This window comes from Salvelinus alpinus, chromosome 14 (genome assembly GCF_045679555.1).
Source record: "Salvelinus alpinus chromosome 14, SLU_Salpinus.1, whole genome shotgun sequence".
Classification (NCBI taxonomy): Eukaryota; Metazoa; Chordata; class Actinopteri; order Salmoniformes; family Salmonidae; genus Salvelinus; species Salvelinus alpinus.
In genome coordinates, this window is record NC_092099.1 from 3,447,434 (window position 1) to 3,591,612 (window position 144,179).

Genomic DNA, 144,179 nt, shown 5'->3' on the forward strand with positions numbered 1-144,179 from the left:
CGGCAGGACCAACTCGGAAAGATAGGTAGGAGCAAGCCCATGTAACGCTTTATAGGTTAACAGTAAAACCTTGAAATCAGCCCTTGCCTTAACAGGAAGCCAGTGTAGGGAAGCTAGCACTGGAGTAATATGATCTAGCACTGGAGTAATATGATCAAACCCTTGCCATAAGCCTAACCCACCACATCTTGGCTCAGCTCTTGGAGCTAGGGTTGAGCTGCAATGTGGACAAGAGTTAGTCTTGGAGTTGGTGTTAGGGTTGTGGCTAGGGTTAGGTTTGAGGCAAGATGAGGAGATGAAGTAAGGTTAGGGTTGATCCAGGATGTGGACATGAAGCTAGAGTTGGGGTTCCAAATATTTTTTATTAAACCTCTAGCACTGAAGTGCAGTGCCTTAGACCGCTGCGCCACTCAGGATATATCTCCAAGTCATGCCAGCGCAAGTTATTTTTATGCGTGTGATGTCAGGATGCGCTCACTGTTCCAGAATGTGATTGTTACGCAACAGGACAGTTAACCCACACTGCCCTCAAACCAAAGCACGCTGCCTGCTAATTATCTATATGCTTTTGTCAATTTCAAATTTGAATTGAGGTGTGTTCCGCAACCTCTTTAATTCACATAGAAGTAGCCCATTTCAGTGTTGCGGACAATTTTCATTTGAGGCATTACTGAGCCTGACAAACTTCTCTCTTTGACGAGAGCCTAGCACTTCCCCACCAGGTGAAGTCTGCAGACAGTTGTGCATCTCCATTCAGAACAGAACTTGCATGAACTTTTTCCCCCCTGGCACATTTTCCAGCGGGCACCCGCATTGCCTTCATTGTTGTTTTCCTTACTAATAAAAACTTTGGATAAATAAGAATTTGTTCTTAACTGACATGGATAATTAAATAACGGCTAAATGTGTGGCACCATGTTTGTTAACATCATACAATGCATTCTGGTTGTTATGTAAATGTCTGTCAGACCAACATGAGGTGAATGGATGGTTCACTTGTCTTTCGAGTAAAATCCGGAAGTGAATGATGGTAAAACAACACACCCACTTCAACATGCATACTGCAAAAAGGCCCAATTCATCTTGTAACCTCGTATCTTCGGTTGACGCGGGGGAAAATAACATGGCGGCGCGCTCAAACTGTACATTCTCTGATACTTTCAATTTTTTGAAAGTGTTTTACTCAATTATGTCGATCACTGGTAGCTCACACTTGATGTGATGAATTGTAAATAGTAATTGCTATTAGCTAATTCATATTCGGCGATGTCATTTACATAATAGCCTCCAACACTTTACTCAGCAAATTGGATGCAGTCTATCACAGTGCCATAGGTTCTGTCACCAAAGCCCCATATACTACCCACCACTGTGACCTGTATGCTCTCGTTGGCTGGTCCTCGCTACATATTCATCGCCAAACCCACTGGCTCCAGGTCATCTATAATTCTTTGCTAGGTAAATCTCCGCCTTATCTCAGCTCACCGGTCACCATAGCAACACCCACCCGTAGCACGTGCTCCAGCAGGTATATTTCACTGGTCATCCCCAAAGCCAACACCCCCTTTGGCCACCTTTCCTTCCAGTTCTCTGCTGCCAATGACTGGGTTACCATTTTTTTTACATTTCTATGACCTGGCATATGACATTTAAAGTCAATCAACCCCAAATAATTTTTGGCCTCCATTGGACACAATGGTCTTGCAGTTCTAGAAACTAAGAAACTTGTTGTGAATTCTTAAGGATATTGGTTAAAATATTTTTTATTGACTTGAAACTGTCTGTGTCTGCCTGGCTGGCTGGCTGGCTGGATGGCTGGCTGGCTGCATGCCTGTCAGTCTGTCTGCCTAACTGCCGCCTGCCTGTCGACCTGCCTGCCTGTCTGTCAGTCTGTCTGTCTGAATAAAGGGGGAGGAGAGAGAGAGAGAAATGGGGGCTAGTGAGGCAGGGGGAGAGCGGGGAGAGCAAGAGGGAGAGTGTAAAGGAGGGATGGGGGAGATAGAAGAGGGAGGGAGAGAGAGATGAGAGGAGGGGAAGGGAGGGAGGGAGAGAGAATGGATGGGTAGGAGGGAGATAGATAGAGAGAGAGAGAAATGGAGCTTGAGGGAGGGGGGGGGGGAGAGAGTAGAAGAGAGAGATGAGAGGAGGGGGAGGCAGGGAAAGAAGGAGAGAGAGAAAATGAATGGAGAGAAAGGAGAGAGAGAAGGGGAGAGTGAGTAAGTGGAGACAAAGAGGGAGAGGCTCCAGGTCATCTGTAAGTCTTTGCTAGGTAAAGCTCCGCCTTATCTCAGCTCACTGGTCACCATAGCAGCACCCACCCGTAGCACGTGCTCCAGCAGGTATATTTCACTGGTCGACCCCAAAACCAACACCCCTTTTGGCCGCCTTTCCTTCCAGTTCTCTGCTGCCAATGACTGGAACGATTTGCAAAAATCACTGAAGTTGGAGACTTATATCTCCCTCACTAACTTTAAGTGTCAGCTGTCAGAGCAGCTTACCTATCGCTGCAGCTGTACACAGCCCATCTGTAAATAGCCCATCCAACCAACTACCTACCTCATCCCCATATTTGTTTTTGTTTTTCTGCTCTTTTGCACACCAGTATTTCTACTTGCACATCCTCATCTGCACATATATCACTCCAGTGTAAATTGCTAAATTGTAATTACTTCGCCACTATTGGCCTATTTATTGCCTTACCTCCTTACTTCATTTGCACAGACTGTAAACAGATTTTTCTATTGTGTTATTGACTGTACGATTGTTTTTCCCATGTGTAACTTTGTGTTGTTTTTCACAGGGCTTTGCTTTATCTTGGTCAGGTCACAGTTGTAAATGACAACTTGTTCTCAACTGGCCTACCTGGTTAAATAAAGGTGAAATAAAAATGTATTAAATGATGCCTTCTGTCAGCCGAGCGCTAAGTATGACCGCTTGTGTTAGGTCACTCCTTCCTCAGTTATTGCTCTGACTAATGTAGCCTACATTTTCCAGGTTTGGACGAGAATTGTGCTATTCTATCACTATGTCTGTGAATGTCCAAAAAATTAACTGCTCACATTCAGGACATAATGTTGTAAAGACTGTGTTTGTGCAAAAATGTTTCTGTGAAAAAAACACTGTTTGCGTCAATTCTAAATAAGTGTTCTAATCACATTGGTTTGAGCATACGCTGCAGGGACAACTGTAAAATGATCACACCGTGTAGAATGATCACACCCGTGTGTTTGTATGTGTCAAAGGGTTAATCCAATTAACAATGAATTCATTTGCCCTTCCCCCCACTACATGGCAGAAAGGTAGGCCTCACTTGAAGCCTAACCTAGAGTTAATGTGCTTTTGAGTGACATCGGCAGAACGGTTGAGGCTAGCAGAACGGTTGAGGCTAGAAACAAAATTCATGCATGGGATCATTCAACAGACGCAAGCCTACATCTGACCATGTGAAATTAATTATTCACAGTGAAAACTTGGTCCCACAGAGAACAAGGCTTTTTTCCATAGAAAAGCATTACCTACAGCTCTCACATAACCATGATGCCCCCGTTGACTGCGATTGAGCTAGCTAACCATCCTTGCACACAACCAATCGTGATCTCATAGGAATGCCCTGTGTTGAGGTACAGCTTCCTGTGGCAACAGAAAATGTCATTCTCTCTCTTCCATCCTCTGTAGAATGGTAAATTCGTACTGTAAAGACTTGAAACTCAAGGCATCGTTAAAGAGTGTCCCCAGGAGGCCGTACGTTGAATTTTAGTTCCTGCGATTACAGGAAGTGACTTAATTGGGGGTCATAGGGGCGGTTTCAAAGAGTTAAAAAGGTTTACTCTTGCCAAATTTGACATATTTGTGACCGGGGAACCGGTGTATAAAAAAGTCAATCAGCCCAAAACATGTTTGACCTCCATTGAACACAATGGTCTTGCAGTACTAGAACTAAGAGCATTGTCATGAATTCTGAAGAGACTTTCTGACTTGAAACTTGTAACTGTTTGTGTCTGTCTGTCTGCCTAACTGCCTGCATGCCTGTCAGCCTGCCTGTCTGTCTGTCTGTGTCTGTTTGTCTGTCTGCGTCTGTCTGATTACAGGAAGTGACTTAATTGGGGGTCATAGCTGCCTGCCTGTCTGTCTGTCTGTCAGTCTGTCTGTCTGAATATAGGGGGAGGAGAGAGAGAGAAAATGTGGATAGTGAGGCAGGGGGAGAGCAAGAGGGAGAGTTTAAAGGAGGGATGGGGAGATAGAGGAGGGAGGGAAAGAGAGATGCGAGGAGGGGAATGGAGGGAGGGAGAGAGAATGGAGAGGTAGGAGGGAGATAGAGAGAGAGAAAGGGAGAGGGAGGGAGGGAGGGGGAGCGAGAGTAGAGGAGAGAGATGAGAGGAGGGGGAGGCAGGGAAAGAAGGAGAGAGAGAGAATGAATGGAGAGGAAGGAGAGAGAGAAGAGGGAGATTGAGGAAGGGGAGACAAAGAGGGAGAGGGTGAAGGAGGGACAGGGGAGAGAGAGGAGGTAGCAAGATGAGAGTAGGTGGAGGTAGGTAAAGAAGGAGGGAGAGAGAATGGAGGCGGAGGAGGGATAAGGAGAGAAGGGGGAGAGTGAGGGAGGGGGACAGAGGGTAGAGAGAGACAGATAGGGTAAGGGAGGGGTATATGGTGGAGAGGGTGAAAGAAGGGGGAGAGAGAAAAGAGAATGAGGGGGATAAAGAGAAGGTATAGAGTGAGAGAAAGACAGACATAAGATAAACAAGAAAAACGTCAACCCTGTGACACTCATATTTTCCTATTGACTGCAATGTATTGACAAAAACTTCAACCCTGTGACACTCATCTTTTCCAATTGACTGCAATGTATTGACAAAAACTTCAACCCTGTGACGTTCACCTTCTCCCATGGACTGCAATGTACTGAGCCAAACGTCAGCTTCTGTGACATTTTACCTTTTTTTTGCAAAACGTGCCAGGATGACATTTTCCTATGATATCATGTTGAGAGAGGAAAGGGAGTGTAGCCAGTTTGGATTATTGGTCCCAAAATACAAGCTGAAATGGCTTCCCCGTGTTCCTTTTAAAGTGACCCATGCCTGGTGGTGTAGTGTAAAATTATGCACCCCATGTTTGTGTTGTATCAGATGTGGTGACTGGCAGAAACTGTTAGTAATTGTCTAAGTGCTCCGGAGTGTCAAAGCTGTCCATCATTCATCTCTCTCCCCCCTCTCCGTCTCTCTCCATCTCTTTCTTCAGCTTCTCATAATATTTTCACTGAAGTACGGAGGACAAACTACTTTCAGTGATGGAGTTGTCAAGTTGGTGCTTTAACTTGAGAAAATATATTACCTTGGGAAGAACACAGTCGACTGACATGTGTTCCTGGGATTTGGTGCAGGGGGAAATAAAAGAGGCATCTGTGTGTTCCTTCTTTTGTTCTTTGATACTTTTACAAACTCAAGACTGTATGAGTTTTCTTGTCATAGCTCATTGCAGTGGAGGATAACCTTAACTTGACATTGAAGAAAATAGATTTCAAACTAAATCTACTTTCAAGAATGGACAAATCCAGCCTCATATGTGTATATCTCTTATATCCTCCAAACACAAGAACAGAGCTTCCCTTTTTGGGATTCATCAAATCGATCAGGCATGCAGGGTGTTCTGTCCAGCACTGAGATACAAAACAGGAATCAAAAGACTTGGACCACAGTCACAAAGTTTTAATTTTAAATAAAAAAAAATAAACATTACTGGAGACACCTTGCAGTTTTTTAAGACAGTGCCGTGGTTAGTAGAAAAATAACGGTGTGATATTCATTCACTGTTAAATAAGTGAAATTACCCCACAGTTAGCCAAGACGCTTAGCTAGCCAAGTAAAGTTGTTTACAGTTAGTCAGCGACCAACCTACATTTTTTGCTAGCTATAGTGCTGCTAGGCCAATAACATATCTTAAAAAAAAGGACAAAACGCTCCGTCTCTGCTCAAATTTCATTGGGCCTTTTTGTGTGCCGCCATTTTCCCCAACCCGGAAGTACCAAAAAAAAAAAGTAAAACTAAGAAATTGTTTAATAAGGCTAGAATTAAGGTTAGGCTAAGAGTTAAGGTTCAATGGTCAAAATCGATTTGCAGTTAATAGCCCTTTGAATGTGCCTGTTTTAAGCCTCCCAGGACTTTTTTGGTGCTGCCACATGTCGAGCCGCCGTAGAGTAACAGTGTGAGGTATTAATGGCTCCCTGTGTCCAAATAGACTTTCTCTCATTTCCTCTGGGGAGGAGAAAAATCATTAGTCATTTTAATGGGTGTCAAATATGTTTTCCAAATCAACTAAAAGGTTATCGTTGTTACACGCGGACAAGTGGTTATATCTGAATCAATGTTAACTCTGTTACCAGGGAAATGTACTGCTTTCCCCTCTGACCGCCGTGCACCAACTTAATCGTCCGTTTTTTACAAAGCGGCAGCACCAGGCTGATTTATATCGCCACGGTGACTGACTGCTCTTTGATAAAGGAGAGAAAGCACATCAGAGAGTCATGACAAACGCATAAAGAAAACACTTTCTTTATTTTGATTAAGATGTCGAACACGCCAGGTTGTATGTACTTGGGGCGGCAGCTGGACGTTACTTGGGGCGATAGCTGGATGTTACTTGAGGCAGCAGGTAGCCTAGTGGTTAGAGTATTGGGCCAGTAACCGGAAGGTTGCCTGATCAAATCCCAGAGCTGACAAGGTAAAAGCTGGGGATGATTAGGTGGCCATGATGGTATGAGGGGCAGGTAGGAAAATTAGCCAGGACTCTGGAGTTAACACCCCTGCTCTTAAGATAAGTGCAATGTGATCTTTAGTGACCACCAGAGTATGTGAGTGGAGAGGAGCGTGCCCAATTTGACTGGAGCAAGGAAGAGATCCCCATCGGCCTGCTCGCTCCAATGTTTCTCCAGTTGCGATCACTTCACAAGCTCTGGACATGCTGGACCCAGCATGCATTTGTAGTCTACTTGTATGCTGCTAAAGCCCCTTGCTTTAGCTACTGTCACGGAGTTCGCAAAATATTTTCATAGAGAAACTGAAAGAACACACAGGTGCAAAATCAAAGTGACTTACAAAGATAAGGACCAGGAGTGAGAGGAGTGCGGTGATATAGTGTTCACAACTAAAGAATCCTTGTGGAATCTAAAAAGACACGTATCCCAAAAGCATGGTGTACTTACTACCTGCACATGCTAAAAGAAAGGAATGAGGTGGGTAGATAACTAAGTGTGTCAATGTAGCAAAGTATTTATAAACAAATAATCAGGTTCGTTCATTTTTGTTCTATTATCTATACAACAGGCCATAATTGATTTTGGAGCTATAGCAGAATTACTAATAAGCCATTTTTTGTGTAATTTATATTTAATTGTAATTAAGTCACAGCCTATATGCACAATTTATAGAATATCTTGATTTATTACAACATTTTGTTTAAATGCTGAGCACTTTATGTCCCTACCAGTTTATTGTGTCGCAATAGCAAATGCTTCACAATTTACTTATTTGTAGGCTATAGCCTTGAAATAATTGAAATAATATAGCCTAAATCATTAATTTCTGTTAGTTCTTAGGCTCCCTGTCTGGCTCTGGATCTATTTAGAGTGTTTATATGCTGTTTAATATGACATGTAGCCTTTTTGAAGTGATGAGCGCCGCTCCATGAGCTGGATTTCCAACTCACATGCTCTGGTGACCACAGAGAGTCAGGACACCCATTTAATATCCAACCCGAAAGACAGAACCCTAAACAGGGCAATCACTGCCCTAGGGCACTGAGATCTATTTTTTTTGACCAGAGGAAAGAGTGCCTCTTACTGGCCCTCCAACACAATTTTCAGCAGAATCTTGTCTCCCATCCAGGACCAACCCTGCTTAGCTTCAGAGGCAAGACATCAATGGATATGGTTTGGACGCAGGGTATCCTGCTGGCTATTACATTGATGACTTTTTGCAAATTCAATCAGTTTTCCACATCAAAACATAACATTTTCTGATGATTCAACCAGTTTTTGCCCAGTGGGAAGGTATCCTTGTGAGTACTTTAGGTGATTTTGAATTTAAAAAAATGTATGATTTTTTTTATTTACCTAGGCAAGTCATTTAAGAACAAATTCTTATTTTACAATGACGGCCTACCCCGGCCAAACCCTCCCCTAACTGGACAGGTTGTGCGCCACCCTAAGTGACTCCCAATCACAGCTGGTTGTGATACAGCCCGAGATCAAACCAGGGTCTGTAGTGACGCCAATTGTGCGCCGCCTTACAGGACTCCCGATGACAGCTGGTTGTGATACAGCCCGGGATCAAACCAGGGTGTGTAGTGACGCCTCTAGCACTGTGATGCAGTGCCTTAGACCCCTGCGCCCCTCGGGAGCCCTTCAAGCACAAACTCCAAAAAGTTCTGGGACACTGTAAAGTCCATGGAGAATAAGAGCACCTCCTTCCAGCTGCCCACTGCACTGAGGCTAGGAAACACTGTCACCACTGAAAAATCTACGATAATCGAGAATTTCAATAAGCATTTTTCAACGGCTGGCCATGCTTTCCACCTGGCTACCCCTACCCCGGCCAACAGCTCTGCACCCCCAACAGCAACTTGCCCAAGTCTCCCCCATATCTCCTTCACCCAAATCCAGATAGCTGATGTTCTGAAAGAGCTGCAAAATCCGGACCCCTACAGATCAGCTGGGCTAGACAATCTGGACCCTCTCTTTCTAAAATTATCCAACACAATTGTTGCAACACCTATTACTAGCCTGTTCAACCTCTCTTTCGTATTGTCTGAGATCCCTAAAGATTGGTCTGAGATCCCTAAAGATTGGTCATCCTCCTCTTCTAAGGGGTTGTTATGCAATCTGGTTTACGAGCGGGTCATGGGTGCATCCCAGCTACGCTCAAGGTCCTAAACGATATCATAACCGCCATCGATAAAAGACAATACTGTGCAGCCATCTTCATCGACCTGGCCAAGGCTTTCGACTCTGTCAACCACCGTATTCTAATCGGCAGACTCAACAGCCTTGGTTTCGCCTGGTTCACCAACTACTTCTCAGATAGAGTTCATTGTGTCAAAACGGAGGGCCTGTTGTCCAGACCTCTGGCAGTCTCTATGGGGTTTCCACAGCGTTCAATTCTCGGGCCGACTCTTCTCTGTATACATCAATGATGCCGCTTTTGCTGCTGGTGATTGTCTGATCCACCTCCACGCAGACGACACCATTCTGTATAATTCTGGCCCTTCTTGGACACAGTGTTAACAAACCTCCAGACGAGCTTCAATGCCATACAACACTTCCGCTGCCTCCAACTGCTCTTAAATGCAAGTAAAACTAAATGTATGCTCTTCAACCGATCGCTGCCCGCGCCCGCCCGCCCACCCGTCTAGCATCACTACTCTGGACGGTTCTGACTTATGAATATGTGGACAACAATAAATACCTAGGAGTCTGGTTAGACTGTAAACTCTCCTTCCAGACTCACAATAAGCATCTCCAATACAGTATTATATCTAGAATCGGCTTCCTATTTCCCAACTAAGCATCCTTCACTCATGCTGCCAAACATACCCTCGGAAACTGACTATCCTACCGATCCTTGACTTCCGCGATGTCATTTACAAAATAGCCTCCAACACTTTACTCAGCAAATTGGATGTAGTCTATCACAGTGCCACCTGTTTTGTCACCAAAGCCCCATAGACTACCCCCAACTGCGACCTGTATGCTCTCGTTGGCGGGCCCTCGCTTCATATTCGTCGCCAAACCCACTGGCTCCAGGTCATCTACAAGTCTCTGCTAGGTAAAGCCTCGCCTTATCTCAGCTCACTGGTCACCATAGCAGCACCCACCCATAGCACGCGCTCCAGCAGATATATTTCACCCGGCATCCCCAAAGCCAATTCCTCCTTTGGCCGCCTTTCCTTCCAGTTCTCTGCTGCCAATGACTGGAACGAATTGCAAACATCACTGAAGCTGAAGTCTTATATCTCCCTCACTAACTTTAAGCATCAGCTGTCAGAGCAGCTTACCGTTCATTGCACCTGTACACAGCCCATCTGTAAATAGCCCACCCAACTATCTCATCCCCATATTTTTATTAATTTGTTTGCTCCTTTGCACCCCAGTATCTCTCCTTGCACGTTCATCTTCTGCACATCTATCACTCCAGTGTTAAATTGCTGAATTATAATTATTTCGCCACAATGGCCTATTTATTGCCTTACCCCCCTTAATCTTACTACATTTGCACAAACTGTATAATATTTTTTCTATTGTGTTATTGACTGTACGTTTGTTTATCCCACGTGTAACTCTGTGTTGTTTGTGTCGCACTGCTTTGCTTTATCCTGGCCAGGTCGCAGTTGTAGATGAGAACTAGTTCTCCACTACCCTACCTGGTTAAATAAAGGTGAAATAAAAACAATACAAATAAAAAACTATGCAGTTTTACCTCAACAGACTGATCAGACAGTGCATCTGCCTTTGGCACCGGCAGTGCTTCCAGTGCGTTGCTGGTCTGGAGATGTCACAACGAGAGAGAGAGAGAAAGGGAGCGAGAGTTGGGAGAAAAAGAGAGATGAGAAAAAGATAGAGTAAGAAAGAAAGAAAGAAAGAAGGGAAGAAAGAAAGAAGGAAAGAAAGAAAGAATTGAAGAAAGAAAGAAGGGAAGAAAGAAAGAAAGGAAGAAAGAACGAACGAAAGAAAGGGCGTCTCGACGTCACTATTTCTCTTGGGCAAGTTATCTTTATTTAATAAAGTGTCTTTGTATTAAGATGGATACTTCAAATGGTCTTTTGTCCCTACAATCACAGCAGAGGGAGGCAGAACTCACACATTTCTCACAGAATTTATTATTAATAAGTACATCAGTGTGAGAGAGATATCCTGGGGACCCAAACATTCGCCGGGCGAATCATTCATCAAACGTAACAAATATCACAATACACAGGATACAGGCTCTCTAATAATGGATAATTGATGAGCGAGTTTGTGGGTGCAGTTGATTATTGTTGATGGTTCATTATTTTACAGTTTACCACTAATGATAAACTGTTTGTTGAGGGAAGCACTTTGGGAGCTACAGTATGCTATTAGGGGATGAATCATCTATTCTCAATATGATTAATTGTTCCTTGGGGCAGTTTGCTCATCATAAGGATGTGAGTAAGCAGTAAATGCCTGCACTCAATGCTCATCTAGTCTTGCTACACTTTCGTTATGTTACTACAAAGACAAGCATAGGCATTATTAATGATGATGCATACTTCAACAGTATTTGACATTTCCAAGACTTGCGTAGTTCATGACAACCCCAGTAATTCCCCCCATTGACAGGATGAAGAATGTACAATGGTAAAACAAATGCGTTTGTGGTACTTTTCACTGCTAGGAGCAGACTAGGTCACCTCAAGGCAGCCTCATGCACAGTTCTATTTAGGATAGGGAAGCACCTATAGACAGACAGATGGGACTCATTGGTTGACTATTATAGGAGGCAGCCCCAACCCCCTGCCCACAACCTGTTCTCCTGTATTGAATTTGTAAGAACCCATACCAGCGTTGACACATGTAGATAATAGTATCTACATGATAATAATAGATAGATAATAGATAATAATGCATCTAGGGTCAGGAATCCAATACAGTTAGCTCCTTTATGGTCCATACAATGTTACAGCTGAGAAGGGGGGTGGGCGACCCATCTGGCTTGTGTCTCAAGGAGCTCCCGTGTCACAATGTAGCCGGTGTCCCATGTAGACTGGTGGTGCTAATGTCATTCTTATTGCATTAACACTAATAAACTGAAGCAAAACACTGTGAATCCTGTATCAGAAAGCTATAACAAAATGTGCGTCAGGACACATCCCACTCTCTCTATCTGAGTCTGGTGAGACATCTGTTTCATGAGTTTGGGTTGATGATGGTAACATCATTGAATAGCCTCTCAGGTATTTCAGTACGTCAGTCCCTGGGCGACCAAAATGGCTGGAGTGTGGGAGCGAGTAATAATTCAGTCCAGTCCGTGGACTGAGTTACTAGGTGGGATAAACATATATCTCAGTTATGTAAGTACATTTTTCCTCAATAAAGTGGCTATCGGCAAAGTCACTGCTAGTAGGTAGTAGGTAATAATTATTGACAGAGCATGACATATACTGGGGACAGACATTGCCAGCCCAGTTAATACATATTGATTCCTCCAAAGCATTACATATGAATCTTAAGATAATAGACATTTAATAAATATTGAAGCAGAAAGTGAATATCAAACAGAGAGTGCTAATAAAAATATAGAGTACATTTTTGAAGGTATACTAAAATGAAATCAATGCCTTCAGATATGGAGAAAGTTATCATATTTGTTTTGTTTTGGTTCAAACCTTGCAATAGTGGGAAAAGCAGAATATTATTTGAGAGTGATCCGTGTGTTTAAGCAGTAGTGATTGAGGTATTCCTATTGGGAAGAGAGTGCAAATTGAGGGAAACAGATTATGGAGACTAGTGAAAGTAACATAGTGAATGGTAATTGGCTTTCAGATAGCAATCCAATAGTACAATATCTTAGTAATATGAAAAAGCAAGACAGAGGGATTGAGCATTGCGACATAAATTAGAGGCTGCTCACTCTTCAAGGCCTGGTCTACTGCTCTCGTGTTTAAGACATCTGTTGTTTGGGTTCGAGATAACCTTCCTGTGGGACAATAGATAACAGCCACTACACACTGAACTCAAACAGGCTGTGAGAGACACAGTTGGGAAATTAGGGACAGTTTGTACAGAATTGTATGTCAATGCAACAAGTCAAAAATATTACATTTACAATGGAGTTGTTTAGAAGGTGCCCAATTCAGCTTTACGTGATACCGTATCATCTGATGTGTCTGAAGTATAAATGTGTCTGAAGTATAATTCTGTATACGCATGGGTTTATTAAGACTTCCTGCCCAAAATACAGTAAACTCGATTAATGATGAAGAATTTATAGGACTGATTAAAATGTAGCAGAGTGAAAACTAAGTGCTGTTCCATAAACCAATTTCTATGTTCATGCAAGTTGCTGACTGAACAAATCCTCACTATCAGTAGCTGCAATTTGGCAATATGCCCAGACCTTGTTTTGAGAATGAACAAAAGATATCTAATTTTCAAGGTCTCATCTTAGAGAGAAGAAGCCTTGTGAGGTATTGGTCTGTCACATGTTATGAACCAGTATTGGTCAGTCACATGAATAGAACAAAATGGTCATCATTAATTAATTATGCTAAATCATGCAAATATAATTTTGTCTGTGTATAGCTGTATATAAGACAACTGCTGGGACTGCCCCGGCAGAGCTCCTGACTGATATGTGTACTACGGTGCATTGAGTTGGTTGGATCCTCTCCAGCGCCCTGACACAGACATAGTAATTAATTTAAGATTTACTTCGAGTGTCCCCTTGTAAGAATTTCCACGACAGTGTGTATAGACATTATGGACATTATATGAATAGAAAAGGTGTGTACAGCAGTAGTTATACCGAACAAAAATATAAAGGCAACATGTAAAGTGTTGGTCCCATGTTTCATGAGCTGAAGTAAAAGATCCCAGAAATGTTCCATATACACAAAACGCTGATTTCACTCAAATGTTGTGCACAAATGTGTTTACATCCCTGTTAGTGAGCATTTCTCCTGTCCTAAGATAGTCCATCCACCTGACAGGTGTGGCATATCAAGAAGCTAATTAAACAGCATGATCATTGCACAGGTGCATCTTGTGATGAGGACAATAAAAGGTCACTCTAAAATGTGGTTTTGTCCCAAAACACAATACCACAATTTCTCAGGTTTTGAGGGAGCGTGCAATTGGCAGGCTGACTGCAAGAATGTCCACCAGAGCTTTTGCCAGTGAATGTAATGTTCATTTCTCTACAATAAGCTAATCGTTTTAGAGAATTTGGCAGTACGTCCAACTGGCCTCTCAACCCCAGACCACGTGTAACCACTCCAGCCCAGGACCTCCACATCTGGCTTCTTTACCTCGTCTGAGACCAGCCACCTGGACAGCTGAGGAAACTTTGGGTTTGCACAACCAAATAATTTCTGCACAAACTGTCAGAAACCGTCCCAGGGAAGATCATCTGCCAGCTCGTTGTCCTCACCAGGGTCTTGACCGGACTGCAGTTCGGCGTCGTAACCGACTTCAGTGAACAAATGCTCACCTTCGACGGCCACTGGGTTGCTGGAGAAGTGGGCTCTTCACGGATGAATCCCGGTTGCAACTGTACCGGGCAGATGGCAGACAGCATGTATGACGTTGTGTGGGTTTGCTGATGTCAAAGTTGTGAACAGAGTGCCCCATGGTGGCGGTGGGGTTATGGTATGGGCAGGCATAAGCTATGGACAACAAACACAATTGTATTTTATCAATGGCAATTTGAATGCACAGAGATGCCGTGACGAGATATGGAGACTCATTGTCGTGTTATTGATCCGCCACCATCACCTCATGTTTCAGCATGATAATGCACAGCCCCATGTTGCAAGCATCTGTATACAATTCCTGGAAGCTCCATGCGAAGGAGATGTGTTACGCTGCATGAGGCAAATGATGGTCACAATAGATACTGACTGGTTTCCTGATCCACGCGCCTACTTTTTTTAAAGGTATCTGTGACCAGCAGATGCATATCTGTATTGCCAGTCATGTGAAATCCATTGATTATGGCCTAATTAATGTATTTCAATTTGACTGATTTCCTTATATGAACTGTAACTGAGTAAAACAAGAATCCAATACTTTACATGTTGCGTTTATATTTTTGTTCAGTGTACATAGGATGAGCTCTTGGCTAGAGTACAGTATATAAAAACAGTATGAAGTGGGTAAAACAGTATGTAATGTTTTTTTTTAAGTGACCAGTGTTCAAAGACTATGTACATAGGGCAGCAGTCTATAAAGTGCAGGGTTGAGTACCAGGTGATAGCTGGCTAGTAACAGTGACTAAAGTTCAGGGCAGCGTACTGGGTGGAGGCCAGCTAGTGGTGACTAATTAACAGTCTGATGGCCTGGAGGTAGAAGCTGTTTTTCAGTCTCTCTGTCCCAGCTTTGATGCACCTGTATTTTTTCCGCCTTCTAGATGTTAGCTGGGTGGCTGAGGACCTTGATGATCTTCTTGGCCTTCCTGTGACACCGGGTGCTGTAGATGTCCGGAAGGGCAGGCAGTGTGGCCCTGGTGATGCGTTGGGCTGACCGAAACAACCCTCTGGAGAGCCCTGTGATTGTGGCAAGGCATACCAGGCGGTGACACAGCCCGACAGGATGCTCTCAATGGTCCATCTGTAGAAGTTCATGATGGCCTTAGGTAATGTTCCCTGAAAAGAAATTCAGCACCGAGCAAATTTCAGGTCTGCTGAGCTCAAACTTGAACGTTGTGAAAATTCTGTGCAACTTCCGGTTCGTGTTTACTGTGAACACTGAGGCTGTACCTGCTTTAAGTTACAGTTTTATCAGTGGCCAAGTAGCCTACTGTGGCTATTTGATAATAATGTAGGCCTGCCAGGGTGGCATACCATCAAAAACAATGGACAAAAATGCATCCCACAACATTTTAAGATGGAAATAGCTGTTCTATCATTCAGCCTGAAGTAGCAGCAAATGTGTGGTGTTCAATGTAAGGCTACATTCCATGAGAATTTTGAATAAAACACACAGAGCTTGATATTAACCTGTTTATCCACTTGTCCTTCAGACAAGGAGGCGATTGAAAATGTTGTGTTGTTTGATGCAAGAAACCACTTAACAAAGTCAAATGCATTATTATTCCTATACCATTATTAACGAGAATCAGACAAATGATGCTACCCTCTGCCTATTGGCTACTTAGCTTATTCAAGCCTGTCTCAAAATACAACTCTGCCCCTTTAAGACAAAACAACTCTTTACCTGACTCGCTTGTCAAAGATGTCTAGAAATGCACATGTAATGTGCTCTTGTAGGAAGCAATCACTCTCCTATTGCTGACTACCAATTATCTATAACTGGGCTAATAACTCACTAACTAGCAAATAATATGAACAAATGTGCACAGGTGGATACATGCAGCTCTTGCTTTGATCTCAAAACAAGTGCATCTACTTGCGACCGCTCATGTTCTAAACACAGTCCAATTCAAACTGAATGGCACAGATCCATATGGCTATTTGAATACAGGCCTACTACAGCTCTGATTGGTTATGGCGCACCTGTAGAGTCGTGCCTGTCAATGCAATAGAATCCTACTCTAACTGCCTACTCTAACTGCCTACTAGAAAATCTCTTGCACAATTAGTTTAGCATACTAAGTCTTGCATAGTTAGTTTTGTTTTGGCATGTTACATTGAAAGGGGCTAATATTGTGTTAAATCGAGCTCAATTCCCACAGTATAGCAAAACGTTGATAGTGTTAACTAAAGGGGACAACTCTAGAAAGTTGAGTGGTTCAATCTCATGCTTCCCTGGCACGGGCAGCCCGCGCGCAGAGCTTAGAGGGAACATTGATCTTAGGGGCCAAGACAAATTTCTTCAGCCTCCTGAGGTTCAAGTGTGGATGGACCATTTCAGGATGTCAGTGATGTGCACACCGAGGACTTTGAAGCTTTTCACCCTCTCCACTGCGGCCCCGTCGATGTGGATGGGGGCGTGCTCCCTCTGCTGTCTCCTGAATACCACAAGCAGCTTCTTCATTTTTTTGGCATTGAGGGAGAGGTTATTTTTCTGGCACCACTCCGGCAGGGCCCTAACCACCTCCTTATAGGCTGTGTTGTTGTTGGTTATCAAGCCTAACAATTTGTTTGCAAAGTTGATGATTCAGTTGGAAATGTGCGTGGCCACGCAGTCTTGGGTGAACAGGGTGTCCAGGAGGGGGCTGAGCACCCACCCTTGTGTGGCCCCCATGTTGATTCACCACCTGTGGTCGGCCCGTCAGAAAGTCCAGGACTCAGTTGCACAGGGCTGGGTTCAGACCCCGGGCTGGGTTCAGACCCCGGGCTCAGAGCTTAGTAATGAGCTTGGAGAGCACAATGGTGTTGAAGGCTCAGCTGAAGGCAGTGTTGAAGGCAGTGTGCGATGCCGATTGCGTCATCCGTGGATCAGTCGGGGTGGTATGAAAATTGTCTGTGGGTCTAGGGTGTCGGGTAAGGCGGAAGTGATATGATTCTTAACTAGCCTCTCAAAGCACTTCATGATGACAGAAGTGAGTGCTATGGTGCGATAGTAATTTAGTTCAGTTACCTTCGCTTTCTTGGGTACAGGAACAATGGTGGACATATTGATGCAGGTGGGGACAACAGACTGGGATAGGGAGAGATTGTATATGTCCGTAAACACTCTATCCCGCTGGTCTGCACATGCTCTGAGGGCGCCTTGAGTAAGAGCACATACTCTTACTCAAGGCGGCCACGGAGAACGAGAATTTAGGAATAATAGTGCGTATACTTCCCTTTACACGAAGGAAGACAAACCCATAATAATCAGAAGAGTCCCGAACTTCAGGGTCAGTAAATTTGATCTCTCGGAATGGCGAAAGACAAGGACACGTGGCTGCAGGAGTTCACTGGAGAAGAAGGAAACAGTCGACAGGGTTTCCACCAGTAGATAAAAAAATATATTTTTGGCTGCTAAAATTATACCAACAAAACACAAAAAAAAGGATGATTATGCTTTGTAATGTTTCTAAAACAATAAATGTTATACTAGTAAGAATTAATGTGGTATATTGATTCATTTCATTTTTTTGTCTTTTAACCAAAATATCACAGATGAGACAAAAAAGCATCACCTGCCCCTTTAAGGGCGGGAGGTTACCGTGGTAGCATGACTCAAGTCATGTTTGTGCCTGTGAGATTGAGTCTGACTAGTAGCAGTGTTGTCTTCTCTTCCCTAGCATTTGAAACTCAAACAAAGAAAAACGATTTAGTTTGTGAACAAAACAATCTAAATAGCCAAGAAACACAAGGACAAAGTCTCAGACTTTTGTTTCAAGTAAATTCGACCAAGTCTATGCCTGTGCGCAGCGCTTCTAAAAATGAATCATTCACTCCGCACAGCCAGGCAGTGTTGAATTGTGAGGTGGAATAATCCTACAGTATTTAGGATTCATAGTTCTTTTACTTTGTTCGATTAATTTACCAGCTATGAAACAAAACTGCAGAAATACTTTGAAAACAGCTACTGCAGCATTTATTTTACTATAAATGTGATCATACTTAACTATTTTTATTCACAAATCAAATCAAATTTATTGATATAGCCCTTCTTACATCAGCTGATATCTCAAAGTGCTGTACAGAAACCCAGCTTAAAACCCCAAACAGCAAGCAATGCAGGTGTAGAGGCACGGTGGCTAGGAAAAACTCCCTAGAAAGGCCAAAACCTAGGAAGAAACCTAGAGAGGAACCAGGCTATGAGAGGTGGCCAGTCCTGTTCTGGCTGTGCCGGGTGGAGATTATAACAGAACATGGCCAAGATGTTCAAATGTTCATAAACGACCAGCATGGTCAAATAATAGTAATCACAGTAGTTGTCGAGGGTGCAGCAAGTCAGCACCTCAGGAGTAAATGTCAGTTGGCTTTTCATAGCCGATCATTAAGAGTATCTCTACCGCTCCTGCGGTCTCTAGAGAGTTGAAAACAGCAGGTCTGGGACAGGTAGCACGTCCGGTGAACAGGTCAGGGTTCCATAGCCGCAGGCAGAACAGTTGAAACTGGAGCAGCAGCACGGCCAGGTGGACTGGGGACAGCAAGGAGTCATCATGTCAGGTCGTCCTGAGGCATGGTCCTAGGGCTCAGGTCCTCCGAGAGAGAGAAAGAAAGAGACAAAGAGAGAATTTGAGAGAGCATACTTAAATTCACACAGGACACCGGATAAGACAGAAGTACTCCAGATATAACAAACTAACCCTAGCCCCCCGACACATAAACTACTGCAGCATAAATACTGGAGGCTGAGACAGGATGGGTCAGGAGACACTGTGGCCCCATCCGATGATACCCCCGGACAGGGCCAAACAGGAAGGATATAACCCCACCCACTTTGCCAAGGCACAGCCCCCACACCACTAGAGGGATACCTTCAACCACCAACTTACCATCCTGAGACAAGGCCGAGTATAGCCCACAAAGATCTCCGCCACGGCACAACCCAAGGGGGGGCGCCAACCCAGACAGGAAGATCACGTCATAATCTCTTAGAAAACAGCCTATGTGGCATCGATACGAGTCAGAAACATTTATTCTAGAGTTAAAATTGACAACAAAGTGTAAATAACATAATTTTGGTCATAGAGTCAGTCTCGTCTAAAACGAAGTTTGGAACCTGAGTGCCTCACAACAAGTAAATAAAGGTTGGGTTTGGATTACAATGTTATGTTAACAATTCATGCTCCACTTGCAAATTGCCCTTCCACTGTTCACTCTCGCCAAAATCTGTCCAAAATAAGCCCAAATGCATATATATGGGCTACCTTTGGACCTAAACTTGTCGCCTGCCTTCCCACCTTTTGGACTCCCATTGTTAGGGTGGAGACATGAGCGTCACGCTCACGTCATTAAATACAGATCTCCGATAGGGCTCCATTGTTTTATTGCCCCTAACCTAACATAGCAGGCATAAAAGAAACGCCTGAAACTAGATCTCCTACATACTGGTCTTGACGAGAAAAACTGTCGGGGGAGGTTATTTTCTATACTGTTCAACCAATCCAGCAAATGTGGAGGAGGAGTTAGGATGGAGTGTCGCCTAAAAAGCAGAAGTTGGTCACAGGCTTTCTTTCCATTTCCCCTGAAAACCAGAACATCCGTTTGTTGAGGATTCGGCAGAGGCTACATTGCCCCCAATGTGTTCAAAGGTTCCCGATTCAACAATGCATGCTTCCAGCAGGATGCACCGCCAACTATGGTTTGTAGCCCTACCGAAGGACCCTAGTACCCTACCATGCGGAATAGGTGGTTGGTAGCTAGACCATAGACTGCTGGTTAAGCATCTGGTCACGTGTATTTTGAAAATCAGTATCACTATCATCGCTAGCATAGCTGACATCAGCTAGATAGCTACCTAACAAGCTCACTAGGTACCTAGCTGGCTAATGTTAGCCTAGCTCAATACAACTCGTATTTGGCTTGGAAACAAAATAACATTTCAAAGGAAGGCAAATAACTTTTGTCATGATTGTGATGTCACCTGATTGACTTTAGATACAGTTTAACTTTAGCCAGCTAACTGAGATTGAGGGGACCACTGTTTTTTTAGCTAGCTAACATTAGCATTGCTAACTATTTTTGTCAAACTTTGCTAGCTATTAACAATAATGGCAACATTGCCATCTCTCAAAAAGTACATTTGACAACATCATATGGCAAAGGTGTTTCCTACTAATTATTTGCCTACTTTAGCAATATCATCGTATTTCCATGGCGCTATTGGGTATCCACACCACTTGACTTTTTCCACAATTTATTGTGTTACAGTCTGAATTTAGAATATAGATTTTTTTTCTGTTACTGGCCTACACAAAATACCCAAATTCGTTAGAAATTTTAGGAAAATTCATAAAAAATGAAAAGCTGAAATGTCTTCAGTCAATAAGTTTTCAACCACTTTGTTATGGAAAGCCTAAATACGTTCAGGAGTAAAAGTTCATAACAAGTCACATAATAAGTTGCATGGACTCACTCTGACTGCAATAATAGTGTTTAACAGGATTTTAGAATGACTACCTCATCTCTGTACCCCACACATACGTAAGGTCCCTCAGTCGAGCAGTGAATTTCAAACACAGATTCAACCACAAAGACCAGGGAGGTTTTCCAAAGCCTCGCATAGAGGGGCACCTATTGCAAAAAAAGCAGACATTAAATATCCCTTTGAGCATGTTGAAGTTATTCATTACACTTTGGATCAATACACCTAGTCAATACAAATGAACAGGAGTCCTTCCTAACTCAGTTGCCGGAGAGGAAGAAAACCACTCAAGATTTCACCATGGGAGAAAACTGAGGATTCATCAACAACATTGTAGTTACTCAACAATGCAAATCTAATTAACAGAGTGAAAAGAAGAAAGCCTGTACAGAATAAAAATATTCCAAAACATGCATCCTGTTGGAACAAGGCACTAAAGTCATACTGCAAAAAAAACGTGATAAAACAATTCACTTTTGGTCCTGAATACAAAGTGTTATGTTTGGGGTGTAACCGATGTGAAATGGCTAGCTAGTTGGCGGTGTTGCGCGCTAATAGTGTTTCAATCGGTGATGTCACTCGCTCTGAGACCTGAAGCAGTTGTTCCCCTTGCTCTGCAAGGTCCGTGGATTTTGTGGCGCGATGGGTAACAATGCTTCGTGGGTGTCAGTTGTTGATGTGTGCAGATGGTCCCTGGTTTGAGCCCGGGTCGGGGCGAGGGGACGGACGAAAGTAATACTGTTACAGGGGCAAATCCAATACCTCACTTTACTGAGTACCACTCTCCTTATGTTCAAGCATAGTGGTGACTGCATCAATTTATGGGTATGCTTGTAATTGTTAAGGACTGGGTAGTTTTTCAGGATAGAAAAGAAACTGAATGGAGCTAAGCACAGGCAAAATCCTAAAGGAATTCTAGTTCAGTCTGCTTTCCACCAGAAACCTGGAGATGAATTCACCTTTCAGCAGGACAATAACCTAAAAGGCCAGATATACGCTGGAGTTGCTTACCAAGAAGATAGTGAATGTTCCTGAGTGGCAGAGTCACAGTTTTGACTTAAATCTGCTGGAAAATCTATGGCAAGACTTGAAAATGGTTGTCTAGCAGTGATCAACAACCAATTTGACAGAGCTTGAAGAATTTTGAAAACAATAATGGACAAATAATGTATAATCCAGGTGTGCAAAGCTCCACAGCTATAATCTGCCAAATTTGCTTCTACAGAGAATTGACTCAGGGGTGTGAATACTGTAATGACCTGACTAGATCATAAATGAACAATTGTCCAGACAGAGGCTTGAGTTTGCGAATTGACGGTTTATTAAACCAACTTTACACAGGCTACTGTTTGGGCCGTAGCACACGCCAAATAAATGACAAATAACCCACAAGCCAATCGTGACCTTCTCTTGTGAAGCCCAGACGTAAGAGAGAGAACAAAGGCGAAACCTGGTCTTAACTTCCAATGCTCCATCCCCCTGCCCAACCCCCCTCCACGCCACTCCGCCAACCGCCAGGATGCCCGGCATCAGAACATTCCAGGCATTCCCGTGATTGGCAGATAGCAGGTTGATTGACATGTCGGACCCCGCGAACACTGGGTACTGGTCAGTACAACACAACCACCTACTAGCCTAACACATAACACACAGCTGTCTGTGCGGGTCGCTACAATACTTTTGTAAATGAGATATTTCTGTATACATTTTTTAATAAATTAGCAAAAATGTCGATGGGTGAATTTTTATTTATTTATTCCAAATGTGGAATAATTCAAGGGGTATGAATACTTTCTGAAGAAACTGGAAATTAGTGTAATTTAGACGAAACTGTCCCGTAGGTATCTGAGGTGCAACCCATGTGTAAGGCACAAATACATATTGGATGCAGCTATGGTGGTATTAGCTAACTCATGACTGACTACAAAGATTTAGAATACTATAATGGACATGAACCTTCTTATGATGGGATAAATGTCAGCCATTTTGGTCTTTAGCTAACTTTCCACTCCTTGTTATTGCCAAAAAGACTGGCCTTTCGGCAATCTCAACATTCAATATGCACTGCACTTACGGCGGGGTTGCTGATTGTTTGTTGTAACGTTAAATAACATTCATATTGTCCATGACATGTGGAGCCTCGAAAATAGAATTAGAATTTATAACAAAGTCAAAAACAAACATATACGTAGCTGTTAGGTAGGTATTTTGATGCTTAAAATCAAAACTACAACGTTTTGTGGTAGGAATTTAGCATGAGAATTTAGAGGTCAGCTAGCAACTTTTGACAGACTGATTTCGTCTGGACAAACAAAAAACGGTTGCTTAGCAACCGGAAACCAATTCGTTCTTTGGAGCAAAAAAACGGATATAGTGCCAATATTTGCATAATCGTTGTGATTGGAGGATAGCTGTGAGGGTGATCGAATCAGGATCAAATCCTCTGTTCTCCTCAAGATCATTAATGGTGGAATGTTCATATTTAAAAATGTCAGAAAGGCTAATCTCTTTGGCACATGACATGGGAGTGGCTAATCTCTTTGGCACAGCACAGGGAGTGGTTTAGCTAAAGAGGCTTGTACCTAGGCTAGGTTGCCAGTGCTGTGATAAGATATTGCGTAAAATAATAATTGTAACAATTTGTCTGCTATTTATACAGAAACTTGGTGTAGAACCTCTACTAACTGTATTTATAGTTATATGACAATATTTTAGGTTGACAATAATTATATTACACAATTTCTGATATTACATGCCTTCATTTTTTCCTGCATAAGTAAAATCAGGAATTTGCCTTTACTGCCATTAATTCCAATTAGACTGGTTTGGATTTCTCCCTGAGCACCATGACTGCCGTTTCACTCCATTCTGGAACTGAGGGTTTATGACATAGCCTCTCTACAATTTTAATAGGATCTCTATGGTTCCATAGCAAAACATGTCACAGTTAAATTGCATTATGTAATGGCGTCACCACCCTGAATCTAATCTGGATTCAGTCAGTTTACACCTGTAAAGCATAGAATTAGTTTATAATTGAGGGATGATGTCAATCGTTGGTCCTATTTGTCTGTTAGACCAAGATCACAGTTGGGTGCCAGACTGATCCGCTGGCCATGAACGGATGCTGCGACCCACCAGGGGGAGGCAAAGGTGGGTATCATAACATGTCCAGCAATGTGATTGCAATGGTTTAGCCAGCTCCAAAAATAATTTAATTCACTGTTCTTGCTATTTTCAAACCTTGTCAGACAAGACCTCAGAATTAAAGTGTGTCATGCGACATTATCCTTGTGGCTCCTCCTCCGTTGTTGCCAGTCTCCCCCGACTCCTATGAAAAGGACAAGCAATGATGCCTCTGATAGTGACCCAAGTTACTGCCCTGATTACAGACGGCTTTATAAACAATGATAATGTGTGTTATGTCAAAACTTGTAATAAAAACTACTCGGTTTGATAAACCACTAGGTTAATTACCCAGCCAAGTAAATACAAGTATTATAGTCATTTAGGTAGCGCATTATCAAAAAGCTTTGTCCTTTCTTTATAACAAAAAGCAATTTACCACTTGGCTGTCTATTGTATCACTTATGGGTGGTATCCACATTTTCATATAATCACACCGTCCTTCTCGCATCCCGGGATTTACGCTAATACTTGCTTAGTACATAAGGGTGCGCCAAAAAACGCAAGAAAAACCCATTGGGTGTCTATTACCAGAACGCTAACAAAATTAGCACAAGTAATATTTCCATGGAGGCTGCAAACTAAATAGGCTAACGAGCGCCAATGAAATTCAATGAATTGCCAAGACAGGCATTCCAAGTCATAAAGTTATACATACAGTACCAGTCAAAAGTTTGGACACTCCTACTCGTTTAAGGGTTTTTCTTAATTTTTTTCTATTTTCTACGTTGTAGAATACTAGTGAAAACATCAAAACTATGAAATAACACATATGTAGTAACCAAAAAAGTGATAAACAAATATTTTAATATATTTTATTTTGTAGCCACCCTTTGCCTTGATGACAGCTTTGCACACTTTTGGCATTCTCTCAACCATCTTCATGAGGTAGTCACCTGGAATTCATTTCAATTAACAGGTGTGCCTTGTTAAACATTCATTTGTGGAATTTCTTTCCTTTTTAATGCGTTTGAGCCAATAAGTTGTGTTGTGACAATCTGCTTGATCTCCTAACATATTGCAGGTATTTACTTTAAAAAGCAGCTACAAATACTACAATTTATTAAAAAAAACATCAAAGGAATAGTTTCAACTATATTAAAAAACTATCCCATGGCTATTTTCAAATACCCCGGTATACGGTATCTACGGTATACTGCCCAAGCCTAGTATCATCCTGTCACATGCCCTACTAGTCAATACCACCATATAAGATGAGGAAGTACATTGTTCATGAGGATTGCCTGCCGCAGTTGTTGGAGAGATGTCCAGTTTGCAGCCAAACATGCAACGTAGAGAAAACCAGCACGGGTACCCTCAGCAACCCGCAGACATGCCCTCACTGTGAGCATTCCTATACATGGAACAGGGAGGACACTTGATTCAGGTTGGTAACATTTGACATGGTGAAAGGTTGAAACTGTTTTGTGTTTTGTCCAAATTAACCTTCAGGACCTAGCCTGGTGGAACCAGCCTGATCTCGGCTTTAACAATTCTATTTCACTTCACATACATTCAGGATATCTGAAGTGAAATAGAAAGGTGAATGTAGCGATGAGGTTGGTTTCACTATGCTAATCTTAACAACCATTGATTATGTAATCAGTGCTCTGTGTGTGTCACGCCCTGACCTTAGAGCCATTTTATTCTCTATTTTGGTTAAGTCAGGGTGTGACTAGGGTGGCCATTCTAGTTTTGTTATTTCTGTTGGCCTGGTATGGTTCCCAATCAGAGGCAGCTGTCTATTGTTGTCTCTGATTGGGGGATCATATTTAGGCAGCCCTTTCCCACCTGTTTGTTGTGGGATCTTGTTTTTGTATAGTTACCTTGAGCACTGCACGTTTGTTATATTCTTTGTTGTTTTGGTTGTAAGTTTCACTATTAAATATAATGTGGAACTCTACGCACGCTGCGCCTTGGTCCATTCATTCCAACGAGCGTGACAGTGTGTGTGTTTGTGAGTGACCGACCAGAATCTTTTTTGAGGGACCAGGAGCTGATATACACTGACATGCCCATCAACGGGGTGCTGGCAAAGACCTTACCTCCAGAGGTCTTTGGGGAGACCATAATAAGGTAGGTTTAGTCTGACCTATTCAAACTTCAACATAGTATATGTTTGTCAGATATCACCTATCCTAACTGCCATCGGAAACAGAACAGTGACTGTGTGTATGTGTTCACAGATGCATCTAGGGAGCCCGCACATGGAGACTTGCAAGATGATGTGATGGTGTCCTGACTGACAGACATGATTGATACTGACGTCTCTGAATGGAGAGAGACCTGGCACTCAACACATCCACAACGCGGGACTGAAGGTGATTACTAATAATACAGTACAGCAGAAATGTCCAGTAATACAACACCCTTTTCATTCCATGTGTCAGTGATGAACTCTGCCTCAACTCTGCCTATTTCTACAGCTCAAGAGGACTGTAGACTTATGCAAGATGCCAGCCTCGGTTATTTGATAGGCAGACTATAATTGGGTTGATTTTATTTGACCTGTTTAAAATTGTACATAGTACATGTTTGTGTGTCAGATACTGTATTACCTATCCTAACTGCCATTTGTAGTAGAACAGTGACTGTGTTCACAGAAACATGTATGGTGCCAGCACATGGAGACTTGGAAGATGATGTGAAGTCCAGACGGACAAATGTCTCTGAATGGAGAGAGACCTGGCACTGTATTAACATTTTACTAGACACAACTTTACTTGTATTGTCTTTTTTTAAATGTTTATGTATTGAATGGTATCAGTCAATACGGGGAGGGAGAAACCCTGTGTACTCTGCAGTAGGATCAGGGAACTCATGTTGTATACGGGACACCACACAGGAATGTATGCCCACTCTGACATGTTTGCCAAGGTAGCCCCATTAGCACCAGACAAAATGATGATAAGCACAGTATCTGTATCGGCTAGGAATGACAATGAAAGGTGAACATTGTTATATTAGCAGAACACTGCTTCTGTGGTATTATGTAAATTGATGTATTACTCATGGACCTGTTACTACATTTGAAAGTATTGAAAACACAGTTTAGAATATCTACATAAATTCAGTAATTGCATTCTTCCCTTATTACTCTGTAGGCTACTGACCTATTCAAAGCTTCCCCCGGCATTTCACCATACATCTGCCTGTAGTTATTTAACTCAACCTGTACGAGGTTTGTTTGTTGTGATTGAGTGCGGGGAAACAGCTGTGGGCAAGATTCTTGGTGGTGGGAATGACACACCCAAGAAGCACTTACATCAAACCACACCCCCAAGCCAACTCAAGTTTGGCTTCTATCATGGCAGACAGCATTTCTTGAGTAACAAGCCAAAAAGCGAAGCCAAATCAGCGGGTGCAGTTCCTCTGTAATGCAGCAGGAGGTATCATTAGGAAACAGTTTTTATTTTATTTTTATTTATTTAACCTTTATTTAACTAGGCAAGTCAGTTAAGAACAAATTCTTATTTACAGTGACTGCCTACACCGGCCAAACCCGGACGACACTGGGCCAATTGTGCACCGCCCTATGGGACTCCCAATCACGGCCAGTTGTGATACAGCCTGGATTCAGGGTGTCTGTAGTGACACCTAAAGCACTGAGATGCAGTGCCTTAGACCGCTGCGCCACTCAGGAGCCCCAAGTTTGATTCAATGTCCAACGAAAGTCCATGGAAACGAAAGTCATCACACGCAATCATGCAGTAAAATAGAAACAATCAAGCTCATAGAAAATAGCACACTCAATATCAAATGCAGAATAAATATAAAAAGCACATTCAATATTACATAAAATAATCAAATAAAATACTGTTCAAACCGTGACATCTACTCACTTATTTCCATATGAAAGCAATATGTAATCATTATCAATGACAAATTACATCATTTAAACAAAACACAGTGTTCTTAGGGTAAAACATTGAGCCTATTATACTTTTAAGTGGAAGCTGGTAGCTCATTTGTACAGTTGCACATAACACAATTATTTGGCAAAGAAAACCCATTGTATACTGCCAAGTGAAAAGTGTGAGTTTTCTAACATATGGGCATGAGAACCAGGACTGCAAAAACATTACATCTTAATCTTTTCTATTTCCATCTATCCATGCTCTCACTACAGGTGTCCCCCAGGGCTCGGTTCTAGGCCCTCTCCTCTTTACACCAGGTCACTCTGCTCTGTCATATCCTCACATGGTCTCTCCTATCATTAGTATGTGGATGAAACTCAACTACTCTTTTCCTTCCCCCCGTCTGACACCCAGGTGGCGATACGCATGTCTATGTGCCTGGAAGACATCTATGCTTGGATGTCAGCCCACCACCTCAAGCTCAACCTTGACAAAATGGAGCTGCTCTACCTCATGGAGAAGGCCTGTCCACTCCAAGACTTCTCCATCACGGTTAATAACTCCACGGTGTCCCCCTCCCAGAGTGCAAAGAACCTTTGCCTGGACAACACTCTGTTGTTCTCTGCAAACATCAAAGCAGTGACTCCCCCCTGTAGGTTCATGCTCTACAACGTCCGTAGAGTAAGACCTAGCCTCACACAGGAAGTGGCGCAGGTTCTAATCCAGGCACTCCCGACTAGACTACTGCAACTCTCTGTTGGCTGGGCTCCCCGCTTGTGTCATCAAACCACTGCAACTTATCCAGAATGCCGCTGCCCACCTGATGTTAAACCTTCCTAAGTTCTGCCATGTAAAACCCGCTCCTCTGCACCACCCACTGGCTTCCAGTCGAAGCTCGCATCATCGTCAATAACATGGTGCTTGCCTACGGAGCAGCAAGGGGAACTGCCCACTCCTTACCTTCAGGCTTTGATCAGAACCCAAGCACTATGGGAGCGCAGCTCCCGCTCAGCCCAGTCAAAGCTCTTCTCTGAAACCTTACCTCTTTGAAGAGTAACTTAAATCCTTCTCAGGGCGCCCCAGACAAATCCCCCCCCCCCCCCAAAAAGGCTCTTGTCTTTTCCTACTAGCACTGACTTTGCTGATACTTTGTTGAGGGAAAATACACTTCATACAATTGTGGTGTGTTGTTGTCTCTCCTGGCTATCTTAAGATGAATGCACTAATTATAAGTCACTCTGGATAAATCCTCTTATGGATCCGCCCTTTTTTTTAATTTTTTTGCCTGAAATGACATACTCAAATCTAACTACCTGTAGCTCAGGCCCTGAAGCAAGGATATGCATATTCTTGGGACCATTTGAAAGGAAACACTGTGAAGTTTGTGGAAATGTGAAAGGAATGTAGGAGAATATAACACAATAGATATGGTAAAATACAATACAAAGAATAAAACTACCGTTCTTTTGTATTTTTTTTGTACCATCATCTTTGAAATGCAAGAGAAAGGCCAAAATGTATTATTCCATCCCAGGTGCAACATACACTGCTGCCATAGAGTGGCCAAAATGTATGTGCAAAGTGAACCATTGCATTTCTGTTCAAAATGTTGTATCAAGACTGCCCAAATGTGCCTAATTTGTTAATTAATAACTTTATGTTCAAAACTGTGCACTCTCCTCAAACAATAGCATGGTATTCTTTCACTGTAATAGCTACTGTAAATTGGACAGTGCAGTGCAGATTAACAAGAATTTAAGCTTTCTGCCAATATCAGATATGTCTATGTCCTTGGAAATTGTCTTGTTACTGACAACCTCATGCTAATCGCATTAGCCTACGTTAGCTCAACCGTCCCGTGGAAAGGACACTGATCCCGAAGAAGTGGATAAGAGCATCTGCTAAATAACTAAAATAAGATTGTTTAAATGTAGTTCTATTCACTTGCATTTCAACACAATACAATTAAGTTATGTTTACTCAAATGTCAAATACCAGTAGTGTAAAGTAGTGAAGTAAAAATACTTTAAAGTACTACCTAAGTAGATTTTGGGGTATATGTACTTTAATTTACTATTTATAATTTCACTACATTCCTAAAGAAAATAATGTACTTTTTATTCCATACATTTTCCCTGACACCCAAAAGTACTCATTACATTTTAACAGGAAAATGGTCCTGTTTGTAAATTATGTCTGAGTGTTGGAGTGTGCCCCTGGCTATCGGTCAATAAAAAAAACAAGAAAATTGTGCCGTCTGGTTTGCTTAATATAAGGAATTTGAAATTGTCAGCTTCAATTAATAGTAGCTGCAAAACACGAGTCTCAAGGTGACTCCGGGATGCTGGCCTTCTAGGCAGAGTTACTCTGTCCAGTGTCTGTGTTATTTTGCCCATCTTAATCTTTTCTTTTTATTGGCCAGTCTGAGATATGGCTTTTTCTTTGCAACTCTGCCTAGAAGGCCAGCATCCTGGAGTCGCCTCTTCACTGTTGACGTTGAGACTGGTGTTTTGCGGCTACTATTTAATTGAAGCTGGCAATTTCAAATTCCTTATATTAAGCAAAGATTTATAATGCTATTTCTGACTTTTGTTGACTCCACAATTTGGCGGGTAACTGTATGGCTTGCTTTTGTGGCTGAACGCTGTACTCAGATTATTGAATATTGTGCTTTTGCCGTAAAGCTTTTTTGAAATCTGACACAGCAGTTGCATTAACTTCTCTATGATAGGGGGCAGCATTTTCATGTTTGGATGAAAAGCGTAAACTGCCTCCTACTCAGTCCCAGATGGTAATATTTACATTTACATTTAAGTCATTTAACAGACACTCTTATCCAGAGCGACTTACAAATTGGAAAGTTCATACATATTCATCCTGGTTCCCCCGTGGGAAATGAACCCACAACCCTGGCGTTGCAAGCGCCATGCTCTACCAACTGAGCCACACGGGACCATATATGCATATTATTATTAGTATTGGATAGAAAACACTAAAGTTTCTAAAACTGTTTGAATCATGTCTGTGACTATAACATAACTTATTTGGCAGGCAAAACCCCGAGGACAAACCATTCAGATTTTTTCTTTTAGGTCACTTTCTTTTCAATGAGATTTCATTGGGAATCCAGATTTCTAAGGGACCTTCTTGCAGTTCCTATCACTTCCACTGGATGTCAACAGTCTTTAGAAATTGGTTGAGGTTTTTCCTTTGAGAAATGAAGAAGTAGCCACGTTCAGAATGAGGCTCCAGTGAAGTGTACTGTTTGTTAGAGGTGTGTGACCAGAAAGCTTGCTACACATTGTTTTCCTCCGGTATTGAACACAGATCATCCCGTCTTCAATTTTATCGATTACTTACGTAAAAAAATACCTAAAGTTCTATTACAAAAGTAGTTTGAAATGTTTGGACAAAGCTTACAGGTAACTTTTGAGATATTTTGTAGTCACGTTGTGCAAGTTGGAACCGGTGTTTTTCTGGATCAAACGCGCCAAATAAATTGACATTTTGGATATATATCGACGGAATTAATCGAACAAAAGGACCATTTGTGATGTTTATGGGACATATTGGAGTGCCAACAGAAGAAGCTAGTCAAAGGTAAGGCATGAATTATTTCTGCGTTTTGTGTCGCGCCGGGAGTGTTGAAATATGATGGTCTGTGATTGTTAGCTGGGGTGCTATCCTCAGATAATAGCATTGTTTGCTTTCGCCGTAAAGCATTTTTTAAATCTGACACATTGGCTGGATTCACAACAAGTGTAGCATTAATTTGGTATATTGAATGTGTGATTTCATGAAAGTTTAATTTTTATAGTAATTTATTTGAATTTGGCGCTCTGCATTTTCACTGGATGTTGGCCAGGTGGGACGCTACCATCCCACATATCCCAGAGAGGTTAAGAACAAGTTTATCTTTAATTCTATGTAAAACATGTATCTTTCATCAAAGTTTATGATGAGTATTTCTGTTATTTGATGTGGCTCTCTGCAATTTCTCCGGATGTTTTGGAGGCATTTCTGAACATGGCGCCAATGTAAACTGAGGTTTTTGGATATAAATATGAACTTTATCGAACAAAACATACATGTATTGTGTAACATGAAGTCCTATGAGTGTCATCTGATGAAGATCATCAAAGGTTAGTGATTAATTTTATCTATATTTCTGCTTTTTGTGACTCCAGTCTTTGGCTGGAAAAATGGCTGTGATTTGGCAGTGACCTAACATAATCGTTTGTGGTGCTTTCGCTGTAAAGCCTTTTTGAAATCGGACACTGTGGTGGGATTAACAACAAGATTAGCTTTAAAATGGTATTTTATACTTGTATGTTTGAGGAATTTTAATAATGAGATTTCTGTTTGAATTTGGCACCCTGCAATTTCACTGGCTGTTGGCGAGGTGGGACGCTAGCGTCCCGAACAATCCCAGAGAGGTTTTAAAAACGAATTTAACCTATATTTTTTATATTTGATCATTATGTCCATCTTAGACAGTTAGATCTAAGATTTTGTACACTCCCAATAGTTTTGTAGACTCCCAACTCATATGAGAGTGGGAATCTGTTGAGTCAGCAATAGCCACCCAATAATTTCAACAGCATCCATCAATGATTTGCCTGTTTGGGAATGACACCTCTTTGAACATCACTTCTGCCTGACGTTTTTTTCCATTACGGCTGATAACACAACAAAAAAATGTAATACTATGATAGATACTTTTCTTCCAACAAAATAAAAATGCGCAAAACATTGTAAAAGTCACAAAAAAGTCTAAAATGTTTTGAATTACCCACAATCCTCTACAAACGAAGCCAACACAATACAGTCAAGTTGTACTTACTCAAATGTCAAATTCTACAACTCAAATAGTTTAAGGTAACTGTTTGCCTTAACTGAGTTGTAGGTACTCAAATAGACCATGTACCACTAACTTATTTATGTTACATTTAAGTCTAAAACAAATAGATTTTGTACTGCTAACTTGATAAGCTTAACTCTGTAAATTTAAGCAAGCCAAACACAAATAGGCAGTTAGCCTAACTCATTACTTTTAAGCAGGCGCTATTCAAATAGACCAAGTGCTTCTGACTTCTTAGTCTTTGTTTTTTGTTTTATTGAAGATAGAGTTTTATTAATGTAATTGTCTCAAATAAAAAACAACAAGTTAGTGTAACGTAATGTAATCAATTTAGTATGACTACTGCTCGTGTTTAAGGTACCACTAGCCAGTTCGTCTAATGACTTAGACCAGGGCTATCCAACCATGTTCCTTGAGTTACCCTCCTGTAGGTTTTCACTCCCACCCCAGTTCATCAACTTGCTAATTATTAGAATTAGGTGAGCTAGATTAGGGTTGAAGTGAAATCCTAAAGGATGGTAGCTCTCCAGGAACTCCCGAGTGGCGCAGCGGTCTAAGGCACTGCATCTCAGTGCTAGAGGCGTCACTACAGACCCTGGTTTGATTGCAGGCTGTATCACAACTGGCCATGATTGGGAGTCACATTGCGCTGTGCACAATTGGTCCAGCATCATCCGGGTTAGGGTTTGGCCGGGGTAGGCCGTCATTGTAAATAAGAATTTGTTCTTAACTGTCTTGCCTAGTTAAATAAAAATGTACAGGGTTGGAGATCCCTGACTTAACATTTTACAATGTGTCTATTTATTTTATAAGTCAGTTAACACAATGACGGCCTACCAAAAGGCAAAAGGCCTCCTGCGGGACGGGGGCTGGGATTAAAAATACAAAAATTATAAAATATAAATATTGGACAAAACACACATCACGAGAAGAGCGACAACACAACGCTACATAAAGAAAGACCTAAGAAAACAACATAGGAAGGCAGCAACACATGACAACAGAGCATGGTGGCAACACAACATGACAACAACATGGTAGCAACACAACATGGCAGCAGCACAAAACATCGTACAAACATTATTGGGCACAGACAACAGTACAAAGGGTAGAGACAACAATACATCACGCAAAGCAGCCACAACTGTCAGTAAGAGTGTCCATGATTAAGTCTTTGAATAGAGATGGAGATAAATCTGTCCAGTTTGAGTGTTTGTTGCAGCTCGTTCCAGTCGCTAGCTGCAGCGAACTGAAAAGATGAGCGACCCATGGATGCGTGTGCTTTGGGTACCTTTAACAGAATGTGACTGGCAGAACGGGTGTTGTATGTGGAGGATGAGGGCTGCAGTAGATATCTCAGTAGACACAAACGGGAAGCATATACTAAACAACAAAAAAGTATTTGGATCAACTTACTTCAATTTTGGAAGGTAGTTAGACCAAATGGAAACAGGTTATTTTTTTTTACATGAAATTAGTATTACAGATTAACTTAATTTACTTGTTATTCAAACAGTGTTGGATTTAGAAATAATAATTCAAAATGATTGTCAGATTGACTAAATGTATTCATAAAAAAAAAAAAAAACACAACTGAACCAAATACCTCCAAAATGAATGGACATTTGACTTATGTTCGTCCAACTCAATCTGCTTATGTAAATCATAGTTAAATTGCTTTCGTTTCCATCAGCCTAATGCTTTTGGCCGGTTTCTGTAGGTATGGTGTCTGGGAATTTACGAATAAAGCATCAGCAAAAATACAAATTTCTGTAGCTAAATGAAGGTTTTATTTTGAAAGTAAATTAATTTCACTATCTCTCACAATCTCTGAAAATGCACAATCAAACGCTTCTAGCAACAGGGGGAGTGAACAAGCGCACACTTATGGAAGTTAAGTGTGGAGAAGCCGAGCTCTCTTAATTATAAAGAATCTTTTCTGAACATGTGCTTTGATAAATGCATGATACAAAACCAGTGCAATATTTAACACATGAAAACATGTCCAAAACTGTCCCAAAGTCAGCATTTGATAATCTCACACAGACACACTGTGGCCCAATTGCAAATCATTCCCTAAACCCTATGCCCTATGTACTTGTGGAGATCTGAGATGTTTTGACAGGTGTAATCAATGTGGTAATAGCTCAACCTTGCCTCCCTAGGTGGAAGTTACACCACATTGCTTATACTAATCAAATCCTCTCATATCAAGTGCAAAGGGCGTAGGGTTTAGGGGACGATTTGGGATTGGCCCACACACTCATCGATTGAAAATGCATAAAATGTTATAAGAAAAATTGTGAAAAATTCCTTGAGCCATGCTGGCAACAATCAAAGGTTTCTAGCAACAGGGGGAGTGAACAAGTCACACACTTCTGAGTTAAGGGTGGAGAAGCCGAGCTCTCTCAATTATAAAAATATGTTCCGAACATAACAGTGCATTGATAAACATATGATACAAAACCATGTCCAAAACTTCTGTCCAAAATAAACAGTAGTTCAAGGCACCGCTGCATGGCATGAAAATGTATTACTGAAAACTCAGTTCCTAAAGTAAAAGATTTTGCCCACAACGAAGTGCGTCATTAGCTCTGGTCAAGCTGTATCTCTGCATCATAGGAGGAACGAGGTACACAAAATACATCTGGCCATGCAGAAGATCTTGATTACGTGGACTCGGAGGACGAAAGTCCGGTCGTATCATCAGTGTCATGAGGAATTAGGAACGTATTATCAGTGTCACCAGATGAATGGGACGAGGAGTCATCCAGCAGGCAGCGGGTTAAAATAGCATTACAAGGGGTGGTCGAATCAGGCAAAGACATCACTTTGATAGTACCTTTGTCCTGGATATCTGCTGTTGAGGTCAAGTTCATGAACTCATTTCCAAACTCACTGTCCATGAATTAAAGCCTAATGTTGCCTTTCAGTCTCAACTGCTTCTTTATCTTATTTGAGAGTTTACTCACAGATGCAGGTATTCCAGACAGAAGAGACAATCGCTGGGAGTCATTTTCTCCAAAGAGGATTGTGAGCTTAACTGGAGCCGTCATTTTCCAACTTGGTTTGAGAGAGAAGAAGCAGAGGGCAAATATAGTGGCAAAATCATTCAGGCATTGATCTTGTCAAATCGTGAACCAAAAGTGCTGCAAACAAGCCAATACCAAGCATCGCTTACTACCGTGTGTGTGTGTGTGTGTGTGTGTGTGTGTGTGTGTGTGTGTGTGTGTATACGTGTGTGACCACATTAGTGTAATGTAAATGCAACACTGGCCTCTTACAAGCAGGGGTTTATGTGCACGATCCGGATTCTCCAAGATTCTGAACTGAACTGGAACTTTTCCCAACTTTTTAGTCTGGGGACAAATTTAGTGGCAGAATATTTAAGTAATCAGCACACACCTTTTGAAATCCTAAAACAAAAGGGCTGCAAACGCAGCCTTATACCAAGCACCTCTCACAACTGTGCTTGTGTGACGGCGCTAGTATGATGTACATGTAACAGAGACCTTTAATGTGTATTCTTCTTTTCAGCTTCACCATATGGATAGGTCAGACCAAGTAGTCGGGCCAATGTTACCTGCTCGATACTGCTACGGAACAGACACTACACTTCCACATTCACTGAAAAAATTATAAAAGGTAAGAGTAAAGATGGTCCACATGTCAAAAGGGACATAACATAAGACAATTAATAAACCAAAAACTCCACTGGAAAGACAATAAAAGCTAGGCGGTCTACATTAGAATGAAATATACAAATAATTGTTCTTACCAGCTGTTACGGATACAAGTGTTCTGTGTGTATCCTGTGTGTATTTCTTTTCTCTCCTTCTCCCCTACTCACAGGTGACCATCATCATTCCCCAATCAGTCATCAATCAGTCGCTAATCAGAAGACACCTGCTCCTTTTCCCTTACCCAATCACAGTCCCTTTCCCTTGGTTTAAAACCCCTGTCAGTTGTTTTCTCCCCAGCTCAATCTCTTTTGTAAATGCCTCCTGTCTGTAGATCGCTTGTGTGTGTTGCAGTTACATGTCACTTGGTCCCCATCTGTGAGTATTGTTTTTGGTTATGGTGTTTGAGTGTTTGTTTGATGGTGGGAAAAGGGGGTAACCAGACAAGTTGCCCTTGGGCTACACTACCCGTAGTTAAACTTTGTTATATAAACACTAGTTAGAACTGGGCGGACCACCCCCTGTATTTTTGGTTAGTTAGTTAGCTGTTTGTGAAGTAGGCTAGTCTAGCTTAGGGGTGTTTTGAATTATTATTCTTTCATTCCTTGGGTCCCGCTCAGCCCCTTTTCCTGCTCCCCCCATTTACCGTGTGTTTATAAATAAACATTTAGTGTTTGACGGTAATTAAGTTGTCTGTGGTTATTTTTGTTCTCACTGTTACGTTGTCACGATAATAATTTGCATGAGTTGTGTTACGGGTCCCATTACCATCACTCCTAGATTGTCGGGCCAAAGGGATTCGTAACATAAGTGGGGGCTCATCCGGGATCCATCTTTATTGACACCCATACCGCTTATGCAAATGGTTGTAGTGGTATAGTTCAGTGTTGAGCGCTGTAGCTGAAGTAGCATTAGTGTTTGCTATTTTGTTGGCTCTTGTGTGGTAGTTCAAGATGGCTACTTTTGATTTGAAGTCCTTTTTGGATAACCCTTCGTGGGAGGTTTTTGATAGATGTCGTAGGGTAGATTTAATGACCTTGGCTGACCATTATTCGGTATCGATTCCGCCGGGTTTAGTTAAAGCGGAGGTTAAACAACTAGTGTTATTTGATCCAAATCAGTCAGGTTTCAAGACTAGTCATTCAACTGAGACTGCTCTTCTCTGTGTCACGGAGGCGCTCCGCACTGCTAAAGCTAACTCTCTCTCCTCTGCTCTCATCCTTCTAGACCTATCGGCTGCCTTTGATACTGTGAACCATCAGATCCTCCTCTCCACCCTCTCCGAGCTGGGCATCTCCGGCGCGGCCCACGCTTGGATTGCGTCCTACCTGACAGGTCGCTCCTACCAGGTGGCGTGGCGAGAATCTGTCTCCGCACCACGTGCTCTCACCACTGGTGTCCCCCAGGGCTCTGTTCTAGGCCCTCTCCTATTCTCGCTATACACCAAGTCACTTGGCTCTGTCATATCCTCACATGGTCTCTCCTATCATTGCTATGCAGACGACACACAATTAATCTTCTCCTTTCCCCACTCTGATAACCAGGTGGTGAATCGCATCTCTGCATGTCTGGCAGACATATCAGTGTGGATGACGGATCACCACCTCAAGCTGAACCTCGGCAAGACGGAGCTGCTCTTCCTCCCGGGGAAGGACTGCCCGTTCCATGATCTCGCCATCACGGTTGACAACTCCATTGTGTCCTCCTCCCAGAGTGCTAAGAACCTTGGCGTGATCCTGGACAACACCCTGTCGTTCTCAACTAACATCAAGGCGGTGACCCGTTCCTGTAGGTTCATGCTCTACAACATTCGCAGAGTACGACCCTGCCTCACGCAGGAAGCGGCGCAGGTCCTAATCCAGACACTTGTCATCTCCCGTCTGGATTACTGCAACTCGCTGTTGGCTGGGCTCCCTGCCTGTGCCATTAAACCCCTACAACTCATCCAGAACGCCGCAGCCCGTCTGGTGTTCAACTTTCCCAAGTTCTCTCACGTCACCCCGCTCCTCCGCTCTCTCCACTGGCTTCCAGTTGAAGCTCGCATCCGCTACAAGACCATGGTGCTTGCCTACGGAGCTGTGAGGGGAACGGCACCTCCGTACCTTCAGGCTCTGATCAGGCCCTACACCCAAACAAGGGCACTGCGTTCATCCACCTCTGGCCTGCTCGCCTCCCTACCTCTGAGGAAGTACAGTTCCCGCTCAGCCCAGTCAAAACTGTTCGCTGCTCTGGCACCCCAATGGTGGAACAAACTCCCTCACGACGCCAGGTCAGCGGAGTCAATCACCACCTTCCGGAGACACCTGAAACCCCACCTCTTTAAGGAATACCTAGGATAGGATAAAGTAATCCTTCTACCCCCCCCCCCCCCCTTAAAAGAGTTAGATGCACTATTGTAAAGTGGTTGTTCCACTGGATATCATAAGGTGAATGCACCAATTTGTAAGTCGCTCTGGATAAGAGCGTCTGCTAAATGACTTAAATGTAAATGTAGTGTTAAATGTTTTGTTGGAAGAGCAGGTGCTTGTATTACCGCTGCCTGAGCCTACTACCCCTGTAGGGGATGTTGCTGCTCCTCTAAGCCCAGTGGTGTCTGAGGGCGAGGCTAAAGCACCTGCCACATTGCCCCGTTTTGATCCACTCTCCCCACTTTCAACCGGTGATGCCAGGAGGGATGTCCGTTCCATACAGTTCCAACTTGAGGCAGAACGAGAACAGCGGCAGTTCCAGTTGGAGATGTGTAAAATTGAGGCAGAAAAAGAGGAAAGGCGAGAGACTCTCCAGTTGGAGATGTGTAAAATTGAGGCAGAACGAGAACAGCGGCAGTGTAAAATTGAGGCAGAGTTAAAAATGCGCCAGATGGAACTGGAGGCAGAGACAGCGAGGCTAGCCTTCAGGCCTGCAGCGACTGTTAGTGAGGAGTCCTCACCAGCTGTAGCTTCCAACACTTTTGACATTAGTAGGCAGATTGCCTTAGTACCTGTGTTCAGAGAGTCAGAGGTTGACTCCTATTTTTGTGTATTTGAACGTATAGCCGTAGCCTTGAAATGGCCTGAAGAGGTATGGTGCCTATTACTTCAGTGTAAATTAACTGGTAAAGCTCAAGAGGTTTTGTCAGCGCTACCTCTTGAGGACAGTTTAAATTATGAAGTGGTCAAAGCTACTGTTCTTCGCGCCTATGAGCTTGTGCCTGAGGCATACCGACAGAGATTTAGGTCTCATAAGAAGTCTTCTAGTAAGACTTATGTGGAATTTGCTAGAGAGAAGGGAAATCTGTTTGATAAATGGCATGCTGCTTGCAAGGTAACTGATTTTAACTCTCTCCGGGAGTTAATCTTGTTGGAAGAGTTTAAAAATTGCTTACCTGAACGCATTGTAGTGTACCTAAACGAACAGAAAGTATCCTCCCTGTCAGAAGCGTCTGTGTTGGCAGACGAGTTTGTGTTGACGCACAAGAGTGTGTTTTCGGCTCATACTGAGAGTAGAGTTACAGAATTGCCTACTTATAGCCCTAGTCGGCCAGCAGTATATCAAGCACGCCAGAAAAATGAGCGTCCCTGTTTCTATTGTCATAAGGTGGGACATATGATTAATGATTGCTTCCTGCTAAAACGTAAACAAGGGATGCCTCTTCGTGCCAAGCCACCAACAGGTGTTGGTCTAATTCGTACGGTTGTGAGGTCTGAAACGAAACAGGTGCCTAAGGGTAAATGTATTTTGAAAGACCCAGTTCCCGACCGTAGTTATGAACCGTTCATTTTCAAGGGGTTTGTGTCCCTAGCGAATGACGAAGCGTCTCAGCGGCCGGTTAAAATCCTTAGGGATACTGGTGCGGCGCAGTCGTTTATATTGTCTGATGTGTTGCCCTTATCCGACGATACATACTGTGGTTCCAGTGTGTTAGTTCAGGGTATAGAAATGGGTTTTGTTCCAGTGCCATTGCACTTTGTGAAAGTACACTGAGTTAATCAGTGGAATATTCAGAGTGGGGGTACGTCCTAGGTTGCCAGTAAAAGGTGTGACCTTTATAATGGGTAACGATATTGCCGGAGGAAAGGTAGTACCCGTTTTGGAAGTAATGGATAAAAGTGACCACTCTCTCTCCAATGAGCTGGCACAGAGTTATCCACATGTGTTCCCCGCTTGTGCTGTCACTCGTGCTCAGACACGACAAGAGAGTGACGTGATAGATTTGTCAAACTGTTCTGTTCAAAGAGGATGACCAAGAGGATGGGTTGTGCGCTATCTCTGGGAAGCTGATCACCTCTGACAAACAGCCCAGGAAAGAAGAGAAGAATGTCGAACTTGTTGCTGATGCAATACAGTTACCAGTCACTCGTGAGCAGCTGGTTACAAACCAAAAGGTTGACACCAAGCTTGCTAAATGTTTTTCTAGTGTTGTCTCATTGGAAGAGGTAAAGAAGAAGAACGTGGCTTACTTCATTGATGGTAATCTCCTCATGCGTAAATGGACATCCCATGATGACGCAGGCGGAGATTGGAATGCTGTTTACCAAATAGTGATTCCTACAGCCTTTCGACAAAATGTGTTATCCCTTGCTCATGATCACCCATGGTCTGGTCATTTAGGAATCACAAAAACATATGATCGGATCCTTCGCCATTTCTTTTGGCCAGGTTTAAAACAAGATGTGGCTCAGTACTGTCGTACCTGCCACACATGTCAGATAACAGGAAAACCAAATCAGGTTATTCCTCCCGCTCCTCTTTGTCCAATACCTGTCATAGGTGAACCATTCGAACATGTGGTGGTTGATTGTGTTGGACCGTTACCGAAGACAAAATCGGGTAACCAGTTTCTGTTGACAATTATGTGTTGGCAGATGCTTTGTCTCGTGTGTGAGAATTATGATGTTTGTATGTTTTGTAAATACTGTGTTCGCAATCCCCCTAGGGTTGCTCTTTTAAGGGTGGGAGTGTTACGGATACAAGTGTTCTGTGTGTATTTCTTTTCTCTCCTTCTCCCCTACTCACAGGTGACCATCATCATTCCCCAATCAGTCATCAATCAGTCGCTAATCAGAAGACACCTGCTCCTTTTCCCTTACCCAATCACAGTCCCTTTCCCTTGGTTTAAAACCCCTGTCAGTTGTTTTCTCCCCAGCTCAATCTCTTTTGTAAATGCCTCCTGTCTGTAGATCGCTTGTGTGTTTTGCAGTTACATGTCACTTGGTCCCCATCTGTGAGTATTGTTTTTGGTTATGGTGTTTGAGTGTTTGTTTGATGGTGGGAAAAGGGGGTAACCAGACAAGTTGCCCTTGGGCTACACTACCCGTAGTTAAACTTTGTTATATAAACACTAGTTAGAACTGGGCGGACCACCCCCTGTATTTTTGGTTAGTTAGTTAGCTGTTTGTGAAGTAGGCTAGTCTAGCTTAGGGGTGTTTTGAATTATTATTCTTTCATTCCTTGGGTCCCGCTCAGCCCCTTTTCCTGCTCCCCCCATTTACCGTGTGTTTATAAATAAACATTTAGTGTTTGACGGTAATTAAGTTGTCTGTGGTTATTTTTGTTCTCACTGTTACGTTGTCACGATAATAATTTGCATGAGTTGTGTTACGGGTCCCATTACCATCACTCCTAGATTGTCGGGCCAAAGGGATTCGTAACACCAGCACTAAAGAGCCATGAGGTCTAGGATATTCAGAAACTTTTCTAGAAGAAATCGGAAAATGTGGAGAAAAAACTAACATTGGTGAGTCAAGTATGGGTTATCTAGAATCATTATGGATCCACATGATGTCAACTGCTTTAACACCCCACTCGATTTTGAGGTCTGAAAACATACTTTCAATTTGGGGTGGAATGTCCCTTCGATATCTAGTTAAAATGGTAACAGGCCAAAAAGAGTCAGATCATCCAATTCTAATTGCTCTGATTTGATTTGATTTGCACACTATCCCTTGGTAACATGAAACTCCTGTGATATTCTTTCTTGTCAAAATCATCACAATGCATAAAAAAATATTGTATGCCTAGCTAGCTACATGTATCTGGAAAACAGAGCATACTGACTGGCTGGGCGTGGTATTATTAGCTATCATGTCATTGCTAAATATTCAGCTATGGCGTTACCTAGCCAGCTAGCTAGCTACCAAACACAAGATAGGCTACAGCAGTAACAACTACACTTTAGCATGTGAACAACATTCCTACTAGGTAGCATATAACCAGCTGCACATTGCTAGCTAGCTAACCTTGTGTTTCTCATTCCCTCCCCTCTAACATGAGCCACACGCATATCGCAATGCAGGCTCCATACACTTACATCGATACACACGGTCCGACATGAATTAAGAACTGGCTACACGTTGCAGACAGTTAAATGAGATGTACACAACAATAAGCGTGGTCTTCTATAAAGTGTACTAAAACAACTGTGAAAGCACATTTGCCCGCATGTATCTATTGCGTTTTAATGGATGGCAAAAGCTAGCAAGTCTCACCGGAGTAACGTTAGCGCTAGCCGAATGAACTAGCTACATGTTACAATGTAAAAGTCAAGTAGCAGCACGTCGATAATCAATGTCTGCAATAAAATATGTTCTGAAAGAACAGTATAAGAACATTTACACACATTTAATCCCTCACATTTTAACAGATGACAATATAATCTATTTTGCTTCCCAAAGTCTACCAAGATTTATTTTGGGGTCAAATTCAATGACATGACATTTGAGGGCTTTGGTATCTCTTATGCTTTGAGACATTTAGAGTGCTAGAGCTAATTTGCATCGTGTTGTGTTTTTTTTGCTGAAGTTTAGTCATTGAGCAGAAGCTCTTACCGATATACTGATTTAAGTGCATTAAAGATGACTGCCACATTCACAGATTATGAGCAAAGTAAAACTTTCATGAAAAATAGGAAATAATCCTAACTAAAAAAAGCGAAGACTGAGAAATATGTGGATTGATTTAAACATGGTATTATGGTCTGAGAGATGTTTTTCTCTTAAATGGTTGAAAGATATAGCAATCTTATAACACTGGAACACTTGAAGAAAATAAACCCAAAGCATTCATGAATATACTGAATAGAGAGATTGGCATCTTGGTGATCCCAACAATTCCTTTGACTAATGTGGATTTCATCTAAATCATGTAAATGAGTGAGTTTGTAGGGATAACTCCTCTTAGACTACATGATACTCATGTTCTCTATTGTTTCAATCCCCCATCATTCTGCTCTCATAACAATATGAATACATTCCCATCTGTTTGGTGTTCCCTTTCAAACCGCACTTAGCTGCTAAAGCACAGCCATGCAAGACATCCACTGCTGTTGAATTTTTTTTAATGCAGGAAAGAGAAGAAAAAACTGTTGGAATAAAAATCTGCCGCTGTAAAAGTGTCTTGCCAACAATAACATTAGCGTTTGACACACAGCGTGTGAAAAGAATCTGGCATCATATCACAGTAAAGAAAGTCGACCTTTGAAGAGTGTGTGAACTCGTTATATTAATAAAGCTTCAAAGATTGCTTTTAGGTTCTTACCAAAGAAATAACCCCTGACACCCAAACAAACAAACACAAGCCAAATTTAAATAGCACAAGTTGGAATAGTACCTGAAAGCAAGGTAAGTTGAAGTTCTTTTGTGTATTTGTGTGCAGGGCCGGTTCAAGGCATAAGCGACATAAGCAGTCTCTTGGGGCCCCCCGGCCGCTATTCTTACTCTCAACTTAGTGTTGAGAGTAAGAATAATAGAATGCACCAGGTGCAAATCAAAAATTTGGTTGTGCATCGGCAGTTTACTCTTATGTCAGTCACTGTCAGTCACTCAATTAGCCATGTCAGCTGACAATGTTTTGATTGGTACTTAGTCTAGCTAGAGGCCCTGATCTCCTGGGGGCCCACATTGATTTTGTTAGTCATTCTCACTCAGATACCATATTAAAGTTATATAAGTAATTACAAAATGTGTTGAATTGCAGGAACTTCGTATTTACATTTTTTGGGGAGAATTGCATGAAATTTGTTGTAAAATTGCAAAGTTTTCTCTCTGCACCCATGGCAAAATGCATAGAATTGCAGAAAAACTGCTTTAAAATAGTAGCATTTTCTCTAGGCCCCGTGACAAATGTTTTAGAATTGCAGGAAAACCACCGTCAAGAGGGGGGCCACTAAAATGTTTTGTCGCGAGGTGGGGGACCCCCCAACCAAAACTTGCTTAGGGCCCTCCAAAGGCTAGAGCCGGCCCTGTGTGTGTGTGTGTGTAGTGTGTGTGTGTGTGACAGAGGGGAGAAGGGACACATCTATTATTCTCTGGCTGATTAAAGCATGATGGCTGGTGTCCAATCTGCTTTCCAGGGGAGCACTGTGACAGCCAGACGTGTTCTCTACCTGCTGCCTCCTCTCCATGTTAGGTGATTTACGTCTGACGCCCTCCGTTTATGTACTGCCGTATTTTCATTTCTACCCCGCTGAGTGCCAGGTTCAGAACTCCTGAAGAAATATTATGCTTTGCTGACAAAATACAGTGACAGCCATCTCGCAGCCTTAAAAGTGTGCCGGGGTTGTCGAGCAGTTAGAGAGGAGAGGCGGAGACGAGACAGGGGTTGAAGTCGTCTGTTAGTGGGCGGCCCACCGATCAGCCCATTTGATCTAAACCAGCCCTGATTGGACGGAATGACTATGTTTATCGAATTTCAATTGAAAAAAATGATGCGCGGGGGGGGGGGGGGGGGTCGGTAAAACAGAAGGTAAAATGGCTTCTCTCGGCAGAGAAACATTTGGTGCAAAAATGAAATTTTTGTTTCGATGGCAGGCGGGTGGCTAGAGGAGCTGGTAACTCGACGCTTGGGACTTTTTCATTAACCCCAAGTTCAAACCCCACCACTGCTGCTCCAATCTTAGTAGGCAAGCAACAATTTGATGTAAACAAATTAAAGTAAATACTGTTATTGTGATAGCGCCGCCATGCTTCCTTTTCATGCTTTCCTGTTTAGGCTTTTTGTACAACCTACTCTGAGACTTAATGAGATGTTGTATAGCATCTTGAGACGTTATCATTTGCCGCATTATTATTTCAAAGCTTTCACAACAGCCCCGTCTCGCTGTCATCCTCATGCACATGGAAGGTGTTCGTGTACGCCAATATCTCTACCTCTGTGTCGCTTTGAGGGGGAGGCCGACCCCTCGCTAAATGAAACGAATGATCACACACCTAATGAGGCAAAGGAGTGTGCCGAGCATTTGGGGCCAACACACTGGATGGACAACACTGTTTTCTGTAATTAGCCTTTACCTCACATGAAGCGCCGCTTGTTGTTATTTTGATTCCAGTCAGGAAAACAAACAGAAGTTAATTTGAAATCCGATGCTACAAAAGCAGCACGCCCACACCCCCCCTACCCCCACCCCCCTCCTGGCATCTGAGGCCTCGACTATAAATAAAGATTGTCATTGTAACCTAATCAAATTATGAGAAATGTTTTGGTTTGCCTGTCAGCTGTCGAGTGTTCTCTCTCTCTCTCTCTCTCTCTCTCTCTCTCTCTCTCTCGACCTTGATGGCAGCGTATTCCCCTGAGGTCTTCTCATCTCTCCTCAGGAGCTGCCGGCTCACTTCCATTCGTGGCAGACCCAGAAGTATTAAGCATAAATGGCATTCACATGATTTCAATAAGCTCAGGGAGACAAGAACCAGGCTTTCAGCACATTAGCTTTTAGTTGTTGAGGACACAAAGCAGACACATAGCCACTGAGCGGGGAAGAGAGAGAGAGAGAGAATTCCACCAGTCCCCAAAAAGGCCTAATACATGATGATGTCATCAGTAATGGCCCAGATGTAGTTAGACGTGAACCTGATGGGAAGCACCATGATAAAAGCTGACCCCTCTGTGGTACAGACATCATTGCTATAGAAAATCAATGATGTGAAAACAGGATATCCAATTTAAGTCAACAATGAGGATAAAAAACAACTTGCATTTCCAATCATCAATTCTTTAAGAACGGATAGGTTATGTTTTGTAAGCCTACGTTCCATGTCATCCTGTAAGTTAAACAATGGAATCTCAGTACAATAACAACACACACACAAACACACATTGATCATTTTCAAATTTTGCAGATAGCCTAAGGTGATTTGAGGCCTGTATACTTGCCTGCATTGTCATATTTTCACTGGACCATTTACTACATAGAATGTCTCCTGAAAAACAGTCTTCTAATGGGTGACAAAGACATCTGAGCACTCCTTTATAAGAAGAAATCCCCAGTGTCATCTTGTCAATGTGGCCTCATCCTTTGGCTCCCCCCTCTCCCTTTCACTCTCTTTTTCCTCTCTGGCTGACTAATCACCCGGCCCAGTGAAGGTATAGAGCAATACCAGTCCCTCTCTCCCTCCTTCCCCTCTCTCCCCCTCCCGCTCCATCCACTCCCGCTCTGTCAGTGATTTTTCATCCCCCTTGTTGGACCTGTTTTATGCATTGTTTCCCTGATGGCATGATTGATGTCAGGGAGCTTGTAATCTGGGGAATGACGCGCACCGCTGTAGAGTCCCCTCTGTCTCCCTAACACACGTCGACTCGTGCCTGTTTGGCCGGGGCCACTGCTGAGGCGGCTCCCCTCTCTCCTCACTACATCCTAACCTCATTTACATTTCAATCTCAGCCTCATGAATGTAAAAAATCTGGCAGAAAATTAATAAAATGCAGCACTGGGGAAGTGGGCGCAAGGGAGAGACATAGAGGGGAGAAAGAAAGAGGGAGAAAATGAAGAGCCGGGATCTCTTTCTCCACCTTTTGTTCTTCCAAAAGTGCCCCTTATTTTATTTCCACCCTCTCTCTTTCACCAGGACTCTCCAATGAATGGCATTACAGACAATGCCATATCCAGAGTGACACAAATGTATTTTGGTTGCACCGCCATAGTGTATTTCCACAGATCCAGGGGCGATTTGTCTGGGGACAATTTGGTTTCCATAAAGGATTTAAATGGTTTCGGTGGAGATAGTGGGGCGAAATTTAATTTGTTTCTCATTTACTACAGCAGGTATGAAAAGGAGAAAAATTGGACGGCTGATGGGCTAAAAATTGGTGCTGTCCCTCTGCTGTATCCCCAAAGGGCCCTGGCCCTGCATCATATAGATTGAGTTCGACCCCCCCCCCAGCCCACCCCACCGCAACCCAAGCCAACACACACTCCCTCATGGACCCCTCTCTCTCTCTCTCTCTCTCTCTCTCTCTCTCTCTCTCTCTCTCTCTCTCTCTCTCTCTCTCTCTCTCTCTCTCTCTCTCTCATACACACACAGAAACATATACACCATCCATGCCAGCCCGCCTCCAGCCCAGAAAGAGCTGTAACCTTAAACCAACTTAAACAGTAACCTTTGGGGAGGCTGCCTATCACTCGTAAAACAACGTTTCCATCGATCGGCCTGTCCCCGTGATTTATGGCCTCATTTTACACTAATTGAGAATTTAGGGGGCGGATTAGCGAGCCTCAACACTTCACCCTGATATGCACTTTGAGCAATGTAATCTGTCACACAGGGATGTCCGACACTCTTACTCACAAAGGAGGAGAGAAGGGGGGGACAGAGGGAGAGAGGGGTTCCCATCTAATTGAATTTCCAGATAACATGGAAATTAATTTGACATCAGTGAAATTTGAATACAGCTCCGTTTGCTGTGCTGAGCCGGCTCCCCTATTGTGAAGCGTGTGTGTTCTGTCCTCCCTCGCTATATATCTTCCTCTCTCTCTCTCTCTTTCTCCCACACCCCTCTCTCTCTATTTCTCTCTCTTTTTCTCCACCTCTCTTCCTCTCTCTCTTCGTTTCTCTCTCTATGTGCTACACTCGGCAAACACTATTGATCCAAATTACTGAGTTGAGGGACGGCTGAAGCATGGAATCTCTAAATCTTATTTGCGCTCATATTAGGGCAGTTCATCTGCTGCTATCTTGGGCCAGATAAAGAATATTACCTTTCATTTTGTTTGACTGCACCAAGATTATGTTTTTGGTAGAGAATGTCCTTCTCCCTTGGCAGGCGAACACATGCAGGCGGATGGCGAATGCCCCGAGTCAACAGTTGGAATTGAATTAGGGGTCTGGCTCGCACGGTCCATTGTCTGGGTAATTTGTCGTCTAAGTGGCAAAATGAAAGCACTCTCCACGGTTCTCTGAGCACCTGCTGTTGTGTCACTCATCGCTATGGATACACACATTCACACAGCCATGCATGCACACACAGGCACTCAAACAACTACACACACACACCGAGAGAGAAGGTCTCTAGAATATATAGACATCTCTGTATAATCACCAGTGCTATGACTCAGAGATAGAGCACTCAATTGGTTTAATCAACTGTGTGTGTATCTAATCTAATCACAATGCTGAGACAACATTTGACAAAAACAGATACTCATACTCAACAGCTGTAGAGGAAAGTCTTTGTTGACACTTATTTTGAATTACTGCATTCATAGTGCCCTTTATCACATACTTATTTGTTGTAAGCAGTTATAACAGCTCATGGCCTGTTATAACAGCCTTTCAAAATAAATACATGTGTTCATATTCATACTGTAATGCATTGCACACAGGTGGCTCATTAAAAATACTTATAGATTCCTAACACTTCCCATAGTGTCAAAACAAGTAACTCAACATCAGTCTTGTCTGTAGAGTACATGGTGTTTACGATACCTACCATTATGTGGGAGTTAGGTTCGGACTCAATACAGTACTTATCTGACCACTTTTTAACCACTATATGTGGTTAATTCTCATTCCCACGATTCTCGCCATCAGAGTTCACTGTACACCTTTTACAAACAAAAACAATTGTCTCTCATTTTACATGATCTAAAAGGCATCGCCACAATCGAGCCTTGGGTATGGTCAACTCTCTGAAGCTCTTTGGTGTTTAAGATAGCTTTGTGTGGGAGAAGGGTTTCCACTCAGGCTCTTTAGCAGGGTTAAGAGATGCATTTATCTACCTAATGAACTTTGGGCACTAGCTAACTTAATCCCAGTAATGCCTGTGAGAGTCAGTTAGCGAAGCTAGATTCACTGAGGTATTTATCAGATATAGCAGACCCACTATTATACTCAGTACCAGGCTACTACGGCTCTATACCACATAGTGGTCATGTTCAACCAAAGACCACGTTTACATGCACAGAGTATTTCGGAAAGTAGCTCATATCCCGGTTAAGGTCTTATTCAAGATAAGATGTTTACACGCACCTTTGATATCCCACTCACGAGTATCCCTGTATCCATTAATAAAGAGAATATTCTTATTTTGGCCAGGGACCGCAGAATTTTTTGGGGGGACAGGGGTGCAAAAAAAAAAAACTTTTGAAGCCTCATTTAGATATTTTTCTAATTATAATTTACGACATTAGGTAGGCTATTTGTTAGTCAACCGGTCTATAATTTGGTACATGCAACTTCTCTTCTGTCATAAAGCCTTGCTCACCAGAATAATGTCCTAAATTGCTAGAACTAATGAATCGTCAGCAATCTGGTTGACATCGGTAAAGTGTTCTCTTTCATTTCTAATTCTCTCGTGGTGCGAAGACGTTTAGCGACCAAGCTAAGCGCATTCACTTTTCTCACCCCTGTTCCTGACATTCTGTCCATAGTTTAACTGCAAGAAACACTGAACTCTGCAGCAGTTAATATTATAGTAGGCTACAACTGAGGCCTACAGTCAGCCTCCAGACTTCAGGTACTATTCCTATTACTGTTCCCATTTGAACATCAAAAGTGATACTTTGCGGAAAAAAAAAGCTTACGCAAACTGCGAATAGCAACAGTAAATGGGATAAGAGGTTTACATGCCACAGTATCCCCGTCTGATCATCATATCCCAGGCATCTTATTCGGGTTTCTCAAAATGATGTCTATACTGCGTGTCACTTGAGAACACTTGAGAATCCCAAATAATAACGGGATATTGGTGTGCATGCAAACGGGGTCAATGTCTTATTGTTGTTCAATTAACGACCTGGCTTGGTATATGTGTATATAAATCGATCAGATACAGGAGGCCCAGTGCTATTAACTATTGGATGACAGCTCGGTAAAACATTGGCCTCATGGTAAACCAATCAGGGCCAATCGAGTCTATCATAAACATGTGCTTAATGGTGTCTCTTTTTCCTTGTCACTACGGAACGATATCAACTAGCCAGTAGTTGGTTCCCAGGTTGACCTCCTGTTGATGTGTATGTCTCCTCTACTCTGTTCCTCCATGAGGTTTTTGTAAGTTATGTACAGTACATACAACACAGACATCAAAATAGGTCCCCCGCCCTCACCTACTCACACGCAACACTATACAGTGCTCGCAGGTGACAACACTGTCACTGACACATTCTGCGTCCTGTCATCGACAACACTGATACAGCATTTTCTCCTCTGCAGTGACAGCAAAAACCTACGTAGCGTAGAGAATGGATAAATAATAGAACACATGACATTATAGGACAGGCTGTTAGTCAGCTTGGTCACAGTCTACATGGTCTCCGGGGTATGTGTGTGTATTTCCCAATTGTGTCGAATACAGGTGTCCAGCCTGTTCCTCGCGACAAGAGGTGTTGGTATCCATTGTTGTGTGGCATACAGGCAGCACATAGCAGGTTCGAGAGATCCCTGTGTCTGTCTCCATCCTCATTTCTCATTCACACCGAGAGGGAAGGAGGAGGCGGAGGGATGGTGGGATAACTGAGAGACTGATGGAGAATAGGTGACAGGTTGGAATGGGCCATCAATAGATCCATCAGACGGGTCATTTGGGGAGCGTTTAACATACATCAGTGGAGTCGCTGGAGCTGGTATCTGTCTTGTCGTGGAATCAGAGTAAATAACAGTTAAAGCAGGTGTCAGGACTGACCCCGCCGACCCCTGGAGCACACACAGGCTGCAGTGCTGGAGCACAACACAGATGGGAAAGGATTAACACACAGGGACAAATAGACACACACTACACACTTGCACACACACATGCATGCATAAACACACACACACACATGCACACAGGGGAGAACAGGGAATAAGGGACATTATGTTACACACTCAAGCACATCAATATCACTCCAACCTGGACAGAGACTCATGTTTCTCTGGTGTGAGAGACCTGGATGAAAAAGGCACCCCTAAACATGGTTTGCAACACAACAACCATAGCCACCTGAAGGAAGAATTCGGATACACAACTATCTATATTACCGTGAAAATGTAAGAAACTGAAGAAAGTGACATCATCAAGAAATGACGACACGTGGCCGTTAACTTTTCACATATGACAAATCTTCCGGTATCTAAGTGAAAAATAATGACGAGACTGATTTATTCTTACGCGCCTTTGTGTGAAAACAAAATGCTGTGGGTGCTTTGAAAGCTGTCTGTAGCACCAGAGGGCAGGTGTGTGAGCCTCTCCCTTGAGTGTAGAGACTGTAGAGTGTGTGTGTGTGTGTGTGTGTGTGTGTGTGTGTGTGTGTGTGTGTGTGTGTGTGTGTGTGTGTGTGTGTGTGTGTGTGTGTGTGTGTGTGTGTGTGTGTGTGTGTGTGTGTGTGTGTGTGTGTGTGTGTGTGTGTGTGTGTGTGTGCGTGCGTGTGCGTGTGTAACTAGGTGAATGTGCCTATGAGAAGAGCAGCACCTTAGGCTAACGGCTGTCTCTGCCACTCAGACACCCCAACAAAGCTTTCAAACGCACACCCAGTCGCCTCTATGTGTCATCTTACATTTGGGAGTAATACGATGGGTTAATACAGTAAAGGCATTACACATAGCGTAGTGCAGGTTTCTTTCTTTCCTACCATGCCATATTCCTTTTCAACACAATGGCCCAGTTTGTCAGCAAAAACAGATTTTTTCCCCCTCAATACTGTACCCATTTCATACACTTACATCCTCATAGATTTATCATAATCTCAGTTAACCCAGAACTAAGGTCTTGCATAATTGGTCAGATGCTCGATTCAATTCTGGGTCCATACGTGTTAAGAAGGACAAGCCTGATGCCCAAACCGATATTTCATTTCAGAATATATATTTATTTGGTTAGGGTTAAGGATTTGCTTCAGGTTAGGGTTAAGGTAAGGGTTCGTTTTGTTCATGTAGTCTCTCCCTGTTGAAAGACCCCAAGAGATTATTGAGCACCCTTGCATCACATGGTGATGCTATTTTCAATATTATATAGCTCCCTGTGTGTTTATGCTAGAGACTTAACGTTAACTGTAGTGGCTGCAGTTCAATCCCCCCCTTCCACCGATATAAAGTTTGCACCTATTCCATAACATGGGGCTTGTGAAAGCGGTATTTCTCTACAGATGAGAGGATCAAGAAAATCTCCACGAAATCGGCTGTATAACCCGAACCGTTTGAGCTACATATTGATAAGTCACCAGCATCAAAGAGGAATATTGGAAGTGAGAGGGATAACTGGGACCGAAATCTGTCTTTCCAGCAGGTGGCATTTTGTTTTTGTTTTCTCTCACCAAGCGAGGAGTTTAAGTATGGAGGTCAATGAGAGATTGTCGAATTTAGTTAACAAAAAAGGGGAAAGGGGAGACTCTCACAAACTTGAAGGTGTCGGTTGTTCTGCACACAAGCTTCAAGGGAGTTGTCTTATATTTTGTCTGTCTGTTTTGCCATGTACAAATGTATTATTCAATGAATTTCTATGGGCTAAAGCAGTAAAGGCCAAATTCAAAGTTTCATCCAATATTTTTAATATACAGTACCATTTAAAAGTTTGGACACACCTACTCATTTAAGGTTTTCTTTATTTTTACTATTTCTACATTGTAGAATATTATTGAAAACATCAAAACTATGAAATGACACATATGTAGTAACCAAAAAAGTGATAAACAAATCAAAATATATTATAGATTTGAGCTTTGCCTAGATGACAGCTTGGCATTATCTCAAGCAGATTCATGAGGTAGTCACCTGGAATGCATTTCAATTAAAAGGTGTGCCTTGTTAAAGTTAATTTGTGGAATTTCTTTCCTTCTTAATGTGTTTGAGCCAATCAGTTGTGTTTTGACAAGGTAGCGGTGGTATACAGAAGATGTGGTATACAGAAGATAGCCCTATTTAGTAAAAGACATGAAGGTCAGTCATTCTGGAAAATGTCAAGAACTTTGAAAGTTTCTTCAAGTGTGGTCACAAAAAATATCAAGCACTATGAGGAAACTGGCTCTCATGAGGACCGCCATAGAAAAGGAAGACTCAGAGTTACTGCTGGTGCAGAGGATAAGTTCATTTGAGTTACCAGCCTCAGAAATTGCTGCCCAAATAAATGCTTCACAGAGTTCAAGTAACAGACACAGCTCAACATCAACTGTTCAGTGGAGACTGCGTGAATCAGACCTTCATGGTCGAATTGCTGGAAAGAAACCACTATTAAAGGACACCAATAAGAAGAAGAGTCTTGCTTGGGCCAAGAAACATGAGCATTAGACTGGGGGAAAATTGTCCTTCGTTCTGATGAGTCCAAATTTGAGATTATTGATTCCAACCGCCATGTCTTTGTGAGACGCAGAGTAGGTAAACGGATGATCTCTGCATGTGTGGTTCCCACCGTGAAACATGGAGGAGATGGTGTGGGAGTGCTTTGCTGGTTACACAGTCAGTGATTTATTTAGAATTCAAGGCACACTTAACCAGCATGGCTACAACAGCATACGCCATCCCTTCTGGTTTGCGCTTAGTGGGAGTATCATTTGTTTTTCAACAGGACAATAACACAAAACACACCTCCAGGTCGTGTAAGGGCTATTTGACCAAGAAGGAGAGTGATGGAGTGCTGCATCAGATGACCTGGCCTCCACAATCACCCGACTTCACCCCAATTGAGATGGTTTGGGATGAGTTGGACCGCAGAGGGAAGGAAAAGCAGCCAACAAGTGCTCAGCATATTTGGGAACTCCTTCAAGACTGTTGGAAAAGCATTCCAGGTGAAGCTGGTTGAGAGAATGCTAAGAGTGTGCAAAGCTGTCATCAGGCAAAGGGTGGCTACTTTAAGGAATCTAAAATCCAAAATATATTTTGATTTGTTTAACACTTTTTTGGTTCCTACATGATTCCATGTGTTATTTCATAGTTTTGATATTATTCTACAATGTAGAAAATTGTAAAAAACCTTGAATGAGTAGGTGTGTCCAAACTTTTGACTGGTACTGTATTTTTTTCCAATATATCTACAGAGTACTAGCCCTTATCACAACAGCTAGCAACAATGAGGGCCTCTTCCTTGCACATTGCCCCCTTCTTGTGAATCTTAACCTGAAGGGGCAGGCTCAAGTCCAGCCATGAAGCGACAGAACATCTCCTCATCTTGAACATGTCGTTCAAAATCAGGAAATGCCTCAGGGACCTGCCAAGTGACAGCTGTAGCATAAACATCAAGGCAATCACCAGGTTTCCTTGGACGAGCATTGACGTAGGTCTGGAAGAAGGGAAGAGAATGCTTGTGGCCGAAGACGTTGTTGAGTTTGTTCTTTACAGCAGCATAGTTTTTCTAAAAGGCAGGAGTGAGACTGTCCCAGAACATGAAAGTTGCATCAGCAAAACATGTGGGTAGCACTGAGGTTAGGACAACTGCTAACTCAGTTCCGTAATCAGTAGACAAAGCTTGCACAGGTGGATGGATGACTTTCTGTAGAAGGACTGGATGGAGAAAGATAAGTATTTAGCAGTTTTAATGGTCAAACTACATTGAACACCATCAACCACAACTCAAGACAGTCTGTCACTGCCAGTTTCAATAAAGCGTATGCTTCTCTCCAAACAATGAAAAGATTGGCCAATAGGAAAACAGATAATTAGTTAACAGGTAAAGGATTAGGTTAACAGTTATTTCCTAAATCACAGATTCACCAGATACTAGCAATGTGTATAAATGCCATATAAAACAGGTTAGTTATAACAAAATATAGTATAACAAAATATAAATGCTCAAAACATAATCTTACAGTAGTTTGGAGTTTTTGAAAACAAGTAAAACACTATTCAAGTAGGTAAGATTGAGAGTTGGAATATTTATTGGTAATAATTAATAAGTAGGAGATTTACAGTATGTACTGGAACACTATTGGCCCTTACTGCTTACCAATATTCCAATGAGGCAGTTCATTAGAATAGTGAGTTTTGGATTACGTCCTAATTCTGACTGACCTTCGAGGTGTTTAGCCAACCACAGAGAGACAAATACAACCAATTGAGCTGATTAGTTGACCCACATTTTGAGAGAGATATGTGTTTTTTTTGCAGTTTTTCAACAGAACATTGTACAAGTGGCAGCAACATGCTGAATTGTGAGTAATTATTACTTTTGAATATTACAATTTGGCAATAGCAACACAATAAACAACAGATATATTAATCTTTCATTTCAGATACGCAATGAAATATGTAAGTAAAATGAATAAGGTTTATCTTCTACCTTTAAGCAGACAGACCATGGCTAGGATGGGAGCATATGGCGGTATGGATCAGATTGTAGAAGAGATCTTGAAGAGATCTCTCCCTGCGTGTGTGTAGTGACGGTACAGGTCCAGATTGGTGCATCTGAGTAGGAGGTGTAGTCTGTGCCAATATGTACTGCTCATCTCTGGACACTCTCAATTGAATCAGATTGTCCCTTGGTTAGCCACGCATGCCACACCAGCATGTTCCTTTTTCTTTGTAGAGATTATATTTTGGTTTTTTAGACAAAAGACAAGAAACAAATGAACATTTCACGTACATGGGATCCACTAAAGTAGACATGACGTCGGCGGGGACTTTCAACATAAAGAGGTGACTTGGCGAAGTGCACATGGAGCACTTTGCATTTCTTGGGGTAACGAACTATGTGGCTCCCCACTGACCAATTCTTCAGGTCAGCCAGGTCTTCTTAGATGGTGAAAGGTGATGTTAGTGGTCTGGTCTGTAATAAATGTAGGTTGTCCAAAAACGTATTTTGGCTGCACTGTTGATATATGTTTTAAAAAATCAGCGGGCCAACAGAGTTCCTTGAGGTACAAGCTATATTGAGACTGTCAGACATCAAACCAAGATACCTCACCGCCTGTCCGTTAGAGAGGAAGTTGTCTTTCCATCTGGTAAGCGGTGGTCGAAGCCTGAGGTCTAACATCCTGGTGATGGTGAGGTTGTGGCAGACTTGGTCGAAGGCTGTGCTAAAGTCAGTCGTCACCAGGGAGCAGATGGGACCATGCTTATCCTAGGACTTGAAGAGCTTGTTGGTTAGATCCACTAAACAGTGTGTGGTTGATCGGCAGTGCTTGACTTGGGCAGGAGCTCAGCGGAGTGCCGGCACCTCAAATGTTCTACTGCTTGAGCTCCTGTTCCTCTTATAGAAAATTAGTTAAAAGTATTCTGGAGCGACTGCACCTGAATGTAAAAATTTCCGGCACCCAAAATAAGTACAGGCACCTATTTCAATCCAAGCAAAGCCCCGTTGATCGACCTTGTAGCCATTCGTACTGTTGGTTGTCAATCTAGGGTAGGATATCGGTAAGAGCCTATTTAGTGATAAAGCTCTCAGGCTCAATTTCACTGATGGAGGGTGGTTGGGTATTAGGTAAGGGTTTGGGTTAGGGTTGTGTTATAGCTTTTTGCCTTCAGCAGCTTTCTGTAAATGTTCCAGGCTTGGACAGTTGGAGACAGGCATGCTGGTAAAAAGGAAGGCAGCAGTGCTGGGTTGATGGTTGGTAGGGAGTAGGGCAGGGGTTGCCAAACTTTTTTGGCCTGCGGCCCCATTTTGATTTCAAAATCTTTTTGTGACCTCCACCATGTTTTTTACGGCCAATGTTTACTTTTTTAATTTGGGCTTTGACAGTCTATTACTAATCAGTCTGACAGTATTTTCGACAGTATTTTAATCTGAAGCCAGTATGGTTTGAAGTGACTGAAATTCATCAGAAAGGTATTGGGAAGTTCAGAAGATCTTCTGTGTAGAAAAGATGATTGATGATGATTGATATTGTTATTGTTATTTTCCCCCAGTCTAATTTAGTGCCTGGTCTTCTCCACTTGGTTCCACTTGGTTCTAACGGACAAACTGAAATCGTCCACCCACACAGACAGCGTGGTGAAGAAGGCGCAGCAGTGCCTCTTGCCATCTTAATACATAATAAATGTATCACTAGCCACTTTAAACAATGCCACTTTATATAATGTTTACCTACCCTACATTACTCATCTGTATATACTGTACTCTATACCATCTACTGCATCTTGCCTATGCCGTTCCATCATCGCTCATCCATATATCTTTATGTGCATATTCTTATCCATTCCTTTACTTGTGTGTATAAGGTAGTTGTCGTGAAATTGTTAGATATTACTGCATGGTCGGAACTAGAAGCAAAAGCATTTCGCTACACTCGCATTAACATCTGCTAACCATGTGTATGTGACAAATAAAATTTGATTTGATTAGTAGAGGGAAACCGTACAAACTATTTGGTAGCGTAGCCCTTTCCTGCAGTCAATGGTCAAAATCACCCTCTTTGGCCTCATGCAATGGCCAAAAGCATCCTCTTTGGCCTTATGGGTAGAATGTTATTCATATTTTTCATAATTTCATATTTTGTTTATGCTGAAAATCCAGTGTTTGATGTCAAACAGGTATGTTATATTTCAGTCTTCTGTGATGTAAATAAAGTGCAATATTGGGATACAAACTCAAATTGAACACATTTCAACTCTAAATCTGACATGCTGCGGGTGTCTTCTTTTTTTAAAGCTCATAACTATGTATGTGAGGTATATACTTTTGTTTCAAAGTAGATTTGTTTAAGACTACCAAGAATCACTCTGTGTGACCCTGATTTAGCCCACTGCATTAAAAGGTTAAACCGTTCAAAAGATAGAGCCACATTTGTAGAAAGAAAACAGAAAATGCTTTGTTTATTACAACCGTATCCAGCGCCTACCGGACGTTACTGACGCAACCCTGGTTTTATGAACCAAGCGCACATTTTCTCTCGTGACCCCATTTTCAAATCAGGCGACCCCACATGGGAGACCCTGGAGTAGGGACTGCGTTACTTTTGATAGTGCTATGTTAATTTAATTTGCTGTACCTTGTCTATCGCCTGGTCTAATTTCCTCAATTTGGGAGAGGATGACTGTCTTTGATATTCTTATGCCACTGGACTATAATATTTAGCAGATAATAATACAATTCCACAATAAAATAGAACACAAAAATGATGTTCTGGCTTTGGTCTCCTTATTGAAGATATTGTACTTTCTTTGTATGGCAGTCAGTTTAAAGGGCCTACGTAGACTGATTCCAAAGATAATGCTTTCTTGTCACTAGTGCCTGGTGTTGTATAGAAGCACATGTAAACTCGCTACATTTGAATTTCAAAGAACATCACAAAAATATGCATATCAAATGAAAAAAGGTTATAGCATAGCAATTACAATACCGTCATAATCTATCTTCTGGGAGTTACAGAACATGTTTGTATCTTTTCATTAGCTAGAACACAGCAGGTACTATCAGAACTGTAACATGTAAGCAAGATGAATGCATGGTGATGACGATGGTGATAAGGTACTGCACAGTTTGTCTAGAATGTTCTATTGAGTCCAATAGGAGGTAACGGTGGTCTCACACACAAAAGCACACACACACACAGAGTGAGATCTTTTACTTACTGAATACTTTACCCCAAACTATTGCACTTTTTTACAGTCCTCTTGCCCCTAATTCAATTACTCCCAATTAGCACGGCAGGATTCTGCATATCCAAACAGTGTTACCCTTATACAATTTGGCCTACGCTTTCATGTTTTAAGTGTGTGTGGCTCCCTTAATAAAAATTGTCAGTTAAAATGAAAATACAGTTCTTGTAATTAAATTTAATTGGATCTTGTCACTTTTCATCGTGGTCGTGTTTTGATCCTTGTTGAGTGTTTGCCGCTCTATGGTAGCCTCCGGTTCGCGCCTGGCTTTACTGCAAGCTGTGCCCTCGACCTCACCAGGGCCAAATGCCTAGACCTGGTCGGAGACAGAGCAAGGAGGAAAAAATGCTTTGAACCCTGAATGCAATAGCAGAACAAATATCAAGCTAATTTAGCATTGGTTTATTTATTTAGAAATGCAGTGCTTCAAAGATGTATTTTCTCTCTCTCCCTCCCTCTCTCTCTTTCTTTCTCTCACTCACTTCCCTGTTGGCTGCGGATAAAGTCTTGCTAAAGTTGCTTTGGCCTTGGCTGTCAGATAGGGAAGTGTAATGCAGCGCCACATGTTTCTGAATGGCTGATGTGAGTGTTATTAAGAACCAGCTAAAGTGGATGAGGGGAGCTAAATAGCTGCTTTGATAATGGAAAATACTCTAAAGTAGTTTCTTTCTGATTCGGCATCACTGCTCAACTGAATTAATTGATAAGTGTACAGGAAGGTGCCTTTTTTGTTTATCTCTGGTAGGAAATGTGTATTAATGACAATGAGGCACCAACATGTGTTGTTGGGGGGGCAGTGAAAGATGTACATTTTCCCATCAGCATGCACAAAAACAGTTGTATGAGTGAGATGAGAAACAAAACCATCCAAAATAATCTAATTTCGATTCTTACTCTCACTGTAGAAATCTGGGAAAAACAAAAACAATTTTTTTTCACATCCAGAAAGATATTCATCAAGGTTTTCTGACATATCCATACATTTGTTAGTGTGACCTATATAGCACAGAGATAAAAGGTAGGAAGAGTCGAAAATAGTGAGGTGTTTGTCGCTAGATTAATAAAAGTAGTAAACGGTGTGGTCAGGAAGTGCCACTCAGTGCTCCCTGAACCCCAGCCCTGGCAACCTGAGAGGAAATGGGGGGAAATTGAACATGCAGCCTGGCTACCTACGTCAGGGGTCTGAGGCAAATCTTTATTCACCGAAAGCCGCTTGCTGCTAGAGCACATTCCCTTCCAATCCATTAGAGCTCCCCATCCCCTTTCCCTTCATCGGCCCCTTCTTAATTTGACAATGACAAAGAGCCACTTGCCGATTTAAAAAATTTCATAATTTTAATCTGTCTAGGCTGACATTTAATTAGTGCCTTCCTAATCTGTGTCCGCCTCGCTTTCTGAAGGGCAACTTTTTTTGTTCAGTGTGGGTGCCGCCACGCAATTTTGTCGCCGGTGCCGAGGAGAAGAGGAGAGGGGAGTGGATTAATATATATGTACATTACCAGCTGCTGCTAAGACAATATACAGCGAGCAGGGCCATCAGTGGTCTAATCTAGACAGATGAGGTTAATAATATTTGGGAAGTGCTGCTCTATTAAGCGTGGAGTTGATTAGGACCTGACTGGGGATCTCTCCTTCATGAGGTGCTGATTGGGAACCCGACAGGCTTTTGTTCTGTTCTGTTGGAGGAGAGACACGAGTAGAGGAGAGGAAGAAAGGAGGAAAGGGGGGAATATTTTCACCTACTTTTGTGTTTTCGTTAACAATGAGGATAGTCTTAATGAGAATCTTTACAGAGCCAGATAGGGTTGATACGAGTCAAACACCCACTGATAACTTTGTTACATTTTTGGTGGATGTTCTTCCTTGAAGCGTTTGATGAGTTTTAGATCATAGTGTATCTTTTTTCGCCTTACCATTTGTTCCTGTTATGACCATTTCGATAAAATTTTGGTCAATTTCCCTCATTAGATGACCTTCTATTGGTAACATAGAGAAATTCCCCCCATTTACACACTATGTTCTGGCCTCTAAGCCCGTGGCATAGGAGACTGATTCTCTTGTTCTTCTCACATACTCAATTTCACAGGTTTCTGTGAAAGATGCTATTGATTTGAAAATCAATCTGTAGGCTACTGAGAGGAGATGGGGAGGAAATGGTTGGGAATCGGACCTGCTTGAAAGGTGTCAGGTGCTGCAGGTGTGTGTGTGTGTGTGTGTGTGTGTGTGTGTGTGTGTGTGTGTGTGTGTGTGTGTGTGTGTGTGTGTGTGGGGGGGGGGGGGGGGGGGGGGAGTCATGCATTAGTGTGTACATGCTTACTTGTGTATACAGTCAGGTCCAATATTATTGGCACCCTTGATAAAGATGAGCAAAAACCACTGTGACAAATAAATAATAAAAACACTGAGCTATAGTTTTAGAAAATTATATTGTTTTATACTAATACAATTGCGCAGAGAAAGACATTTTGTAATACTTTTTTTCTCCAAAAGATAGGGGTCAATATCTCAACTTGAGAGGATAATGGCACTGAACATTTTTCCAAAATGTTTGATGAGATCGGAGAACACATTGGGAGGGATCTTATACCATTCCTCCATCCTTACCAGATCCTTGATATCTTTCGTCTGCACTTATGGACTGCCCTCTTCAATTCAAACCACAGGTTTTTCATGGGTTTCAAATCCGGAGACTGAGATGGCAATTGCACAATGTTGATTTAAACATTTCTTTGTGGATTTTGATGTGTGCTTGGGGCTATTGTCTTGCTGGAAGATCCACTTGCGGCCAAGATTCATCCTCCTGGTAGAGATGCTATGGTCAGATGATATGGAAAGATGCAGAAAATAACCCCGGACCTTTATTCTAGTGTCTAGTTAGCTCATAATCAAGCAAACCTGACGACATGTTTAATGCATGTTGCCTTGCTTTCAATAATGTTTCAACTCAAACTGGCTAGCTAAGATCCCTGCTAGCTAAATAATCAAGCAAACCTTTTGAGGAATTCAGCTAACCCAAATGAAGACGCCATAAACATTATTATGTAGTATTTTTTTATTATTATGGCAGACCACCAAATAAGGAGGCAGTGGCCAGACACCAGTTCTGCTTCAGAGTAACGGAGGACACTTGAATCAGGTTGGTCATATTTGATTTGGTCAAAGGTCAAAATGCTATCACTTGTCCTGGAATTCACCTATCATAATCACCATTGATAATGTAATCCATGCTGTGTGTGTTTGCATGTGTCTTGTATGTTGTAAGGAGGTGCATGTCCCCATCCACGGTGCCGCAATGGACTACTCCTGGGCCAGGGCGATTAATGCCAACCGGTCAGTGGCATAATTTCACATTCACTCATGCTGCCAAACATACGCTCGTAAAACTGACCATCCTACCGATCCTTGACTTTGGCGATATCATTTACAAAATAGCCTCCAAATACCCTACTCCATAAATTGGATGCAGTCTATCACAGTGCCATCTGTTTTGTCACCAAAGCCCCATACACTACTCACCACTGCGACCTGTACGCTCTCGTTGGCTGGCCCTCGCTTCATACTCGTCGCCAAACCCACTGGCTCCAGGTCATCTACAAGACCCTGCTAGGTAAAGTCCCCCCTTATCTCAGCTCGCTGGTCACCATAGCAGCACCCACCTGTAGCACGCGCTCCAGCAGGTATATCTCTCTGGTCACCCCCAAAGCCAATTCCTCCTTTGGCCACCTCTCCTTCCAGTTCTCTGCTGCCAATGACTGGAATGAACTGCAAAAATCTCTGAAACTGGAAACACTTATCTCCCTCACCAGCTTTAAGCACCAGCTGTCGGAGCAGCTCACAGATTACTGCACCTGTACATAGCCCATCTATAATTTAGCCCAAACAACTACCTCTTCCCCTACTGTATTTATTTATTTATTTTGCTCCTTTGCACCCCATTATTTATATTTCTACTTTGCACATTCTTCCACTGCAAATCTACCATTCCAGTGTTTTACTTTCTATATAGTATTTACTTCGCCACCATGGCCTTTTTTTGCCTTTACCTCCCTTATCTCACCTCATTTGCTCACATTGTATATAGACTTATTTTTCTACTGTATTATTGACTGTATGTTTCTTTTACTCCATGTGTAACTCTGTGTTGTTGTATGTGTCGAACTGCTTTGCTTTATCTTGGCCAGGTCGCAATTGTAATGAGAACTTGTTCTCAACTTGCCTACCTGGTTAAATAAAGAAAAATATATAAATATAAAAAAAATAATGGCACATGTCCCATGTGAATTAGCTGTGAGTCATAATCTCAGATTGGCTATGTTCAACTGTGCATTTACTGTTGGCTTGGTGACAGTCTTTCTCTCTCTCTCTCCAGTATATCAGAAACGGCCCCCCTCCTGGGATTTTCACACACGACAGTGTCTAGGATTTACAGAGAATGATGCGACAAACAAAAATCATCCAGTCAGTGGCAGTCCTGTGGCCGAAAACATCTTGTTGATGAGAGAGGTCGAAGGAGAACGGCAAGAATCGTGCAAGCTAATAGGTGGGCCACAAACAAACAAATAACCACATAGTACAACAGTGGTGTGTAGAACGGCATCTTGGAACGCACAACTCGTTGATCCTTGTCACTGATGGGCTATTGCAGCAGACGGCCACACCAGGTTCCACTCCTATCAGCTAAAAACAAGAAGAAGCGGCTCCAGTGTGAACGCAATCACCAACACTGGACAATTAAGGAATGGAAAAACATTGCCTGGTCTGACGAATCCAGGTACCTTTTGAGTCATGCTGATGGCAGAGTCAGGATTTGGCGTAAGCAGCATCAGTCCACGGACCCATCCGGCCTGGTGTCAACGGTACAGGCTGGTGGCGGTGGTGTACTGGTGTGGGGAATGTTTTCCTGGCAAACGTTAGGTCCCTTGATACCAATTGAGCAACGATTGAACGTCACACCCCAAAGAATTCAGGCTGTTCTGTAGGCAAAAAAGGGAACCGACCAAGTACTAGATGGGCGTACCTAATAAACTGGGTAACTGAGTGTATTGTAGTATCAAAACACTTTGTAAAGTGCAAGTCCCATGTTTCATGAGCTGAAATAAAATCCCAGAAATGTTACATACGCACAAAAACACGCACAAAAAGTTGAGGGAGCATGCAATTGGCATGCTGACTGTAGGAATGTCCAACAGAGCTGTTGGCCGAGAATTTAATGTTAATTTCTCTACCATAAGCCGCCTCCAACGTTGTTGTAGAGAATTTGGACTCACAGCCACAGACCACTTATGGGCAAGCGGTCTAATGTCAACATTGTGAATAGAGTGCCCATGGTGGCAGTGGTGTTATGGTATGGGCAGGCATAAGCTACGAACAACAAACACAATTGCATTATCTCGATGGCAATTTGAATGCACAGAGATACCATGATGAGATCCTGAGGTCCATTGTCGTGCCATTCATCCGCCGCCACCCCCTCATGTATCAGCATGATAATGCACAGCCCCATGTCCCCACTGAAAATGTCCCAGTTCTTTCATGGCCTGCATACTGACCAGACATGTCAGCCATTGAGCATGTTTGGGATGCCCTGGATCGACATGTACGACAGCATGTTCCAGTTCCTGCCAATATCCAGCAACTTCACACAGTTATTGAAGAGGAGTGGGACAACATTCCACAGGAGATGTGTCGCGCTGCATGAGGCAAACGGTGATCACACCAGATACTGAGTGGTTTTCTGTTTCCTCCAGGAGGAAGCCTTGAATTGGTCAGCAGCTACAGAGTGGTATGAGAAGTTATTGAACTGCCCGTAGTTATAGAACTCTGCCTGCGGGACCCATGGGTTGAGGCAAACTCTGTCATAGGATGGAATGTCATGCACTCCACCCCTCCTGCCACCTGACTGCACCTGTCCTTAACCTGTAGTACATTACAGTGATGGAAGGGACTTCATCATGCACTGGAGACTTGAAGACAGAACCAGAGAGCTGTGCATGTCAGAGTATTGTTAGACAGCCACATCCTTAGAATGTACAGCATTCAGAAAGTATTCAGACCCCTTGACTTTTTCCCCATTTTGTTACATTACAGCCTAATTCTAAAATGGATTAAATAAAAATGTTTCCTCACCAATCTACAGTACACACAATACCCCATAATGATCCCATAATACCCCAAAGTGTGTAAGATGATGCCGGAGAAGATGGCTGACATTTTACGTGTTCCTATCCAAATCAGTTTTTTTGTTCATTTCTTTGCGTTGTTTATAACTTATATTTTAACTTAATTTGTACATAATGTTGCTGCTACCGTCTCTTAGGACCGAAAATAACTTCTGGACAACAGAACTGCGATTACTCGCCACGAACTGAATCGTTTTTTCCTTTAACGAGTCTGACGAGCCCGACGTGAATGATATACTGCTTTCCCGGGAACAGGCCCAGATCCTTGTCATTTGCGTGAAGAGAAGTTGGAGAAAAAGTGGCCGGATGGCGGGCTGCCTTCTGAGAATTCGTAGGGGATCGAATAAACCCCCACTGCCTTCCATTCTGCTACCCAACGTGCAATCTTTGGAAAATAAAATTGATGACCTACGCAGAAGATTAAACTACCAACGGGACATTCAAAACTGTAATATCTTATGCTTCACAGAGTCGTGGCTGTAGGACGACATTATTAACATACAGCTGGCTGGTAATATGCTGTGTCGGCAGGATAGAACAGCGGCGTCTGGTAAGACAAGGGGCGGCGGACTATGTATTTTTGTAAATGACAGCTGGTGCACGACATCTAAGGAAGTCTCAAGGTTTTGCTCGCCTGAGGTAGAGTATCTCAGGATAAGCTGTAGACCACACTATCTACCTAGAGTTTTCATCTGTATTTTTTGTAGCTGTCTACATACCACCACAGACTGAGACTAGTACTAAGACCGCACTCAATGAGCTGTATTCCGGCATAAGCAAACAGGAAAACGCTCACCCAGATGCGGCGCTCCTAGTGGCAGGGGACGTTAATGCAGGAAACTTAAATTGGTCTTACCAAATTTCTATCAGCTTGTTAAATGTGCATCCAGAGGGAAAAAAAACTCTGGACTACCTCTACTCCACACACAGAGATGCATACAATGCTCTTCCTCACCCTCCATTTGGCAAATCTGACCATAATTCTATCCTCCTGATTCCTGCTTACAAGCTAAAATAAAAGCAGGAAGCACAAGTGACTCAGTCTATAAAAAAGGGGTCAGATGAAGCAGATGCTAAGCTACAGGACTGTTTTGTTAGCACAGACTGGAATATGTTCTGGGATTCCTCCGATGGCATTGAGGAGTAAACCACATCAGTCATTGGCTTTATCAATAACTGCATTGATGACGTCATCCCCAGAGTGACCGTACGTACATACCTCAACCAGAAGCCATGGATTACAGGCAACGTCCGCACTGAGCTAAAGACTGGAGTTGCCGCTTTCAAGGAGCGGGACTCTAACCCGGAAGCTTATAAGAAACTTCGCTATGCCCTCCGACGAATCATCGAACAGGCAAAGCATCAATACAGGACTAAGATCGATTTGTACTACACCTGCTCTGACGCTCATCGGATGTGGCAGAACTTGCAAACCATTACAGACTACAAAGGGAAGCATAGCTGAGCGCTGCCCAGTGACACAAGCCTACCAGATGAGCTAAACTACTTCCATGCTCGCTTCAAGGCAAATAACACTGAAACATGCATGAGAGCATCAGCTGTGTGATCACGCTCTCCGCAGCCGTTGTGAGTAAGACCTTTAAACAGGTCAAGATTCACAAGGCTGCAGGGCCAGACGGATTACCAGGACGTGTACTGTGAGCATGCGCCGACCAACTGTCAAGTGTCTTTACTGACATTTTCAACCTCTCCCTCTCCGAGTCTGTAATACCAACATGTTTTAAGCAGACCACCATAGTCCCTGTGCTCAAGAACACTAAGGTAACCTGCCTAAATTTCTACCGACCCGTAGCACTCACGTCTGTAGCCATGAAGTGCTTTGAAAGGCTTGTCATGGCTCACATCAACACCATTATCTCAGAAACCCTAGACCCACTCTATTTTGCATACCGCCCCAACAGATCCACAGATGATGCCATCTCGATTGCACTCCACACTGCCCTTTCTCACCTGGACAAAAGGAACACCTATGTGAGAATGGGTAGTGCGTACGGGTAGTTGGTAGTGCGTACGGCCCAGTACATCACTGGGGCAAAGCTTCCTGCCATCCAGGACCTCTATACCAGGCAGCATCAGAGGAAGGCCATAACAATTGTCAAAGACTCCAGCCACCCTAGTCATGGACTGTTACAGCACTGTTACATTCTCTGCTACAGCACGGCAAGGGGTACCAGCGGGCCAAGTCTAGGTCCAAGAGGCTTCTAAACAGCTTCTACCCCAAGCCATAAAACTCCTGAACATCTAATCAAATTGCTACCCAGACTATTTGCAACCCCCCTATTTTACACCGCTGCTACTCTCTGCTGTTATCATCTATGCATAGTCACTTTAATAACTCTACCTACATGTACATATTACCTAAATTACCTTGACTAACCGGTGCCCCCACACATTGACTCTGTCCCGGTACCCCCGTATATAGTCTCGCTATTGTTATTTTACTGCTGCTCTTTAATTACTTGTTACTTTTATTTCTTATTCTTATTCACATTTTTTATTTATTTTTTTACTGCATTTTTGGTTAGGGGCTCATAAGTAAGCAATTCACTGTAATGTCTACACCTGTTGTATTCGGCACATGTGAATAATACAATTTTATTTGATTATGTTATCTGTTTCTTTGTTTTTGGCCGAGTGTGGTTCCCAATCAGAGGCAGCTGTCCATCGTTGTCTCTGATTGGGACTCATACTTAGGCAGTCCTTATTTTTGCATTGGTTGTTATTTTGCCCTGCAGAACGTCACGTTCGTATTTGTTTTGTTGTTGTCGGTGTTCATTAAATAAATAAATAGAATGAACACGTACCACACTGTGCTTTGGTCCACTTCTTCCCATGACGATCGTGACAGTTACGAGCCGATCCCGGTGACTGACCAATTGTAACACGGCCGGCACTGAGTATGCACACAATAATACGATTATTGTGGATAGTCAGATTAATATAATAGTTACATTTAAACGTTTACATGCTGTGCAAGAAGAACGATTTCCATAATAATCTTGTTTACATGTCACATCTGAAAAAAAATTGCCAAACAAAATGAACGTTCTACCACAGAGACCATGTTATTTTGGGGAAGCCTATTTTATTCTGAGTTCAGAAATATAAAGTTTGTATGTGAAAACGATTTTTAATATGCATAGGCCTAACCCTAACCCGAAATTATTCCGAACTCACTTCCCTTGCGCATAAGCATAGAGAGAGGCTTGCACTGCTGGTGCTGGCACGAGCGCAGATCAAATACATCGCTGCAGTTGGCGTAGCCTACATCGGCTGACGTAGTCTCGCAAGCCAATCGGAAAAGGAGACAACAGAACTGAAGAAAATAGTACAATCTTACCAGGATGATAGCAAGACGTGTATTTGTTATCATCGCACAGTGTGACGTGATAATTGTAAAAGACTGAATCTGACGTACAGTCTGCAAAGGCCTTTAGCATCACTGAGATAGAGTTGTACTGTAGCGTGAGGTCATAAAGACACATGGGGACAAACTCACCTCTATTTTTTCTGGTGCGCACTCCTGAAAAAGAGGCTTCATTAACTCCATTGAACAACAAGGCAGACCAGTCCAGTGTGTTACCCTCCAGCAGTCTCTTATAATGTTCACATTGTTGGACCATACTGTTATGTAGTCTGCTATATTAGCTTGTAAGACCGTTCACTACATGAGACTAACTCTGACAATGACAACGGGGCTGAAGTCTACATCATCCCATATTTGTGTACACTCTATTAGGCCTCATTAACTCCCATTAGCCTGCTGTGTTTGTGTGTGTTTGTGTGTGTGTGTTGCACCTGGAACTGAGGCCAGTTAGTGGGCATGCCCAGTCTGTGGGTGTTCTTCTCACCAGCACAGTCTGTCCTGCTCATTGATGGCCATGAGAGTGTTATGGAGCTCATTATACACAGCCTTCACACTGGGATAGAGAAGGAGAGAGGGAGAAATGGGAGAGAGAGAAAAATAGAAAGAGAAGGCAGAGAGAGAGTGGGAATGAGGGATCTGGCCATGACAGAAATTATCAGTGAGATATGAGATAAAGAAAGACCATCGACATCCACACACCCTCCTACTAACAGTCTGACTGCCGGTGCAGCTTAACTCTCATTGCTGGTGACATCGATTGCTGATCCTCTCCCTCTCCTCCTCCTGTGATTGGTCAAAGATAGACTCCATCTCCTCCATGTAGTGAGGGATGTAGCAGGTCACCTCCTCCAGGACATCCTCTAAGCTGGGATCGCACCTGGTGGAATTCCAAGTTGGAAACTCGGAATTCCAAGTGGAAACTCTGTTAACGTCATGATTTAACCTCATGATTTATCCTCGTTTTTTCCAGAGCTCCGACTGGGGAAAAAACGCTTTGAACGGTTATCTAACTCGGAATTCCAAGTTGGAAACTCTGGCATCCTTCTTGACCTCCGAGTTCCCAGTTGTCTAGAAAGCACCACTAGATGTGTTCGCTGACAGGAAAAACGATTATTCGTAATGTCAGCTAAAAGGATAGCCTATTCGCTCCGGGAGCTAGCTAGCTATCAATGTTCAAACGTTACCTAACCTTGCTAGCTAGCTGTCTAGCTAACGTAGCTAGCCATGCATAGAATGATCGGCAGATAAAGGCCCACAAGGAAACTTTTAACCAAGGTCCCCTTTGGTCTCTAACAATGTCACTACCCAGCGACAGTGTCAACAAACAAAGCAACAACTTTTACCTCAAATAATTCTTACCTTAACATAAAAGCTAGTTAGCTATTCAGTTTGGACATTCAACACTGGTACAATAATCCAATTTCTTACGACGATGTCCCTACGCAAAAATTCCCCCTGTCGTCTTCTTCTTCCATAGTATTATGGCGGTCCGCAAACAAATATTGGAGGTGCATGCCACCACCTACAGTACAGACTAAATGAATAAAGGAACAAACATTAAGAAAACTAAACCCTCCTACCTAATCCTGTACTACTGAGAACATAAAAAGAGCCCCACTAATTTCTAACAAATTACACCACCATCCCCCAGATCCCTTCCAACTTCCACCTGTCTGAACTAACTTGACTGTGTATTAGGGCTCCCCAACTGTCGACAAGTGGGTGGTTTTATTTGTCCCCAAGTTTTCTCAGCCAAAGAAATGTCAATTATATTTTAATCTTCATCGTTGGACATAAAAGAATGTAAAGGTATACTATAGTATATGATCGTTTCCCAATATAATCAAGGTTCAAAATGATTATGTTTTGAGAAATGCTATCTGTTTGGGCTGCGGTCAATTTGCAGTCGACAAATTATTTATAATAAGAAAATGGGTTGTTTGGATCCTGATTGGACAAGCAGTCTTCCAAGCTGTTCTGTATTGGACATCACAGGCACACTATGCCTGCTAACAGTTCCATCTGATCAGTGCGCCTTCATAAGAATATCATCATGTTCATGTTGCTGTCCAAAACGTTTCTTGTATTTATCTTAACTCTCACATTATTTCCCTTTGCTTCTAGCCTAACATTTGGTTTGGTACAGCAGGATTAATATATGCCTCGCTGTCTGCTTGTTCGGCCTCATCTCTGTTGTCACGCCATGACCTTAGAGAGCCTTTTTATGTCTCTATTTGTTTTGGTCAGGGTGTGATTTGGGTGGGCATTCTATGTTCTTTATTTCTAGGTTTTGTGATTCTATGTTTTGGCCGGGTATGGTTCTCAATCAGGGACAGCTGTATATCGTTTTCTCTGATTGGGAATCATACTTAGGCAGCCTGTTTTGCCACTTTAGGTTGTGGGATGTTGTTTTTTGTTAGCTCTATGTAGCCTTCAAGACTTGACGTTCGTTTTTCTTTTGTTGTTTTGTTTGGTGTTCGGTTTTAATAAAGAAGCATAAACACGTACCACGCTGCACCTTGGTCTCATCCTTCAGACAAGCGTTACAGAACATCCCACCACAAACGGACCAAGCAGCGTGGTAAGGAGGACTGGACATGGGAGGAAATTCTGGACGGCAAAGGATCCTGGAAGTGGGAGGAGATCCTGGCCGGAAGGGATCGCCTCCCATTGGAACAGGTGGAAGCAGCTAGGAAGGCGGAGGCAGCTAGAAAGGGGGCCCAGCATTACGAGGGGACATGGCTAGCACGGAAGCCCGAGAAGCCACTCGAGATTGGTCGAGTCAGGTTGGAGACCTGAGCCAACTCTTCGTGCTTACCGCGGGGAGAGTGTGACTAGTCAGGCCCCATGTTATGCGGCTCTGTGCAGTGTGTCTCCAGTGCGCACTCATAGCCCGGTGCGCTATATTCCAGCTCCCCGCATCGTCCGTGCTAGAGTGTACATCCAGCCAGGACGGATGGTGCCGGCTCAGCGCATCTGGCCTCCAGTGCGTCTCTTCAGTCCAGGATATCCTGCGCCGGCTCTGCGCACTGTGTCTCCGGTGCGTGTCCACTGCCCAGTACGTCCTGTGCCAGCACCCCACAGTTGCCGGGCTAGGGTGAGCATCCAGCCAGGAAGGGTGGTGCCAGCTCAATGCTCCAGACCTTCAGTGCGCCTCCTCGGCCCAGTATATCCTGCGCCGGCTCTACGCACAGTGTCTCTGGTGCGCTCTCACAGCCCAGTGCGTCCTGTGCCAACGCCCCGCAGTTGCCGGGCTAGGGTGAGCATCCATCCAGGACGAGTTGTTCTGCTCTCCAGACCTCCAGTGCGTCTCCACGGCCCAGTGATGATCCATGGCACGAAGCCTCCAGTGATGATCCATGGCACGAAGCCTCCAGTGATGAGTCATGGCACGAAGCCTCCAACGACGGCCTCCAGTCCGGAGCCTCCAGCGACGATCCCCAGTCCGGAGTCTCCAGCGACGGTCTCCAGTCCGGAGCCTCCAGCGACGGTCTCCAGTCCGGAGCCTCCAGCGACGGTCCCCAGTCTGGGGCCCGCAACGAGGGTCCCCAGTCCAGGGCCGGCAACGAGGGTCCCCATTCCGGGGCCCGCAACGAGGGTCCCCAGTCCGGTGCCCGCAATGAGGGTTCCCAGTCCGGAGCCTCCAGCGACGATCCCCAGTCCGGAGTCTCCAGCGACGGTCTCCAGTCCGGAGCCTCCAGCGACGGTCTCCAGTCCGGAGCCTCCAGCGACGGTCCCCAGTCTGGGGCCCGCAACGAGGGTCCCCAGTCCAGGGCCGGCAGCGAGGGTCCCCATTCCGGGGCCCGCAACGAGGGTCCCCAGTCCGGTGCCCGCAATGAGGGTTCCCAGTCCGGGGCCCGCAGCGAGGGTCCCCAGTGCGGGGCCCACAACGAGGCTCCCCAGTCCGGGGCCCGCAACAAGGGTCCCCAGTCTGGGGCCCGCAACAAGGGTCCCCGCACCAGAGGCGCCACCAAAGTGGTGTGAGCCAGAGGTGGAGCGGGGTCTACGTCCCGCACCAGAGCCGCCACCGCGGATAGATGCCCACCCAGACCCTCCCCTATAGGTTTAGGTTTTGCGTCCGGAGTCCGCACCTTTGTGGGGGTACTGTCACGCCCTGACCAGTGGACAGCTGTCTATCGTTGTCTCTGATTGGGAATCAATCTTAGGCAGCCTGTTTTGCCACTTTAGGTTGTGGGATGTTGTTTTTTGTTAGCTCTGTGTAGCCTTCAAGACGTGACGTTCGTTGTTCTTTTGTTGTTTTGTTTGGTGTTCGGTTTTAATAAAGAAGCATGAACACGTACCACGCTGCACCTTGGTCTCATCCTTCAGACGAGCGTTACATCTGTACCATACATGAACAGTGAAAGGTACCCAGACGAGATGAGACTACTTTTTCTGAGCCAGGCAAATTTACACATCAACGTCATTGTCATGGATATATCCAAGAAAATCCCAATAGAAAAAAAGCTACAATAAATGAAAGTGCTAGTGTACTGTCATTCCAAGTGCAATGTTTGACATGACTTAGTTAGCTGAAGATGGCTAGCTAGCAAGTGAATATAATGTTATCCAGACATTTTGTTTAGAACGGAAGACCAGTCATTTTGCACAAAATTATGCACGCGCATCGATGGGGCAGGAAGGTATGTGTTTTTATGATCCTGAATTGTCAGATAGCTAGCAACAGTGACAAGAAGCTGCCTTATGGGGAATCGTACAGTACCGTAGGTGGCTCGTTTTAGCTTGTTGTATCTTGTTATTGATAACATGTCTTGTTTTGAGGTGTTTTGACTGATGTCATGTCTATGGTTACAGTGTATTCACACCCCTTTACTTTTTTCACATTTTGTTGTGTTACAGAATTTAAAATGAGTTAAATTTAGATTTTTTTTGTCACTGGCATACACACAACAATGTCAAAGTGGAATTGTGTAAAAGAATTCATGAAAATAATGTCAAATTAAAAGCTGAAATGTCTATGCAATGCCTTAACCACTAACAGAATAAGTTTACAACAGTGTTTAACATGATTTGTGAATGACTACCTCATCTCTGTAACCCACACATACAATAATCTGTAAGGTCCCTCAGTCGTGCAGTGAATTTCAAGTACAGATTCAACCACAAAGACCAGGGAGGTTTACCAATGCCTGGCAAACAAGGGCACCTATTGGTAGACGGGTAAGCATTTAAAACGCAGAATATGTCTGTGCACATGATGAAGTTATTAATTACTCTTTGGATGGTGTGCCAACACGCCCAGTCACTACAAAGATACAGACCCGCTTCATAACTCACTTGCCAGAGAGGAAGGAAACCGCTCAGGGATTTCACCATGAGGCCAATGGTGACTTTAAAGCTGTTACAGAGTTTAATAGCTGTGATAGGAGAAAACTGAGGATGGATCAACAACATTGTAGTTACTACACAATAATAACCTAATTGACAGAGTGAAAAGAAGGAAGTGTTACAAGGTGTTACGTTTGGAGCAAATCAAATACAACACAGTACTGAGTACCACTCTCCATATTTTCAAGCATAGGGGTGGCTGCATCATGTTATGGGTATGCTTTTAATCATTAAGGACTGGGGAGTTTTTCAGGATGTAAAAGAAACGTAATGGAGCTAAGCACAGGCAAAATCCTAGAGGAAAACTTGGTTGAGTCTGCTTTCCACCAGACACTGGGAAATGATGAATTCACCTTTCAGCAGGACAATAACCTAAACCACAAGGACAAATCTACACTGGAGTTGCTTACCAAGAAGACAGTCAATGTTCCTGAGTGGCTGAGTTATAGTTTTAACTTAAATCTGCCTGAAAATCTATGGCAAGATCTGAAAATGATTTTCTAGCAATTACCAATAACCAATTTGATAGAACTTGTAGAAATTTGAAAAGAATAATGGGCAAATGTTGCACAATCCAAATGTGCAAAGCTCTTAAGAGACTTACCCAGCTGTAACCACTGCCAAAGGTGCTTCTGCAAAGCATTGACTCAGGGGTGTGAATATTCATGTAAAACAGAAATGTACTTCATTGTCAATACTTTTGAGAAAAAAAAACTCAAATGTTTCACTTTGTCGTTATGTGGTGTTGTGTGTAGATGGGTAAAAATAAAATATATTTAATCAATTTTGAATTCAGAATGTAACAACAACATTTAGAATAAGTCTGAAGGCACTGTGTATGGCACAAAATTGCTAGATACAGATGTCAGATCTTAACTTGATCACTCTTTTGTTGCGGAGAATTTTCCTGATACATTAGGAAATTCAAATGATGGTAAAAAATATGGCAGTTCTCTCTATCCATGCAGGGGCAGTAGAGTCATTGGGATCGGGGTTCGCAATCTTAAAATAATGTTCTCTCGCTTGCTCAAATGTTATATGCCTTGGTCCTATTACAGCAACATTCAAATGTACAAAAGTGTAACTGAAATGCAGCCATACATATCAACAACCAATGTTTTATGTAGCTTAATAACACAAGATAGACATTGTTCTCCACCAAGCTATGACATAGAAGTGTCTAGTGTATCCTAAGGTTACGAATGAACTGTCAAAATTGAGGTTAATCATGGTCTCGGGTGGTCTAGTGTTTAGGGCCACTGCCTTCATAGCGGACATACAGGCCTATCATGTTGGTGTGGGTCCAAATCCGGCCCAAAGCTTTTATTTTCTATGGTAGAGTAGGTCAGGACGTGACTGGGGGGTTGTTCTAGTTTATATTTTCTATCTGGGGTTCTAGGTTTCCTTTCTATGTTGGTGATTTGTATGATTCCCAATTAGAGGCAGCTGGTTATCGTTGTCTCTAATTGGGGATCATACTGAAGTAGCATTGTTTCCACCTGTGGGGTTATGGGATATTGTTTATGTTTAGTTGCTTGTTTGCACTGCATTGTCGTCACGGTTCGTTTATTCTTTATTTGTTTTGTATTGGCTTACGTTTCACTTTTTTCATTAAAGTATGTGGAACTAACAGTACGCTGCACCTTGGTCCGACCATCATTATTACGAACATCGTGACACAAGCCCTTCTGGCACAAATAAAGCAATCTCTCAATTTACTTGATATAGTAACACATTTCAAATATGGACATTCCAGGGTTATTTGACCCCTGATTCTCGATAAGAAATGACCATACCAGACACTTTTGGATAACATAAATAGTAAACAAATAAAATAATAACAGTACAGCGACTGAGTATAGTTTCCATTCATACAAAGTGTCAGTTAAATTGCCAGAGTAGATTGGCCGTGGTAAACACGGAAATACTTTATTTCTATTGTACAGAATGCGTGTCAAATAGATAAATCACCTTTAGTCCATTCAAAATGGACTAAGTTGTTCCCATAACAATATCAACCAGAGGGCGAACACATCTTGGTTGCAAGCAGGACTAAGGCAAAGAGGAAGAGGTGAAGCGAGAGGGCTCACACGCGACAAAATAAATCCAGAAAAAGCTCAATGCGTTTCTATGGGCTTAATATGCAGACCTAAACTTGTTGCCTGCTGGTGGCATTGTCATCATGGAGGGTCATGTCAGGATGAGCCTGCAGGAAGGGTACCACATGAGGGACGAGGATGTCTTCCCTGTAACGCACAGCGTTGAGATTGCCTGCAATGACAACAAGCTCAGTCCGATGATGCTGTGAGACACCGCCCCAGACCATGACGGACCCTCCAAATCGATCCCGCTCCAGAGTACAGGCCTCGGTGTAATGCTCATTCCTTCCACGATAAACGCGGATCCGACCATCACCCGACCATATTTTTGCCAGTCCTGTCTGGTCCAGCAACCGTGGGTTTGTGCCGATAGGCAATGTTGTTGCTGGTGATGTCTGGTGAGAACCTGCCTTACCACCATCCTACAAGCCCTCAGTCCAGCTTCTGTCAGCCTATTACGGACAGTCTGAGCACTGATGGAGGGATTGTGCGATCCAGGTGTAACTCGGGCAGTTGTTGTTGCCATCCTGTACCTGTCCCACAGGTGTGATGTCCGGATGTACCGATCCTGCATAGGTGTTGTTACACGTGGTCTGCCACTGCGAGGACGATCAGCTGTCCATCTTGTCTCTCTGTAGCGCTGTCTTAGGCGTCTCACAGTACGGACATTGCAATTTATTGCCCTGGCCACATTTGCCCCCTTGCAGCATACCTAAGGCACATTCACTCAGATGAGCAGGGACCCTGGGCATCTTTCTTTTGGTTTTTTTCAGAGTCAGTAGAAAGGCCTCTTTAAGTTTTCATAACTGTGACGTTCATTTCCTACCGTCTGTAAGCTTTTAGTGTCTTAACGACCGTTCCACAGGTGCATGTTCATTAATTGTTTATGGTTCATTGAACAAGCATGGGAAACAGTGTTTAAACCCTTTACAATGAAGATCTGTGAAGATATTTGGATTTTTATGAATTATCTTTGAAAGAAATGGTCCTGAAAAAAGGACGTTTCTTTTTTTGCTGAGTTTAGCTTGATGGATAAAATAATAACTAGCTAGGTAGCTACCTAAGCCAATCTAGCTATAGGCCTAAACTATAGAACACATGATGATAATAACTAATACAAGGTAACTTAGTGTCTAATGCTCAATTGTCATACATTCTTCCTCTGTACCACAGATTTCCACATGGTGCCATTCCAATGTATTTTATTTTATTTAACTTTTTTTAACTAATCTAAATTCTTATTTACAATGACGGCCTGGCAAAAGACCTCATGCGGGGAAGGGGGCTGGGATTAAAATAAAATAAAATATAAATATAGGACAAAACACACATCATGACAAGAGACCCAGGGATGTGTGTGGTTTGGGGACCTTTAACAGAATGTGACTGGCAGAACGGGTGTTGTATGTGGAGGATGAGGGCAGCCGTAGATATCTCACATATGGGGGAGTGAGGCCTAAGAGGATTTTATAAATAAGCCTCAACCAGTGGGTCTTGCGATGGGTATACAGAGATGACCAGTTTACAGAGGAGTATAGAGTGCAGTGATGTGTCCTAGAAGGAGCATTGGAAGCAAATCTGATGGCCGAATGGTAAAGAATATCTAGCCGCTCGAGAGCACGCTTACCTGCTGATCTATAAATTATGTCTCTGTAATCTAGCATGGGTAGGATGGTCATCTGAATCAGGGTTAGTTTGGCAGCTGGGGTGAAAGGGGAATGATTACGATAGAGGAAACCAAGTCTAGATTTAACTTTAGCCTGGAGCTTTGATATGCGCTGAACGAAGGACAGTGTACTGTCTAGCCATACTCCCAAGAACTTGTATGAGGTGACTACCTCAAGCTCTAAACCCTCAGAGGTAGTAATCACACCTGTGGGGAGAGGGGCATTCTTCTTACCAAACCACATTACCTATGTCTTTGAGGTGTTCAGAACAAGGTTAAGGGTAGGGAAAGCTTATTAGACACTGAGAAAGCTTTGTTGTAGAGCATTTAACACAAAATCCAGGGAGGGCCCAGCTGAGTATAAAACTATCATCTGCATATAAATGGGGGAGAGAGCTTCCTACTGCATGAGCTATGTTATTGATGCACTGTAAATTGAGAAGAGCGTGGGGACTAGGATTGAGCCTTGGTGTACTCCCTTGGTGACAAGCAGTGGCTGAGACAGCAGATTTTCTGACTTTATACACTGCACTCTTTGAAAGAGGTAGTTCGCAAACCAAGCCAAAGACCCCTCTGAGACACCAATGTTCCTTTGCCGGTCCACAAGAATGGAATGGTCTACCGTATCAAAAGCTTTGGCCAAGTCAATAAAAGTAGCAGCACAACATTGCTTAGAATCAAGGGAAATGGTGACATCATTGAGGACCTTTAAGGTTTCAGTGACACATCCATGACCTGAGCGGAAACCAGATTACATACCAGAGAGAATACTATAGACATCAAGAAAGCCAGTCAGTTGATTATTGACATATTTTTCCAACACTTTTGATAAACAGGGCAAAATAGAAATAGGTCTATAACAGTTAGGATCAGCTTGATCTCCCCCTTTAAATAAAGGACGAACTGTGGCTGCCTTACAAGCAATAGCAACCTCCCCAGAAAGGAGAGAGGTTAAAAAGGTCAGAGATAGGCTTGGTGATGATAGACCCTTAAAGAAGAAAGGGTCTAAACTATCTGACCCAGATGGTTTTTGGGGTCAAGTTTCAGGAACTCCTCTAGCACCTCGGACTCAGTGACTGCCTGCAGGGAGAAACGGTGTAGCGGGGCAGGGGGAAAAGAGGGAGAAGCATCGGGGATAGTAGCGTTAGAAGGGGTGGGAGATGAGGAAATGTTGGACGGGCAAGGAGGCATGGCTGAGTCAAATAGGAATCCTGACTTAATGAAGTGGTGATTAAAGAGCTCAGCCATGTGCTTCTTGTCAGTAAAAACCACATCATCAACTTTAAGCGACATGGGCAGCTGTGAGGAGGAGGGTTTATTCTCCAGGTCTTTAACCGTTTTCCAGAACTTCTTGGGGTTAGACCCACAGAGAGAGAACTGCTCCTTAAAGTGACTAACTTTGGCCTTCCGGATAGCCTGATTTCTCATTTGCCTGAACGATAACGAGTCACGATAGCCAGTATGCGTGTACCGAGCCTTTCTGCAAATGCAATTCTTGAGGTGGAGTAACTCTGCAAGATCACGGTCGAACCAGGGGCTGAACGTGTTTTTAATTCTAATTTTCTTTATGGAGGCGTGTTTGTTAACAATACCACTGAAAATATCAAAAAAGAAGGTACAAGCATCTTCTACAGAGGGGGATCAAGCTGATTCAATACCATTTTTACAGTGGCCAGTTCTTGAAGGAGGGCTTGCTCATTAAAGTTTTTTAGAAAGCGTCTATGACAAATCAGGACAGGTCGTTTACAGGACAGGTCATTACAGAAAACACCAGACTGATACCAATTAGGATTATTTGTGAGGATAACATCACGAAGAGTAGCCTTTTCTGGGTGTTTGGAGTCATACCTTGTGGGATTGAGAAAGAGAAAGATTTAGGGAGTCCCATTGCTTTAGGACTTGGTCAGGTGGTTTAAGCATGTCCCAGTTTAGGTCACCCTGCAGGACAAATTCAGACTTAGTGTAAGGGGCCAGGAGAGAGCGTAAGGCAGGTTGGGTACAAGCTGGTGCTGATGGAGGACGATAGCACCCAGCAACAGTCAACAAAGAGCTACTTCAAAGTTTAATACTTAAAACCAGCAAATCAAATTGTTTGGGAACAGACTTGGTGGAGACAACCGAGCACTGAAGGTGATCCTTGGTAAAGATTGCCACTCCCCCGCCTTTGGAAGATCTGTCTTGCCGAAAAAGGTACATCAGTATTCAAACTACTCTTCCTTAACCACGTCTCAGTAATGACTAACACATCTGGATAGGAGCTCTGAACCCACACTTTCAATTGATCCATTTTAGGTAATAAGCTTCTAGTGTTAACGTGCAGAAAACCCAGGCTTTTACGGGAGCAGAAATCAGTGAAGCAGATATCAGAGCACAAGTCATAATTGGGTCTAGCAACAGTAGATGGGCCAGGGTGTACATGCACATTTCCAGATATCATCAACAGTAATACAATCAAGGCACAGCAGAGGACAGGGAGAGCTCTGCATTGCTGATTTATAACATCTGAATGTGCATCAGATGGCAACAAGATCATATTGTACAGCAATTTCACCAGGTTACATGAATGCAAAGCCGGCGAGAGGTGTTTAGAATGGGATGGGAGGCCAAAAGTCTGTAAAACCAATAGAGAGTCAGAGTACCGAGTGTGGGAACAAACATAGTCTGTCCCACGGTTGGGTAAAGAAAGTTCGTAGTCAACAGAGCATGCAGGAGTCATGAGGCAAATAGCAAAATAGCAAAATTCACAAGAATTTTTTTAAATATATAACGACTTGGGGTGTTCAGAGTCAGTCGCCCCAACAGTGCATGTGTGCTGGAGGCGAGCTGAAGCTTGGGAGATGGGGGGGGCTATCTGTACCAGACTGGGGGAGACAGTCCAGGGCAGACGGTGAACAGATCGCCAGGTGGAATCCAAGCAGCAGTGCAGCAGGCAACGGGAGTAGGTGTCATACCCACTTGGGAGAAGCTTTTATTTCTGGAGGCAGATTTCTTGTTGAAAATGCCAGTGGATGGTCTTTGAACAGCAGGAGGGGGCTTCAAGGCCTCTGGATCTGGGTGGGGTTGCCTGCCATTCGTTGGGCTCAAAGGCTTCGACACCTCTCGCTTCACACGTCAGGGCTAATTGAAGTTGTATCTCTTTGTCCTAGCAAAGATTGATAGCCTGAGTAGTCAGTCCTTATTAAGTAAAATATATAATTGTAATGTATTTTTCTTCTTGGCTTTTGAAAGTAATACAATTGCTTCAGACTAAAGCATTACTCACTCAGCTCCAGGTTGGATGAGGTTTTCAGGTATTTGCTTGTTTGTCAGAGCATTTAATGTATAGTTTGGAAATAATAATCCTTGAGTGTAGGAAGCATTCCAAGTAATTCCATCCAAAATCAGGTTGTAGGTTTGCTGTTTCGATTTGGAATGAAGGTTATGTTGTTTAGGGTAGCATCATGTATATGTCCATCCCAAAAAATCTACATTTGTCTAACTCTAAATCTATCTTCTTTTTTTTTAAACATGCTGAAAAATGTGGAAGCTCATCTGCGCTTGACCTCTCTCAAGTACATTCCTTTCATCTAATTATTAATCTAACAATAAAAATCGTTTTTGTTTTGTAAGAAATGCAAGGTCTTTTTACATGTTGCAATAAAGTTGACTAAAGTAGAGGCTCATCTATTGTTTGTAGGTATTTACAATTGTTAATGAGTAGTAGGCCTAAATACTTAAATAGAAATGGCTAAATCCTGTGTAACACCTAGTAGCTGCATTATATTTATGCAGCTATTTCTCTGTGGTGTACTAGATTAGATTGTCAGGATGTGTAACGTACTTTGTAGATACACTATAATTACAAGTAAGTGTCCCTCAATATACACTTCATTTTAACTAGCTAAATCCTGTGTATCAACTAGTAATTACTAGTATTAGTGTGTTTATTCTCCCACTTGGAAGGCGCTTCTAGAAACGTAAAAAATGAGGGCCAGGTTGTCAGGATGGGTAATGTACTGTATAAGTACCCATTAGGTACAAGTAAGTACCCCGCAAGACACACTTCATTTTAACTAGCTAAATCCTGTGTAACAACTAGTAATTACATTGTACTCAGGCAAACATTACATGTACTGTCCTATGCTTTGAAATTGTGTCTTATTCTTCATCTCGGTTGACACTCGTATCATATCTCTTTTCGTAAGCTCAACCATGTTAACCCAGATGGCAGGCTTTATTTTGGGTGCAAGTGCTAGCAACAATGTTGACTGGAGATATATTTTGGATGGTGCACATTCATGGTTAAGTAATTAGAACCTATTGAGCATAGGCTATAATATCTCAGTCACCCAGCACATCCAGAAGGGATCGCAACCATAGTGAATTGTTTTCTATAGCATTCACATATGTGCAACAGTAAACAAACGGGCAGGTTGTGAAAACTCCAGAACCATTGTTGTGGTGACCTGCTGGACAGAGAGTAAGGCTACACTTATTTAGGAGCGCATGAGTCTTCACGCCAATTAAAGCATTCATTGTTTGATATCCTGTTAACCCAAACACCCAACACCTAAACTAAAACCCTCCTAATCTATTGCTGAATTCGGCACGATCAACAGCTGGAGAAAGCGAGAGAGAGAGAGCATGCGTGCGTGTGTGTGAGAGAGAGCGAGAGAAGGAAAGAGAACCGGTGTGAGTCTTCTCCACAGCCTGCTCAGCGCTCTGGGCCCACTAGTGGCTGGCTGATGTCTCTTCAATTCCTTAGAGACACACAAGAGGTGGAGGGATGTTTTCTCCTGAACTTCCATAAAGCATATCACAGCAATTTTGAGATCAGAATTTGAACACCGATAATGTTCATTTTAACACTTTCTTAGTGTGTATATGTGACCCACGGAATTAGTGTGATCAACTAACGAACCAAGAGTGTTGAGTCCATAACAGAGAAAATCCTGACTTAAGTCTTTATCAGCGCTGATGCTGGTACACTTTCTCAGTGTTAGGGATGTAATGGTGCGTCTTCTGGGTCAACATTGTAGAGTGATTTTTGAGTGATTTTTGGAGGTACCCGTACAACCCATGTACCACCCATGACTGTGCTTGCTAGTGACAGAGACATCATTGTTGCGTCCAGTGGCTTTCAGTCCTGTACCCTTCACCAAGTGAGTGCCTAAGTGTATATTTTATTTTTAAATATATATATATATATATATATAAAATAAATAAAAAATATGACAATATCATACTTCGACAGCCTAGTATTACCCTAACACACTGGCCTAAAACTCCTTGTTTTGCAGGCGACATCAGCAAATCATATTATGCTGGTTTGCAATGTGTTAAATAGTTAATGTTATAATCCAGCAGAGTTAGGATATAAGCAATTGGCACTTTTAATCACCCACAAGCTGCAGTTTGAATGACAGACAATGCAGGAAAAGTTGATGAATGACACTAAATTGGAACAACCATCTCAATAGTGGGTGAAAGAAGTCAAACCACTTACAGAATGGATTGGCTTATAAAAATATGTTGTTTTTCCTGGTGTAGTATAAGATCAATTAATCAATCAATGTGCATGCAGAAACATAGATATTAAAACAAACTATTCTAAAAAGCTAACTGCGACAAAGCATGCTGGGAAATATGATCATGACGCCCCTCCCATGTCTTTTTTACTCTGAGAGTAACAACAACATCACCTGGGTAACACTTCATTTATTTACCGCAGGTGGCAACAATATCAATCCCACTGGTGTTAACCCCACTAGAATCAACACTCAGATATAACACTCACAACACTTTTTACCTCAATACCGAGATTTTAACACGTGCAATTTGCTGTGTAAAATCACCAGTGCTAGACTAGGATGACTGGGTTGTTTCGTGAGCATTTATCGACTGGCTATTTATTAATCAATATAATCATGGTGATTCATGAACATTTCTCTTGACACACCTGGCGGGTCCTCTTAAGGCTTTGACACTCCTTACCCAAAGCAGTGGGAAAGGACAGAGAAAGACAGGAAGAGAGAGGGACAGGAGGGATTGAAGTAGAGGAGTGGATGGCATTTAAACAGGCAGGAGAGATTAGAGAGAGAGAGAGAGAGAGAGAGAGAGAGGGAGGGAGAATGTTCCCCACATGTGCAGCTGGACAGAAACAGAACCAGAGCTCTCTCTCTATAGAGTCAGAGCTGGAGTACACTCAAACACCACAGGGAAGACAGATAATGGTGAGAAACACCCACCTGGTTAACATGTATAAATCATGTCTGTGTGTGTGCGTGTGTGCATGGGTTTGTGTTTGTGTGTGTGTGTGTGTGTGTGTGCGTCTGTGCATATAAATCACACTGAGGACCTAATTGGTCATTGATAACGGGCTAATTTCCTGCCGAGGATTATTGTAAGTCACCTGGGGCCTCCTGCGGCCGAGTTCCAAGTGACATCTGAGGCCTGAGGCCCATTCACACACACACAAACACACAAACGCATAGAGATAATATTAAATTACTAGAGGGGCAATGCCATGCACCCTCAAACTTCCAGAATGGAGTTAAAATGGCAGCCATATTGGTCAGGGAGAAATCTAAACCAGTCTAATTGGAATTAATGGCAGGCACACACACATGTAGCCGACTGAGCAACTGACTGACTGCGTCATGCTGTATCTAATGAACTTCAATTGCCTCCCATGTCTGTGAAAGCCATTAGCCACTTTATACCTACTTATAAACTGGGTGGTTTGAGCCCTGAATGCTGATTGGCTGACAACATTGGTAAGCAGTTTATAATAGCAAAAAGGCACCTTGGGGGTTTGTGGTATATGGCCAATATACCATGGCTAAGGGCTGTATTCAGGCACTCCACGTTGCGTCGTGGGTAAGAACAGCCCTTGGTCATGGTACACTACCGTTCAAAAGTTTGGGGTCACTTAGAAATGTCCTTGTTTTTGAAAGAAAAGCACATTTATTGTCCATTAAAATAACATCAAATTAATCAGAAATACAGTGTAGACATTGTTAATGTTGTAAATTACTATTGTAGCTGGAAACAGCAGATTTTTTATGGAATATCTACATAGGCGTAGAGGCCCATTATCAGCTACCATCACTCCTGTGATCCAAAGGCACGTTGTGTTAGCTAATCCAAGTTTATCATTTTAAAAGGCTAATTGATCACTAGAAAACCCTTTCGCAATTATGTTAGCACAGCTGAAAACTGTTGTCCTGATTAAAGAAGCAATAAAACTGGCCTTCTTTAGACTAGTTGAGAATCTGGAGCATCAGCATGTGTGGGTTCGATTACAGGCTCAAAATTGCCAGAAACAAAGACCTTTCTTCTGAAAATTGTCAGTCTATACTTGTTATGAGAAATTAAGGCTATTCCATGCGAGAAACTGCCAAGAAGATCTCATACAACGCTGTGTACTACTCCATTCACAGAACAGCGCAATCTGGCTTTAACCAGAATAGAAAGAAGAGTGGGAGGCCCCGGTGCACTTCTGAAGGCACTGTAGTTGATGATTTGTCTAGGGTTGCATCTTGCACACAATTAAAATCAGCGTCACTGCACGGCTATTTTCATGTCTCTCCAGAGATGATCGATCAGGTTCAAGTCTGGGCTCTGGCTGGGCCACTCAAGGACATTCAGAGACTTGTCCCAAAGCCACTCCTGCGTTGTCTTGGCTCTGTACTTTGGGTCGTTGTCCTGTTGGTAGGTGCACCTTCACCCCAGTCTGTGGTCCTGTGCGCTCTGGAGCAGGTTTTCATCAAGGATCTCTCTGTACTTTGCTCTGTTCATCTTTCCCTCGATCCTTACTAGTCTCCTAGTCCCTGCCGCTGAAAAATATCCCCACAGCATGACCATGCTTCACTGCAGGGATGGTGCCAGGTTTCCTCCAAATGTGACGCTTGGCATTCAGGCCAAAGAGTTCAATCTTGGTTTCACCAGACAATCTTGTTTATCATTCTTTGAGAGTCCTTTAGGTGCCTTTTGGCAAACTCCAAGCAGGCTGTCATGTACCTCTTAATGAGGAGTGGCTTCCGTTTGGCCACTCTACCATAAAGGCCTGATTGGTGGAGTGCTGCAGAGATGGTTTTCCTTCAGAAAGGTTCTCCCATCTACACAGAGGAACTCTGGAGCTCTGTCAGAGAGACCATCGAGTTCTTGGTCACCTCCCTGACCAAGGCCCTTCTCCCCCAATTGCTCAATTTGGCCGGGACGGCCAACTCTAGGAAGAGTCTTGGTGGTTCCGAACTTTTTCCATTTAAGAATGATTGAGGCCACTGTGTTCTTGGGGAACTTCAATGCTGCAGAAATGTTTTGGTACCCTTCACCAGATCTGTGCCTCGACACAATCCTGTCTCTGAACTCCACGGACAACTCCTTCAACCTCATGGCTTTGTTTTTGCTCTGACATGTATTGTCAACTGTGGGACCTTAAATAGACAGGTGTGTGCCTTTCCAAATCAATGTCCAATAAATTGAATTTACCACAGGTCAAGTTGTAATTGTCACGTTCCTGACCTTATTTTCCTTTGTTTAGTCTTTGTTTAGTTGGTCAGGACGTGAGCTGGGTGGGTGTAGTCTATGTTATGTGTTTCTTTGTTTAGGTTTGTCTTATTGGCCTGATATGGTTCTCAATCAGAGGCAGGTGTTTTACGTTGTCTCTGATTGGGAACCATATTAAGGTAGCCTGTTTTCACTGTTGGTTTGTGGGTGATTGTTCCTGTTCGTGCGTTCATCTGTTTTGTGTTCTCTAGTTCGGGACTGTAGCTTCGTTGGGTTTTCATCTGTTTATTGTTTTGTTCATTATAGAAAAAGTATTCTAATAAATATGGATACATACCACGCTGCGCTTTGGTCCTCCTCTCCTTCTACCGACGGAAGCCATTACAGTAATCAATGAAAACAGAATGCACCTGTGCTCAATTTCGAGTCTCATAGTAAAGAGTCTAAATAATTATGTGAATAAGATATTTCTGTTTTTATTTTTTATACATTTGAAAACATTGTAAAAACCTGTTTTCACATTGTCATTATGGGGTATTGTGTGTAGATTGATGATCTTTTTTAAAATTTAATCAATTTTAGGATAAGGCTGTAACAAAACAAAATGTGGAAAAAGTCAAGGGGTCTGAAGACTTTTCGAAAGCACTGTATATATACAGTACCAGTCAAAAGTTTGGACACACCTACCCATTCAAGGGTTTGAGTTAGTATGTTGGCAGCAGCCACTCAATGTTAGTGATGGCTGTTTAACAGTCTGATGGCCTTGAGATAGAAGCTGTTTTTCAGTCTCTCGGTCCCCGCTTTGATGCACCTGTACTGACCCCACCTTCTGGATGATAGCGGGGTGAACAGGCAGTGGCTCGGGTGGTTGTTGTCCTTGATGATCTTTTTGGCCTTCCTGTGACATCGGGTGGTGTAGGTGTCCTGGAGGGCAGGTAGTTTGCACACGGTGATGCGTTGTGCAGACCTCACTACCCTCTGGCGAGCCTTACGGTTATGGGTGGAGCAGTTGCCGTACCAAGCGGTGATACAGCTCGACAGGATGCTCTCGATTGTGCATTTGTAAAAGTTTGTGAGTGTTTTTGGTGACAAGCCGAATTTCTTCAGCCTCCTGAGGTTGAAGAGGCGCTGCTGCACCTTCTTCACCACGCTGTCTGTGTGGGTGGACCAATTCAGTTTGGGGTCTGGCTTTTTTATGGCGGTTTTGAAGCAGTGGCTTCGTCCTTGCTGAGCGGACTTTCAGGTTATGTTGACATAGGACTCGTTTTACTGTGGATATAGACACTTTTGTACCTGTTTCCTCCTGCATCTTCACAAGGTCCTTTGCTGTTGTTCTGGGATTGATTTGCCATTTTCGCACCAAAGTACGTTCATCTCAATGAGACAGAACGCATCTCCTTCCTGAGCGGTATGATGGCTGCGTCGTCCCATGGTGTTTATACTTGCATACTATTGTTTGTACAGATGAACGTGGTACCTTCAGGCATTTGGAAATTGCTCCCAAGGTTTAACCAGACTTGTGGAGGTCTACAATTTGTTTTCTTCTCTGATTTCTTTTGATTTTCCCATGATGTCAAGCAAAGAGGCACAGAGTTTGAAGATAGGCCTTGAAATACATCCACAGATACGCCTACAATTGACTCAAATTATGTCAATTAGCCTATCAGAAGCTTCTAAAGCATGACATCATTTTCTGGAATTTTCCAAACTGTTTAAAAGCACAGTCAACTCAGTGTATATAAACTTCTGACCCACTGGATTTGTGATATAGTGAATTATAAGTGAAATAATCTGTCTGTAAACAATTGTTGGAAACATTACTTGTGTCATGCACAAAGTAGATGCACAAAGTAGATGTCCTAACCGACTTGCCAAAACTATAGTTTGTTAATAAGAAATGTGTGGAGTGGCTGAAAAACGAGTTTTAATGACTCCAACCTAAGTGTATGTACATTTCCGACTTCAACTGTATAATAATACCACGTAAGATTCCTTCCGTCTGTCGAATATACAGCATATTGCCCAACAAAGAGTAATTGAAACACTTATTTTATATTATTATTTTAATTATAAAGAGTCAGTATGTGTAATCCCTGAGAGTAGAGGTGTCTGGGTGGCTGCATTTTCAGCTCCCATGCCTATTCCCAACCAGAGTGTCAGCACTATGTGTCCATTTTTCCTGTCCATGCTATGTGCAGTCAACTGGTATAACTAGTGTTTGTGAAGTGAATATATTTGTATATTATTATTAAGAAGTCCTGTCTAGGGCTAGTTCTACCTTCTGAGATAGATGAGACCCGTCGAAAGTATATATCAATCATTTGTCCTGGCCAGCGTGATTGGCCTACCTCTTGTTTTTTTTAAGCCAAATAAAATGAATAGGTTATCCCTCTCAGGGTTAATAAAGAGAAAAACAACATAAAAAGCATTTGCCATCACTGTGTTAATTGAGAGTAAAATGAATTTGATTATTTAGGCTTTAGTCATCATTATAGTATATTAAAGAGAGACATTTGTTCAAGTCTCCATATAATTCTCCAATTAAATAAATGCAAACAGATGTAGGCCTATAACCACTGGAGTAGCCTACAGTTCCGTTGTAGTGCATGCAACCACATGTGGGGTGTACTCGTTTCGACCCACCAGGGTACAGAGCGAGGGGATCTCTAAGACCTGAGTGGTGTAATGACTTGTAACATCAATGCAACATCCGTACCGGAATAGCCAAAGCGAGTAGGGCTCCCTCCCCTCCACTCCCATCTCCAGTAACCCCCCAGCCCTATTCCCCTGTACGAGCTCAGCACATCGGTCTACATACAAAGATTGCAGTAAAAAAAATAAAGAATACAAAAATTATAATACAAAAAAAAAATAAACACAGTGATCAGATCATATTTACACATGAATACGGTTTAGATATATCACTTATTATCACAAATCAACATAACTTATAGAAAAAGTAACAAATTATCAGTCTTCAAGCCCCACATCCAAAGTCACTCCAAATTCCACACATTCCATACACCCTATGCAGCAGAATCTGTCCACCCAAACCTCCTTGAACACAGAATGTTTCTTCCATATATTGTATGTTATCTTTGCACAAGGAATGTATGAGGACAATTCCCTTTGCCACATTTGTTTGCTCAGAGAATAATTACTCTTCCAATTAAGAGTTATACATTTATTAGCAGTTATAATTGCTAATTTATACTGACTTTCTAGTTGGCAATAAAGACATATCTCGTAGAAGTAATAGTGAGGGAATTATTGGAATAGTCAAAGAGGTCAATTGATATATGATTTGAAATATGACATCCTCTGACATGTCAAAAACATATGTACAAGATTCCCCACGTATAATTTAATTTGCCCCACTTTGAAGATGCAAAATATTTATTTATTGTGAAACAACCAAGAAATAAGACAAAAAACAAAACACTTGAGCGTGCATAACTATTCACCCCCCCCAAAGTCAATACTTTGTAGAGCCACCTTTTGCAGCAATTATAGCTGCACGTCTCTTGGGGTATGTCTCTATAAGCTTGGCACATCTAGCCACTGGGAGTTTTGCACAATCTTCAAGGACACCTGCTCCAGCTCCTTCAAGTTGGATGGGTTCCGCCGGTGTACAGCAATCTTTAAGTCATACCACAGATTCTCAATTGGATTGAGGTCTGGGCTTTGACTAGGCCATTCCAAGACATTTAAATGTTTCCCCTTAAACCACTCGAGTGTTGCTTTAGCAGTATGCTTAGGGTCATTGTCTTGCTGGAAGATGAACCTCCGTCCAAGTCTCAAATTTCTGGAAGACTGAAACAGGTTTCCCTCAAGAATTTCCCTGTATTTAGCTCCATCCATCATTCCGTCAATTCTGACCAGTTTCCCAGTCCCTGCCGATGGAAAACATCCCCACTCCATGATGCTGCCACCACCATGCTTCACTGGTGATGGTGTTCTCGGGGTGATGAGAGGAGTTGGGTTTGGGCCAGACATAGCGTTTTCTGTGATGGCCAAAAAGCTAAATTTTTGTCTCGTTTGACCAGAGTACCTTCTTCCATATGTTTGGGGAGTCTCCCACATGCCTTTTGGCGAACACCAAATGTATTTGCAAATCTTTTTCCTTTAGCAATGGCTTTTTTCTGACCGCTCTTCCATAAAGCCCAGCTCTGTGGATTGTACGGCTTAAAGTGGTCCTATGGACAGATACTCCAATCTCTGCTGTGGAGCTTTGCAGCTCCTTCAGGGTTATCTTTGGTCTCTTTGTTGCCTCTCTGATTAATGCCCTCTTTGCCTGGTCTGTGAGTTTTGGTGGGCGGGCCTCTCTTGGCAGGTTTGTTGAGGTGCCATATTCTTTCCATTTTAAATAATGCATTTAATGGTGCTCCGTGGGATGTTCAAAGGTTTGGATATTTTTTTATAATCCAACCCTGATCTGTACTTCTCCAGAACTTTTTCCCTGACCTGTTTGAAGAGCTCCTTGGTCTTCATGGTGCCGCTTGCTTGGTGGTGCCCCTTGCTTAGTGTTGTTGCAGACTCTGGGGTCTTTCAGAACAGGTCTATATATACTGAAATCATGTGACAGATCATGTGACAATAAAAATAAAGTCCACCTGTGTGCAATCTAACTAATTATATGACTTCTGTAGGTAATTGGTTGCAGCAGATCTTATTTAGGGGCTTCAAAACAAAAGGGGTGAATACATATGCCCGCACCATGGGTTTTTATTTTTTTGAAACAAGTTATTCATTTCATTTCACTTCAACAATTTGGACTATTTTCTGTATGTCCATTACATGAAATCCAAATAAAAATCAATTTAAATTACAGGTTGTAATGCAACAAAATAGGAAAAAAGCCAAGGGGGATGAATACTTTTGCAAGGCACTCTACACCCTGTGCAGCAAATTAAACTCCATCATTCAATACCTAGTGCTGAAAGACAACTGTTGGGCATCGTAGAAAAGTTTATTCCACATCTCTTCTTCAATAATCAGGCCACGGTCATCTTGCCATTTAGAACATACATTCAGCACTTAATTTCCTATCAAGGTATGTAGATCAAAGTAAATGCATGAAATGAAGCCTTTCACCCCCACTCTATCGTGCCATAGTTTGTCAGCTGCAGGTGAGGTCAAAGGTTATGTTCTACCTGTCACGTTCCTGACCTGATTTCCTTTATTTTGTCTTTATTTAGTATGGTCAGGGCGTGAGTTGGGGTGGGCATTCTATGTTATGTGTTTCTATGTTGGGTTCTTTTCAATTTAGCCTGATATGGTTCTCAATCAGGGGCAGATGTTTTACGTTTCCTCTGATTGAGAACCATATTAAGGTAGGCTGTTCACATCTTTTGTTTGTGGGTGATTGTCTTCCGTGTCAGTGTTTGTACCACACGGGACTGTTTCGTTTTGTTTAGTCTGTACCTGTTCGTGCGTTCTTCGTTATATGTAAGTTCTCATGTTCAGGTCTGTTGACGTCGTTTGTTGTTTTGTATAGTTTGTCAGTGTTCGTCGTTTCGTCTTCTTTAAAATAAATAAATCAAGTATTCTCCACAAGCTGCGTTTTGGTCCGATCCATGCTCCTCCTCAGACGAGGAGGAGAACAATCGTTACACTACCTCCCTGCTGGGAGGTTATGTAGTGTCTGATCCGTAAATACTTGAAAAAAGTTGGAACCTAGAGGCCAATATTTGAAAAGAGAGCATTACCCCATCCTCATATAATTGACCAAATGACCTTATACCTTTGTTGAACTAGAAAAGAAAAGAGTGATACCATCTCTTATGGCTTTGGTAACATAGGATTTTTGTGGAATGGAGTTTGCTTATATACTGATTTAATTCCTCCAGTCAGCTTGCAAACTTCTGTCAATAGATTAAAGGAATGTTTTATAAAGGGATTATTTATGGAGCTACTAAATGCTTTGGGTGGTGATATGTAAACCACGGTTGCCAGTGTCATGGAATGAAAATAATTATCTTCTATTTGCCTCCAAGCCAGTGGTTCAGAACTGGTGTCCTGCCACACCCATATAGCCTTCAGTTGCGATGCCCAGTAGTTCATCCTAAAATCGGGCAGAGAAAGACCCCCCTTTGAATATGGTCTACACAAAGTCTTGAGTTTAACCCTTAGAGTGTTACTTTTTCTGGAAAAGGATTTAGGCAGAGGTTAGAACAGATATAAAAATGTATTTTGATGTAATTAACATGTCCAATTAGTGAAATTGGTGGATCTCACCACCTACCTAGTTCTTCCCCAGCCTTTTTAAGCAACGGCACTCGTATAGAGAAATAGTGTGTTCCCGTTCACCTACCCGAATACAATGGATAGCTGGCTGAGACCTAACAGCTTCCTCTAAGGGTGTGATGGCCAGAGCAAAAAGGAGTTGTGAAAGGGGATATCTCTGTCTGGTCCCACGAGAGAGCTTAAATTGAGAAGAGATATTGTTATTAGTCACAATCTCGGCAACAGGACGGTTATATAGTAGTTTAATAAACCTAACATGTTTTGTACCTATATTCATATGCTTTCAAACGTAAAGAAGATAACTCCATTTGACCCAGTCAAATGCTTTTTCCTCGCCCAACACAGCCGTCGCCACAGACTCCTGTTTACACTCCACACAATGTTGACTAATCTCCTAACATTGTCTGACAATGATCAGTTTCGTACAAAGCCTGTCTGATCTACTGTAGTAATAGGTATATAGATTAGCAGCGGGAAATGAATTGATATGGTTCTGGCTAGATATACACAAATAAGAATCAAGTGTCCTTTATCCACAGGTACTAGGAAAAGGTCAATTCTTTAGTAGCTATTATGGACAGGAGAGTAGAATTTGTATTCCTAGGTAGATCACGCCACCTACCTAGAGGGGGAAACCTTCCCGCTATCCATGATTGGCTGAGATATTGAGTTGGCTGGACATGCCGAGAGGTCGTGTTTTGAAATCAGTGGAACTATAGTATGATAGCTAATGAGATGGAGAAAACACCTGTCTCCGGATTACATCTTAAAATTAAAGGCAACCTTGGCATCCGTGACAGAGAGGGAGAAGAGTCCATCCATGTATACGGGTAAGATAGTCTAGCTAGCTACATTTTGGGGCTAAATTCCCAATCTGGCCCTCAACCATCACGGTCACCTAATAATCCCCAGTTTACAATTGGCTCATTCATCCCCCTCCTCTCCCCTGTAACTATTCCCCAGGTCGTTGCTGCAAATGAGAATGTGTTCTCAGTCAACTTACCTGGTAAAATAACGGATAAATAAAAAAAAAAATTTTTTTTTTCAGATATTACATGTTTTCTAATTTTGTCAGAAAGTCATTTTCATTTCAAGTTAAAGTGTACTGTTAGCTAGCTAGCTAACATTAGCTGGCTGGCTAGCTTGCTAAATAATGTTACGTGTATGATCTGTGTAGTAATATTATTAGTATCTCAGAACAATTTGCTTTGCTAGTTAAAGCCTAGTCTTAGCAAGCTAACATTGAACCTGGTTGGTTAGTTACCTGCAGATTCATGCAGGGTATTAACTTCATGAGTTTGGATTATGGTTTATTGTTTAGCTAGCTAGCTACATGTCTTAACAAAAGACTCCACTATGCAAGTAATAATTTCAATAGAATGTTCATGATGTCAATGCGACAGCCAGAATGAATTTACCAGCTACGTCTATCTACTCCGATTTCAGAGCACTCTTGTTTGAGAGTTAAACCAGCTCTGCTAGGGCGAGTAAAATGGTCAGTGAGCTGTTCTCTCATTTGTGTCTGGAAGTAGCTAGCAAGCTAGCCAACGTTAGCCAGTTAGCTCGGGTGCTTGACCGGTGTTAGGAGAGAACGCTTGGATCAACCCTACTCCTTGGCCAGGGCGTCCAGTGTGCGCTCTGAATGCTCCGAGAACGAAACACTCTGAATTTACGAACGAACAATTTGACAACGCTCTGAGTTTACCGGCGGGTCTATAGCTTAAGAGGGTGTGAACGATACTGAATGGGTGTAGACAAAAAAGAGCTCTCCAGTGGATGTACCAATACATTCAAAGGCCATTTCCGCAAAAGTGAGGTTACAAGTTTATCAATTTAGAATTACTTTCCCATTGTTCCTCAACTGTAGTGTATGATATACAATTTTCTAGCTTAGCGTCTCTACTTCTTTCCAATGTAAAAAACACTATTTCAAATTTTGCTGAATAAAACCGAATTGAGTCAGTCTCAAATGAAGGTCTCATCCAATGATAATCTGTGGCGATGGGCAATTTAACCCAAGCAATAAATCTTGATCAAATTTAAGGTCATCATAGTTTTTCCCATAAATATTCACAATGAACATGGGTACAGAATCAATACAGCCTTGTATAATCAAAAACCTACACCCTATATCCTTAATCTGTAATAGTAATCGAAAGGTACAGTGCTTGTTGACTAGTATGGCTACCCTTCTAAAGTGGGAAGTAAAAGAGGAAAAATACACCTGACCAACCCATTCTCTTCTAAGCTTGCTGTGCTCATCAGCTGTCAAATGATTATCCTATAGGAGGGCTATATCCACCTTATGGTTCTTCAGGTAGTTTAAGATATGCTTATGTTTCACAGGGCCGTTTATAACCGTCGTATTCCAAGTTACGAGATTAGGTGCAAACATGTTTAGGGGTTAGTATAGAGCATATTAGAATGTGAGACGTAAATATATTGAGTGTGGACAAAATTGTAAAACAAATGAAAAGGTGCAAAAACTGGTATATAAGCCTAAAGTGCATTCGGAAAGTATTCAGACACCTTGACATTTTACACATTGTGTTACATTACAGCCTTATTCTAAAATTAATTACGTTTTTTCCCCTCATCAATCTATACACAATACCCCATAATGGCAAAGCAAAAACTGAAATATCACATTTTAATAAGTATTAAGACCCTTTACTCAGTACTTTGTTGAAACATTTACATTTACATTTACATTTAAGTCATTTAGCAGACGCTCTTATCCAGAGCGACTTACAAATTGGTGCATTCACCTTATGATATCCAGTGGAACAACCACTTTACAATAGTGCATCTAACTCTTTTAAGGGGGGGGGGGGGTTAGAAGGATTACTTTATCCTATCCTAGGTATTCCTTAAAGAGGTGGGGTTTCAGGTGTCTCCGAAACACTTGAGTCTTCTTGGGTATAACACTACAAGCTTGGCACACCTGTATTTGGGGAGTTACTCCCATTATTCTCTGCAGATCCTCTCAAGCTCTGTCAGGTTGGATGGGGAGCGTCGCTGCACAGCGACTTTCAGGTCTCTCTAGAGATAATTGATCTTGTCCAAGTCCGGGCTCTGGCTGGGCCACTCAACGACATTCAGACACTTGTCCGAAGCCAATCCTGCGTAGGCTTGGCTGTGTGCTTAGAGTTGTTGTCCTGTTGGAAGGAGAACCTTCACCCATGTCTGAGGTCCTGAGGATTCTGGAGCAGGTTTTCATCAAGGATCTCTCTTTACATTGCTCCATTCATCTTTGCCTCGATCCTGACTAGTCTCCCAGTCCCTGCCGCTGAAAATTATCCCCACAGCATGATGCTGCAACCACCATTCTTGACAGTAGGGATGGTGCCAGGTTTCCTCCAGACGTGACACTTGGCATTCAGGACATAGATTTCAATCTTGGTTTCATCAGACCAGTTGTTTCTCATGGTCTGAGAGTCCTTCAGGTGCCTTTTGGCAAACTCCAAGCGGGCTGTCATGTGCCTTTTACTGAGGAGTGGCTTCCGTCTGGCCACTCTACCATAAATGGCTGATTTGTGGAGTGCTGCAGAGATGGTTGTCCTTTTGGAAGGATCTCCCTTCTCCATAGAGCAACTCTGGAGCTCTGTCAAAGTGACCATTGGGTTCTTGGTCACCTCCCTGACCAAGGCCCTTCTCCCCCGAATGCTCAGTTTGGCTGGGCAGCCAGCTCTTGGAAGAGTCTTGGTGGTTCCAAACTTCTTCCATTTAAGAATAATGGAGTTCACTGTGTCCTTGGGGACATCCAATGCTGCAAACATTTTTTGGTACCCTTCCCCAGATTTGTGCCTCGATACAATCCTATCTCGGAGCTCTACGGACAATTCCTTCAACCTCATGGCTTGGTTTTTGCTCTGAGATGCACTGTCAACTACGGGACCTTATATAGACAGGTGTGTGCCTTTCCAAATCAATGTCCAATAAATTGAAGTTACAACAGGTGGACTCCAATCAAGTTGCAGAAACATCTCAAGGATGATCAATGGAAACAGAATGCACCTGAGCTCAACTTCGAGTCTCATAGCAAAGCATCTGAATACTTATGTAAAAATCTTTATTTTATTTTATACATTTGCACACATTTCTAAAAACATGTTTTTGTTTTGTCATTAAGGGGTAATGTGTGTAGATTGGTGAGGATTTTATTTCATTTGATCCATTTTAGAATAAGGTTGTAACTTAACAAAATGTGGAAAAGGGTAAGGGGTCTGAAGACTTTTCGAATGTACTGTTTATCTCTCCAACCTGTGTGAGCTAGTATCAACCCCCCCCCCCCCCCCACCCCAACTGAGAGAGTAATATAACCCAAGCCTATCATCGTAATTACAGCAAAGTGGTAACACATTCCCACTTACCTTGCTATGAATCTCCCGAGATAAATGGAATTATAAAAATAAAAAGGAAATAGTGTATTGCTCTGTTGTTTATCAATATATCAAGACAAACTATAATATACAGGCATAAGGTGAGCCCTTTACCGGCTCAATAGGATAAATGTTTTGCGTAGACATCCCCGCATAATACCATTGCATTGGCCTGACTAATTTATGGCTAACTGATTTATGGGTCCTGTTTTGAAGGACTTTCAGTTTATAAAGGCTTCATATAGCCTTCATAAACACTAAGTAAATGTGTTACAAATAATCTACAAAAGCATGTTATGCTTCATAAAGGGTTCATAAATGTGGCATAACTGTGTGACATAATCGCCAATGTCAAATGTGACATCACCCTAAAAGGTGATATGTTGAAGGATGGCATTACACATCACACCTAATCTCATTACCCCTCATCTCATTCCACCTAATCCCATTCCACCTAATCTCATTCCACCTAATCTCTTTACCCCTAATCTCATTCCACCTAATCCCATTCCACCTAATCTCATTCCACCTAATCTCATTACCCCTAATCTCATTCCACCTAATCTCATTACCCCTCATCTCATTCCACCTAATCTCCTTACCCCTAATCTCATTCCACATAATCCCATTCCACCTATTCTCATTCCACCTCATCTCATTACCCCTCATCTCATTCCACCTAATCCCATTACCCCTATTCTCATTCCACCTAATCTCATTCCACCTAATCTCATTCCACCTAATCTCATTCCACCTAATCTCATTCCACCTATTCTCATTACACCTAAGCATTTAATGGTGCTCCGTGGGATGTTCAAAGGTTTGGATATTTTTTTATAATCCAACCCTGATCTGTACTTCTCCAGAACTTTTTCCCTGACCTGTTTGAAGAGCTCCTTGGTCTTCATGGTGCCGCTTGCTTGGTGGTGCCCCTTGCTTAGTGTTGTTGCAGACTCTGGGGTCTTTCAGAACAGGTCTATATATACTGAAATCATGTGACAGATCATGTGACAATAAAAATAAAGTCCACCTGTGTGCAATCTAACTAATTATATGACTTCTGTAGGTAATTGGTTGCAGCAGATCTTATTTAGGGGCTTCAAAACAAAAGGGGTGAATACATATGCCCGCACCATGGGTTTTTATTTTTTTGAAACAAGTTATTCATTTCATTTCACTTCAACAATTTGGACTATTTTCTGTATGTCCATTACATGAAATCCAAATAAAAATCAATTTAAATTACAGGTTGTAATGCAACAAAATAGGAAAAAAGCCAAGGGGGATGAATACTTTTGCAAGGCACTCTACACCCTGTGCAGCAAATTAAACTCCATCATTCAATACCTAGTGCTGAAAGACAACTGTTGGGCATCGTAGAAAAGTTTATTCCACATCTCTTCTTCAATAATCAGGCCACGGTCATCTTGCCATTTAGAACATACATTCAGCACTTAATTTCCTATCAAGGTATGTAGATCAAAGTAAATGCATGAAATGAAGCCTTTCACCCCCACTCTATCGTGCCATAGTTTGTCAGCTGCAGGTGAGGTCAAAGGTTATGTTCTACCTGTCACGTTCCTGACCTGATTTCCTTTATTTTGTCTTTATTTAGTATGGTCAGGGCGTGAGTTGGGGTGGGCATTCTATGTTATGTGTTTCTATGTTGGGTTCTTTTCAATTTAGCCTGATATGGTTCTCAATCAGGGGCAGATGTTTTACGTTTCCTCTGATTGAGAACCATATTAAGGTAGGCTGTTCACATCTTTTGTTTGTGGGTGATTGTCTTCCGTGTCAGTGTTTGTACCACACGGGACTGTTTCGTTTTGTTTAGTCTGTACCTGTTCGTGCGTTCTTCGTTATATGTAAGTTCTCATGTTCAGGTCTGTTGACGTCGTTTGTTGTTTTGTATAGTTTGTCAGTGTTCGTCGTTTCGTCTTCTTTAAAATAAATAAATCAAGTATTCTCCACAAGCTGCGTTTTGGTCCGATCCATGCTCCTCCTCAGACGAGGAGGAGAACAATCGTTACACTACCTCCCTGCTGGGAGGTTATGTAGTGTCTGATCCGTAAATACTTGAAAAAAGTTGGAACCTAGAGGCCAATATTTGAAAAGAGAGCATTACCCCATCCTCATATAATTGACCAAATGACCTTATACCTTTGTTGAACTAGAAAAGAAAAGAGTGATACCATCTCTTATGGCTTTGGTAACATAGGATTTTTGTGGAATGGAGTTTGCTTATATACTGATTTAATTCCTCCAGTCAGCTTGCAAACTTCTGTCAATAGATTAAAGGAATGTTTTATAAAGGGATTATTTATGGAGCTACTAAATGCTTTGGGTGGTGATATGTAAACCACGGTTGCCAGTGTCATGGAATGAAAATAATTATCTTCTATTTGCCTCCAAGCCAGTGGTTCAGAACTGGTGTCCTGCCACACCCATATAGCCTTCAGTTGCGATGCCCAGTAGTTCATCCTAAAATCGGGCAGAGAAAGACCCCCCTTTGAATATGGTCTACACAAAGTCTTGAGTTTAACCCTTAGAGTGTTACTTTTTCTGGAAAAGGATTTAGGCAGAGGTTAGAACAGATATAAAAATGTATTTTGATGTAATTAACATGTCCAATTAGTGAAATTGGTGGATCTCACCACCTACCTAGTTCTTCCCCAGCCTTTTTAAGCAACGGCACTCGTATAGAGAAATAGTGTGTTCCCGTTCACCTACCCGAATACAATGGATAGCTGGCTGAGACCTAACAGCTTCCTCTAAGGGTGTGATGGCCAGAGCAAAAAGGAGTTGTGAAAGGGGATATCTCTGTCTGGTCCCACGAGAGAGCTTAAATTGAGAAGAGATATTGTTATTAGTCACAATCTCGGCAACAGGACGGTTATATAGTAGTTTAATAAACCTAACATGTTTTGTACCTATATTCATATGCTTTCAAACGTAAAGAAGATAACTCCATTTGACCCAGTCAAATGCTTTTTCCTCGCCCAACACAGCCGTCGCCACAGACTCCTGTTTACACTCCACACAATGTTGACTAATTTCCTAACATTGTCTGACAATGATCAGTTTCGTACAAAGCCTGTCTGATCTACTGTAGTAATAGGTATATAGATTAGCAGCGGGAAATGAATTGATATGGTTCTGGCTAGATATACACAAATAAGAATCAAGTGTCCTTTATCCACAGGTACTAGGAAAAGGTCAATTCTTTAGTAGCTATTATGGACAGGAGAGTAGAATTTGTATTCCTAGGTAGATCACGCCACCTACCTAGAGGGGGAAACCTTCCCGCTATCCATGATTGGCTGAGATATTGAGTTGGCTGGACATGCCGAGAGGTCGTGTTTTGAAATCAGTGGAACTATAGTATGATAGCTAATGAGATGGAGAAAACACCTGTCTCCGGATTACATCTTAAAATTAAAGGCAACCTTGGCATCCGTGACAGAGAGGGAGAAGAGTCCATCCATGTATACGGGTAAGATAGTCTAGCTAGCTACATTTTGGGGCTAAATTCCCAATCTGGCCCTCAACCATCACGGTCACCTAATAATCCCCAGTTTACAATTGGCTCATTCATCCCCCTCCTCTCCCCTGTAACTATTCCCCAGGTCGTTGCTGCAAATGAGAATGTGTTCTCAGTCAACTTACCTGGTAAAATAACGGATAAATAAAAAAAAAAAATTTTTTTTTCAGATATTACATGTTTTCTAATTTTGTCAGAAAGTCATTTTCATTTCAAGTTAAAGTGTACTGTTAGCTAGCTAGCTAACATTAGCTGGCTGGCTAGCTTGCTAAATAATGTTACGTGTATGATCTGTGTAGTAATATTATTAGTATCTCAGAACAATTTGCTTTGCTAGTTAAAGCCTAGTCTTAGCAAGCTAACATTGAACCTGGTTGGTTAGTTACCTGCAGATTCATGCAGGGTATTAACTTCATGAGTTTGGATTATGGTTTATTGTTTAGCTAGCTAGCTACATGTCTTAACAAAAGACTCCACTATGCAAGTAATAATTTCAATAGAATGTTCATGATGTCAATGCGACAGCCAGAATGAATTTACCAGCTACGTCTATCTACTCCGATTTCAGAGCACTCTTGTTTGAGAGTTAAACCAGCTCTGCTAGGGCGAGTAAAATGGTCAGTGAGCTGTTCTCTCATTTGTGTCTGGAAGTAGCTAGCAAGCTAGCCAACGTTAGCCAGTTAGCTCGGGTGCTTGACCGGTGTTAGGAGAGAACGCTTGGATCAACCCTACTCCTTGGCCAGGGCGTCCAGTGTGCGCTCTGAATGCTCCGAGAACGAAACACTCTGAATTTACGAACGAACAATTTGACAACGCTCTGAGTTTACCGGCGGGTCTATAGCTTAAGAGGGTGTGAACGATACTGAATGGGTGTAGACAAAAAAGAGCTCTCCAGTGGATGTACCAATACATTCAAAGGCCATTTCCGCAAAAGTGAGGTTACAAGTTTATCAATTTAGAATTACTTTCCCATTGTTCCTCAACTGTAGTGTATGATATACAATTTTCTAGCTTAGCGTCTCTACTTCTTTCCAATGTAAAAAACACTATTTCAAATTTTGCTGAATAAAACCGAATTGAGTCAGTCTCAAATGAAGGTCTCATCCAATGATAATCTGTGGCGATGGGCAATTTAACCCAAGCAATAAATCTTGATCAAATTTAAGGTCATCATAGTTTTTCCCATAAATATTCACAATGAACATGGGTACAGAATCAATACAGCCTTGTATAATCAAAAACCTACACCCTATATCCTTAATCTGTAATAGTAATCGAAAGGTACAGTGCTTGTTGACTAGTATGGCTACCCTTCTAAAGTGGGAAGTAAAAGAGGAAAAATACACCTGACCAACCCATTCTCTTCTAAGCTTGCTGTGCTCATCAGCTGTCAAATGATTATCCTATAGGAGGGCTATATCCACCTTATGGTTCTTCAGGTAGTTTAAGATATGCTTATGTTTCACAGGGCCGTTTATAACCGTCGTATTCCAAGTTACGAGATTAGGTGCAAACATGTTTAGGGGTTAGTATAGAGCATATTAGAATGTGAGACGTAAATATATTGAGTGTGGACAAAATTGTAAAACAAATGAAAAGGTGCAAAAACTGGTATATAAGCCTAAAGTGCATTCGGAAAGTATTCAGACACCTTGACATTTTACACATTGTGTTACATTACAGCCTTATTCTAAAATTAATTACGTTTTTTCCCCTCATCAATCTATACACAATACCCCATAATGGCAAAGCAAAAACTGAAATATCACATTTTAATAAGTATTAAGACCCTTTACTCAGTACTTTGTTGAAACATTTACATTTACATTTACATTTAAGTCATTTAGCAGACGCTCTTATCCAGAGCGACTTACAAATTGGTGCATTCACCTTATGATATCCAGTGGAACAACCACTTTACAATAGTGCATCTAACTCTTTTAAGGGGGGGGGGGGTTAGAAGGATTACTTTATCCTATCCTAGGTATTCCTTAAAGAGGTGGGGTTTCAGGTGTCTCCGAAACACTTGAGTCTTCTTGGGTATAACACTACAAGCTTGGCACACCTGTATTTGGGGAGTTACTCCCATTATTCTCTGCAGATCCTCTCAAGCTCTGTCAGGTTGGATGGGGAGCGTCGCTGCACAGCGACTTTCAGGTCTCTCTAGAGATAATTGATCTTGTCCAAGTCCGGGCTCTGGCTGGGCCACTCAACGACATTCAGACACTTGTCCGAAGCCAATCCTGCGTAGGCTTGGCTGTGTGCTTAGAGTTGTTGTCCTGTTGGAAGGAGAACCTTCACCCATGTCTGAGGTCCTGAGGATTCTGGAGCAGGTTTTCATCAAGGATCTCTCTTTACATTGCTCCATTCATCTTTGCCTCGATCCTGACTAGTCTCCCAGTCCCTGCCGCTGAAAATTATCCCCACAGCATGATGCTGCAACCACCATTCTTGACAGTAGGGATGGTGCCAGGTTTCCTCCAGACGTGACACTTGGCATTCAGGACATAGATTTCAATCTTGGTTTCATCAGACCAGTTGTTTCTCATGGTCTGAGAGTCCTTCAGGTGCCTTTTGGCAAACTCCAAGCGGGCTGTCATGTGCCTTTTACTGAGGAGTGGCTTCCGTCTGGCCACTCTACCATAAATGGCTGATTTGTGGAGTGCTGCAGAGATGGTTGTCCTTTTGGAAGGATCTCCCTTCTCCATAGAGCAACTCTGGAGCTCTGTCAAAGTGACCATTGGGTTCTTGGTCACCTCCCTGACCAAGGCCCTTCTCCCCCGAATGCTCAGTTTGGCTGGGCAGCCAGCTCTTGGAAGAGTCTTGGTGGTTCCAAACTTCTTCCATTTAAGAATAATGGAGTTCACTGTGTCCTTGGGGACATCCAATGCTGCAAACATTTTTTGGTACCCTTCCCCAGATTTGTGCCTCGATACAATCCTATCTCGGAGCTCTACGGACAATTCCTTCAACCTCATGGCTTGGTTTTTGCTCTGAGATGCACTGTCAACTACGGGACCTTATATAGACAGGTGTGTGCCTTTCCAAATCAATGTCCAATAAATTGAAGTTACAACAGGTGGACTCCAATCAAGTTGCAGAAACATCTCAAGGATGATCAATGGAAACAGAATGCACCTGAGCTCAACTTCGAGTCTCATAGCAAAGCATCTGAATACTTATGTAAAAATCTTTATTTTATTTTATACATTTGCACACATTTCTAAAAACATGTTTTTGTTTTGTCATTAAGGGGTAATGTGTGTAGATTGGTGAGGATTTTATTTCATTTGATCCATTTTAGAATAAGGTTGTAACTTAACAAAATGTGGAAAAGGGTAAGGGGTCTGAAGACTTTTCGAATGTACTGTTTATCTCTCCAACCTGTGTGAGCTAGTATCAACCCCCCCCCCCCCCCCACCCCAACTGAGAGAGTAATATAACCCAAGCCTATCATCGTAATTACAGCAAAGTGGTAACACATTCCCACTTACCTTGCTATGAATCTCCCGAGATAAATGGAATTATAAAAATAAAAAGGAAATAGTGTATTGCTCTGTTGTTTATCAATATATCAAGACAAACTATAATATACAGGCATAAGGTGAGCCCTTTACCGGCTCAATAGGATAAATGTTTTGCGTAGACATCCCCGCATAATACCATTGCATTGGCCTGACTAATTTATGGCTAACTGATTTATGGGTCCTGTTTTGAAGGACTTTCAGTTTATAAAGGCTTCATATAGCCTTCATAAACACTAAGTAAATGTGTTACAAATAATCTACAAAAGCATGTTATGCTTCATAAAGGGTTCATAAATGTGGCATAACTGTGTGACATAATCGCCAATGTCAAATGTGACATCACCCTAAAAGGTGATATGTTGAAGGATGGCATTACACATCACACCTAATCTCATTACCCCTCATCTCATTCCACCTAATCCCATTCCACCTAATCTCATTCCACCGAATCTCTTTACCCCTAATCTCATTCCACCTAATCCCATTCCACCTAATCTCATTCCACCTAATCTCATTACCCCTAATCTCATTCCACCTAATCTCATTACCCCTCATCTCATTCCACCTAATCTCCTTACCCCTAATCTCATTCCACATAATCCCATTCCACCTATTCTCATTCCACCTCATCTCATTACCCCTCATCTCATTCCACCTAATCCCATTACCCCTATTCTCATTCCACCTAATCTCATTCCACCTAATCTCATTCCACCTAATCTCATTCCACCTAATCTCATTCCACCTATTCTCATTACACCTAATCTTATTACACCTAATCTCATTACACCTAATCTCATTACACCTAATCTCATTACACCTAATATCATTCCCAGGTTAGGTTTAAAATCTAATTAAGAAGATCAATTGTGGAAATGGGCAGGGTTTATGTTTTTTTTTTATGTGTTAACTACTGACGATGACAAATACTTTACTCAGGTCACTGACCCTAACCCTAACCCTAACCCAATTTTTTTTGTATTTCACCTTTATTTAACAGGGTAGGCCAGTTGAGAACAAGTTCTCATTTACAACTGCGACCGGGCCAAGATAAAGCAAAGCAGTGTGAAAAAAATAAACAACACAGAGTTACACATGGGATAAACAAACGTACAGTCAATAACACAATAGAAAAATCTGTATCCACTGTGTGCAAATGAAGTAAGGCGGTAAGGCAATAAATAGGCCGATAGTGGCGAAGTGATTACAATTTAGCAATTTACACTGGAGTGATAGATGTGCAGATGAGGATGTGCAAGTAGAAATACTGGTGTGCAAAAGAGCAGAAAAACAAAAACAAATATGGGGATGAGGTAGGTAGTTGGTTGGATGGGCTATTTACAGATGGGCTGTGTACAGCTGCAGCGATCGGACAGCTGACGGTTTAAGTTAGTGAGGGAGATACAAGTCTCTATCTTCAGTGATTTTTGCAATTCGTTCCAGTCATTGGCACCAGAGGACTGGATGGAAAGACTTTGAACGCTTGATATCCCACTCCCCCACTGAAAGATCAGCCACAAAATGTGGGCACCATTGATAACAGGTTGTATTCAAGCTCTGGTCTCCAGCGTGGGAACAGAAGAGGAATACCCGGTGCAGTAGTCTCAGGTTGGACTCCTTCAAATCATTTTGGTCTGACACACACACACACACACACACACACACACACACACACACACACAAACACAAGCTTTGCAGGTCCATCAACCCATTTACATATCTTTCACACCCTACAGTAACCTGTGGATCATGAGAGAACCTTCCTGAATCAGCAGAACATTAATATCAGAACCTATTTATTGACACTTTATGTAGTAACCTGTAATACTTAGTTTGAAGTGAGACACTTTCGGTCATTCATAACACGTCCATAAAGACTCTACATCGCATGACACTGTACTTAATTTAAAGTCAGACCCCTTTGGCCATTCATAACACATAATGTACATGAAGGCTTCATGATGTAAACCCAAATGTATTAACACTTATGGAATGAACACTAACAGCTTAAACAAATAAACATCAAAGACATGTTCAAACCATACATTTCCTTTTATAGGTAAAATGTTAAAACAGTACAAATACATTAAGTTTCAAAAAGTCCAGCGACGCAATTACATTGAACGTTACACAGGGCTGTGAATAGTGTAGCTTGACCCTGAGCTGGCGGACAAATGATTTTTGCCTCTCTGCCTGCTGGAGGCATTGCATGTTGGTTACAAAAGGGAAAAGACTTTGTCTAGTAATTTATGTCTCTTTAACCACAGAACCCCTAGCATCAATAAGCATAACTCATGGCTCAATCCGGGGCATAGAGCTTGGCGGAGATCAACATTAGATATCATTGTATGCTGATTACATTTGACTTTATTTAACTGAACCAGAAAATGCTCTCTATTTTCTTTTACTACTGTCGAACCCATATGGTGCTGTTTCAGGATTAAAAGTGAATTTGGAGAAAACTTTACTTTCTACATTTGAGAAGTCAGAATTTGAAATTGACGTTATTTAAGTTAAGCGGAAACGGACAATGACACATCTGAAATACCCGGATGTACTGACACCATGGAATCTGGAGGAGGAAAACCAAATGAATGACTTTCCTTTAATAGATATGATTGAATAGGATATTCAGAGATGGAGATCTCTCCCTATTACTATGTTAGGTAGGGTCAAAATAATCCAAATGAATATATTACCAATGTTGATATATTTATTCCAGGCCCTGACAGTTTCAATTCCATCCAACTTTTAAATAAGATAAATGCCATGCTCTCCAACTTTATTAGGAATGGGAAAGACCGAAAGAGTCAAATTGACTGTTTTACACTTGCCCTATGAATCTCGAGGTCTTGGAATACCTCATATGAAGATGTATTACTGGGCTGCACAACTACGTCCACTTAAACAATGGACAGCAGACGTTCCTTGTGCATGGAGGAGTATCGAAGCCATAATTGTAATACCTTGTGATCTAAAATATATTCACTGCTTCGTGTCCAAGGCATTTAAGAAAAAAAACAGACAATCCAATGATTCTCAATTCCATTCGTATTTAGCTAAATGTACATACATTCATGAGGTGGAAAGGACCAATATTGGCAGGCACCCTTATTTGGAATAACCCCACCTTACCTCCAGTGTTTAAGTCCTGGTTCCAAGTGGCATCGTGAATTTTGAAAGTGTGTACTATGATGGATCTCTACTGTCATTCAAACAATTACAAGGCCAATTTATTTAAGTTCTTACAAATCAGAAATCTTGTTCAATCACCTCAACAGAATCTGGGTGAACCTAAGGCATCCAGCTTGAAGAAAAAATGACTGAAAGAAGCTGCTACGCCAAAGAAGTTGATTGCCAGCTTACTGTATATCAAGGGTTGATCGAAACTCTGCCTGATGGTTCAGAACCTGTAAGATAAAATTGGGAAACAGATCTAAACGAAGAAATTGAGGAGAACCATTGGTTACAGATATGTGAAAATGTTCATACCTGCTCTTTACAACCAAAGACAAAAACGATTGCAATTTAAGATAATTCATAAGACTTACTATACTCCCGCCAGAATGCATCTAATGCAGCCAGAAATGTCACATCTATGTTGGAGATGCAAAAATCACAAATCACCTATTACATATGTTGTGGTCCTGTGATAAATTGCCATCATTTTGGGATGATGTACAGTATGTGCTATCATTTCATTGTGTTTCGGAATTTATATCCATCCATCTCCACGATTTATGTCTGTTGGGAAATGTAAATATTGGTGCTCAATTTCAAAGAAAGTTTTGTAATCTAGGTCTAATTGCTGCAACAACAAAAAATGTAGAGCCATCGATTGGAAAGCCTCATATTCACACTCAAAAACAAACTGGAGGACTGAACTATTCATCTATATACCGTTGGATTTGGTATATTGTAAAGACATAAAACGGAAGTGTTTGATGAAATTTGGAAACCGTATGTGTTGTATAGTGAGCGTTTTTGTTTTTGTGTTGTGTTGTTTGTGGGATGTTTTGGAAAAACATTTTTTTTTTTAAATAAAAATAAATAAAAAAAAGTGACAGTGAATGCTTGTGTGTCTGAGAGGGTAGAGACCTGTGGATGGGCATAGAGTCAGTGTGGATAGTCTGTGGGAGAGGGAGTGTGTGAGTGTATGCATACTTGCAGCTCAAATACACTTCCCAAGACAGTGCTCTCATACAGTGAAGTACAGTGACGTTGTGCTAATCACATTAATCAAATGCAGCCTGTAGCTCATTACAAACCCTATTATCCATTAATTAACATGATTACAACGTCTAATAGAACCCAGTAGCCCTCCCCTAACCCCTCTGTCTCTTTTCAACTAGCTCCCTGATCCTCAGTCCCTCCCGTACGTCTCGACATGAAAAGAATAGCACATCAAACGAGGCCTGCTTTCTGGCTCAAATGTGTTGGGGATTCGCAGGTGTAGAATCACGCTGCGTCGGGGATCGGTGGAGAACGCCGCGCAGTGCGACGCTGTAACTCTTCCCCCCCTAGGCCTGGCATGACACGCTTCAGCTCGTCGACGCGGTAACAAACCCCTCATTAGGAGAGGGGAGAGACCGGGCTGCACGATGCCTAATTAGGTCCCCATTTCAAAACGTATCTTTCTCTCTTTTCCTCCAGTTTTCACTTTCCCTTCATCACTGGGGGGGAGGGGGATGACACAATAGAAAAGCAGGCGCTTATAGGAAGTTTGATGAACGGAAAGAACATATTCACAGAGAGTGGAGACGAATGGGGAAAGTTGTGGTAACAGTTTTTCTGTCTGTGATATGTGGATGAGGATGTGTATTCTTTCAGCTTGACAAAGAGATCAAACTCACAAGACATGCTTGTTGCCACAGAATGGAGCAGTGATGTGGAAAACTCCTCCACTTTGATTGTCAGAGACCAAATATTGTCTGTCAGTGTTATATTTTTCATTTCAAAATCTTTACTTTCACCATTCTTTGTCATAAACGCATTTCATCAAATATTCCTAAGTCTGTTCAGACTTTTCGTCCACATTTGTTATTTCTCCCCACATTAATGAATACATATATGTGTATTCATGGAATAAAATATACAAATATAAACTGAACCAAAAATACACAAGTGTAGAGTATTGAGATAATTGTATTTTGGTTAATAGTATTCCAAACCAAAAGAATCAAATGTTATCAGAATAAGTTTTTAATTGTGTTCTTTGATAAGGAAATATATTAAGGATGCATAATATGTTGTTTCCAGCTATGGAAATGTGAATTATTAGCTACAATAAAGTAATATGTATCACGCATATTCAAACCTCCAAACAATGCACCTTACTTATTAAACATTAATATTCTAATTTTGGTACAATTTGCTTAATGTGTCCGGGGATACATGGAAGATTGCTCATTTGCTTTCATTATTTTCAAATAAACAGAAGTATGCCTCTAAAAAAAGAGCCGAATGGACCAAGGGAAAATATTTATAAACTCACAAAGATATTACAGCGGCTATATCTATAAAATATATATTCTTATTACTTTTACAGGTTTAAATACTTGATCTCCAAATACCAGACTACAGACTACAGCTGGATTTTATTGGAAAACAATATTCATGCCATTAAGAAAGTATTTTCTCATTCGGAGAAGGACACTTGGGTCTTTATGAAAACTGAGCCATCGAGGTCTTTAGAAGAGTCCTTCCACAACATTAAAACACATTCCTATTTCTATATGTTTGAAACGTAATACACAACATGCATTTTGTACAATGCTGAGAATAAATATTTTCTCATGGGATATTTGATATAATAACAAAATCTTTAACTGAATTAATTCTTAGATGGAGAAAATACATTTTCTTTGCCCTCCTGTTATTTTGTGGAATATCTGGAAACGTGAAACATTTGTCTTGTCTAGTGTCCTTCCCCTTACTCACTAAATGACATATCAACGTGCAATAATACACTAAAACACTAATAGACACACACAGGCGTCGTTGAGACACAAAAGCGATGGTCGGCCTCTATTTGGGTATGAAGCAAGCAACCCTCCCGCTTCACCCTTCTACCCCTCTTCTCCCCCATCCTCCTCTCCTCCCCTGATTCAATCTACTGCTCCCTGTAGGATTATTAGGATTCTAATTTGATCTGAATTTCAGGAACTTGTTTGCTTGGTTACCTGTCACGGGACATCAGCGTGTCATATTAGTGCTGATGCTATCCCAACCCTAATCTGCTTGAAACAATTTCATTGGGTGCTGGTCTATAAATCATCCTATAATAGGGCTGACACGCGTAGACTTTGCTAGGTAAACAAATCAGCTTTGTTTTATGTTAGGCAGCAATGAACTTGGCTTTATCAACTTCCCATCGATTCACACACACCACAAGGTCAACATCTCTCCAGCTCCTCATCAATAGAAGTATGGCTCTGCAGCACTCAGCAATTAGACTGTGAATCAGATAGAGATATCACAATGCATCACACCACTCTGCAACCATTCTGTCTTTATCTGTCTTTATTTGGGGGGTATAAACTCACATCTTATGAAACAGAAGATCATTTTCCCAAGCTAATCCTGTATGCATTGCTGTAAGTGTGAGATTTGAGGATTCATTTGCAAGCGAAAAGGAAAATGAGTTTACTGGTTCCCCAAGGTCACTTAAAATAAACAATTACTTTCAAACGTAATTTTGACGTTTTGATTAAAATATAACATTGTGCAGTTTTTTTGTAGTAAATAATTGAATGTTACATTTACATTTAAGTCATTTAGCAGACGCTCTTATCCAGAGCGACTTACAAATTGGTGCATTCACCTTATGATATCCAGTGGAACAACCACTTTACAATAGTGCATCTAACTCTTTTAAGGGGGGGGGGGGGGGTTAGAAGGATTACTTTATCCTATCCTAGGTATTCCTTAAAGAGGTGGGGTTTCAGGTGTCTCCGGAAGGTGGTGATTGACTCCGCTGACCTGGCGTCGTGAGGGAGTTTGTTCCACCATTGGGGTGCCAGAGCAGCGAACAGTTTTGACTGGGCTGAGCGGGAACTGTACTTCCTCAGAGGTAGGGAGGCGAGCAGGCCAGAGGTGGATGAACGCAGTGCCCTTGTTTGGGTGTAGGGCCTGATCAGAGCCTGAAGGTACGGAGGTGCCGTTCCCCTCACAGCTCCGTAGGCAAGCACCATGGTCTTGTAGCGGATGCGAGCTTCAACTGGAAGCCAGTGGAGAGAGCGGAGGAGCGGGGTGACGTGAGAGAACTTGGGAAAGTTGAACACCAGACGGGCTGCGGCGTTCTGGATGAGTTGTAGGGGTTTAATGGCACAGGCAGGGAGCCCAGCCAACAGCGAGTTGCAGTAATCCAGACGGGAGATGACAAGTGCCTGGATTAGGACCTGCGCCGCTTCCTGCGTGAGGCAGGGTCGTACTCTGCGAATGTTGTAGAGCATGAACCTACAGGAACGGGTCACCGCCTTGATGTTAGTTGAGAACGACAGGGTGTTGTCCAGGATCACGCCAAGGTTCTTAGCACTCTGGGAGGAGGACACAATGGAGTTGTCAACCGTGATGGCGAGATCATGGAACGGGCAGTCCTTCCCCGGGAGGAAGAGCAGCTCCGTCTTGCCGAGGTTCAGCTTGAGGTGGTGATCCGTCATCCACACTGATATGTCTGCCAGACATGCAGAGATGCGATTCACCACCTGGTTATCAGAGGGGGGAAAGGAGAAGATTAATTGTGTGTCGTCTGCATAGCAATGATAGGAGAGACCATGTGAGGATATGACAGAGCCAAGTGACTTGGTGTATAGCGAGAATAGGAGAGGGCCTAGAACAGAGCCCTGGGGGACACCAGTGGTGAGAGCACGTGGTGCGGAGACAGATTCTCACCACGCCACCTGGTAGGAGCGACCTGTCAGGTAGGACGCAATCCAAGCGTGGGCCGCGCCGGAGATGCCCAGCTCGGAGAGGGTGGAGAGGAGGATCTGATGGTTCACAGTATCAAAGGCAGCCGATAGGTCTAGAAGGATGAGAGCAGAGGAGAGAGAGTTAGCTTTAGCAGTGCGGAGCGCCTCCGTGACACAGAGAAGAGCAGTCTCAGTTGAATGACTAGTCTTGAAACCTGACTGATTTGGATCAAGAAGGTCATTCTGAGAGAGATAGCAGGAGAGCTGGCCAAGGACGGCACGTTCAAGAGTTTTGGAGAGAAAAGAAAGAAGGGATACTGGTCTGTAGTTGTTGACATCGGAGGGATCGAGTGTAGGTTTTTTCAGAAGGGGTGCAACTCTCGCTCTCTTGAAGACGGAAGGGACGTAGCCAGCGGTCAAGGATGAGTTGATGAGCGAGGTGAGGTAAGGGAGAAGGTCTCCGGAAATGGTCTGGAGAAGAGAGGAGGGGATAGGGTCAAGCGGGCAGGTTGTTGGGCGGCCGGCCGTCACAAGACGCGAGATTTCATCTGGAGAGAGAGGGGAGAAAGAGGTCAAAGCACAGGGTAGGGCAGTGTGAGCAGAACCAGCGGTGTCGTTTGACTTAGCAAACGAGGATCGGATGTCGTCGACCTTCTTTTCAAAATGGTTGACAAAGTCATCAGCAGAGAGGGAGGAGGGGGGAGGAGGGGGAGGAGGATTCAGGAGGGAGGAGAAGGTGGCAAAGAGCTTCCTAGGGTTAGAGGCAGATGCTTGGAATTTAGAGTGGTAGAAATTGGCTTTAGCAGCAGAGACAGAGGAGGAGAATGTAGAGAGGAGGGAGTGAAAGGATGCCAGGTCCGCAGGGAGGCGAGTTTTCCTCCATTTCCGCTCGGCTGCCCGGAGCCCTGTTCTGTGAGCTCGCAATGAGTCGTCGAGCCACGGAGCAGGAGGGGAGGACCGAGCCGGCCTGGAGGATAGGGGACATAGAGAGTCAAAGGATGCAGAAAGGGAGGAGAGGAGGGTTGAGGAGGCAGAATCAGGAGATAGGTTGGAGAAGGTTTGAGCAGAGGGAAGAGATGATAGGATGGAAGAGGAGAGAGTAGCGGGGGAGAGAGAGCGAAGGTTGGGACGGCGCGATACCATCCGAGTAGGGGCAGTGTGGGAAGTGTTAGATGAGAGCGAGAGGGAAAAGGATACAAGGTAGTGGTCGGAGACTTGGAGGGGAGTTGCAATGAGATTAGTGGAAGAACAGCATCTAGTAAAGATGAGGTCAAGCGTATTGCCTGCCTTGTGAGTAGGGGGGGAAGGTGAGAGGGTGAGGTCAAAAGAGGAGAGGAGTGGAAAGAAGGAGGCAGAGAGGAATGAGTCAAAGGTAGACGTGGGGAGGTTAACTTCTTGGGACTATAGGGGGTGCTGTTCCGCATTAGCATATTTGGGTCTCCAAATTAAACTGCCTCGTGCTAAATTCTTGATCGTACAATATGCATATTATTGTTATTATTGGATAGAAAACAGTCTATAGTTTCTATAGGAGTTGAAATTTTGTCTCTGAGTGGTACAGAACAATTTTTACAGCACTTTTCATGACAGGGTTCAGATTTCAGAAATTTTTACCTCTGATCTGGGGTCTGTTTATAAGGCCACAGTGAATGCTATGAAGAAACCGACACTGCCTACGTCTTCCTCTGGGTGTCTGTACGTCATCACGTTTTCAATGAAATCGATGGGACGTTCACAGCCATTATAAATGACCAAAATGTACAGAGACGGCCCTTTCTCAACGTGCGCCTCAAGCGTGAAGGCCATCGGACCTGCCTCGTTCCAAATCGTTTTCTAACCAGCTATATTTCTCCGGTCATGTTTTCAGTCGTTATAGTTGTTAAAAACATCATAATGTAGTTAATTTTAACCGTTTTATATCAATTTATATCCGTTTAGTGCGATTCTGAGGAATTTATTTGTCGTGCACTTTCTAGCTTTGGGAATGTTTCGCGGTCTCGGTCGTTGTTAGTGGACATTTCGAAGGACAGAGGACATCTATCGACCAAAAGACGTTTATAACATAGAAAGGATACATTGCCCAAGAATATGATGGAAGATCAGCTCAAAGTAAGCAATATTTAATATGATAAACCGTGTTTCTGTCGAAATATTTTAAACGCATACATCGCCATTTTGTTTGGTATAGCTTCACTTGGCCAACCCTGTATTGAAAAGTAAGGATAATTTTAAAAATGTAAATCAGCGGTTGCATTAAGAACTAATTTGTCTTTCGATTCCTGTCAACCCTGTATTTTTTAGTCAAGTATATGATTAGCTTTTAATTAAACTAGATCACTCTGATAGATGACGTCAGACATATTGAGGCTTGATTTCCTAGTATTTTTATTGTGTAACCACGGTTTTGTATGGCTAAATATGCACCTTTTCGAACAAACTGTATATGTATGTTGTAAAATGATGTTACAGGAGTGTCATCGGAAGAATTCTGAGAAGGTTAGTGAAAAAATTAATATCTTTTGGCGGTGATTACGTTATAGCGCTCTTTGGCTGGAATCGATGCTCTGGTAACGTTTTCACATGTAGTATGCTAACTTATCGATTTATTGTGTTTTCGCTGTAAAACGCTTAGAAAATCTGAAATATTGTCTGGAATCACAAGATCTGGGTCTTTCCATTGCTATGCTTTGTCTATTCTTATGAAATGTTTTATGATGAGTAAATTGGTCATACACGTTGCTCTATCTAGTAATTCTAGTCGATTTGCGATGGTCGGTGCAATTGTAAACTGTGATTTCTACCTGAAATATGCACTTTTTTCTAACAAAAACTATCCTATACCATGAATATGTTATCAGACTGTCATCTGAAGAGGTTTTTTCTTGGTTAGTGGATATCAATATCTTAGTTGAGCCGAATTGGTGATAGCACCTGAAGGAGTAAGAAACTGATGGAGTTAGAATAGTGGTGTATTTTGCTAACGTGTTTAGCTAATAGATTTACATATTTTGTCTTCCCTGTAAAACATTTTAAAAATCTGAAATGGTGGCTTTATTCACAAGATCTGTATCTTTCATCTGGTGTCTTGGACTTGTGATTTAATGATATTTAGATGCTACTATCTACTTCTGAAGCTATGCTATCTATGCTAATCAGTGTGTGGGGGGTGGGGGGTGATCCCGGATACGGGGTTGAGGTTCGGTAAAGGTTAAAGTCACCCAGAACTGTGAGAGGTGAGCCATCCTCAGGAAAGGAACTTATCAGGGCGTCAAGCTCATTGATGAACTCTCCAAGGGAACCTGGAGGGCGATAAATGATAAGGATGTTAAGCTTGAAAGGGCTGGTAACTGTGACAGCATGGAATTCAAAGGAGGCGATAGACAGATGGGTCAGGGGAGAAAGAGAGAATGTCCACTTGGGAGAGATGAGGATCCCAGTGCCACCACCCCGCTGACCAGAAGCTCTCGGGGTGTGCGAGAACACGTGGGCAGACGAGGAGAGAGCAGTAGGAGTAGCAGTGTTATCAGTGGTAATCCATGTTTCCGTCAGTGCCAAGAAGTCGAGGGACTGGAGGGAAGCATAGGCTGAGATGAACTCTGCCTTGTTGGCCGCAGATCGGCAGTTCCAGAGGCTGCCTGAGACCTGGAACTCCACGTGGGTCGTGCGCGCTGGGACCACCAGGTTAGAGTAGCAGCGGCCACGCGGTGTGAAGCGTTTGTATGGTCTGTGCAGAGAGGAGAGAACAGGGATAGACAGACACATAGTTGACAGGCTACAGAAGAGGCTACGCTAATGCAAAGGAGATTGGAATGACAAGTGGACTACACGTCTCGAATGTTCAGAAAGTTAAGCTTACGTTGCAAAAAATCTTATTGACTAAAATGATATAGTACTGCTGGCTGGTGAAATAGGCTAGCTAGCAGTGGCTGCGTTGTTGACTTTGTTTGAAAGTGTAGCTGGCTAGGTAACCTCTAACTGGCTAGGTAACCTCGACAATTACTCTAGACTACACAATTATCTTGGATACAAAGACGGCTATGTAGCCAGCTAAGATCAAACAAATCAAACTGTTGTACTGTAATGAAATGAAATGTAATACTACCTGTAATACTACCTGTGGAGCAAAGCGGAATGCAACTACTCGCTCCAAACCAAACCGGAAGTGCGTATCGTAGAGGGAGAGGCAATAGAAGTGTTGTTTCTTGTATTATTGTCTTTTGTGTCTTTAGAGGACTGCTTCACCTTAATGTCCCCTTTCCCTTTTCTTCTGTCCTTATTTTGTCCCAAAATATGTTGTCTGGGTCTGTGGTCGTGGTCTGGCTATGCATGATATGCAAGCTACACATTTAGAATAACCAGAGCAAAACAACGGTTTGTATTTCGCAAACAGATGGAAATCACATGCTAGTGAATGTAACATTATTGACATTGTAGAAAAGGGATTATATAGCTGACTCTATATTTTAGACATTTATATTCTAGCAGTCGATACTGGAACTCTAACTGAAAATCAAGTGGATGGATAATGTTGAAGAGTCAAAACTGTGCTCCATTTGACATTTCCATTGGAAACCGTGTTAACGCCTAGGATATGTGCTACGTTTATATCGAAGAGGCCTGAAATAGCATCAGGGCCCATATTCAAAACGTTTTTCATTGTAGAAACAAGAAGACCAAGAAGTTCCCTGACGGGAAAAAAAAGTTAATCTTATCTAGGATTGCTGATCTAGGATCAGGTCCCCCCTGTCCATGTAATATTACTCATTATGATCTAAAAGGCTAAACTGATCCTGGATCATTTACATTTACATTTAAGTCATTTAGCAGACGCTCTTATCCAGAGCGACTTACAAATTGGGATCAGTCTTCCTATCTATCAATCACATTTATTTATGAAGCCAATTTTACATCAGCCGATGTCACAAAGTGCTGTACCGAAACCCAGCTTAAACAACCCCAAACAGCAAGCAATGCAGATGTAGAATCACTGTGGCTAGGAAAAACTCCCTACTCTGAGGTGCTTTATAAATACGGCCCCAGATCATGCTGTATGGATATTGGGTGGAGCAGGATGATGTACGACCCAGCAGACATCAAAAGCCCTATACAAAGGGATCCCATCCAGAATGAGAAAAGAGTTATACTCTTCTGTAAAATCACACACACACACACACACACACGCATGCATACACACATGCACAGGCATACATGCATGCGCAATCACAGGTGACTGCATGCATGAATGCACATATGAACAAGCATTTCGCTACACCCGCAATAACATCTGCTAAATATGTGTATGTGACCAATAAAATATGATTTGATTTAATATGCATGCTGTTACGGCTGTCGTCTTCCTCCTCTTCCTCGGACGAGGAGAGGAGAGAAGGATCGGTGGACCAATACGCAGCGAGGTAATTAGACATAAATGATATTTATTGAAACACGAAGACGAAATACGAAAACACTTGGAAATTACAAAATAACAAACACGACGTAGACAGACCTGAACATGGAACTTACATAACTACACGCAGAACTCACGAACAGGAACAGACTACATCAAACGAACGAACAGCCAAGACAGTCCCGTGTGGTGCACAGACACGAAAGACACAGGAGACAATCACCCACAAACAAACAGTGTGAAACAGCCAACCTATATATGGTTCTCAATCAGAGGAAAACGTCAAACACCTGTCTCTGATTGAGAACCATATAAGGCTAATTACAAGTGACCTAAACATAGAAACACAAAACATAGAATGCCCACCCCAACTCACGCCCTGACCAACTAAACACATACAAAAATAACATAAAACAGGTCAGGAACGTGACACATGCCCACACATGCACGCATATTTAGTCTTGTCACGATACAAGAATTATGACTTTGATACTGATACCAGGTTAAGTATCACAATACTCGATACCGTAACGATACTCAATACCAAAACGATACTCGATACCGAGACGATATCACTGCAAAAAAAATGATGTGTATTAAGCTAAAGTCACAGAACAACCACTGGGTTCATTTTTTAAAACATTGAACAATATGTTGATAAATGATAGAAGAACTAAAATGACAAAAAGAATATCTCCTATTCTATATTCAATTTCTTTCAGAAATTGAAATTAAATAACAGAAGAATACCTTACATTTTCCTTATGCAAAACCATATCTGAGACTAAGAGCGTACCATTGTTTTTACAATTACATCTAAACTGTTTTAAAATGTAATTTATAACACATATCAGGATTGATTTGCTCATCTATGTCCATAAAATTGGGTCAAATGACACTCATTAGACCTGTAATTCATTATTCATTACAGCTATGTATTGTATGTATTAAATTAATAGTTTAGTTCCAAAACGACGACAAAAACTCTTTAAAACTAATTTCTGAAGCTTCTGTATTTGCAATAGTCTACTCTACAAAGCATAGAAAAAGAGTACAACAGTACGAGTCATAATACCCATAAAACCTAGCGATCAAATAAGGAAATGGTTACAATTGTTTTTCCGCCATTCATTTTATCTCATAGGAGATTTTAAAAACACTTAAAATAAGGCCTGTTTTTCATTTAGGCTTACCCTGGCGTGACGTTTTGATATCATTAAGAACTACAAATGCCATGATGATCTGGACGATCACCTTTATTTAACCAGGTAGGCTAGTTGAGAACAAGTTCTCATTTGCAACTGCGACCTGGCCAAGATAAAGCAAAGCAGTGTGACACAGACAACAACACAGAGTTACACATGGAGTAAACAATAAACAAGCCAATAACACAATAAACAAGTCAATGACACAGTAGAAAAAAGAAAGTCTATATTCAGTGTGTGCAAAAGGCATGAGGAGGTAGGCAATAAATAGGCCATAAGAGCGAATAATTACAATTTAGCAGATTAACACTGGAGTGATAAATGAGCAGATGATGATGTGCAAGTAGAGATACTGGTGTGCAAAAGAGCAGAAAAGTAAATAAAATAAAAACAGTATGGGGGTGAGGTAGGTAGAGTGGGTGGGCTATTTACAGATGGACTATGTACAGCTGCAGCAATCGGTTAGCTGCTCAGATAGTTGATGTTTAAAGTTGGTGAGGGAAATAAAAGTCTCCAACTTCAACGATTATTGCAATTCGTTCCAGTCACTGGCAGCAGAGAACTGGAAGGAAAGGTGGCCAAATGAGGTGTTGGCTTTGGGGATGATCAGTGAGATATACCTGCTGGAACGTGTGCTACGGGTGGGTGTTGTTATCGTGACCAGTGAACTGAGATAAGGCGGAGCTTTACCTAGCATAGACTTATAGATGACCTGGAGCCAGTGGGTCTGGAGACGAATATGTAGCGAGGGCCAGCCGACTAGAGCATACAGGTCGCAGTGGTGGGTGGTATAAGGTGATTTGGTAACAAAACGGATGGCACTGTGATAGACTGCATCCAGTTTGCTGAGTAGAGTGTTGGAAGCTATTTTGTAGATGACATCGCCGAAGTCGAGTATCGGTAGGATAGTCAGTTTTACCTGGGTAAGTTTGGCGGCGTGAGTGAAGGAGGCTTTGTTGCGAAATAGAAAGCCGATTCTAGATTTGATTTTGGATTGGAGATGTTTAATTTGAGTTTGGAAGGAGAGTTTACAGTCTAGCCAGACACCTAGGTATTTATAGTTGTCCACATATTCTAGGTCGGAACCGTCCAGGGTGGTGATGCTAGTCGGGCGGGCGGGTGTGGGCAGCGAACGGTTGAAAAGCATGCATTTGGTTTTACTAGCGTTTAAGAGCAGTTAGAGGCCACGGAAGGAGTGTTGTATGGCATTGAAGTTCGTTTGGAGGTTAGTTAGGACAGTGTCCAAGGAAGGGCCAGAAGTATACAGAATGGTGTCGTCTGCGTAGAGGTGGATCAGGGAATCCCCAGCAGCAAGAACGACATCATTGATATATACAGAGAAAAGAGTCGGCCCGAGAATTGAACCCTGTGGTACCACCATAGAGACTGCCAGAGGTCCGGACAACATGCCCTCCGATTTGACACACTGAACTCTGTCTGCAAAGTGGTTGGTGAACCAGGCGAGGCAGTCATTAGAAAAACCAAGGCTATTGAGTCTGCCGATAAGAATACGGTGATTGACAGAGTCGAAAGCCTTGGCCAGGTCGATGAAGACGGCTGCACAGTACTGTCTTTTATCGATGGTGGTTATGATATTTTTTAGTACCTTGAGCGTGGCACCCGTGACCGGCTCGGAAGCCGGATTGCACAGCGGAGAATGTGCGGTGGGATTCGAAATGGTCAGTGATCTGTTTATTAACTTGGCTTTCAAAGACTTTAGATAGGCAGGGCAGGATGGATATAGGTCTGTAACAGTTTGGGTCTAGGGTGTTACCCCCTTTGAAGAGGGGGATGACCGCGGCAGCTTTCCAATCTTTAGGGTTCTCGGACGATACGAAAGAGAGGTTGAACAGGCTAGTAATAGCCGTTGAGAAATGCTTATTGAAATTTTTGATTATCATGGATTTATCAGTGGTGACCGTGTTACCTAGCCTCAGTCCAGTGGGCAGCTGGGAGGAGGTGCTCTTGTTCTCCATGGACTTTACAGTGTCCCAAAACATTTTAGAGTTAGAGCTACAGGATGTGAATTTCTGCGTGAAAAAGCTAGCCTTTGCTTTCCTGACTGACTGCGTATATTGGTTCCTGACTTCCCTGAACAGTTGCATATCGTGGGGACTATTCGATGCTATTGCAGTCCGCCACAGGATGTTTTTGTGCTGGTCAAGGGCAGTCAGGTCTGGTGTGAACCAAGGGCTATATCTGTTCTTAGTTCTGCATTTTTTGAATGGGGCATGCTTATCTAAAATGGTGAGGAAATTACTTTTAAAGAATGACCAGGCATCCTCAACTGATGGGATGAGGTCGATATCCTTCCAGGATACCCGGGCCAGGTCGATTACAAAGGCCTGCTCGCAGAAGTGTTTTAGTAAGCGTTTGACAGTGATGAGGGGTGGTTGTTTGACCGCGGACCCATAGCGGATAGAGGCAATGAGGCAGTGATTGCTGAGATCCTGATTGAAAACAGTGGAGGTGTATTTGGAGGGCAAGTTGGTCCGGATAATGTCTATGAGGGTGCCCATGTTTAAGGATTTAGGGTTGTACCTGGTGGGTTCCTTGATGACTTGTGTGAGATTGAGGGCATCTAGCTTAGATTGCAGGACTGCCGGGGTGTTAAGCATATCCCAGTTTAGGTCACCTAACAGAACGAACTAGATGGGGGCGATCAATTCACAAATGGTGTCCCCCTCCGCTGGGAGCGGAGCAAGCAACAACAGTGAGAGACTTATTTCTGGAGAGGTTAATTTTTAAAATTAGAAGTTCAAACTGTTTGGGTATAGACCTGGAAAGTATGACAGAACTTTGCAGGCTATCTCTGCAGTAGATTGCAACTCCTCCCCCTTTGGCAGTTCTATCTTGATGGAAAATGTTGTAGCTGGGTATGGAAATCTCAGAATTGTTGGTGGCTTTCCTAAGCCAGGATTCAGACACGGCAAGGACATCAGGGTTGGCGGAGTGTGCTAAAGCAGTGAGTAAAACAAACTTAGGGAGGAGGCTTCTGATGTTGACCTGCATGAAACCAAGGTCTTTTCTGTCACAGAAGTCAACAAATGAGGGTGCCTGGGGACACGCCTGAGGCAAAGGTAAGAATTTCTGGATTAACTATCTGATATTAGCTACATTTAGTCATTCATAAATTGGCCACATTTCTTTAAATTGACAATTCTGTTAACTGTTTAAATTGACACAAAACCTGTTATCGGAGGTACCATCTAGAGATTATGTGCAGGAGTTTGCAGGGATTTGTAGTCTGGCATGATATCTACTTTGATGCTAATTAGACATTTCAAATCTGCAAGTAAATAGAGCCAATTATATTGATAAGTCACCTTGTTCGAGAGAGATTTACATGGTTATCAAAACGTAAGCCTACACAAAACACAGACCTTATTTTTGAAATGTATTTAGTAATTTTATTTGTAATTTTTCTTAGACCTTTTTCTCCCCAATTTCGTGGTATTCAATTGGTAGTTACATTCTTGTCCCATCGCTGCAACTCACGTACAGACTCGGGAGAGGCGAAGGTCGAGAGCCGTGTGTCCCCAAAAACACAACCCAGCCAAGCCACACTGCTTCTTGACACAATGCCTGCTTAACCCGGAAGCCAGCCTCACCAATGTGTTAGAGGAAACACAGTGCATCTAGTGACCGTGTCAGCGTGCATTGCGCCTGGCCCGCCACAGGAGTCGCTAGTGCGTGATGGGACAAGAACATCCCTGCCGGCCAAACCCTCCCCTAACCCGGACGACGCTGGGCCAATTGTGTGCCGCCCCATGGGTCTCCTGGTCGCGGCCGGCTGCGAAAGAGCCTGGACTCAAACCAGGATTTCTAGATGCAGTGCCTTAGACCACTGCGCCACTCATGAGGCCACAGCCCTTATTCTAATAATTTCTAAAACTCCCTGTGATGAATTCCCTATGAATGGTGGAAAAACGATTGGAAGCATTGCCCTGTTTGACCGCTAGGTTTTATAGGTATTATGACACCATCACTGTGGGGATTTTACACCGCATACTACAATTCCCAGAGTGCATTTCAACTCCCAGGGTGCAATGCTCTGCTCAGGGCTGCTGGCTGGCTAGTGGCTACTGCTACAAAGCCCAGCCCAGACAAACGTGAAGTAGTCTAAATATATTGCTGTCATAGCTAAGTTATGAGTGCATTTCATATTACTTTTGGGTTGTAATCATATTATAATGCTCAGATGAATGTCATGCTGAATATATGTTTATGCTATTGTCACTCAAAAGTAATTCGAATTTAGTTGCTGGAAGAATAACGTTATAATGCAAATGTCATGTGTAAAATCATTTTTTATGTTGTTTTGGAACTAAATCTCTCTTTAACTGCATCGCTTTGTAAAAACTTTTGTTGTTTAGGTGGACTGGTGCTCATCATCTGCTCTGTAAGCTGTCCGAATTTTCAAGCGCAAGCGCAAGTAGCCGGACTAGCTGAACAAATCACTAGACATACTCGCGATCCTCTCAATCTGTACATGACGTGAGAGAGTAACTATCATTCTAGTACAAACCGTTTTTCATATTCTAGTATCGAAAAAGTACAGATGTTTTGGTATACCATGCACCACTAGCATACATACACAGAAACAAACATACCGAGTTCATTTTATCTAATCATTTGGGCCAGATGAAATCTGCAGGGACATTTTATAGTGTTGTCTATCAATTATTGTCAATAAAACTGTTTAGAACAGTATTTGGTTTGATTTGAATTGTTTCTATAGGTAGGTTTAGTCATTTTAGGTTCTATCTAGAATATATATATATTCCGTGTTGTTATCGCTTTAACAAAACTACTACATGTAATATTACGTAAACTAATCTTATGTAATATTGGAACGCAAGGCCTAAACTTTAAGCAGCGCTGTTGCTCTCGCCTTGTCCAGAGCTACGGAGAGAAAGAGGGACAGACAGATAGAAACATGTAAAAGAGAGAGAACACGTGCATGAGAGAGAGAGAGAGAGAGACTAAGTGGAGCCGCAAAACGTGAGCAAGAGAGCTAACCCGTTCAGTGTGGTGTCATGAGATCTTTTCACACCAATACATCTCCCTAATGCAGGCAATTTCCTGCAGCTTTGCACCCTGAGAGGGGGTTTGACCTCCATGGGCGACACTTTGGAGGGAATTGTAATGTTTGCCAATAAGGAGAGGATTAAACACATGTCACGGAGCAGGTAACGCATGCAGCTCATGTGCCGTGGGCCCTGAGACCGCTCTTTTTCACCAAACGGAATCTTTAACGGAATGATTGTTTCAAATGTATTTTCTTTGTTGTGTTTTACTTTGTGGAATATCTGAATAGGATCTGGGTTACTGAGTGGTGTTTTTGTGTCTTGGCTAAAAACGGTGTTTGCATGCATGTATGGGGGTGTGCTCGCATTCATGCATGCATGCGAGGAAGTATTTAGCCGGAAAGACACAAAAAGTACACTTAGCAACTTAAATCCATGCACACGCATCCACACACTTGCGTACACACACATTGTTATGTGCTGTAGAACTAGGCCTGCATTCTTCCACAGGCTCTTTTTGTAGCTCGTCATTCACCTCCTCTCCACAAACCAGACCTCTGTCTCCCTGGGCAAAGCCTGGAAATCTGCAGAAAAAGAGGCCATATTCAAAATGCATACATATGATTCATTTGACAAATATGTCAGGTTAGGAACGTCTAGGAAAGTGGTATGGCTTGAATGAATAATCATAGCCAAAGCAACTCACAAGTTGTCATGAAAGAGAGATGCAATTGTCACAATGTGTGTTTAATGTTTTTGGGGAAGTGTTTTGTGTGGTGCTATCATTATTTTTTTGCAGGTAAACTTTGTGGCTCTTTGCGACACCTCCAAAATTACTCCTGGCACTTGGAGGGTAATCTTCTCAATTACCTCGTCTGTGTCTCTGTGTCTGGTAGGCTCTTTGCCGTCTAATACGTCCCCAAAAACCTCGTTAATAGTTGACATTAGGAGATAAACAAGAAGGGGGAACTCTTGAAATCCTCAGGAGACCTGGAGCGGAAGAGGGAGAGACGAAGAGAGAGGGAGAGGAAAGGGAAAGGCAGAGCCCAAACTCCTTTAACTCATCAGCTGTAAGGAACGATGGGTGCTCAGTAGAGAATGACAGCAATCACATCTCTCACTCTCTCTCTTAGTCGACACCAGGAACAGGGAAACCAACCCAACCATTTTAAAGGGAAAGAGACTACCCGTCCTCCTACCTTATTTTCCCCACACAACAAGGCACCTACCTCTGTCTCAGGAAACGATTGTTTACTTTGAGTGATGTGCTACTATGACAGTTCAACAACCCGCACCACTGGTTTGCGGCTACTGGTGAAATATAGTAAGCCAGTAAATACTTTATTCTGTCTAAGGTATAACAACGGTTCAGTACATCGAAAGCAGTTGTTTCAGTCTCACAGTATTTGGCCGTCTCTACTACTTCAGGTAGTTCGAAGACTTTTGGGGCAGTTCATTTTAGAACATGCCGGTCTAAGTCAAAAGTTGATCGGAGAACATTTGGTGTGCCTCGGACGAATCAACGGTAATGTTCTCCTGCCTGAACTGAACTGCTATAAAACACAATGACTCAGTCATAGCTTGGACGGGTCATCAATAGATCATGGTACATAAATTATACTCAGGCAATTTCCCTACTATACTATATATTATGTGTCTCTATACTCTCAGTGATGACCCTTCTTGCGTTTTTATTGGATAATAAATATTGATAGCCAATAGGGGAGATTAACTATAAAAATGTGTTGAAGGTCTGCATTTTTCCCCCTGTATGTTCCTCCCTCTCCCACACTCATCTATATCCTTTTCTCCTTCCCTTCCCTTCTCCTCTCCTCGCGATTTCTCTCTTTTAGGCTCCTCTCATATCCCTCTCTCTCCTTTCTTCAGAGTGGTCAATAGGATGATTGTGAATGGAAACACAATAGAAGCCGGACATATATAACTCCCTTCTCCTCTTCTCTCCTTTTCTCTCTTCTCCTCCCCTCCTTTCTTCCAGAACTGGACACGATTACTCTCTGTCTCCCTCCATCCTCCTCTCTCTGTGGTTGACAGGCCCTGTCTGCCCTAACCTGAGTTTAAAGTGACTCTAATTCTCATGTCCGTAGACAAGGATCTGCAGCCATGGACAGAGCCGTGCCGCCGAGAGCCCTTATTGACATCGACGTTTATGCAAAAATGGACTTTTTGAATTGGCAGGTCACGTCACCCGGTGCTAAGCATGCATACCTAATGAGGGCTAAAGCTTTTTAGGGCCCGGTAAGACACAGCCACCTGACAGGTAGGGTTTGGGAGGTCTGGGTAATGATTATATTCCCCACCTCATCCCCTGAACATTGGATGGATGTAGATGATTGTGTTAGGTAAAGGCAGGGCATTTGGCAAAATGTTCAATGCTCAATACCATTAGATTGAATGCAGTGCAGTGTCATTTCCGCTGTAGGTTAATTCATGCTCTCCCAAACCTATCAGGGCTGTATCTTTAGCTTCATTTTAAAGAACGGGATCGATTTCTAGACACAGCCACACCACATACATTCTGTAGTTGTTGAAAGTAGTATTTTTCCATTCTTTTCATTCATTTATTCATGTGTGCATACATTTATTCATTCATGTATTCATTCATTCACTCATATTTGTAAATCCAAATAAAATCCAAATAAGTCAAGTATGTGGCTTCGCTCCAATTTTGACAGACGATAAAGAAAAAGATTCTTCAGCAGCAGATTTTTTCCGAATACATAATCACTTAAATCACTCATATGCACTTAAATCACTGTAGGTTGAAAATGTATGAACAAAGAGCACATTGGGTGTTCAATACAATAAAGATAATGACAAACTCATGTGTCTACATTCATACGTACAGGTACACCGGTGACCTGAACGCTGACCATATGGAATTGACTCAAGACCTCCATTTCAACTATAAGAGAAGGGTACATTTGAATAGCTTTGTTTCTTTTTCTATGGGTTTCAGCTGCTGGCCCCCCCAGAGGTGAAAATACTTGGCTTTGGTAAGACGCACATACTCCGCCTTTGAATACAGCCTGTGAACGCCTGTGGGCCTATAAATGCTTCTCAGAGAGAGGAGAGAGAGAAAGTTAAGCTGTCCCATTGAATTGATTGAACATTCATGAAACTAAAGCAACCCTCCCTCCCCCTCACATCTGGAAATGACTTCCAGACATCTTCGAAGCCGCGAATGTTCCACAGCCGCGAGGAGCCCTACCTTCTAGTCAGGTGCTCAGCTTTTTGCCTACAGGCAAAATTGAATTGTTAAATCTCCAATGAATGGAGGAGAAATGTTTTACGGCTCATATCTTCATCCATACATGAATTCTGTTATTATGTTTATTGGTTTAATTCAACAATTATACACAATTTATAATTTTGTAATTATGATTTGGAAAAATTTGCTCCGTAAGTCACACTTAATCATATTACATCCGTTGCAGTTCTAATTTAATAAATTGCTGATAGTTACATTCATTATGCTACAAATAGCAACAGCATCCTAAGACCAAAAGGCAATTTACCTTTAAGGTTAGGAAATTAGTAAGGTAGCGCATGAAACCGTTTTTAAATTTTTTTGCTCTGTTTAAATCCCATCCTCTGGTGACCACACAGTGACTCATCTGCTTTGTGAGAACACACAAAGCCTTTCTTTTCAATGACTTTCTCCACTTTTTTACAGCCTTATTCGTTTCATTTTCATACATTCAACCAAAAGGGGCCTATTATTTTTGCTCTGACAGTATACTTAAGTCAAATTAATTTCAAGTTGTCCTCATATTCATTCCAAGGTCTGCACATTGACAACCTCAGAAAAGAGCGATATTGAAAGTCATTGTCCATGTAACGGGGAGAGAGAGTCAAACAATCTCTGGAAAGAGCGTTGATCAAAATCTATGTGAGGAGATCAATAAAACTGAGACAAGTACTTTGAATCGGCCAAGAGAACTGATTACGACCAATTCTCCTCACATGAGTCTGTCATTGTCCTGCTGTACAAGGAGTCAGGTTTGTGTGTGTGCGTGCGTGCGTGCGTGCACGTGCTTGCATGCCTGTATGCGTGTACGTGTGTGTGTGTGTGAGTGAGTGTATGAACAGATATTTTATCGCCACAGAGCCCTCCTCACAATATGCTGTCCAACAGCATACATTTCCACATCCCTCCATTAAAGCACAATGTCTCTCCCAAGGTTACAGCCAGGCCACAGCAACAACAACAGATAGGTCAGATATAAGCTATAATATATAATAATATATAATAATAATAATCATTTGGCAGATAAAGAAACCGGTGTCAGGGTGAAGGCCCCAACATCCTTGTTCGTTCCAAGTCACATTTTAATCAATTAGTTTGGTTTTAATAACACTCACCATTAAGGGACCTCTCATTTGCATCATTCATGACACCGCGGCGCTGATGTCAGAAATAAAATGCAACAAATTAGAAATAACAAGTTTAAGACAGTGTGATTCAATTATGGGCCGGAGAAACATTGGGGCATGCATAATTGAAGGGCCAGCATGGCAAGACACATGTCAGCCCTGTCAGCCAGACTACAGCTATTGGATTTGGCCTGTCACACACACTCAAATCAATCCCGTAAAAATTACAGGTTACATTGATTATTTTTTATGTGTGTGTGTGTGTGTGTGTGTGTGTGTGTGTGTGTGTGTGTGTGTGTGCGTGCGTGCGTGCGTGCGTGCGTGCGTGCGTGCGTGCGTGCGTGCGTGTGTGTTGCGTCGTGCAGTGACAGAGAAGAGCAGACCAAAAAAAGACAAAGTAGAGTCACTGAGGTTAATCTGTTAGTGTCTTTTGTAAATTAAAGTAAATCTGACTTCTATCAATGAGTCGTATCGATCCAGGTCTATTACGTGTATTGCTATTTAAACATAGCACAGCCTCCAAAGGGGAATCTCTCATTTGTGGTCTGATCTCGACTGTGCTTCAATCTCAATCTGTCCGCCTTCCCATTCTCCAAGAAACAGTCATGAATACCGTGAATTATAATGACAGGAGTCATTCCAACACATACACATTAACAAACAGAATTTCTACATCCAGGGAGAGGACTCGCCCTGGAGAACACCCCAGAAAGAGAGCCTTTTGTTGGGGTTGATCTGCTCCAGCGCTGGCCTGCTGATGGCTGGTGCTGGACTCATGGCATTTGGGACCCGGTGTGAAAAATGGGTACAGTGTGTGCATGCTTATGTGCCTGTGTGTGTGTGTGTGTGTGTGAGAGAGAGAGAGAGAGAGAGAGAGAGAGAGAGAGAGAGAGAGAGAGAGAGAGAGAGAGAGAGAGAGAGAGAGAGAGAGAGAGAGAGAGAGAGAGCGAGAGAGAGAGAGAGAGAGAGAGAGAGAGAGAGAGAGAGAGAGAGAGAGAGAGAGAGAGAGAGAGAGAGAGAGAGAGAGAGAGAGAGAGAGAGAGAGATGTGGCAGCGAGGTGTGGGGTCCACTTCCAAAACAAGATTTCATCAAATGGGACAAACACCCCATTGAAACCCTGCATGCTGAGTTCTGTAAGATTATCCTACATGTCCAGAGGAAAACTACAAACAATGCATGCAGGGCAGAATTAGGCAAATATCTAATAATAAAAACTCAAAAAAGAGCATTTAAGTTTTGGAAACATCTCAAATACAGTGACCCTCTCTCATATCATTACCAAGCCCTGCAATGCCAAGAGCTGAGCAAAGAAAAGAGTCCCCTCATCCAGCTGGTCCTGGGGCTGAGTTCACAAACCTGTTCTACTAACACACTGAAGCCTCAGGACCAGAACATCCAATCAATCAGGATAAACCAAATTACAACACAGTCAAAACAAAACTATATTGCTTATTGGGAAACACAAGCACAAACACAAAGCAAAATGCAGTGCTATCTGGCCCTAAATCAACAGTACACTGTGGCCAAATATTTGACCATGGTTACTGATCAAAACCTTAGAAAAACCTTGACAAAGTACAGGCTCAGTGAGCACAGCCTTGCCATTGAGAAGGGTAGACACAGGAAAACCTGGCTCCCTGTAGAGGAAAGGCTATGCAACCACTGCACAACAGCAGAACCTGAGACGGAGCTGCATTTCCTGACAAAATGTCAAAAATATAAAACAATTAGAGAGTGTCATTTCCCCAAATTTGAAACCCTTATTCAAGGTTTCAAAGACCTCTCTGATGAGAGTAGGCTACCAGTCCTGTTGGGGGAAGACGCAGAGAGCTGTGGGTTGGCAGCGCACTACATTGCTGCCTGCCATAAGTTGAGGGACAGTGTCTGACAAACCAATCAACCTGCACATGTACTCTACTGTGTGTTTATTGTTATTGTTGAATGTATGGTTATTTTGACACTTGGTTATTGTTGTTACTGTTGTCCCGTTGACAATTTTGATTCTCAAATTTATTTTTTTATATTGTAAATATCCAAAATAAGCTTTGGTAATATGTACATCATGCCAATAAAGCAAATTGAATTGAATTGAATTGAATTGAGAGAGAGAGAGAGAGAGAGAGAGAGAGAGAGAGAGAGAGAGAGAGAGTGCGCGTGTTAATACGTGTGTCTTATACGGTGTATGTGTGTGCCTGAGTTAGATATAAATCAAGGCTAGGAGGGCCATCCAGGGGTGATGGCTGCGGCCACATCTGGAGTCTGCAGATGAGGTCTGAGACACTGAGTGGAGATGAAGTGTGCTGCAGGCCAACACACCGGGCTCTCAGGCCAGAGCATCATTATGGATACGACTGCAGTTTTTAATGTGTCATTAGTATCATCACCACTATAAACTGTACGACTCACCATATGCCCTGAAGGTATTTACCCAAACGAATGGGTAGATAACAGTAAGGACGTTACAGGGTCTGTAGTATGTATTTACATGGACAGTGTGTGTGTGAAAACCTTTGTGCTTGTATAGGTGTGGATGCGTATGCACTTTTATCAAATTGGATGTATCTGGTTGGGTGAGCACGCCATCATACATATGTTCGTGTTGTTCACCACATTGTTATGTTTATTTAACCTTTATTTTACAAGGCAAGTCAGTTAAGAACAAATTCTTATTTACAATGACGTCCTAGGAACAGTGGGTTAACTGCCTTGTTCAGGGGCAGAACGACATATTTTTACCTTGTCAGCTCGGGGATTAGATCCAGCAACCTTTCGGTTACTGGCCCGACGCTCTAACCACTAGGCTACCCTCCGATGTACATTACTGTACGTCAACGACAATAACAAACAAACACGTAAACAAACTACAGTACACAATGGGGACTGGTGCAGCTCAAGGCAATTGAATAGGACTATACTGATGGGAATTAAACCTGTAACAATAGCTTTAGTATAGTTGTGGTTACAACCAGTTAGCTGCATTAATACAGTTGGTTACAGACTGTGAGCTTAGAAGTTGATTGTCTTGGGCAATTTTTTAAGAGTTTTTTGTGTGTGTCTGTGTGTGAGTGAGTGAGTGAGTGAGTGAGTGAGTGAGTGAGTGAGTGAGTGAATGAGTGAGTGAGTGAGTGAGTGAGTGAGTGAGTGAGTGAGTGAGTGAGTGAGTGAGTGAGTGAGTGAGTGAGTGAGTGAGTGAGTGAGTGAGTGAGTGAGTGAGTGAGTGAGTGAGTGAGTGAGTGAGTGAGTGAGTGAGTGAGAGAGAGAGAGAGAGAGAGAGAGAGAGAGAGAGAGAGACGCTAGCGTGTGTAAGAGCAGCAAAATCAGTGTTTTGCTAGACAAAAGTGTCTGTCAGCGCTATAATTATCCCAACAACGTCAGGGTTTGAAAGCTGAGGAAGTGGAATAACGTCCGTATGAGCTGGAAAACACCTCCTTAATGCCTATTTAATTAAACAATCGCAAACACATTCCATAAAACACTCCCTGTTAATATGCTTTGTTAAACAAACCCACATCAAGGAAATCTGTTGCCATGTGAGTATTTTGAAAATCTTATTTTCCCATGGGGCTGTGATTAAGAAAGCAGGGGTAAGTGATTTGAGGTCATGGTATAATCACTCGTAGTGTGTGTTTCGGAATGTTGGGAAAGTGTCATTCAACATTTTTTTGGTCTTTGCCACCTCAAACTGATGACGACGAAGTTTAAACCCACAAAATGACAGCCCAAAGGAGTTTCATGTCCACCTCATTTGAACCTCTGTGATAGGGTTTAGTCATCTGTCACTCCATCAAAAAGTCTGGGCCCTATCTCTCTGTCTCACACATTCGCTCACGAACAACAAACTGACGACGGAGAATCGATAAACACGAAAGTGCTAAATTGTGACATCCAAACGTTTCGTTTCCGCTCAAACCACTCCGTAGTGGTGAAATATGTACTGTGTTTCCAGTTTTGTAGAGCTTGAGTGTATCAAAAATGGCACCTTTTCCCTTTTATAATGCACTACTTTTGACTAGGGCCCTTTTAGTTCTGTTTCCTAGGCAGTGCAATAAAGGTGATATGGTGCCATTTGGCCAGTGTTGTAAGGAGGAAACTTGTTTTGTAAACTTTGATACAGAGGCACACGTTGACTTCATAGCCAGTTGTTCCTGACTGGACTAATGACTAATGACTGAGGACCAATAGCTCCCCGAAGCATCGTCACAATCTCTCCTTCTCAGAGTGCCTAATTGTAGCCAGACATGCTAACCTCCAAGTGGCCCTCTGTCCTTTGTGTAACCCTGGGGCTTCTCTCTCTCTCTCTCTGTCTCTCTGTCTCTCTCAATTCAATTCAATTTAATGGCTTTATTGGCATGGTAAACATGTTAACGTTGCCAAATCAAGTGAAGTAGACCATGAACAAAAGTGAAATAAACATAAAAAATGAACAGTAACCATTACACTCACAAAGTTCCAAAATTTTAAATGTCATATGTGCAAAAACAATGTCTCTCTCTCTCTCTCTACCGTCCTCTCTTTTTCTCTGTGTTATCGCCTTCTTTTTACCTATCCCGCTCCCTTATTCTCTTCCTCTTCCTCTTGCTCCATCCATCACGCCCTTCCCCCTCCTCTCTCCCTGTCCCTGTCCCTGACCCCCATCCCCCTCTCTCCCCCTTTCCCTCTCACCCAGCTCCCAACCAACATATGGGAGAATTTTTCAGGCTGATTGCTCCAATCTGATTAAGGGAAGTTATGTAGCTGCCATTTATCGCCACTCTTGTGAACCGGCTAGCAGCTGCATCGCAAAGGTTCCCAATCGAGCCTCTTTTTACTCTACACTCTGTCTGCCTGTTCTGATTCCAGCAGCGCCATTATATCCGCTCAGATCTCCCAGATAGTGCTCTTTGCCAAGGCTGCTCTAGAATCAAAACACTGGCACACAGACAGATCTCTGTCTTTTTCCTTGGTGGTTTCAAAACTGCGCCACCGTGCCCACTTAAGACTAGAGTGGCCTTTAATAGTAGAAGTGTAACTCTGAGAGCGCAAGAGAGAGAGAAAGAGAGAGGGAGAGAGAGAGAGAGAGAGAGAGAGAGAGAAAGAGAGAGAGAGAGAGAGAGAGCGCAAGAGGAGAGTGACAGTGTCAGGTGGGGGGAGTGAACGAGCCACAACAAACTTTCCTCTGATAAACCCTTTCTTTTCTTTCCCTTGCATGTTGTATATTAATGCTGTTAGTTGGGGTTCAACAATAGCAGGATTTAGAGAGTTGGCCTGAGGAGTGGAGTGGAGCAGAGAGCAAAGGAGTGGGGAATTAAAGTGTTTAGCCATCTCTAGACACAGGGGATAAATGAGCCTTGTGGCTTTTGTGTTATCTAATCTCGTTTGCATTTCCTTTCAACAACATGAAAGAGAAATCTAAAAGGCCCCTGATTTTGTTTGTTTGGTGAAATTCTCATTTAGGGGGCGGCATGTTTCCACAAGTGGAATTATCCGGTCCTGTGTGTGCGTGTGTGCATAGAATTAGGAGTTAGTAATACTAAATGGACATGAACCTTCTTGATGATGCTCTAAAACAGGGATTAGTAACGGGATTAGCAACCTTGATGCCCCCCCCCCTAATTTACCAACCTACGATTTTTTTGCTGAAATGGGGTCACTGAGTGACTAACATAACAAGAAAAAAACACCTTGTGTATTCTACTATTCTAAATTGCAATACTAAATTGAGACCCTGACTGAGCCATCATTTGCCCTTTCCCTGGTCTAAAGGTCAGATATTTTGTAAGGGAGTTGATCAATCATGGTTTGCCAGTGTTGTGATAACAACATTTAAAATAATGAATTGTAAGATTATCGGCACCGTATGTTCGTTAGCTAGCTAGCCCACCAGTTTTAGAGGAAAGATTCAATTCATTTTTCCAATTGTCACGTTCTGACCTTTATTTCCTTTGTTTTGTCTTTATTTAGTATGGTCAGGGCGTGAGTTGGGGTGGGCAGTCTATGTGTGTTTTTCTATGTTGGGGTTTTGATTTCGGCCTGGTATGGTTCTCAATCAGAAGCAGCTGTCAATCGTTGTCCCTGATTGAGAATCATACTTAGGTAGCCTGGGTTTCACTTTTGGTTGGTGGGTGTTTGTTTCCGTGTGAGTGTTTGTTGCCACACAGTACTGTTTCGGTTTCGTTCATGTTCACATTTATTGTTTTGTATTTCATAGTGTTCAGTTTATGTTTTAAGATAAACGTTATGGACACTTACCACGCTGCGCATTGGTCCTCCGATCCTTCAAACTTCTCCTCCTCAGATGAGGAAGAGGACAGCCGTTACACCAATTAACAGCCAACATTCAAACAATGCAGTCCATCCACAGTTTATCCAAATTGTAAATGCAACAAGTACTGATATTGTATATTAGAAAATACTATATTACAACAATTTATACATTTATGGTCTGTTTACATATATTTTAGAGGCTATTTATACAGAACATTTTATAAAACCTGTATAAATTGTATTTAGAATCATATGACAATTTCACATGCTTACTTTTATTTTCCTGCATAAGAAAAGTCTGGATTTTGCCTCTACTGCCTGCAATTCATTCTATTGACCAATATGGCTGCCATTTTAACCCCATTCTGGAACTTTGAGGGTTTATGGCCTAGCATTAACGCTCACACACACACACAAACAGAATACCTAAGAAAACACCAACACAATAAAAATACATAAACTCACTGTAAACTGTCAAACTCACTGTCAACTGCGTTTATTTTCAGAAAACTTAACATGTGTAAATATTTGTATGAACATAACAAGATTCAACAACTGAGACATAAACTGAAAAAGTTCCACAGACATGTGACAAACAGAAATTTAATAATGTGTCCCTGAACAAAGGTGCGGTCAAAATCAAAAGCAACAGTCAGTATCTGGTGTGGCCACCAGCTGCATTAAGTACTGCAGTGCATCTCCTCCTCATGGACTGCACCAGACTAGCCAGTTCTTGCTGTGAGATGTTACCCCATTCTTCCACCAAGGCATCTGCAAGTTCCCGGACATTTCTGGGGGGAATGGCCCTAGCCCTCACCCTCCTATCCAACAAGTCCCAGACATGCTCAATGGGATTGAGATCCAGGCTCTTCGCAGGCCTTGGCAGAACACTGACATTCCTGTCTTGCAGGAAATCACACACAGCACGAGCAGTATGGCTGGTAGCATTGTCATGCTGGAGGGTCATGTCAGGATGAGCCTGCAGGAAGGGTACCACCTGAGGGGAGGAGGATGTCTTCCCTGTAATGCACAGCATTGAGATTGCAATGACAACAAGCTAAGTCCAATGATGCTGTGACACACCGCCCCAGAACATGACGGACTCTCCACCTCCAAAGCGATCCCGCTCCAGAGTACAGGCCTCAGTCTAATGATCATTCCTTCGACGATAAACGCGAATCAGACCTGCCTTACAACCATCCTACAAGCCCTCAATCTAGCCTCTCTCAGCTTATTGCGGACAGTCTGAGCACTGATGGAGGGATTGTGCGTCCCTGGTGTAACTCGGGCAGTTGTTGTTGCCATCCTGTACCTGTCCCGCAGGTGTGATGTTCGGATGTACCGATCCTGTGCAGGTGTTGTTACACGTGGTCTGCCACTGCAAGGACGAGCAGCTGTCTGTCCTGTCTCCCTGTAGCACTGTCTAAGGCGTCTCACAGTACGGACATTGCAGTCCTCATGCCTCCTTGCAGCATGCCTAATGCACGTTCACACAGATGAGCAGGGACCCTGGGCATCTTTCTTTTGGTGTTTTTCAGAGTCAGTAGAAAGGCCTCTTTAGTGTCCTACACGTTCATAACTGTGACCTTAATTGCCTACCGTCTGTAAGATAATAGTGTCTTAACGACCGTTCCACAGGTGCTTGTTCATTAATTGTTTATGGTTCATTGAACAAGCATGGGGAACAGTGTTAAAATCCTTTGCAATGAAGATCTGTGAAGTTATTTGGATTTTTACATATTATCTTTGAAAGACAGGGTCTTGAAAAAGGGACGTTTCTTTTTTTGCTGAGTTTAGATACATATCAGATTTATAACACTGATTTTTCCCAGAGTAACTAACAGTGATCTGTTACATGTGTTGTGTGACAAAATAAAATCTTTCCGTTGTGTCAATCAATCATTCCACTTCTTTTTGAGACGGGCAGACGGACAAACTTCAGCTGTACGCACACCAAAGTAGAAGGACAGGCCATATGAGAAAACGTTCTGACACAAGTGGATTTGGCACGGGAGGTGTACATGCGTCTATTGATCACTCCCATTGACATGTGTCACAGAGTACTGAAGGTCCCTGGGACGTTTTGACGGCACAGGGCTGTCAGGTGAAGGTCATAGCTGTCTGTCACTCCTCTGTCAGATCATATTACCCATGATGCTGTCTGTGAGAGGTTCAGTCCGCATACCGCAGAAGACGGAGAGGTGTCAATCACTCTGCTGTAGTAGTGGTGTTTCCGCCTTCTTATTCAGAGCCTTGTTCTTGAATTTTGATGGGTGTGACCTCACAATGTCATCACAATGGATAATTATATACAGCACGCCACTGGGTGTAGAAACATGTTTTTGTGTAATTGTCCTTTTATTCCGTAAGAGTTATAGCAGAGTTCACAGTCTTTTTTAAAATGTTGTATTAGAATCCTTTCAAAACAACTGAAATATGGTAATTTAGCAGACACCAGAGCAACTTACAGAACTGTCAACATTGACAGTGACCCATATTCAATGTGGTCTGTGACAGAATAAAACCCACAACTGTGATGTTGCAAGCACTACAGTCTAACCGTTTGAGCCATTGGAACCACTTGTTTTTAACCTTTGGCAATAGCAATAACATTTTCTGATTTATAGATTGGAAATGGACAGAAAAGGTGTTTGTATTGGACGCAAATGGGTTCTTTGTGTTAGTGACCTGGAAAAAGGTAGGTGATTTATGCAGACAGGCAGGTCTGGCTCTCTTCAGTCTTAAGCTCCTAGCATGCCATTACTGGAGGTGACGAGGAAAAGCCATGGCAATCACTTAGATTCGGATTGACATTCATACTAAAAAAGAAAACAAAAAAACAAATTAGACGAACAAAATAATACACACAGCGAAATAAATCATATTAATGATGCTTTGAATGACAAAAAGACATTAAAGCAAATGGAAGCGAAAGTGGAATGAGGCAGGTACTGAGCTGTCTTCAAAAACATTACGAGCTGTCTTCAAAAACATGTTGAGAACGACCAGGCTCGCTAATATAAGTAATGAAGAGAATATCTTTGTTCCTTTCTCTCCATAATGTGTCATTACGCAAGTCAACATCTAAGACCTTTCCAGAAGGCTTTGGGTGCAATGTATGTTAATGCAATTTATAACCGTCATCTGGAATATTTAGTGCCAGTCATTTCAACGGCTATATCGAATCACATCATTATTTCAGCATCTGAAGTTATAAAATAACTTCAATGGAATATATGTTACTTTTTGGAATTTGATAACATGTCGAAGAAGATAACGTTTGTACTGAACATTGTATTTTATCAGAGACAATAAAAACCTGTTGATATGTCATTTTAGAAATATTTACACTTTTCGATAAGGTCCAAGATTATGGTTTCCGCCATTTTGGAAAAGCATTGACATGAATATATAATATTAAATTACCCCTTCCCCTCTCTTCCTGTACAGCTAACTAGCTAGAACACAGCTCACCAAGTGGTAGCTAGCTAGCTGAATTGGAAAAATCATGCCAGCCTGTCATGTGCTATGACCACGGACCGCAGGAGGGTTCGTGGCACCTTAATTGGGGAGAACGGGCTCGTGGTAATGACTGGAGCGGAATTGGTGGAATGGTATCAAATACATCAAACACATGGTTTATAGGTGTTTGATGCCATTCCGTTTGCGCCGTTCTGGCCATTATTTTGAGTCGTTCTCCCCTCAGCAGTCTCCTGTGCCATAAACCATATATGAATAGCTATGGCCTATGCTACAGCTGATAGCTACTAGTCTTGCTAACACCAGCCTCTCTACGTCCTTGACTTGAGAGTCTGGAACGGCTGCTCTGATGTGTCGGAATGAAGCGACCATAATGAAGGGACTGTGCCCCCAGACTTCAAGACGGTACTCTACGCTGGTTGGATATCCCTGTTTTGAACTGAACGACTCATGATCTATTGTTTTACATAGGACCAACCCAGCCCTTCCGGGATAAGCAAACACACATAGGGTCATGGCTAGAAGTAATCTAGCTTCTGTCAAATTAATGTCAGATTTGACTTTTTGTAGCAGGTTAGGAGAACTTAGGCAGCAGGTTAGGAGAATTAACATAGCAGGTTAGGAAAAGGATTAGGGTTAGCTAAAATTCAAAAGATTTCAACTTTTGTTGTTCATTTTCTAGCTAGCTAGCACAAACCTTTGTAGTTCAGACATTATTTGACACTGACATCATGAATAGGACACATAAATCATCACACACGTTTTAAAAACGTTATAACTACCCTTCTACACTAAAACTAGTGACATATTAGACAACTGCAACCTGTTAAAAGTTTCGATCTTGTGGCTAGCATGTAGCAATGGTAACGTTCGCTAGCATTGTTCATCCCATAGAAAGCCAGTCAGCGAATAACTTTAGCTTGCTTGCTGTCAAAATAGCTAATCAAATGTATGTTTGAGTTATAAATGAACAAGTTAGCTAATTATAGGCTGACCAATTTCTTACCCCACTGAAGTTATTCATTTTCATTTTTGGATGTCCTCTATTTACGTAGTAGGGCAATGATGTGAATCACCCATGCATTCTAGCTAGCTACTACTGTACTACCAATGTTCACTTCTGGCAAGTTTTCTCCCCCAAAAAGATCAGACTACAGCAAGTATGATCTACAAAACCAAAAGAGATATGATTCATCTTTTATCAAGTCAACCTAAAATGTATATCAAATGCAACATGTTCTCATGTCAAGATAAAGAAAACAGAGAGCATGCACCAAATGTATTTTACAGGACGATATAATGAATGAAACAAACATGCCATGGCTTTGTGAATTGTGAAGATGTTGCGTGAAGGTGTCTTTTATCCCTCTCTGTACCCTGGTGCAGTGGAACAGTTATTGTTCAGCATTATAGTAGCATGATTCTGGTTCTCGTCCTGGATAGCTGAACCCCTGTAAATAGCGAAAGAACATTTAGATGTCAGTGGGACAGTTTTCCAACGACAACATTCTAAAACACTCACAGTGGGCTATGATTTTTAAATCTTGAGACCCTTTTGAGGATAATTGACCTGTCGAACTACAGCACCCTAGTACTAGTTCATATGAATTTGAGACTTAAAGGGGGAGGGGGTTAAAATTGACAGTACATGCTGGGGGTCATGCCTGTACTGAAGAGCAAGTGGGAAGGCAACGCCAGAGACACCTACACGGGCTTTTGTTGTTAAGTTAATAAAGCACCTCTGCCAATTATTCTTGCAGTACTTGAGGAACACATTGTTTCCATAAACTATTCCACAGACATTCCCTTCCTAAACCAGACTATATAGTCTCACTTTCTCTCTCTTTCTATAGATATATACATAGAGTGCCTTCTGAAAGTATTCAGACCCCTTGACTTTTTCCACATTTTGTTAAGTTAGACTTATACTAAAATGCATTAAATAAACAAATTCCTTTGTTTATATACAGTGGGGAGAACAAGTATTTGATACACTGCCGATTTTGCAGGTTTTCCTACTTACAAAGCATGTAGAGGTCTGTAATTTTTATCATAGGTACACTTCAACTATGAGAGACGGAATCTAAAACAAAAATCCAGAAAATCACATTGTATGATTTTTAAGTAATTAATTTGCATTTTATTGCATGACATAAGTATTTGATACATCAGAAAAGCAGAACATAATATTTGGTACAGAAACCTTTGTTTGCAATTACAGAGATCATACGTTTCCTGTAGTTCTTGACTAGGTTTGCACACACTGCAGCAGGGATTTTGGCCCACTCCTCCCTACAGATCTTCTCCAGATCCTTCAGGTTTCGGGGCTGTCGCTGGGCAATACGGAGTTTCAGCTCCCTCCAAAGATTTTCAATTGGGTTCAGGTCTGGAGACTGGCTAGGCCACTCCAGGACCTTGAGATGCTTCTTACGGAGCCACTCCTTAGTTGCCATGGCTGTGTGCTTTGTGTCGTTGTCATGCTGGAAGACCCAGCCACGACCCATCTTCAATGCTCTTACTGAGGGAAGGAGGTTGTTGGCCAAGATCTCGCGATACATGGCCCCATCCATCCTCCCCTCAATACGGTGCAGTCGTCCTGTCCCCTTTGCAGAAAAGCATCCCCAAAGAATGATGTTTCCACCTCCATGCTTCACGGTTGGGATGGTGTTCTTGGGGTTGTACTCATACTTCTTCTTCCTCCAAACACGGCGAGTGGAGTTAGACCAAAAAGCTCTATTTTTGTCTCATCAGACCACATGACCTTCTCCCATTCCTCCTCTGGATCATCCAGATGGTCATTGGCAAACTTCAGACAGGCCTGGACATGCACTGGCTTAAGCAGGGGGACCTTGCGTGCGCTGCAGGATTTTAATCCATGACGGCGTAGTGTGTTACTAATGGTTTTCTTTGAGACTGTGGTCCCAGCTCTCTTCAGGTCATTGACCAGGTCCTGCCGTGTAGTTCTGGGCTGATCCCTCACCTTCCTCATGATCATTGATGCCCCACGAGGTGAAATCTTGCATGGAGCCCCAGACCGAGGGTGATTGACCGTCATCTTGAACTTCTTCCATTTTCTAATAATTGCGCCAACAGTTGTTTCCTTCTCACCAAGCTGCTTGCCTATTGTCCTGTAGCCCATCCCAGCCTTGTGCAGGTCTACAATTTTATCCCTGATGTCCTTACACAGCTCTCTGGTCTTGGCCATTGTGGAGAGGTTGGAATCTGTTTGATTGTGTGTGGACAGGTGTATTTTATACAGGTAACGAGTTCAAACAGGTGCAGTTAATACAGGTAATGAGTGGAGAACAGGAGGGCTTCTTAAAGAAAAACTAACAGGTCTGTAAGAGCCGGAATTCTTACTGGTTGGTAGGTGATCAAATACTTATGTCATGCAATAAAATGCAAATTAATTATTTAAAAATCATACAATGTGATTTTCTGGATTTTTGTTTTAGATTCCGTCTCTCACAGTTGAAGTGTACCTATGATAAAAATTACAGACCTCTACATGCTTTGTAAGTAGGAAAACCTGCAAAATCGGCAGTGTATCAAATACTTGTTCTCCCCACTGTATATACAAAAATTGAATACCTTATTTATGTAAGTGTTCAGACCCTTTGCTATGTAATAATGGCACGGATGGAGATGGCCGCCGTTTTACGATCCCAGTAACCAATTGTGCTACTGTGTATGTTTTTTCGCGTTATTTGTAAAATGTTTCTGCAACCATGTATTAAAAAAAGAGCTTCTTGATATCAGGGCAGCGATTACTCAACCCGTACTGAAAGAATTCTTCGGGTCGGACGGGAAGGATTTACTCCAGACACCCGACAAGGCCCTCATCCCCGTCATTCGCAGGAGGAAAAGACGGGGGTGTCGTGGACGATGGTCCGGGTGTCTTGTAGGAATCCATCGCCGAGAGGGTAATATACCTTTACCATCGGTCCTGTTAGCCAATGTGCAATCAATCGATAATAAAATAGACGAACTATGAGCAGGTATATCCTTCCAACGGGTCATTAAAAACTGTAATATCTTATGTTTCACCGAGTTGTGGCTGACTGACGACATGATTAACATACAGCTGGCGGGTTTTAAGCTTTTTCGGCAGGATAGAACAGCGGCCTCTGGTAAGACAAGGGGTGGCGGCCTATGCATATTTGTAAACAACAGCTAGTGCACGAAATCTAAGGACGTTTCAAGGTTTTGCTCACCTGAGGTAGAGTATCTCATGATAAGCTGTAGACAACACTACCTACCAAGAGAGTTTATAACTATATTTTTCATAGCTGTCTATATACCACCACAGACCAATGCTGGCACTAAGACCGCACTCAATGAGCTGTATACGGCCATAAGCAAACAAGAAAAAGCTAATCCAGAGGCGGCGCTCCTAGTGGCTGGGGACTTTAATGCAGGGAAACTCAAATCAGTTTTACCTCATTTCTATCAGCATGTTAAATGTGCAACCAGAAGGAACAAAACTCTAGACCACCTTTACTCCACACACAGAGACGCGTACAAAATTGTCCCTCGCTCACCATTTGGCAAATCTGACCATAATTCTATGATTCCTACCTACAAGCAGGAAGCACCAGTGACTCCGTCCATAAGAAAGTGGTCAGAAGAAGCAGATGCTAAGCTACAGAACTGTTTTGCTAGCACAGACTGAAATATGTTCTGTGATTCTTCTGATGACATTGAGAAGTACACCACATCAGTCACTGAATTCATTAATAAGTGCATTGATGATGTCGTCCCCACAGTAACCGTACATACAGACCCCAACAAGAGGCCATGGATTATAGGCAACAACCGCACTGAGCTATGGTAGGGTGGTAGGGTTTGCAGGGAATAATAATAAAGGTATACTCTTTAAAAAAAAGTATGTATGTCTATGTAGGTATGTGTATGTATATATGTGTATATGTATGCATATGTGAATGGATATATATATTTACCCAAAAAAATATGGGGGATTGGAAATGATGCAGACAATTACATTGGAAACAACATTCTTTCCGCAATATTAAGCTGATCCACCCCCCAAAGAAAAATAAAAAATAAATAAATAAAAATAAAAAAAGTTTAAAAAAAACATTACAAAAAAAAAACAACCGCACTGAGCTAAAGGGTAGAGCTACCACTTTCAAGGAGCTGAACTCTAACCCGGAAGCCTATAAGAAATCCCGCTATGCCCTCTGACGAATCATCAAACAGGCAAAGCATCAATACAGGACTAAGATTGAATCATCCTACATCGTGGCACAGCCACGAGCTGCCCAGTGACTCGAACCAGAAAAGCTAAATTACTTCTATGCTCGCTTCGAGGCAAGTTACACTGAAACCTGCATGAGAGCACCAGCTGTTCCAGACGACTGTGTGATCACGCTCTCCCTAGCCGTTGTGATTAAGACCTTTAAACAGATCAATATTCACAAGACAGCAGGGCCAGACGGATTATCAGGACGTGTACTCCGAGAAGGCGCTGACCAACTGGCAAGTCTCTTCACTGACATTTTCAACCTGTCCCTGACTTAGTCTGTAATACCAACATATTTCAAGCACACCACCATAGTCCCTGTGCCCAAGAACACTAAGGTAACCGGCCTAAATGACTACCGATCCATAGCATTCACATCTGTAGCCATGAAGTGCTTTGAAAGGCTGGTCATGACTCACATCAACACCATTATCCCAGAAATCCAAGACCCACTCCAATTTGCATACCGCCCCAACAGATCCACAGATGATGCAATCTCTATTGCTCTCAACACTGCCCTTTCCCACCTGGACAAAATAAACACCTATGTGAGAATGCTATTCATTGACTACAGCTCAGCGTTCAACACCATAGTGCCCTCAAAGCTCATCACTAAGCTAAGGACCCTGGGACTAAACACCTCCCTCTGCAACTGGATCCGGGACTTCCTGACGGGCCGCCCCCAAGTGATAAGGGTAGGGAAAAACACATCCACCACGCTGATCCTCAACACGGGAACCACTCAGGGGTGCATTCTCAGTCCCCTCCTGTACTCCCTGTTCACTCATGACTGCATGGCCAGGCATGACTCCAACACCATCATCAAGTTTGCCAATGACACAACAGGTAGGCCTGATCACCGACAACGATGAGACAGCCTATAGGGAGGAGGTCAGAGACCTGGTCGTGTGGTGCCAGGATAACAACCTCTCCCTCAACTTGATCAAGACAAAGGTGATGATTGTGGACTGCAGGAAAAGGAGGACCGAGCATGCCCCCATTCTCATCGACGGGGCTGTAGTGGAACAGGTTGAGAGCTTCAAATTCCTTGGTGTCCACATCACCAACCAACTATCATGGTCCAAACACACTAAGACAGTCGTGAAGAGGGCACAACAAAGCCTATTCCCCCTCAGGAGACTGAAAAGATTTAGCATGGGTCCTCAGATCCTCAAAAGGTTCTACAGCTGCACCATTGATAGCATCCTGACTGGTTGCATCACTGCCTGGTATGGCAACTGCTCAGGCTCTGAGAGGATAGTGTGTACGGCCCCGTACATCACTGGGGCCATGCTTCCTGCCATCCTGGATCTCATTATCAGCCAGTGTCAGAGGAAGGCCCTAAAAATTGTCAAATACTCCAGCCACCCTAGTCATAGACCGTTTTCTC